The 122177-nt window shown below is 42.4% G+C and overlaps 8 protein-coding genes across 8 annotated transcripts in view; 4 read left to right on the top strand and 4 right to left on the bottom strand.

Annotated features, from left to right (window-relative positions):
• Positions 1-11214: 11214 nt before the first annotated feature.
• Positions 11215-48183, bottom strand: svild (supervillin d). Its single transcript, XM_030775074.1, has 29 exons — positions 48141-48183; positions 36844-37349; positions 33021-33055; positions 30549-30607; positions 29078-29226; positions 26832-26943; positions 25028-25560; positions 24742-24877; positions 19623-19770; positions 19418-19501; positions 19216-19296; positions 18912-19098; positions 18487-18659; positions 18109-18264; positions 17759-17895; positions 17273-17420; positions 16623-16768; positions 16334-16509; positions 15862-16000; positions 15380-15671; positions 14490-14644; positions 14140-14242; positions 13778-13985; positions 13422-13555; positions 12935-13090; positions 12550-12693; positions 12283-12395; positions 11862-12014; positions 11215-11641 (listed from the first exon to the last, which is right to left on the bottom strand). Exons 2-29 carry the CDS (start codon positions 37185-37187, stop codon positions 11555-11557), a joined length of 4488 nt encoding a protein of 1495 aa, XP_030630934.1. The 5' UTR covers positions 37188-37349; positions 48141-48183; the 3' UTR covers positions 11215-11554.
• Positions 48184-50265: 2082 nt separating this feature from the next.
• On the top strand, positions 50266-53606 carry LOC115812885 (uncharacterized protein CFAP97D1-like). Its single transcript, XM_030775438.1, has 6 exons — positions 50266-50337; positions 52420-52490; positions 52616-52734; positions 52908-53031; positions 53347-53409; positions 53538-53606. The coding sequence occupies exons 1-6, from the start codon at positions 50316-50318 to the stop codon at positions 53562-53564; spliced, it is 426 nt and encodes a 141-aa protein (XP_030631298.1). The 5' UTR covers positions 50266-50315; the 3' UTR covers positions 53565-53606.
• nmt1b (N-myristoyltransferase 1b) lies at positions 53325-57834 on the bottom strand. The gene is made up of 12 exons (XM_030775437.1): positions 57753-57834; positions 57542-57647; positions 57101-57245; positions 56634-56752; positions 56170-56261; positions 55864-55980; positions 55598-55768; positions 55289-55397; positions 54959-55129; positions 54528-54695; positions 54069-54206; positions 53325-53814 (listed from the first exon to the last, which is right to left on the bottom strand). The coding sequence occupies exons 1-12, from the start codon at positions 57788-57790 to the stop codon at positions 53794-53796; spliced, it is 1395 nt and encodes a 464-aa protein (XP_030631297.1). The 5' UTR covers positions 57791-57834; the 3' UTR covers positions 53325-53793.
• An 862-nt stretch (positions 57835-58696) lies between these two features.
• Positions 58697-71054, bottom strand: plcd3b (phospholipase C, delta 3b). Its single transcript, XM_030773575.1, has 15 exons — positions 70964-71054; positions 68254-68421; positions 66739-66967; positions 66271-66400; positions 65696-65921; positions 65017-65218; positions 64696-64840; positions 64230-64382; positions 62654-62791; positions 62129-62276; positions 61889-62005; positions 61358-61536; positions 60790-60925; positions 60355-60504; positions 58697-60070 (listed from the first exon to the last, which is right to left on the bottom strand). Exons 1-15 carry the CDS (start codon positions 71052-71054, stop codon positions 59943-59945), a joined length of 2340 nt encoding a protein of 779 aa, XP_030629435.1. The 3' UTR covers positions 58697-59942.
• Positions 71055-72283: 1229 nt separating this feature from the next.
• Positions 72284-77948, top strand: acbd4 (acyl-CoA binding domain containing 4). The gene is given in 12 exon segments (XM_030774103.1): positions 72284-72472; positions 72684-72867; positions 73273-73393; positions 73725-73809; positions 74092-74212; positions 74371-74490; positions 75122-75210; positions 75476-75593; positions 76075-76127; positions 76129-76290; positions 76834-76887; positions 77077-77948. Coding segments are annotated over 11 exon segments (1140 nt in total). The 5' UTR covers positions 72284-72472; positions 72684-72779; the 3' UTR covers positions 77206-77948.
• Positions 77949-79816: 1868 nt separating this feature from the next.
• On the top strand, positions 79817-81765 carry hexim1 (HEXIM P-TEFb complex subunit 1). Its single transcript, XM_030775884.1, has 2 exons — positions 79817-79941; positions 80170-81765. Exon 2 carries the CDS (start codon positions 80186-80188, stop codon positions 81203-81205), a length of 1020 nt encoding a protein of 339 aa, XP_030631744.1. The 5' UTR covers positions 79817-79941; positions 80170-80185; the 3' UTR covers positions 81206-81765.
• Positions 81766-83165: 1400 nt separating this feature from the next.
• arhgap23b (Rho GTPase activating protein 23b) lies at positions 83166-117636 on the bottom strand. The gene is made up of 24 exons (XM_030775313.1): positions 117329-117636; positions 95559-95741; positions 94487-94511; positions 94287-94379; positions 94088-94166; positions 93726-93780; positions 91838-93266; positions 91361-91516; positions 90575-90686; positions 90095-90134; positions 89606-89743; positions 89119-89445; positions 88842-88903; positions 88411-88529; positions 88113-88228; positions 87759-87911; positions 87455-87533; positions 87295-87368; positions 87027-87116; positions 86689-86814; positions 86550-86591; positions 86171-86264; positions 85475-85506; positions 83166-85034 (listed from the first exon to the last, which is right to left on the bottom strand). Exons 1-24 carry the CDS (start codon positions 117335-117337, stop codon positions 83910-83912), a joined length of 4758 nt encoding a protein of 1585 aa, XP_030631173.1. The 5' UTR covers positions 117338-117636; the 3' UTR covers positions 83166-83909.
• A 1961-nt stretch (positions 117637-119597) lies between these two features.
• The window catches only part of LOC115812589 (kelch domain-containing protein 1-like), a 5737-nt gene continuing 3157 nt past the window's right edge, over positions 119598-122177 (top strand). The window contains exons 1-6 of the mRNA XM_030775073.1: positions 119598-119699; positions 119942-120012; positions 120551-120668; positions 121272-121384; positions 121941-122025; positions 122132-122177. The exon at positions 122132-122177 is cut by the window's right edge and continues 53 nt beyond it. Coding sequence (XP_030630933.1) covers positions 119598-119699; positions 119942-120012; positions 120551-120668; positions 121272-121384; positions 121941-122025; positions 122132-122177 — 535 coding nt within the window. The remainder of the gene's footprint in view (positions 119700-119941; positions 120013-120550; positions 120669-121271; positions 121385-121940; positions 122026-122131) is intronic.

Genomic DNA, 122177 nt, shown 5'->3' with positions numbered 1-122177 from the left:
GCACCTGGTATGCAATACATCTTTTCTTTAACTTCTGGCATTTTAAAAATTGTTTACTTGGAATTTCATGGTCAGCACAGCGACCGCTGTTAATGGCATAGAGAATTGGTTTAACGCTTATTTTGAGTCACTGGAAAACAAGTGCTTGAATGAAAAGGCATCCAAACACTGATGTAAGAGTTGTAATGAACACATACATCAAAAGGAATGAACTCGTCCTTCGTTAAAGTAGCCTGGGTTTATTGCCATGAGCTATGAGAGCGTTAAGACAATGAATGAATGAGAACACACAAAGACTCTGCAGTCAGCATTTCAGCCATGGGATTCAAGTCAGCTATTACACACGCGCGCACACGCACGCACACACGCACGCACGCACACACACGCACAAACAAACCCATAAACCCAGGAAGCTGTTGAGCTAAATATACTCATTTGATATGATCATGTAGCACAGTTACCATAGTTTTCTCATTTGAAAAGAGCTGAGCTGTGAATAATGCTCGCTGATATAACTGCAAGAGACAGTCTATTGTTTACAGCATATACAACTGGTCTGTTTTCAGAAAAAAAAATGGTTAGTGCTTAGATTAGGGTTGGAGCATCTTTTTTAGTTATGTCACCTTGGCTAGCGATACTTTTTTGCTATAACTGCAAAATACAGTCTGTTGTATTTTGACACTTAATATCAGTTTATTAGCTGAGCAAAATTAGGTGCTAAGACACAATTCACACACACACACACACATGCACGCCCGCACACGCACGCACGTGCACAGACACATGCAGAGATGCCTCTGTAGGGAACACTCCACTCCACAGCAATAATCACCAATCACAGTATCTCCAGAGAGAAAACATCAACACAATGTGATTTTATTTGAGAGAGTAGAGTGGAGCAAATATACACACAGTAGTTACTCACAAACCTCATACAACACAGAACACAGAAAACTACATTACTCTTTCTCTACTTCATTCACACACACACGCACATACACACGCGCGCGCACACGCGCACACACACACACACACACACACACACACACACACTTACACACACTTACACACACTCAGTTACAAACATATACATTCAAATAACTACTGTGCTTTACATAAGTAAAACAATGCATGCTCCAGATCATATTAAAATGAAAAAATGTTGGTAGCACTGTAAAACAGGAGAGACACATCATTTGTTTTGTTGTCTGATAACTGAGAGAACAGGGCCACTCATCACCTACACAGTTCAGCAGGGGGCAGCTCTCATTACAGAGTAAATTAACTCTATTAAAAGTGACAGGCTCTCCAGCTCTGAATGGGATCGCAACGCTTAGTAATGTTGTCCACCCCCTCAGAGCTGCTCACACTCACTGCATCTCAATGCACGACAGCCCCCCCCCCCCCCCCCCCCCCCAAATGTTTTTACATTTGTGGAACTTGCTGGAAACTTTCTTCTAACGTATATACATTTTTTTTTTCACTTGCTCTCTTCATTTTCAGAGTAAACATTTAGGTGTGTTATATTTTCATGACTATTCTTTTCTCTTCAGTGCTTCGTAGCTGTGAGCAAAGTCTTGCACTGAGTCCTGAACCTTTGTTTGCCATGCCCGACTAACAGTGAGGATACGCTATATTAGTTTTATTGGGTGGCGGCGGTGTGTGTGTGTGCGTGTGTGTGTGTGTTGAATGTTGTACGCCGTTAGAGATTGGGAAAGGCTGGGCTGCAGTGAGTTTGAGTGCTAATAGCAGTGGAGGCTGGAGGACATGCTGGGTTGCCATGGCACTGTAATGATATGACACTGAGGGGTAAAGAACACTGCAGGATTGCCACACTGGCAATGAGATTAACACTTACCCCCCTCCCTCAAGTGACAAGCATTACACCCCTTTCAACAGGCTGCAACACCCCATGACGTGTGTGTGAGTGTGTGTGTGTGTGTGTGTGTGTGTGTGTATTTGGGGAGGGGGGGGGGGGCTTAGCAGAGAGTGATAGCATGCTTTGCATGTATTTATATGTGTGTGTGTGTGTGTGTGTGTGTGTGTGTTGGGGGGGGGGGGGGGGGGGGGGGGGCGGGGTCGAGGGTATGCAGAAACCTGTGGGTGTATACATGTGTACGTTCGCGGGGTCTAAGGGTTAATGCTTTGTTTAGAGTTACTCCCCCTCAAGGGCACCTTGAGTGTCGGTGGCACTCTCCATGCTGACAGAGTCGTTTGTCAAACGGCTGGAAATGAATTTAGTCCGTGCAATCCCATGTGTGTGAGGCACCTGTTTAACCCTTACACTCCCACTGCATCCCGCTACAGTCACACCCATGTCTCATTAGAGAGATAGAGAGAGAGAGAGAGAGAGAGAGAGAGAGAGAGAGAGAGAGAGCTAGCCTACCTCAGTAGTCTGACACAACCGCGCTGTAGAGTTCAATTTCCACGTGCGGCGGTGCCGCTGTCTGTGGAAGACACATCACACTGGAGAGAGTGATGGAAGTAATTGTTCGCTATGACAGAAATTAGATTTGTAAACATTGGTTAATGTGCCCAGTCAGAAAATGATAGCAGGCTGATCCCTGGTCCTTCAGAGCGCAGTGCAAACGCTAATGAATTTTTAACCACGGCATCCGTCGCCGAGCCGTAGAAGATCGATAGGGAACATGAAACATTTGAGCAGGATCGCGGCTCTTACGTTGCTTCCACAGACCAGGCTATTTAAGGTTTTTTGTTTTTTTGTTGGTTTTTTTTCATTTGCATTGGTAACTTGGTTTTCCCCTTTTTTGCGTGAGGACACAAACTGGACTTTTGTTAGATATATACAGGGTAAGGGGGACAGGTGACAAACAATATTTCATGTCTACAGCATAGACTTACACCTCTTTATCACTAAGAACTTAGGAACCATTTTAAAGAGTTGTCCATAATCCTACAAGAAACAGTTCAGAACCTCATAACAATATTCCGGGGAGGAAGCTCTGAAAACAATAGGCAGCCCATTACCTTATTATTATAAATATTATAAATATTCATACATCTCTGCTGTCGGTATTATTCTGTGTATTCCCCATGCATATAAACAGTGCATTCACACCACATGTATAACTGTATATTCAAGCAATCCATGTATCCTGCAGATCTTCTCAATACTTCATGATTTGTGATCGATTTATGATCTAACGTGTAATCTATGAAGCATTCTGGCCACAGTTACATAGTAAAAGTATCTAGTATTTCCCAAGGCTATGTCCCTCACTGGAACAGGTTAATTCATTTTTTGGGCATCACTCATACACAGACGCAAACACACGCGCGCGTGGACTATATGTGTGTGTTTTTCTTTTTCCTTTTATAGATGTTCCTGGATGCCCATTGGACATGGAGGTTGAGTGAGTGAGTGAGTGAGTGTGTAATTGAGTGAGTAAGTGAGTGACTGAGTAAGTGGGTGAGTGGGTGAGTGGGTGAGTGAGTGAGTGAGTGAGTGAATGTGTAATTGAGTGAGTAAGTGAGTGAGTAAGTGAGTGAGTGGGTGAGTGAGTGAGTGAGTTAGGGAGGGAGTAAGTGAACGAATAAATGAGTGAGTAGAGATGAAGGGAAGAGGGGCAATGACAGAGATGGGCGCAGTGAAACCATTTATATAACCACCAGGCAGGAAAATCCACAGAACTTTATTAACCATACGGAATAAATTCCAGAAACCCTTTGTTCATTATTCCTGTGGAGCAAACACAGTCAGGGAATTCAGTCAATGGCTCTCATTTACCACTCTCTTCATCATATCATCCTCAGGTGCAGCTCTGCCCGCAGATCTCCTTCTCTCCCTCTCTCTCTCTCTTCATCGTTTATTTCTCTCTCACTGATGGGTAATATCCATTTGAAACAAACTAACTGAACTATTACATAGCTGCCCTCTCTAAGGCATTATACTTATAACTCACCACTTCAAACTCTTATCACTATCATTTACAGTCAATTGGTGGCAATGTCTCACTGTCTCTGTCTATTCCTCAAGCACTGGTTTCATATCTTAATATCAGAGAACGGGGAAATAGATTGTAACAGACAGCGCATATACACAAGAGCTTGCATTTTATATGGCAGAGAGATTAATGGGTTATTAAAAGGAGGGCACTTTTGAAAGACAATTCTCCTCTTTTTTGTAATGCTGTGTAGGAATTCAGATAAGGATCATGGAAAAAAAAAGGAAAGAGAAGTTGTTCATTTTAATGATGGAAGAATGAACAGTTGGTTACAATTATGTCTTTTTCTCCAGGGGTTGGAAGGAATGTGGAGCGTTGAAAATTTCCTTTGAAAAATATTCTTTTTCATACTTTTCATACTGATGCATCTATGTGTGTGTGTGTGTGTGTGTGTGTGTGTGTGCGCGAGTGCGTGCGTGTGTGTATGTGTGTGTGTGTGTGTATATGCATGCACATGGGATTTCATAATTGAGTGTACTATTTGACTTAATTATCCCCTGTCCCCTGGAGCTTATCAAGGCTGGGCTTGGTTAGCACTTTTTGAAGAGAAACTCAATTATCTATTATGGCAGGGTCATTACTACCACACATTTGAGCCATAGCACAACTCATTACAAATTATATATTCTTACAGGATAGTGACCTACATACAGCATACAGCATTTAGAGTAACATATCAAATATTAAAATGTAAAGCAACCTAGATTCAACTGATAATGAAGCATGTCACCATTGAAAATACACCACACATTCAGCAGTATTAATGTCAAGATACTTTGTAATGACTGAGTCTTTCTTTGGGCTGGGTCAGTTTGCTGTGGTTAGGTGTCTGTCAGCTGGGTCAATCACTTTTCCAGTCTACAGTATCTTTACCTTGCTGACCGCTTTTGTTGTCATACTTGAGCAAATGGCCTCTTTCCTTCTCTTTGAGAAATGAGATTCAGTGCTGCCAATCTGACACTTGAGTGAGCAATTTATCTGAACACAATGCCACCAAATAATAACAAAAAGACTGCAACAGGTTAAGGTGGAGATTGGGTGAGAGAGAGGGAGAAAGAGAGAGAGAGAGAGAGAGAGAGAGAGAGAGAGAGAGAGAAAACGATCCACGTCTTGTGGTTAACACACGTAGACACACCACTGAACTGAGAAGACATTAAGATGTTCATTTACCCAACAAAATTGAGTGCATCGCTTTTGCACCATTGGAAAAAAGCCTTTCATAGGATTTCATTTGACTGAATCACAGACTGAGGGAGATGAGCTGTTTGGCTGATGAAAGAAGATATGTTTTCTGGCTCTTCCAGTATACTACATTTCTCTTTTGTGTGTGTGTGTGTGTGTGTGTGTGTGTGTGTGGGTGTGTGCGTGTGTGCGCGCGCGTGTGTCTATTTGTAGAAAAAAGAGGCCAGACAGCTTACATTGCATTGTAGTGTCTCAGCCATAAAAGTGTGTCTGGCTGTCTGGTTGAGGAAGCGCTTACTGTGTCCAAAAAGAAAAAAAAAGAAAAAGAAAAGAAAAAGGACCAAGTGAACTGTGACTGCTCCAGATAGACAAAATGTCTGTCCACCTAACCAAACGTTTAAAAGATGTGGTTCCACATGTCTACCAAAGCACTCAGAATAAAATGTGCAGTGAGGATATATCTGTGTGTGGTAACATTTTTTGTGTATTTTGTGTGCATGTTACCAGAGCACTATTTTAGTTTGGTATGACCACATCATTTTTAAGTGCACAGTGGAAAGACGACATTTTTTTTTTCCAATTTCTGTGAAAAGAGAGCCATTTGAAGGTAGATTCAAATTAAAACATGGAAATTGAATGACAGATACGTCATACAATGTGCACATGAGATCATGGTATTTCAAGTCTTCATATGAAGTCATATTCTTCTTTTGCAGAAAATTCTTAAACCATAACGGGCCCTTCCACCAATGTTTTGCGCTCCTGTCTAAGATCCAGACATGAAGGATCTGATCTGTGGCAGAGTTTCTCTTGTTAACGGACAGACAGCAAAAATCTTGGCAGCCTTCGGGCAAATCATATTTTTTGAACAGAGTGAAATCGTGAGGAGAGTGATGAAAATGGACACTGGTGCTTGATGACAAAGACACACTTGCGCGTGCACACACACACACACATGCACACACACGCATACACACACATGCGCACACACACACACACACACACACACACGGACACACACGCATACACACACATGCACACACACACACACAAGTGCGCACACACACATGCACACACGCGCACACACACACACACACACACACACTCCCAACCGTTTTATTATGGTATCCATAAAACTCGTGCTGCAAGCGTTTCCCCAAACATAATTAATTTCTGGTAAGTGAGAATCCTAAACAGAGATTCATAAATGAGCATGTAAACGGCGTACAGGACGGACCAGAATACTGATTTCCCTTTTACTGTTTGTCTTTCATAATATACAATATGCATGTATATTCAGATTCAGCTCACAGATGTGGTTGTGTGAGAAAGCCAGTGACAGATGTGGTCTTACAAATTTTTTTATTTTTATTTTTTTAATTTATTCTAAACGGCAATGTTATAGCTATTCTTATACATACCGCAGCTCCACAGAATCTCCCTGAGGCTCCAAAACACACTGTCTTGGTCATTTCACACTGAATGAGAACATCTGCACAGCTACACATACCACAAAACACAATCTATAGCCACACAAACAGCACCTAGCCTAACATAAACGACTGATATTGATTTGAGAACAAAGAGGCCATACAGAGGCCAAAGGTGTAGTCTGAATTTTTCATTAAATGTTTTTGTTTAACACAAGAAAAAAAAAAAATTAAATGACCATGGGTATTGATTAAACCTGAAGCATAAAGTCTAGATCATCCGCTCACTTGATTTATCAGAATGTGTGCAAAGAAAGAAAGAAAGAAAGAAAGAGAAGACTGACGACACACTCAACATTAAAAGATGATTAGTGAACAGAAAACACATGTTAAACACACTTCATAGCCCAGGTAAAAAGCCATGTGGCAGAGTGTGGAATCCAGAAACTGAGGAGATGGGACAATGACGGCTGTAATATATCCCAGATTCCTCCCTCGATGTTACACAGCCTCCGCCGCACATGGCTTAATCAGCAGATAATATCCACAGAATTCTCCACACTGCAGCAGAGCAGGACCGATACCAAATGCAATACAATCCTCTTTTCAATAACCCATCTATACACCCCCGTTCCTGGAGTACTGGTCCCGGAATTAGTAGCCTCGGGTAAGTATTGCACTCTGGGGCAGCGGCTTGTGGAGGAAGCGGAGGAGATGGAGGTAGGGTCACTTTCACGATGCTCTTGACTCGGCTAATTTACCGCGAGTCGCACATAAGGAGTCAGACAATATCATGGTGTCTTGGAGGGGCTACGCTGCTCGGCGTTGCGCTGAGGGTAAAACGAGCGAGACTGCAGTCTCAGCAGGGATTAGCCACAGTTGAGGATGAGCAGCTTTTGGCGCGACGCAGAGCGCCGAAAAACGACAGAGGACAGAGAAAAAACACCTGACCTTAAAAGGCCAACAGATTCATTAACACGTGTAGATGTCAGCCACTTTTTATTTGTAATTGGGGGGGAGGGGGGTGTTGTGGGGATTTAGGAGCAGCTTGTTGTTCTGATTAATAACCAGCAACTGGGACTGGGAGATAATACACGAATAACTCTGAATTCCATGATCTGAGGGGAACTGTTTGCTTTAGATCACAGGAAAGGACGGGATGGAAACATACGAAGGCTAACATATAGGAGAGAAGAGAAAGGTCATGTGTTTGGTACCACACTGCATCAGTTTTATTCTGGGAGCAGATCCCAGCCATCTGCTTCCTCATTCGTTCTCACATTCACACTCGCTCCATAACCCACAGATAACAGGAAATGCAGAAATATGACTGCAAGGCAGGCAGGTGGTATACAGGTAAATAGGAAGAGGATGAACAGGGCAAAAAGACAAGAAAGAGAGCGAGAGAAAAACAGAGTGAGAGGGAGAGAGAGAGAGCATCCGTGTGGTGCTTTTGAATCAATCCATCATCTCTTATTCCTGTCAGGACAAGAGGCTGAATGTCACGGTCGATACAGCTGTGCTTCTGTCACCTCGGCACCGGGCAGGGCAAGACGTAAGATGCGGGTACAGAGTGTGCGGAAACACTACTACATCAAGGGTCAGAAAACGACTCTACAGCATTATCACCATGGCGATGAGCGCGCTTCGATTTACAGGAAGCTCAGTCAACATATACGACCTTCGGGTACTTCAGGACAACATGTCTCTCAGCCTTAAACTTGAGTCCTTTAATAGCGTCTACTATGTCTTTTACCTTCAGAAAGAAAAGAGAAAGTTTCAAGGGAGGGTCTTACTTTGGCATAAAGACTACAGGAAGACAGGGAAATACAAATTAAAGAGACTCATGATAATTTCACAAGCTTTAGAAGTCATGACTTGAAAAAAAAAAATCCATCCCCAGTTCCGTCCTTTTCCAGCCTCTTCAAGCTTTCATGATTCGACACGACCTTGAGAGAATTCAAATGCGGCTATGACAATATGTGCCCTTCCGTTCCTTAAAGACCTCCAACAGAAAAGGGTTTATAATCAATACTGATTACATCTGAAGGTTAGAGGAAAGTACTGATGAGGCATTTGAACATTAAGTCTGTGGAGAGTTGTCTCACCACTTTTTGAAGAGAGAATTTGTCCCAAGGCTATTTAAACCTTGTTTTGATGAAATGCATCGTTTTTAAAGCATCGGATTTTTCTGGTCCGTTAATGACTCCCCGCATTGTTTTCAGAACCGTACTTACCTGCAGCACCTAATCAGATTGCTTGGCACTTTAAGGACAAAAACTAACCTTCACATTGTTTTTCATTTGTTTTGATGTTATGCTTTTCCTATCCAACCGACCTCTTCGGGCAATCTTTTAACACATCCTCCCAAAGAAGAAGAAGGGAAAAAAAACACCATTGCCTAAGTCAGTTTGCTTTCAGATTTCTGTCAAAAAACAGAATTCTTTTCTGTTTTTTTCTTTTTTTTTCAGCCTTGACGTGCACCGAGGATTAATAAACCAATTGTGATTTTTTTCTCAAAAGACAACCTTGGATTTTGTCTATTTTTGTTGATCTATTCAAAGTCATTACGCAGAATCCTGTGTGGGTACAACAATAATAATAATAATCAAGTCTCTGACGGCTGTTAAGGATGCAGTCCTACTGAATGGGCTCCCATCCTTTTGTATTTCAAAATACAGCTGATATGACGCGTGAATACCTTTAGATATTTGTGTGGATATAGCGACAGAGAGCCGACAAGGACTTTTATTCAGTTCCAATCTCAACATAATGACTCTAGCTCGCCTGCCCTTCTCCCTTCACACCTGGTATGTTCCAATTGTGCTGGTCAGCTCCTCTGACATCTGCTATGATATCAAACATTCATCTCTCTACCACACATTTCATTAAGCCATATTATATCAGAACAAGTGACTATCTGCACCACAGTGGAACTGAGGTTTGAAAAAAAAAAGAAGCAACTATTTAACATTGATATAGTACCATGTAGCTCTCAAATACATAAATAAAACTCTGTGTCAGTTTTGCAAGGTGTTGTTCTCTGAGGCTGTGTCTTGATCTACCATCTGCTGTGGTGATGACTTCATAGGCCTGTAGATTATGTAGGTGTGTTTGCTATGATTGAAAAACGACAGGGGTGGACCAGTTGAATTGGAGGCAAGAAATTTCACTCCACTCTCTTAGACTTCTCTCAGTCATTTCCAAAGCACCGTACACAGAAAGGCTTCATTACCATAAGTACCTTTGTGTAGTATTTCCATTTCCCATTCCCTTTCAGTCTATTATTGCACAAAAATATGCATATTAACCCAACGATGAAATGAAAATGATTGATATTAAAGGAACGAGTTGTATTTCTAGTTAGAAACGTATAGAGTTTATGGAACAAGAGAGGGAATCTAGCCGAATCCCTGCAGCGAGACTTGTCACATTCGGAGGTTCCTGCGTCAGACTGACTGATTGATTATTCCGTTCTTTTTCACTTCTCTCTCTCTCTCTCTCTCTCTCTCTGAGCTTGCTGCGAACTCCCCCAGACTAACAGAGTGCCAAACAACATCTCACCTCATTTTGTGAATCCTCCACTTCTTAGCACTGGACACACAACATCTTGCCACGATCCCTTGAGGCTAAACAGCAGAAAACCACTAAAACACATCTAGACCCGGTAATGTCCCGGTGCTGAAGTTAGAATCGTTTTTACTAAATCTATGGGTGGGTATTGAAAGTGAGTAAAACAGAGAAGCTAAAAACAGACAGACAGACAGACAGACAGACAAAAGGACAGGAGGACAGACAGACAGACAGAAGAAAAGAAAGAAAGAAAGAAAGAAAGAAAGAAGGAAAGAAAGAAAGAAAGAAAGAACGAAACTAATACAAGCCAACAGAATAAACAGCAGTTTTAGGTTATCCACTTTCTACAGGCTGTAGAATAGGGGTAACATAACATTGTTTTAACAGGTTTCATTTAAGGTCACCTTAACGTAATGTACATTACTGAAACACTTTCATGGTCAAAAGATAAATAGCTGAACTGAGTTGTGTCGTAAAACATTCAGGCAGATTCATAAATTGTGAGTCATCAGATGATCAAATCAATGACGGATCAAAGAGAAAAAGCCTGACACTCAGTGGTGGAAAGTGGAATTACACAATTGTAGCTTGAAACAAAAATATGCAAGACTCCGTAACAAATGTCGGTATTCCATTCTGTAACTGGATAAAGAACAGACCAAACACATATTCTTTGTATACATTTTTGTAAAATAGCACTGTATTCAGCCAGGGAAAAGAACTGATTTTGCCTCCATTTGTAATCTTGACAAAACCCACCTTAAGAGTGCAGCACAGACCATCAGAAAACCACTGATAGATAATAACACTGATAATAAAAGTAAAGCCATTCATCCCCACAAAAAAAGTTAGGAAACATTTGCTTGTGCATAGAAGTATGGCTGTGAAGGCAATTCATATGGTATTGCTTTATGTCACACACAGTGGGCAGAGAGGACAATTTCCACTTTTCTGGCAATAGTTCCCATTGATAAAAGTCACAGTTCACAAACAATAGGGTTAGAAAAACAAAAATAATATATATCATACATATTTATAATTCAAGCTTGTACATAATTAGGCATACAAATATGATATAAGTCAAGTTACACCATCACATTTTGTGCATATTTGGGATATGTAGGCAGCCGTTCAGAAACCACAGTGTGCTTCTGTGTGTGTGTGTGTATCACAAGCAACAGCCATTATTAAAAGGCTTTAAAAAGAAATCATCTATTTAAAAAAAGCCACCAGATTGTTAATTCATTTTTTTTTTAAAGATCCAACTGTACATATCGACGCTTTACAGTATTAAAAAAAAAAAGAAAGAAAAAGAAAAACCACAAGAAAAAAATGAGGCTTCCTTTTTGTCAAGGTCACATGGATGACCTTGAATTAATGTCCATGTTCAGTATATTCTGATGACTAAAAGAGGCCTTTGCTTTTCTTCAAGTTGAGCTGTTTCCAGTTTGGAAGCGTGTGAAATTCCTCTCGTGTCATTTCCAAAGCTTTCTGTAATATAATGTGCAGTCAGCACAAATCCGCAAGTCTTCCCCATACGCAGTCTTTGATTACTAACATGATACGACCGCTACATTTTTAAATATTGTAGATAATAGATTTTATAGACTCAGTAAATGTCTCATTTATAGTTTAGAATGACCAATTTTCTATTATTAAATCTGGTTAGTGGCTCTAACTTCAAACAGAAGAAGAGCTGTGGGAATTTTACCTGGAAGTCTGCATCAGACAGGTAGTCCTCCAGATGAAGAGGGTCTACCCCCTCGGGTAATGGTTTAGCAGTCAGTTCCTCCAGAGAGTACTGGTTCTTGCTGAGTTGAGCCAGAGCATCTTTCACCAGCGTCACCTTATTCCGTGACCCTTTCTTCTGCAAACGACCGTATACACGCGCATGCACAGACACATTCAGTTTTGTCTTTTACGACTTTAAATACTTTCAGGGAAAAGCCCCTACCAAAAGATAATAGTGTGGTATTATAGTGAAACATTTTCCTATACACTTAAATTTGCAAGTGACAATTATCATGTTAAAAATCTTAACCAAGACAACAAATGACAAGGGTTACCCATGGTTACTTAACAGTCTATCAGATCGCAAATTTTCACCGTCCTGGGTATGAATTGTACCTTACCTGGACTTTGATGGTGGGGTCTTTTTCCCAATAAGGAAAGATGTTAGTGAAGGTGAGAGGCTCTGCTCCAGCCAGAACCAGATAGGCCTGAGGAGGGCGTCTGGAGTTCTTTTCTGAAAGATATTAAAAAACAAAACAAAAAAAAACCACTTTAACCACATGAAAACTATCTTTCATGTAGCTCAACACAGACAAGCTGCTCACAACAGATCCATCCAGTTAATAACAGATGGATGTAAACGCTGAGTGCAGATTGCGAGAGCTGACCCTTGCAGTACTGCAGCACGGTCTCCATGGCACATTTCCTCTCATTGTCCCAGCGGATCTTAGCTGAGCCAGTGGACTCTGTGTCCTCAGGCTGCTGGCCTTGCCACAGATACACTTCCATCCTGTTATCCAACAAAAACAGAGCTGGACACACACACACACACACAAACAGACAGAGAGAGAGAGAGAGGGATACAGAGATACAGAGAGAGATGTTAGGGCCACTGAGTTCTTCAATGCATTCGTAATTTTAAGTGTTTACAGTTTATGTGTTTTTCTGTGTACATGTCTTCAGTCATCCAGGCAACGTAACAGTTATATTTGTCCTCTATCTTTCCCTGTTTGCATTTGTCTGTCAGTGCTAAGTTGCGGTGTTAGCGCATACCCGGCTGAGGGACAGAGTACAGATTCTCCTGCAGGAAAGGCATGGCCATCACGGTGCCCTCCATACGGGCAGGGCTCAGTAACTCCTCTGCCTCAAACACCCCACCGCTGGCACTCATACGGAACAGCCGCGGAGTGAAGTTATACTTTCCTGGATCTGCAGGTCACATAAGAGTGAGAAGGTCAGAGGTCTTAGGCAATCTCCGTTAATGACTCCAAATAGCTAGTGAAATATAACCGATATTTTATTATCTATTTTATGCTGTTTGACATTCTGTATTTGTTACATGGCAGACATACTGTATTTGTGTGAAAGAGAATCTGACAGGAAAAACATTCATGAATGTTGTGTAACATGGAAAACAATATGTGCTGAGCTTCAGAAACATGCCTCCCATGCATTATTAGTCAAGGGTGAGTGAATGAGCCTGTGTTTTAGAGTCACTGGCATATAGAACACGTGATGAAGTGGAAATTTTGCACTGTACCTTCAAGCATGCAGTCATAGGCTTTACGGTCCTGGCGCCCTAGAGCATTCCAGAACTCGGCTGACTCCGCCCCCTCCTCCACCTCCTGCACTTTCACGCTGCTATTACTGTTCAAACCCAACTCTGGAGGACATCTGCAATGCACACATGCGCACACGCGCACACACACACGCACGCAAATGCATACGCAAACACATGCACACACGCACACACACACATATCAAAACGTAAGGAAACTTTCTTATTTCCTTCCCTGTGAATTCAGCTTGACATTAACAGGAACATACAAATGGATGCCTGAAAATAGAATAACAAATTTCCCAGGTCATTTCGAAACGTGTGAATAGCTTTCTCACGTCTGAGTGAGGCGCTTCACGGCCTTCTTGGCCACCTCGCGGGCACTTTGATGAGTCTTGCAGCCGTGCCACAGGTAGAGACGTCCCTCCTGCGCGCCGAGCAGAATAAGGCTGGCACGAGAACGCAGACTGGCACAGCAGCACTCCACCTCCACCAGAGACCCTTCCACTGGTGCCACTCCACGCACACAGAACAGACGCCAACCACCTGACACACACACACACACACACACACACACACCGGCTTAGAATTAAAACTCAAAAATTCAACTGACAAACATTTGCGTTGGAGATACTGGGATATAAAATATGTTTGCATTTGTTTGTGTGTGTGTGTGCGTGTATATAGGTTTGTCAGGCACCTGTATTTTCAGCACTGTCTTCTCTGCAACCATGGTGGATGGTTAGTCCTCCATCAAAGAGCTGCAGAAAACATGGAGGCTCCTTCCCCTGAGTCACCAGCACCTGAATACCAACAGATCAGGATGTGAAGCTGCTTACTTAAGTACTGCTGCAGTCCAGTCTTATCAGTGCACTGGAACACTGATGCTACCACTGACCTTAAAGTGGACCACATGGCCACAATGACATGCCTCTTCGCTACACAGAGACATTTGGGTCTGAATTCATTTTAGCCTACTGTATAACACGGCACATTTCACCTGGCGTATAAAGCTGCTGTAATAGTACAAAGTGCTGTGCTAAAATTTACCTGCGCCCCCTGGTGGTTACCCAGCTCCACAGTCATTAGTGCAGATGTGCCCCGCCCACTGACACTTGAGTGGCGACCCTGCCAGAAGAAACAGGCTGTCCGCTCTCTTCCAGGACCACTGCTGCTGACCTCTCCTGGCTTCTGCCTCTTGCCCACTACATACACATACAAGCATGCACACACACACACACACACACACACACACACACACACACACATACACATACACATACATAGAAACACAGAAAAACACTAAAGTCAGCATCAAACATAAACCAGTATAAACAGATTTCATGAACACCCTTCAGCCTCTCTTTCACTGCACACAAACGCACAAATTCACACTGGCAGAAACTCACTCATTTCATAATATAGGTGGTAATACAAATGCTCCTCTCACTCATAGTTTTGTAGAAAGACACACACACACACACTGTTCTGTTATTAACGCAAAGTCCCTGGCCACCAAAGTTCTCTAGCATCTGTCTTCTCCCCGCAGTGGCAATGCATAAACAGTATGTAGAACCCCACAAACATAAACACATACACACACACACACACATAGGGGAAATTTCATTCAACTCCCACACCATCTGTTTCATCCATCCATGTGAGACATTCTCGCAGTAAACATTACACACGCACGGGCACATACACACGGGCACATGCGAGCACACACAGACTCACATACAAATGTACACAGACACACACACACAGACACACACACACACACACACACACACGCACACACAGGACTCCAGACAGGACTCCACTGTACTCATTAAACACAGTTTTGGTGAAATCCTCACTGTAATCTAAAATGTGCATCTCAGATGACAAACACATCTTATACAGACGAGACAAACCACCACCCTCCGTGCCTGACTCACCAACACTGGTGATGGAGTATTTCCAGCGGATGACGTATGTATCACCCTCATGTAGCTGGCCCATGCTCTCCGCCGGGACCTCGAATTCGTCAAACTCGCGTATGTGCCACGCGTCCACGCTAATCGTGGCCAGCTCCGCCTGCCGTCCATCTTCTGAACGGACCAATCCGTGACCTCGCTGCACGTTCACGCCTTCCAGGACCGTGCGCACGGGGTCCTTGCCCCCTGTCAGCATAGCCTTAACGTCACATGGTTGCAGATCAGAATCATGTGACGTGATGTGTACTGGGCTCTGCCGACAGAGACGGAGAGAGATAGAGTGAGACAGAGAGAGAGTGAAAAAGAGAGAGAGAGAGAGAGAGAGAGAGAGACATGTACTATAAATGACCAGTAAGGTGTATTTCTAGAATCATGCATATGTTCTGTATATTCCATGTCTGTTCTTCATTAACTACATTTACGAGCGTGGCCCAGACTCTTACTTTAACCTCCTCCACCACTAGCTCTTCTTTAGCGATCTTCCTCTCGGTCCAGTCTAGAAACTTCTCCCTGAACAGAGCCGTTTCATTGTGTTCAGACAGACGACCAAACAGAGCCCAGCTTGGCCTGCCTTCACCCTGCCTGTTAAAGCGCGCGCACACACACACACACACACACACACACACGCAAAGCCACACGGGGGCAGTATTTCATCAGATTAATTCGGTGCATCCACAAGTTTAGTAAAGATAGAGCAAATAAAGTACTGATGCAAAGCCTGAATTGAACATGAAACATGATATTTAATGTTTCCAATCATTTTCATATACAAGAAGAAAAATACAATATATAGCTTTAAAACCAAGTAATGCTAATGTACCACCCCACCACACAGTCCACTCATCTCCACTGCAGGACATATTATGCTTTTGATTTCTTCATTGGACAGCACTGACATCTTAAGTAAAGACTCACTGAGGGGTGTCCTTATTGGCTGAAGAAGGGTCCAGGGGGTTGACCCTGCAGGCGCTATAGTCATAAGCTCCGCCCCAAAGCTGTCTGCCAAGCTGCATGGCCACCTTCCTGTCACTCAGGGGTACATCCTTCCCTGTCCAGACGTATACCTCACTGCCAAAGTCAAACACCAACGCCTGGGGGAGAGGACACACACACACACGCGCACGTGCATATACATATAAAATGATAACGTGAACAGTTAACGTGAACATAAAATAAACAGTTACATCAGCAAAGTGTTCTCTACCTCTTTGGAGTTGAGTATAGCCACACTGGGTATAGATGCCCAGGCCTGATCATGGGGCACTAGTTTACCCTCCACCAGCCTGTAGATGCCAGTGGATTCCACCACCGCACTCTCAAACAGCTCGTCCTCATCAGGTTCGCCGGCCCCTGTCCAGAACAATACGACACGCTTCAGCACGACTACACACACTGCTTACACTACACAGTCTCTCATTATCACTTTCCACCCAGGGTTGTTTCATAAAATAAACGGTCACATATAGATACACATATCAGCATGAACGTGTTATGTGTTATCCTGGGTATGGGATCCAGCTGAGGGAGACGAGCTGCTGGAATCGCAGTATTGCGTGTGGTAAGATTTAGTGTTGGCAGAGAATCAGGGTAATTTGTTCAGTGCTGAATTTGTACGACCGAGCGTGATCACAGAGCGTGTAATGTCCTCTATGGAACATCTGTGCTACATCATGCGCTTGTGCAGTATCTGTCTGTCCTTGGAGCATGTGAAAGTCTGTGTGTGTGTGTGAGAGAGAGAGAGAGAGAGAGACTGTGTCTGTGTGTGTGTGTGTGTGTGTGTGTGAGAGAGAGTGAGAGTGTGTGTGTGTCTGTGTCTCTCTGTACATTTGTGTGTGCGTTTGTGTGCGTCTCTACCTCTGTACTCTGTTTTGCCTCCCAGAAGGTTCCAGAACTCTTTGGCAGAGCGGCTCTCGGTGTTGATGCCTTCCTCCAACACAGTGACCTGTGGAGCTTTGCAGCCTAAGTCCCTCTTAGCCTGGACATAGGATGCCATCTCTGAACCCTGTTACACACAAGAAAGAATTAAGTGTGTTACTATACAAGCACATAAACGGCTATAAACTAACAGAGAAAAGCGTCATAAACATCATTACCACACGTTGGCCCACAGGCTGAAGTTAAAAACCTGTATTACATGTAAGCCCTACGTTCCTTCCTCTGGCTTCAGTTATACAATACTCGACCTGTCTTTGGTAATACATTTCTGAAAATGTCTCCTTTTACTGCGGAATCTTCTTGAGAAATCTTCGGTGCCACAGGGAGTAAAAGCATAGATTGATGTAAAATTAGCCATTTAGCATGTAGAGATAACTTTGCTTTATTCTAACTGTGTGCTGGTACCTTAGCTTTCTCGATGACATTGGCAAATTCTCCGCTCCATAAGAAGCAGTGTTTGGGTGTGATGAGGAGGAAACAGTCGCCACTGTTCAGAGAGCGAGACGTCGGCTCCACCAGCCGCACCTGAACGTGCCTTCGACCTGTAAACACAAACGCACGTCCAGATCAACAGACCTAAAGGTTGACACTAAAGGCACTTAAAGGCACCAAAAAAAAAAAAATCACTTTACAGTCCGAACAATAATATCCAAACAAAACTGGACTGATTCATTTGCACGATTACATAGCATATCTGAACGCAAGATGGTTGTCAAAGGTTTGTCTCTTTGTTTACTTTTTCCCTCCGCACTGACCTTTGATATGGATGAGCATGAGCTTGTGGAAGGGTACAGCACTGTTGTTGGTAACCACTTCAGTCGACTTGACGCTACGCAGGTTGACTTTCCGGAAATTTTCCTTACTGGCCAGTCCCGCCAACGCAGCATCTGCGAGGTTTGAGTGCTTGGCCACTGATAGATACATACACCAGGCGGGAAGAAGAATTTATTACTGCATCAAGGCCACTCAAAGACGAAACAATCTAAAAACTTAACAGAGGAAACATATCTAACATATTTTCCAGTTGAGAAAAGAAAAAAAACAACGACCCGACTGTTCCGCATCTCTTATGATCGGACGTTAAAGCCTGCAAAATTACAAATGCTGAGCTGTCGGGTGAAACTGCGACTCACTCCGCTCTACTTGTATCCTCTTGGTTTCCACGGAGGCCACGTTGAGCCTCTGCTCTGTGTAAGCTTGTCTGAGATCGTCCCGAGCCGCTAAGGCCCTCAGGGGGTTGCGCGACGCTTTGGTATTTCGGGACGGGCGAACGGCTCTTTTGTGTTTTTCGACCGCTGATGTCAGCCTGGAGAACGTGAGAAAAAAAAACATGATGTTCTTGAACAAAAGAGAGAGGAAAATATATTTCATCATTATCTAAACACAGAGCGCTACGTTATCTTCATTAAGCACCATGAGATCCAGATAAAACACAGACAGAGAATGAAACATATCTAAGTGCAGAGAGACACGTTATCTAAATGGCCTGATAATGGGATAGACGGAGAGAGAGACTGGGAGAGAGAAGAGACTGGAGAGGAAAGGCTCTCCCGCTCACTTTGGCGTGTCAGACTGGATGGCGCTGAAGTCCTGCTCCTCTCCTAATGGACCGCTGTCGGCCGGAGGAGTAGAGAGAGACACCGATTTGTAGAAACGCCCGAACTCGTCGTCGTCGAGCGTCATGACCTCTTTCTCTTTCTCCTCGGTCACTTCTATGGTGGAGACCTTACTGTGCCCAACGCCAGCTGGAGGGACAAATCGTTGACTCGATCACAGGAACATTAGAATGAAATAAACGCGTGTTGCTGAAGTGTCATAACCCTCATACCACTGACTGCGTCTAAGTGTTTTGCCTGTGTTACCTTTGTTATGAAGTTTGTCTAAAAAGGACTCCAACTTCTCCAATCTCTTGTCTCCTTCAGCATCTGGGCGACTGGAGATCTCTGTCAAACACGTGAGACAAAGCCTCAGATATGTAAATACAACTCTGGGTGCCATATGCATGCGTCTTAATAATGTCAGGTATTCATTAGAGGTGACTTCAGAGCTGAAGCAGAAGGATACCTTCCAGGGGTTTAGCAAGCGCACTGCTGCCTGATTTCTTGCTACGTATGACGGGAGATTCATCCTTAGATGGGGTCACAAGTCCTGATGGGGAAACGTTATGAAAAAAAATGTTTAAAATAGCATTACTGATCCCACAAGCATTTCCGAAGCTTTATACACAAAGAAACATCCGCATGTTCATGTATATCCAACGCGGGCCCACCTCTTCTCGCCATGCGTCCAGCCACTGAGAACTGAGTAGAGTCATTGGCGGCGCCTTTTCCTTTGGCTTTCCACTGTTCTTCCTTTTCTTGCAAGACTTTCATCCTATCAGCAAGAGACATCTTCATGTCCACGTTGACAGAGGATTTCTACGGAGAGAGAAAGGGGAGGCATTCGGATGTATTTAAATTCTTTTACTTATTTTTTCTTTTTTTAAATAGCTTTCTCACTCTCATAATGCAGGTTTTCCATGAGATATGTTAATTCATACGCAATTTCCACATAGATAAACCCTGACCTATCCGCTAGGCTCCAATTTCTCTCTGCATAAATAACTACTTCCTGAGCTTTGCTTACTTTCTTTACTTTCTGAAAGACAGTCACAAACAAACATTTTTTTTTTCCTCATGAGATTTTGAGAGCTGTCCTTCTGCTCTTCTCCGGTAGGTTTTCATCTACTCCAGTGTTTTTGTGAAAATGACAAAAAAGCTCCATTAATTTCTGTCAGGAAATCCCTTTAGTGATGTCTCAATTCTGTCATTAAAGTACATAATTACAGGTACAGAGTGCATAGCATTATTCCCAGAGTGAAGGCGGTCTTTAGGCAGTGATTAACAACGTTCATTTAATGTTTCGCTGTGACTTAATTTACAACCTTGGCTGAATTTGACCACAGCGTCTTTTTTGAGAGACAGAGAAGCAACCATTTCTCTCTGACTTACGTTATTGCTTCCTCTAAGCTGTAAATTTCATAGCGCTAACACACTTTAACAAATGCTTTTCCAGGTTCTAAAACGGTAGCGTTCGGACCATTAAAAAAAGGAAACAACAAAAGGGCTTTTTTTTTTTTTTTTTCCTTTGTCAGTTTACTCACATTGCAGGGAATTCGAAATATGAAAAACAGAAACCATGCAAATTGTTAAACGTTAAAAATAACTAAACATACAAGAGAGGAAGTACAAATGTTCAGCAGGCATTTCAGACTGCCATGATTAGTTCTGCTGGTCTTTTGCATCTGGTCTGTAAAGGCTGGGAATACTTTGCAACTTGGAGATGAAGTGTGCCAATTTTCAAAAAAAAAAAAAAAAAAAAAAAAAAAAAAAATATAGAAAAAGGAAAAAAAACCCCCAAAAAACTCAGGATTACCTGTACTTTAAAGCTACAGCTATGACAAAGCCAAATCAAACAAGCAATTTTATTTTGACCCCAATCAAGTCCCAAATAACCATCTTCAATCATAGAAATGATAGTCAAGCCATATCCATCATTCACCAGACATAATCATATTATGAATCAGTTGATTCATAAATGGAGCCCAGATGTAAAAAACCTACGGGTAATTTATTGTTTCAGCTGACCAGTCACATCTATGAGCAAAAAGACATGCCCAGCGGACTAGTGAGGAAAGAGACTAAACCAAAGAGTTACTTAAGTAAAGCCCCAAAGCCCCAGAAAATGTCATGTGTTCCTCCACATCTGGAACATGAAGTCATTGCAGGTGTCCCCCGACATGCCTGAATAAAAAACCCATGAGCTTGTAAATTCCACTGATTAATGTTCTAAGTCCTTTGTGGGGGGAAATAAATAATATTTGACTCGGTTTTTAGTCTCCAGAATAAGTATTCAAACACTCACACACACAAATACACACACACACACACACACACACACACAAACACACACAAAGGTGTGCCAAAAGCCAAAAGCCCAAAGCCCTAGTTCTATATCCAGTCGTGCAGGGGAAATTCCTGGACCAGACGAGGCCTGGGGGATACAATGAGGACTAAGCACACAGCCTCACAGGAACACACCGTTTTCCCTCCAATTTACTGGCAGCACAGCAAGCCAACAATATCCCATTCAAGTCCCAGAACTTCTGCGATATTCAAAGAGAGACATCTAAAAACTCCTGGACAACAGCCAACAGGCCTCCAACAATAGCATTCAGAACAAACAGGGCTGACTCGTATGTGGCACCAAGATTATTTCAATTATAAAAACCGACTAACCACAAGAATTTACAAAACAAATCCAAAACTAAGACAAGTCTACTTTTGAAAGCATGTGTCATGTGAAACTGAATGCACGCCCCCCCCCCCCCAAGAAAAAAATTCAAAAGAGTTAAAATGTTATTGAATATAGCAAAAGTAAAAATGCAGAGAAGCACTCACCTGGGTGCTTCAGACTACACACTATGGACGGGCAGAGAGGAAGAACAGATAGAGGACAGGAGAAGAAGGACAGCTGCCAGTAGTCGGGGAGCAGGGACAGAGGAAGAAGCCAAAAGTCACGGGCCATTCTGGAAAAACTACTGAAAAGCATCACTGTCACAGCAGAAGAAACAAAGCTCAGGAGAGGAAAGGAGTGAGGAGAAGGAGAGAAGAGAAGAAGAGAAAATTCAACACTAAAACAGTTACACTCGTATGCGGAAGCATCACTAAACTCACATCCAAAACTCATTAAACCAATAAAAAAAAAATTCAAAGCGCTTGCCGACAAAAAAAAAAAAGAACTTGAGAGAGCATGCAGTCAGAAATGTCTGACAGCTGGGTGCGGGTGACGGCCTCCTGATTGGACCAATCAGGAGGTGTTGATCTCTAAAGCCGGCCCATATCTGGGAGATGGCAATGGTGAGGTCATCGTTATAGTTCCTTATGCAACTTCTCCAAAAGATGGAGTTACCTGCGTTTTTATTCTGTGTTCTCAAAATGTTTCTCCAGAGAACTTGCAGAGAGAGAGAGAAAATGAGAGAAAATGAGAGAGAGAGAGAGAGAGAGAGAGAGAGAGAGAGAGAGAGAGAGACTGACTCAACAGGCTAGAATCAGAGTTTGAAGAAGTAATAGGTGAGAGAGATGATGCTGAATGATTCATTCCTCAGGGTTTAAGTAAATGCTCTGTTTCATTTGATTTATGATGATCTGCAAATCATTAGTCTTAATAAGATATGAGATTCCACTCAAAGTCAATGTATCATCTGGACGAGTCATTTCACAGTCCAGGTAAATATTCCTTTATATAGCCATCAAAACCCTTCCACTGAATGTTGCATCTTGTTTTAAGAAAAGAAAAAAAAATCATTAGGCTCAACAAAGCTATCCCTTTCCCTTAATATTTTCCAGAATAGAAAAGCGGTCAGGGTTGATGGAGGCCTCTCTGGCTAGCACATGACTGCTATAAACATACAGGGAGAGGCCTAGCATAGCCACACTAACAGGGAGCAGCTGCTGCAAGTGGGAAAAGGTGGTTGCAATGGGCACAAAGGACACCCCGACCGCAACTTCCCTCACACACACACACACACACACTTAACACACACTCGGCCAAGTGAAAAACAGCATCTGGACTGGCCCCATTCTGTGTGAGGTGGACAGAACAGCTCTTATTTTCCCTGACTTAAACCCAAACCGCCGAAGGCCTCTCTCCTTTTACCACGGAATCAAATGCATGTAGAGAATCAGAGATTTCCCTGTTTTGTTTTTTTTTCTTTTTCTTAACAGTTCTGACTTGTCCACACATTGGGGTTACTCCTTTTCTGAGGTTAAAAGACCTTAAAGAGGCATCCATCCAAAGTATCTGACTTTTTCATAACATGTTCCCGTCTGTAAAATGTCTTCATTCCCGTTTGCTGTTTGAGTTCCGATATCAGTTTTGAAATTGAATATTTAGAAACTCTTAAAAGGCCGGTGCATCCACCGAATTTTTGTTCAATGTATCAATTCAACAAACACACACATTAAAAGTTACTCTGAACTGAATTTAAAGAACAAATAAATATCCAGTAACCTCCTGATTAAAACCCGCTTTTCTCCAGAACACGCTCAGAAAACGGTGATTTGAGCGGCTTGTGGTTCAACGTAGTTAGTTCAACCACTGAGGCAAATACCCTCTGATGTTCCCAGCGCGGGGGCCGGTCTCATACACAAAAGGCTGGCCTAAGGAGGATTAGCCTCAGAAATCCACTGCCATTTCAGATGATGTCTGTCTTTCTAGAGTGCCCGGGGACGGTGGGGTGGGGGGTGGGGGGGGGGGGGGGGTATGGAGGGGTGACTTCAGGTTGCTTAAAGACATGCTTTTTCGGCTTCAACTGGATTTATCTTCAAGTCATTTCATCCAGGATGCCGAACAGATTCAGTAGAAAGCTATGCAGTCTTGTCATGTAATCTAAAAGCGCATGAGGATATTAAATCTACTTTAATGTGTGCTTGTGTACAACATGTTAGAGATTTATCAAAGACTTCAAGTTTAGAGATTCATCAGACTTCGAGTATTAACATCCAAACTCTAGAGTCAAATGGGTGCAGAGAGGAGTTTTAGGAGTGCCTACATTTGGGTGTCTGAGCAAGGGAGAGAGGGAGGGAGGGAGAGAGAGAGAGAGAGAGAGGGAGAGAGGGAGAGAGAGAGAGAGAGAGAGAGAGACAGAGAGAGAGGGAGAGAGAGAGAGTCAGAGTGTCAAAGAGAGAGAGGGAGAGAGAGAGAGAGAGAGTCAGTGTGTCAGAGAGAGAGAGAGAGGGAAAATCAAAAATAAATACACTCTGGTGATATTTATATGAGAGTGTGGGTAGGAGTGTTTTCTGCCTGGTAAGCTGGCTGAACACTGAAAATTGGCTCAGCCAAACTGAAATCTTCTTCGCCTCATAATCCCCTCTTCAGTCCGCTGATTCAGCGCTGGCACAGAACCCTTCCTGCCCCACCCCATTCACTGGGCTCTGTCCCCCACAGAGATCTCCTCTCCTCCAGGCAGTCTCCTACCATAGACACAGGCTCCGCTGAGCCTCCTCCTACCACAACTGGCACTCTACATTAGCTCCATGTTGGCTAATCATCTGCATTTATTTAGAGTGCGCATATTTGACCTCTTTGTTCGGTTCGGTTCAACTTTAATAAAGATGAATGAGAGCCAAAATTCACATAAAATAATATCCTCTACCTATTTGTGTGTGTGTGTGTGTGTGTGTGTGTGTGTGTGTGTGTGTATGCGTGTGTGTTTGGCCATGCCTACATCTCTACATAGAACAGTTCCATAAGCTCTCAAGTCAGTTAATGTTACTATCCACAGCCTTGAACAGTCATAGTCAGCTATCAGTGTGTGTGTGTGTGTGTGTGTGTGTGTGTGTGTGTACCTTTTTCTTCCAAGCACTCTCAGAATCCCGCAGCTGGCTATAGCGGTCAGCCAGGGACGTTTGCACCACATCACTAGTGGGACTTTTCTTCAGCTTGCCCTTCCAGTCCTCTTCGCTGCTTGTCAATTCTGACAACCTGCAGAGACAGACAGACAGACAGAAACACACATTCATCACTCCTTCTGTTAAAATCTAAGTAGTCCCTCTAAGTGGTCAGCTGTGAGATCAACCATGTTCACTAACATCATCATCATCAATGGCAGAAAGACAAGTGATTTGACCATACCTTTCTTTGAGAGAGGAGCTCATGCTGCCATCCAGGCTACTCTCTAACTCCTCGCCCTCCTCAGACAGAGACAGAGAGGAGGTCTTCTCCACGGAGTCTGGGGAGGGGCTGCGGGGTCCATCGCTTGAGCCGCTCCTGTCTCTTTGCAATATCTTCTTCCTCCTCTCATGTTCACTCTCTTCTTCTTCATTCTCTTCTTCCTCCTCCTCTTCCTCTTCCTCCTCCTCATCCTCCTCCTCTTCCTCTTCCTCCCCTTCCTCTTCCTCCTCCCTGGGTCTCTGCGTTCCGCCGTCTCTGGAGCTGGGCGTCCCGTTCCTCTCGCTCACAGCCTCGCTGTCTCCAGGATCGGTGTCCAGGCTGGTGGAACGACTCTTCTTCAGGATGCCTTTGATGCCTCCTTGGCCCGAGTCCTGTCGCTGCAGCGCAGTCCTGGAGCCCTTCGACACCACATCCGCCTCCAATCCTCCAGGTTTAGCGTCATCGCTGTCCCAGCGACAGCGCGTCTCTCTGGGTTTCCGCTCGGTCAGCGTGGCCTGTAGTGGCAGGGGCCAAAAAAAACCCAAAAAAACGTCATTTGTAAACTGAGGGTCTTATGAGGACACGTAGTGAAAACTCGTTGGCTTAATTTAAATTCTTTAAGTCTGACCCCTAGTGATTACTCAACTTTTGTCTAAATCAATCTTGTTACACATCAAAAACACTTCAGACCCTTTGAAACGCATCACTAGTTGGCTGGAATTGTATTTTTCTGTAATTATATGGTCCAGCAAAAGAATGGTCAAACTTTCTAACTGTGACAGCCATGCCTGAGAAAATCAGTACCACACCAATTTCACAACAAAGGCACATTGGAAACAGGCTTTTGGTGGACAACACCAAGCAGGCATGGCTGGGCACTCGTTGACAAGCACGACTGCAGCTCCTGGGAACCCATCGGCTGCAGGATAAAAGCAGAAGTCTGGGGAGCGGGGAAAAAAAAAAAAAAAGAAATCGACGTGGCAAGTTCTGGTTGAAGATCCTTTCCCTGTTTCCCAGACTCTGCTGACTGCCGCCAGGCGAGTGGGCCAGAGGGGAGAACGTGGAAACTGGCTCAGGGGACAGATCTTCTCACGGTTCCCCTCCTGCAGAAATCAACTGGCACCAGCTGAGTGGACCAGAGGAGAGATACTCGCAGACTAAACGAGGGACCCGCGTTTCCGGTCCGAGCGTCCCTAAGTCGGCAACATCGCTTGCTTCTTCCTAAACTGGTGACCAACGTATGGTTCTGCTTCCCCATCAGACCACCCCTGCATGGAGCACATCCATATCAGGATGCCTATTGTTCCAAGCACCCCCTAGCACATGCGTTTGTCGCCTGGTTTGTAAAATAAAACACTCCTTCCAGAGTTGAAATGGCTATCTGACTCAACTCCGTCCTCAGGAGGCAAAGGAAAGAGAGACCAAGGGAGACAGACAGAGAGAGAAAGAGATGGGAGGTTCGCGTGGTGGTGGTCTGTTTTACTGTGCAAGTTTTAAGAGGATGTTTGGAGCCAGGACTAATTGAGGGGGGGGTTGGAGAAATAATAAGATCAAATGACTTGACACAGTGATCACAGCATACCGTTTAAAACTCCCTACCATCAATCACGAACTCAAGACAAGAAAAGACACTTTCTGTGAAACTGCTTAAGAAGACGAAATGTATCTCTTAAATTACAAACGTACATTCTTAAGACAGTAAATTATGCGCTTGGCTCCCAGGGCTTTCATACTCCCTCTCTGTATTAAGACTCTCTGTCTCGTATATTGCTGCATATAGAAGCACCTTTTCTGTCTCGTCTGTGGTAACAGGCTGAGTGCGGCAGTGTTTCTCTGTCTTCTCTCTCTTCCCCAAATTTTTCTCATCAGCCTCTTCCTCATCTGACGACTGGGAGCGACTGCAGAGAAAAAGAGAGAGAGAGAGAGAGAGAGAGGGAGAGAGGGAGAGAAAGAGAGAGTGAGAAGAGTTCTTCAGTCACAAGTCACTGCTGAGCTGTTGCATTTTTGACAGTGTTTGCCTCATTTCGGCCTACTCTCTTCTTTGAAAACAGCACGTCTTTAAGGATTGATTTTTTTTTTCAGCACAGGTTGAAATCCAGATGAGGATTACATTGCATTCTAAACTGATTTTTTTTCCATTTAGGACTAGAAATCCAGAAACTGGTCATAAATCAGCAAATTAAGAGAAGATTTCATTTCAACTACAGCTCATCACCGGATTCAATAATCCGTCCTTGGCTAAACTAATGAGCATGGCTGTTAATAGAAATGAATCAGTGTTCTGCCTGCCACCACACAGACAATGTGAAAAAGCAAAGCAGTGTTAAATTCCTATGAGGGAAAAGTAGGGAGGAGAGGTCTGCTTATCATTATCCACACTACTGTATGTATTATAGCACATACTCCCACACACACTGCTACTTACAGACTCCCCAAAGAATATCCTGCCTCTGATAACATAACACACAGGCTCCAGACCGTCAGTGCCTCACAGTATAAGAAAAACACACATTCATACAAAACATACACACAAAACACTCATCTGCACTCTAGATTTGATCTTCCCTTGTTTCATTAATATACAATTAGATGAACAAGAGACAACACAGTTATAGCACACTGTGTCTTATCCTCATAAGGTGATCACTGACTCTGGCTGGAACTACCAAAGGAATAAAACTGCCACTCAGCCTGTGTTACGTACTGCTGCACTGCAGAATGAAGGACTATCAGTATGCGTTTAAAGTTTCTGCACAATCTGTCCCACACAGAAGCAAAATGCACTGATTACATCAGGGATTCACATTTAGAATCCCAGCCCTGCTGCACTTGCCTGCTGTGCCTGTGAGACTGAGAGAGTGCAACTCCTGTTCCCTTGGGCCGGTGCATTGGCTTGGCTCAGTCCCCCTCTCTCTCCCTCTCTCTCCCTCTCTCTCTCTCTCTCTCTCACACGCGCACTCTCTCTCTCTCTCTCTCTCTCTCTCTCACACGCGCACTCTTTCTCTCTCTCTCTCACCCTGTCTCACAACTCAACAGTGGTCAGTGGTAGTGAGGTGCCCTCATAGCTGTGGATAAAGTTAAGCGAATAGCACTCTTCTCCAGGCATACAGTTCTGCTCGTTAAGTGACAAAATGCAGAGATTGGCTTCACGTGTGTTAGAGGAAGCATGTGCTGTCCTAACTCTCCTCAAATGAGGTGACTGAGGAAAAAGCCTACAAGATTACAGATAATTGGATATTCCAAATTGAGAGAAAAAAAGGTGAGGAAAAAAGCTGTGATTCTAATGCTGTATTAAGCAGCAGGAGGCTGCATTAGAGCTCAGTGGGAGATAGTAAACAGACCCTTTCATCTAAGGTTACCTATTCAGATAAACGTGTACCATCTTGTGTCTTCCAGTATGGGACTGTGTGCTGTCTATAAAAAAAATACATCAGAGCGTCTTCAGTCTAGCACGATATTCCCCAAAACAAAATGAGAAACAGATCCTAAGATGACAGAAATCAGGTTCTATTACTGCTGCTGATCACTCCATTCTAAACACAAACGTATACACACATACAGACACACACAAACACACACAAACACACACACACACAGACACACACAAACCATTACCTAGGGATATTCTCTTACAAATAATGTTCTACTTTAAAAAGTTGCTTGGAAAAATAGATACAAACACGCATACAGACACACAGGGAGACAAACTAGGCTAATGTTTCTTCAGAAAGATTCTTATCTGACATGCACCATTTTGCATGTTGTTTCCTATGAGTCACACTTAATAACTGTTTGCTGCTAGGCTTACCCCCCCCTACGAGCAGGAAGCACATCAAAAGAAAATAAAGGCTAGCATTAAAAGTTGCACTGAATCACTACAATGAAAGGTTGAGAGACACTCTATAGACTCCACATAGGAGATTGACAACTGGCCAGCTCGGGATTTTTCAGAGTCATTCAATTTCCTTCAACCGTGCTTGTGTGTGTGTGTGTGAAACTGGGTCATCAAACCGTGCCCTTGATTCAGCATACCTGCCAGGAGCCTCCTCTTCCTGGCTGGTGACTGGCTGTGTGGAGGTTCTCAGTTCATCGGCGTGGCGACCACACTCCTCCTGCGTGGTGTCCTCAGGGAGGGTCGTGGGGGCAGTGGAGGTTTCATGGGCAGCGGTCTTGTCCAGCCCCTGGTGGTCAGAGTGAAAGAAAGACAGGAAGAACAGGAATATGAAAGGGCCAAACAGGGCACTGTGGGTACTTTCCACATTAACACAATCCTCCAGCAGACATTCAATGTCTCACAGCCAGCAATTCATCCCCTAAAAGCCGCCACCCGCATTCTCTATTTTTCTCTCTCTCTCTCTCTCTCTCTCACACACACACACACACACACACACACACAGCCTGGGAAAAGTGAGTGTCTTAGACTAAATGGGCCCTGAGGGACAGGAGGACTTATGGAAGGGTGGGGAGGTCGGGGTTGGGTGGGGGTGGGGGTGGGGGAGAGGAGGTGGGGCTTTGAGAGACAATCACCATCAAGACGTCCTGGATGTAGTCCAGCTGGGAGCGGGGGGCAGCACAAAAAAAAAAAAGAAAGAAAGAAAAAAAGAAAGAAAGAAAGAAACCCCAGAGAAAAACTGTATGAAAAGAGAAAGAGAGCATGAACAGAGGACTAGAGGAACAGGGAATGAAGGCCCATTCATGAATTTCTAAGGGTCTTTTTTCCCCCTCATTCTTTCTCCCATACAACTCAAGAGGGAGGTTTGAAAAACAAATCATTTAAAATATATTTAGGAAGAAAATACATTTTTTGGGCCTTATTAAAAACACAGGATCAGGGGGCCCCCAATAGGACTAGTCAGGAGATGCTCTAATTAGGATCTCTTATAATCTAAACCTAATACCGACTGAGACTTTGAAAAAAAATTGTGAATTCACTCCTACAGCCTCTAACTGGGTTTGAGAAACTGAACAGGCCTTCACTACTTGAAGCCATCCTAGTGGTCGTTAGTCCTTTATCTAAAACGGCCTTGGAGACACCTGGATATGCTGGTTTCTCTCCAAGCTCTCAGCCTTCATACGCTCACATAATGGCACACAGCTGACAAGCATTAAATAACCGACAACTCGGTGGGGAAAACTCCTCTCCACTGAGGAGGGGAAAAAAAAAAAAAAAAAGACTGAAATTTTTGTGCATTGGTCATGACAAGCATAAATTTGTCTGCTGAACATTTGTGTTAAAAGACTCCTAATATATGTATTACATCAGCGTTGTATTATTTTACAGCTTGATGTGGTATTTAAAAAAAAACCCCAAAAACTAGCTTTTAGAAACAACAGCTACAGAGTCTCTGCTGCGGGGGTTTAATAAGTTGAAATTAGTATTGTCAGCATGACGAATATAATAACAGCATAAGTGAGAAGGGAGACAGAGAGAAAGGCAGTGATGTGCATTTAATGACCCTCTGAGGATTCTGTCACAGCGCTGCCTAAAGCAGATTTGACTTACTTCGGCTAATGACTTCTTGGCAGCGAATGTCTTGACTTTGTCATCTGTTTTCTCATCAGCTGTCAAACAAACAGAGATACAGAATCAAGGCAGAGGCTATGGACAAATAATAATAAAAAGGAAAACGCACACGCGAGCATACAGGGTTATCAGTTCATCGCATTTCATTATCTGTCTCCGTTTTTGCCGGTCATGTTTTACCAGCGTGTCTCGTTAAGATCTCTTTGTCAGGACATTCTTTGTTTCTCTTTCAATTTTACACTGTCTCTTTCACGGAGTCCTTGGGACATATACACACTTATCTGCAAACACACTAATCTTGAAGCAGACACATGGCTCCAGCTCCCAAGAGAAGTTCAATACAAACACCACCTGTTCTATGAGTAGTGTCTGTGCGATAAGAATCCTTCCCACGAAAGAAAGTGTGAAAAAAAAGAGAGTTTGTAGGATAAAAGCTACTATTACGTTCTAAAACTTTTCCAGCTGCCTGTGTGTTTAAGAAAAAGCCAAATACTGGGGTATAATCTAAAATCCCTGTGGAAGGACAAACATTTTCATTACTTGTTTATAATGGTTGGGATTATTAATTTAATCATGACCAAACAATACATCGTAAGGCAAATGTTAAAAATGCCATTTATTGCTACAGATGTCAAGCGTACGATTAGACTATTGACCAATGTGACACACCTGTGCGTGTGTTTCTCTGCAGTCGGTGAGAGTACTTTGACTTTCGGCCAACGCTCTCCCACTTGACATCAGAGAGCTTGAGTGCGATAAGAGGACGAGGATCTGGAAATGCCCCCCTTTCCTTGGCCCTCAGGATGAGCCATTGTTTGCTAAGTGTTGCCATTTGTCTGGACTGTAACTCATTTCCCTCCAGAGCTGAAGAAAAGGCTGGCTTAAATGATGGAATAAACTCAGCATGCAAAGATGGGAATATGATCCTCACTCGACAGGGATCTGCTGTACAGCTCTGTGGTCAAATTTCACACGTATTCCCCAAAACCTCCGCTCAGTTTTTCTCTCCCTCTCTCTCCCTCTCTCTCTCTCCCTCTCTCTTTCTCCCTCTCCCTCTCTCTCTCTCTCTCCCTCTCTCTCTCTCTCCCTCTCTCTCTCCCTCTCTCTCTCTGGGTAAGTCAGAATGTATGTGCCGAGTTAGCATTCCTGCTCTTCTAGACGGTATTTTCCACCAGTAAAAAATAAATAAATAAATAAATAGAGCACTAGCTCTTTCACCAGTGGAACAGATGAGCTGTTTGATGGCCCGTGATGTGCGTCTGACGATGTTTTGGCTTAAGATATTGACCTCTAACACCCCCTTAAGCACTTCTCCCGGGGTAAGGGGAGGTGGTTTCCAGTGGTAACCCCGGCCAACTCTGAGACCACATTCTATTGTGAGTTTACTAAGCTTGCTTCATAAATTTCATACAGTCCGCCTCAGTGAGTTCGTGGAGAAGGCATCAAGTTATTCTCATTCATTACAGTGCTCCAATGACTCCATAACAAAGCCTGACTTAGGTTCTTTAATATATACATTCTTTTGTAGTAGTTAGACTGTGAATCACAGTGAGTGTATCTGTAACGCATTGTTTACTATGAATCAGGATGTGAGAAGGGCTGATTGGTGTTATGACACTGTATCTATGCTTCCTGTCTATCAGTGTGTGACAGTGTGTCTGTGCCTTACATACATTGCATGTGATGGACTGTCAGTATGTATCAGCACATGATGAATGAACAGGGAAGATGATTCAGTAAGACAGAGACAGGGTTAAGTGTTGTAACCCCAGAGCTGTCTTTCCGATTGCAAAACACTTGAATATTAGCCTCTTCAATGTTCACCAAGACAGTTTTTCACCCAAAAAAGTGTTTTGATAACATTGCGGATCGAATGCTTTCTCAACTATCTGATTTTCGTCATTCTTTTATTAGATTATCCTATAACAGTAGACTTACTGACTCGAAGAACAAAGCCGCTACAGTAATGAATCCTACAGTATGACAGTGGACATGCTGAGCTAGCTCATGACTCAAAAATCCTTTGATATTACATGACAAACCCCTGAGGCATCAAAGGTCCTTCATTTTCAGACAGCAGATCTAGGCTAAAAGGGCTCTGCACTGAGTGCATGAGTGTGTGCATGTGTGTGTGTGTGTGTGTCCCTGTCTCTGCACTGAGAGTGTGTGTGTGTGTGTGCGTGTGTGCATGTATGTGTGTGCATGTGTGTGTGTGTGTGTGTGCGTGTGTGTGCGTGTGTGTGTGTGCGTGCACACCCAATTTCTTTCTGCCCTTACGTCTAACAACCAGGGCCCTTTGTTTCAGACCTATCATTGTGCAGTACAGTCCTCTCCCTGGCTTCTTTGAGAAAGGGAGTCTGTCAGCACAATGAAGGACGAAGAGGCAGAAAAGAAAAGGGATTCATACCTCACAAAGGATTCTTTGAAGCCACTGAAAAGGAAGAGACTTACCCTTTGGCTTCTGGGTTTCCTCTGCTTCGAGCAGTCTGTTAAAAAAAAAAAGAGAGAAGAGTAGGACAAACTAATGACCTCATGAATTGCAATGCTGGAAAACATAAAGCCACAAAAGATGACAGGGTTTCACCTGCCACGTACTTCCTCTAGTGCCCATCAACCACAGAATGACTAATGTTATCTCACGTTAGGTCAGTGAACATGACAGAAGAAAAGCATGAAAATACATATCACATGAGCGATAAAAATCTGCCAGACGACAGCCTTTATGCATGAATTGTATTAGGTATTCCATCTAAAACCAACAAAAGGAGGCATGTCAGTCCAGTACCCATGAAGTTCCAGAGAATTCCATTTGCACTGAATAGTCTTCAGGTCTAGACTTGGAATAGCTCTGCTGGTATGATCTTTGGGGACTGCATTGTAGCGCAAAAAGAAAAAAAAAATCCAGATGATTGAGAGCAGCTGCTTCAAGGCCAATTAAAAATTGAGCAGTTGCATTAGTCTGTCGGCTTCAACATGGGAGAATAAATGCACAGAGGAAAAACAACAATGAAAAGAATAAAAGCTGCGGCCTACGGAACAGCTACAGATCTACCACTACCGTCCACCTGGTCAAATGACAGCGCATTCTGAGCAACTCAAACAACACAAAACAAGAAGACATTCTGGGAGGTTGCGAAAGAGGAAGTACAACAGAGGCCTAATGCTTTATCATAATAACACAGACGGCCAAAAATGTATCGACGCACCGCACCAATTACAGCTACTCACAAAACACACAGAACAAACAAACTAGGCTACAGCTATGCCAGACCTCTGCTTGAAAAGAGTCTCTGTACTTGTTATACTAACTGACTACACTATACTATACTAAACTAAACAGAAGTTCCCATACAGGGTATGGAATGTGTGACAGATACCTGAGTCTCATGCCACAAATGCTTATGAAGGTAGATTTACAAATAATAAAAAGCTTGTTGTGTGGTAGTTTGTTGTCTGAAGATTAAGATTAGCGACAGATGAAAGGCGTGACACACAGGTTGGTCAAGTTCTCTTGAGGAAAGTACCGTACAGTGTCTTCTATGACTAAATCTAACACGTCTCATCACCCAATCAAAGCTCCTCTTGTTCTCCGTACCCAGGGCACTCCTGCATTGCGGTGGACCGAGTTTGAGAGAGGGCTCTGGGTCGCCGAGCCCCACCGCGGCTAGCTCTCCGACGGATCTCTAGCCATGACCCTGACCCGCAGCCTAAACCTGACCGTGGGCCAGACTTTAACGTGAGGTCAAGAGACAAGGTCACCCGCATCCTGTTCGGCACGCAACAAAGCGGAAAGAGGATGAAAGGAAACAGGAAAATGGGGATGAAATTACACGTAAGAGAGAGATAGGAAAACGAAAAGTGAGAAGAGAGGAAAGGGGAAAAAAAAAAGGCAGGGACAACGAAAGAGTTTCATGAAAAATAAGACTGATAGTTGGAGAGGAGAGTTCAACTCCTCTTCTCTTGATGAGCACAGCCTCATTCAACCATACCGCAACATATTCCACATCTGAGTCACTTTAGGCATGGTGGATGTGCTTTCAGAAGTCAAGGCTGGGTGAAAAGAAGCTATTTTTCGTACATAAGGTTATGTGATATCAGTCACCTTCAACCTACACGACCACTTTGGGGTCCCCGTTTTACATTCCGTCTTGAAGCCTCTGCCTATCAATACTACAAACAAAAGTTAATTAGAGTTCAAGGTTGCTAAAAAGACTTTCGGCCTTCCTTCAGTCAGTCATTCACAGCTAAAACGGTAGCCTACCTCAGCTCTCTGTCTCTTGTTTATAACTTCTCTTTTGACTCCACCTTTGTGTGTGGAACCCAAATGACCTCCTGAAAATGATAAATATTTAGTTTTACTGATTGTGCACGATGATAGGGCCTCATTACTGGAGCATGGGAGAACCACAGTAAAGGAAGTCAAAAATATGGATGCAATTAGGAGCTGATGAAAACTCTATATGAGTCTCTCGCTTTCAATCCCAGTTGAGTTTATCTCAGTGCTGTCAGCCAACCTTCCTGTCGTTTGCTCCAAAGTCAATCTAAACACAGCGATTGTTTGCTTTAGCCCCTCTTCAGTTGATCTCGGCTTTACTGGTATTGAAGTGGCTCTTATTATGCTAACCTCAATGCTACCTGTCATTAGCAATATTACTAGCAAACCTCAGCTTGAAAACAGCTATCATTTCACACAGGCCCTGCTCATTTCAAAAACAGTGTGTAACCCGATCAACCTCATAGGCTTTGATCATCGTAAGTCTTTTCATAGACATGACCACAACATGGTTAGTTTGTTATATGAACACATAGCCTCTGGCAAATGGATAAATAAAGATTAACACTTTGTCTATTTAGGTATACGACACTGGTTCTCTCACTTCAGACACACTCTTGAGCTACACACAGACACGAAGATTTCCCTGTTACCGCAAATTACTGGTGTTTACTATAAACACAGCATGGGTTTATGTGACAAAGAAACAAAAAACCCCCCCAAAAAAAACTTCACCTCTTGGCACCCTACAGCACTATTCTTTTTCTCTCTCTTTTTGTGTGCGTGTGTGTGTGTCATGTTTGTGTAATGGCTTACTGCAGCATGCATAGCAAAGAAAAAAATTCCTCTAAAACTATTTAAGTCTGTGTTGTGGCAGACACATGCCACAGTGTCACGTCACAAGCCCAGCTTCACTGTAGTGAATACAAACCCTTGGCTAGCACCTGAATATACCTTAGCGCACAGCTAACCTGCTGTTCGACTGCCACGCCTATGTCCACATTTTAAATACACAAATCACCCCAGGAAAGACCTATTCCATTTTGTATGCATGACACCTTCTCAATAGTTGTTACTGTAAGCCCTGTTAACTTTAACATAAGGCGGTGGGGTTGGAGGAGCACCCGCACTCCTCAGACGTTATGCTCCTCCTCAGAGCCTGTTTGTTGCAGTCTGTCTCTCTGCCAGAGCAGGACTGGCTGGTTCAGGGCAAAATAACACAATCTGAACATGATTACGTACTTTAAACCTGTCATTTTCAGGACGCCTAGACATACTGGTTCTTCTCAAAAGTCCCAAGTGAGTCACCTTGTGCAGTCAAGTGTCACTCGCCATAAATCCGCCACCTTTATTTTGAACACAAACGAAACCACAGCATATGTGCGCTCTACATCTTAAAAGTGTAAATAAAAATCATTAGATTGAGAAATACCAGTGCGCTTCATCGACACATGAGTTATGGCATTTCTTGACTCGTCCCCCAGGACAACCTGTCATTGGAATGAGAACTGCCCATATCTGCGCTAAGATGTCAGGCCCTCAGGGTTTTAGTCAGGAGCCAACAAGCCTCTCTGACAGCATGGTTTGCTCCTCTGCAGAGAGAAAGACCCAAACAAGGGAAGAAAAGTTGCTCTCGTTTCTCCTCAGATGGAGGACATTCCAGTCCTCCGGATTTATGCTCTACAGATGTTTTCATTGGGATTCCCCCACACACATTTGCTTATCGTTTTTCTTTGTTTGTAATTTGCCAATGGCGCAAAACATATCCATTAAATGAAATGCACGTACATTTAAACCAAAACAAAAAGTTCAGATGTCAGAACAGTGGAACATGTTGCCGCAAAGCCCATGACTAAGCTCAGTCTCCCTGACGTTGCAATTACAAAATCCAGAAATTCCTGACACACTTTGGAATTCATGGCTGGGAGAGGTGATGTTTGTGTGAAGAGCATAACCATCGGGACTCCTACGTACCACAACTCACTATACAGCCAAACTCACCTACGGCGGGAGTGTAGTCCTGTTACCTTCTCGCTCTCATCACCATGAGAGGTGGACACTTTGGAGGTTGGCGTGGTATCTGTGTAAATTTTCCTCTTTGCAGGTTCCAGGTCTCTCTTAACATTGCTGGACTCTGTAGTCAGACTCTTTCCTTTGGAGATACAACCGCCATCCGGTAGATCTGTGGTCTCCTGATGCCGTTCCTTCCTGGGATATCTGCTCGATAGGTCCTCCAGGTTGCCATAGCGCTCGGCCAGCTCTCTGCGTCTCTCGGCTTTGTAACGGGCAATGCGCTCAGCTTTGGACTCCAGTGCTGAGCCTTGCATAGAGTCCACTGCATCCATGACCTCACTCCTAACCTGCTGAGTCACCGGCAAGAACTCTCCCCAACCAAGACAGACCTAACAGATTGCTTCAGAAGAAACCCGCTCCTCCCAGTGCTGACACGGCAAAAGAGTACTCCGGTTGACTGCGAGATGGATGACGGCTTTGTTCAAATCATCTCACTGTGGAGAGAGAAAGAGGCAAAAAAAAAAAAAAAAAGTTAACATCTGTAAAATTCAGTGCTGTCGCAACTTGAATGAACGAATACGGCAACAAAAGCGTATGCCGTCATAATTTTTCCCATAATAGGCTAAATCTCGCAATCCCAAAAACTGAAATGGTTGACAACTTTAAATCAAAATTTCAAATATATATTATGTAGTATAAACAAGGAAAGGTGCATGGAAATGACAATGAACATACGGACACAAACATATATAGTCCTGAACTTTTACTTATACTTTTTTTTTGCACCGCCCCATCTCACCTGAGAGGCACTGAGGCAGTTCAGAAAGCCAACATAGCACAGAGACACACCAAAGAAAGAGAGAGAGAGGAAAAAGAACAGGTGAAACTGAAGCACAAAAGGACAAAGTTGAGTGGTATACAGATATAGCCATGAGTGATTGAATGAGCTTGTGAAGGCATGCCTTTGTGCGTACATACATACAAGACTGTGGGTGTGTGATTGTGTATGGACTCTATGATGATCTGTTCTCGTTCTGGTGAGAGAGAGAGAGAGAGAGGGAGGGAGAGAGAGAGAGAGAGAGAGAGAGAGAGAGAGAGGGAGGGACAGAGAGAGAGAGAGAGAGAGAGAGAGAGAGAGAGAGAAAGTGTGTTATGGGTATGAAAACATAAGTTTGTATTGGTGAAGTTTTGGAGATGGAGGGAGGTTAATGAGGTCCTTCTGGATTTAGGCAGCAGAGAGTAGGGGTTAATGAGCCACATCTGGGACCTCACATTTAATAGCTCTCGCTCAGTGAGGGGGGAGGCGGGCGGGGTGGGGGGGGGGGGGTTGAAGGAGAAAAGGATATGGGAAAGGGGGAGGGGCATGGGGGGAAAGAAATCATAAAATAGAAAAAAGTGAGTGATGATCACGGGAAGTCAAATGAAGGGAAGACAGGGAAAAGCAAGAAAAAAAGTAGAAAAAAGGAGAGAGAGAGAGAGAGAGCGAGAGAGAGAGCAAGAGAGAAAGTGAGAGAGCGAGAGAGAGAGTGGGAAAAGATAATATAAAGGGAAGGAAAGTTGAGAGGTAAAGTTGAGAAGGGAAAGGCACGAGAGAATGGTGGGGAAGTGAAAGTGGAGTGGCGGAGAAAGGGGAGCACACAGATGACTTCAGCCTTAGGGGAGCAGTTTGGGGAGTCTCCAGTGACAGGTGAGGAGGTCAAAAATCTCCTAGAGCACACTAGTAGCCTGGTGGGCCATACACTACAGGCCTCAGCGAGATGAATTTCTGTCCTTCCAACAAAAACATTTGAAGGAGGCACTACAGGTCAGCAAAAGGGTAACACCACAGGGACCCTGTACAAGTGGGAATGTGTGTTCACCTGGGCCTACATTATAAATATCCACAATATGCTGAAAACACAGAGCCAACAAACTAAAACTAACACTGTCCGGAAACACACACTGAAAATAACTGTCTAACCGCGGGGAGGTTTGTTGATTACAAAACACCACTCAAGAGCTGCTCAACCCCTTTCTGAACTGCCTGACGTATCCCAGATCCTGATCCGTACAGGAGCAGATTATGCGAGGTCACTAACATCCCCCTTCTCTCCTGTCACCCCAGTCAAACCTGTCAATTGTAAAATGGAAACGAGGAAACCTGTCACACTGCAGACCTCCAAATATATAAAAAAAAAAGCAGGGCTTCGGGGCATTTTAAAGTCATGGCATCATTTGACAGAAAAGAACCAAATGCTAAAAACAACAAAAGCAAACAAATCCCCTTGCTGAGAAACGATCCAAGTAAGGACCGATTCTGCTTATTACACGATCATGATTAGACTTGTACGGATGTCAGAAGGCCACCTCGTGGTCCGCACCGCACTCCCGCAATATGCCTTAGAAAGGAATTCTGCAATCGGAGCCGTTAGATCATCCTGACTTGCTTTGATTGGATGCTTGAGTTGTTTTTTCTATTGAACACAAAGAAAAAATTAAGATTATGAGTCATATGTAAAGCCATTAGGCCAATCAGGAGAGCAATGAACTCACCAAGAACAGCTTCTTGAGATATATATATATATATTTCTTACACTGATAGCCAAAGCCAAAGGCACAAAGAAAAGTCTTTCCGCATTGCATCTGCAACATCATAATACACAGTGAGATTTAAAAAGCCCTCAAAACTCTTTCAGAAAAAAAAAAAAGCCACGAATCAATCTTATAGTTCTCTTGGTCTGAGCGCTTCAAGTCCATGGTATAAATAACTTTTCACAACCTTCCCATCAAACTGGAATCACAGAAACAGTCATCAGACTACACTACAATTTATAGTGTGCCTCCAACAAATAAATGAGTCATGGCCAAGAACTCTGACTCATCGAGTCACAGTAGCCAGGTTATATGCCAGAGGAAGGGGCTCTGACACAGAAAGGATAACGGTGTCATATCCCAAGGATACTGTACCACATATCCTCCCATGTCACACAATGAGTGGGGAACTTTAAAAGTTATGCTGTTCCCTGTGCTGATATCAGGTGTTAGGACCTAAAGCATCCATGGTGTCTTCAATGATAAAATGAATGGTGTGAACACGATAGTGTGACCCTCCATTGACCACTATATCTACTCAAGTTATACACAAATGCAGTCAATGCTTATAACCATTCTACTATATTCTACTACATTCATGCAAAGAAGGGGACTGCCAATGTGCAAAGAGAGAAAATAAAATTTATGGTTCAGCAAGGTTCCTGGTATCTTTACAAATGGATGCTGGCTATAAAGCTTTAGAGAAAACTTTCCGTTTAAGAGCAAATCTCCCATTATGTGACATTTACAAAGGCTTTATGAGCAGCCACAAGAGAGACCACCAAAACTGCACCCCATGCCCAGCAGCACTCTAGGAATAGTTCAGACTTTAAAAGGTTGGCAAAGGGGGTTTGGAGAGTTTTCAATACCAGATGTCCCCTGACACTCCAGAGGCATAAGCCACATCCATACTTTCAGTTCAATGACTAAGAATTCTTTCTATTTTGCACAACCAGACCACCAACAAAGAAAGTTAGCATCCTCAGCTTCCCCTGACAAACATAATTCACCGCTTATAAAATGTAAATCAGTCGGTGAAGGCTTAGAGATGAAAGCCTCTAGCTTTATGAGCTTATGGTTGTTAGACAGAGGCATGTTCCTATTATCTGTTCTCCTGATATTACAATCACGGTGTTTATCTGTGCCTAATCTATCTGACCTGGTCCTAAATCCAGTGGATGACCAGGACAGCTGTAGGTCACATTACTAGTGTTGTGTGAGATTATTTGCTCCAAGCTCCATATCCTCAAGCACATCATTGGCTACACCACTGTTACAACTTCTCAGGCCCTTTAGTTTCCACTTTCCAAAGTAGTCTGTGCAAACATCTTTCCTGGAGTTAGGTTGATTATTAACTTGAGATAGTCCTAGTAGGCAAATGACTAACATAGTAAATGATTACAAAGATAGTCATAACAAGCACACAAATGCAGAAATGAAAATAAAATGAGGACACTAGTTTATTTGTTCATGTGGTTTTTCCAAAGGGATAAACACTGCCCTTACAGCTTCATAAAGCCCCTCATGAACCAGTGAACACTCATACTGCAGAAATGTAAAAGTCAACTCCTATGCCAAAAAAATACCAGGGCAACAAAACTGGGTCATCATCTGGAGATAACCAGCACCACCCTGGCTGTTTGGCGCCAACGGCCAGCACAGAGTCTCTCGCTGACTGTCCAATCAACCTGAAGATATTTTACAATAAACAAACAAACAAACAAACAAAAAAACCATACACCCCATTGACATTACATTCAAGTTTTTTTTGGAAGGCAATGTTTTTTTCTCTCTCACCCCTCCCTCTATAGAAGATGCATAAGCAGGAAACAGAATTTGACTTGAAAATAAAGGAGCAGAGGTCACCTTTCATACTATACACACCCATTTATTTGTTTTCACTGTCATGTTCACAATAACATAAGTCCTTAGTAACAATAGAGAGTTGTTGACCTGCGCTCCAGCTTTTACCTAAACTTTGGAAACCATACATCACATCAACATATGAGCACAGAACAGTCCAGAAATACTTCGTGCTGGTTTAAGGCAAAGCATTGGTCCCAACGCAGTGTGAATGCTTTACAGCAGCGTTTTGTAATCCCGCTCCCGAGTGCCTCACAGCACTGATTCAACTCATCAGCTAATTACCAAGGCCCTGATTAGCTGATACAGGTGTGTTAGAACAGGACAGATAGTGTACTATGGTACTCTGGTTTACAGCATATTACATAACTTTGACTAAGGGCAACAGCAATCAATGAAGAGTGTTATATGGTCAAAAAAAGCACTGTTGTTAGGAGAGACACCACAAACTGGACGCCTCTCTGTTCACTAGCAGACATAAGACACACACCTCGGTCTGTGTAGAGCAATTCTCATTTATTCTTGGTGTGGTTACAAACATAACAACCCATTCCAAACCATTCCTTCAAAAACAAACACCAATATCTCTACAGATTACAATACATTTAGAATACATTGTTGTGTTGTCCTAGCCACAGGTGTGTATGGTTACCCTCCCATGATTGTCTTTAATACAGAAGTTGGACAATCACACAAAATTAAGAATAGATAGATAAACCTGGGAAATGAGTGAAACTTTGTCTTTGTCACGAAAACTTAACAACCTGACCAGAGGTTACAGAATATGTGACCAGCAATTCATGGTCAATATATTAATCTATCATAATTTAATCTAATTCATATGTAGCTATATACTTACATTACATATCATTTGCAACCAAATTAGTACAAGGATAGAGCACAAGCCTCTGTGCCCCAGGGCCTCCCTTCACTGTTCCTACAGCTTCCTTTCTGGGTTTTTGTGTGTGTGTGTGTGTGTGTGTGTGTGTGTGTATGTGTGTGTTAGTGGAAACTTCTCTGCAGTGCAGGGAACCAAGGCTGATCCAATCTGAGCCAACACAAGAGTCCTGACAACACACCCCCCTCTAAAGTCTTTTTGACCCAGGGCAGTAAAAGGAGATTTGCTGTGAGGTGCATCAAGCCGTGCGAAAGAGAATACGTGAGAAAGTGAGAGTTACTGAGAGAGGGGGAGAAATTGAGCATTAAACAGCAGACACTGGCCTAACTTGGCAGCACTCACACAAATTTCAGTCCTAACCAACTGCACTGTGCTTCCTTGAAACTGATAGCATAAAGCCCCTGAGAAGTATTACAACAGGCCACACCCAAAATGAACAATCACTAAGTATGTATGTACGTGTGTGTGCGTGTGCGTGTGTGTGTGTGTGTGACAGAGAGAGAGAGAGAGAGAAAGAGTGAGGGGGGTGGGTTGCAAATGTGAGAGATAGAGTGAGATTGTGATCACAGCAAATCATGTGATTGGCCATCGGGATACAGGTCTCAGCATGCCTCATCAGCCTGTAATCCAATAACACTAGCTGACATCTACATGTGCTAAGCAGCACTCGCCATAAAACCCTGCCAAACGTATCAGCCTGCTCGCTCGCTCTCAGTAGGCATTTTACTTCAGCAGTGTGATGAAATACTCTCCAGTCCAACTAAAAGGGGACAGAGCAAATATATTACTCATTACAGACACGTCCTCTAATACAACACTACTCCGGGGCCCCGCGGATCCTACAAAAAGCCCTGGAGAGCTACAAAACACAGAACTTTTTTTCAACCGTTCATATATTCTCTTTTCCAAACTATGCACTCCCTAAAGACAAACTATACCACTCTCCCTCCCTCGCTCTACCTCTCCCTATATCCCTCCTTTCCCTGCGGTGGGGTGTTTTCACAGCCTGCGCTTTTTAATGGCTAGTCTTAGAATGGGCTTTGACAGGAACAGTGTGTTTTAAAAATCCCAGGAACTTTATGGATGTGAATGACTCATCTCTTCCCGTGCACTGAGCTGGGACAGACAGAGCTATTGGAAGGGGGGGGGGGGGGGGGGGGGGGGGGGGCAAGCTGTCCGGATTTCGTGTTATTGTGGGGCATGTGTTTCCATGGTAACTTGTGTGGGAGGGGGAGCGTACACGAGAGGAGACAGAGGGGGGCTTGGGAGCAGACGGCCGAGACGAACACGGTTCCCCCCTCATAGAGACTTCAGAGTCTTCTGACAGCTGTGGCCTACTATCCTTTAACCCCTCTCAGCCCCTTCCCCCTGGGGTTCCCCTTTCTCTCCACCAAAATCCTACAACCCTCCCTCAGAAGCCCAGAGGCGAACACACACTACCTGAACAGCAAACGCAAACACTGCAAGCTATCTTTCAAATCTCTCAACACCACTTTTTATTTATGCTACACAAACTCTCCATATGTTTGAGGTGGTCAATCTTCAGCATTTTTGGTTTTCAAACACACATTTCTTACAATAGAAAAAGCAAAGAGTTTGCTTCTCGCCTCTCAGTGGTGGGTATTGGGAATTGTAGGCGTGGTGATTTGTGTACAGTGCGGTGTAGTCCCTTTGGGGCCCACGTCAACACAAGCTAAATGAAAGCAGAAAGTGTTTCTGGTGTTCTCATTTGGCTCTTTGTCCTCACCTTCCTGCTCTGTGTTTACCCTCCTCACATCACACACACACACCATACAAACAAACAGTTATGACTCTGTATTGTATCCACACATGCACAAACCGTAGCACACAACAGAAACGCGCCAAACTCGCATGAAAAGGGTATAAACCACAAAAAAACAGCTTAAATATTCATTAACTGTCCTAAACAAACCATACACAATCATTCTTGTGCATCCTGGATTTCACACATTTTTATGACTGTAAACAAGAACAGACAAATATAAATACACACATGGCTACACTTGTAGTGCTCTTGTGGCCTGTTTGACATATACAGATCCAGAGCATAGGAAAGGGTGTGGCTGGGGATGCCTTATTAGTCCAACAAATCACAAACACAATGACTAAACAGGAAGACTGCATCCCTTACAACACCACTACAGATGCAAGAGTCACTGAAAAGTGGTCACCATTTTATCAGTACAACACGGAACAGCTACTCCATTACCAGTACCATCACCAAAAGAACATTTAATGTCCCTCTGTCTTCTGAGAATGATAGTGCAAGTGAAAACATATTACTGTAAGAGGGTTTTCCAGAGACCGAGCACGAAGCAATGTACTAATGTGTCCTGACAGGCCGGGAGAAGAGAGATAAGAGCCTGAGATTTGCACTGAGCTGAACTGACTGCAAGCAGGCGGAGACAGTCTGGTGTGTGAATGTAAGAGCAGAACTGTGCTTGTCGTGGAGCTCACCTCTGGCCAGAGCTAAGCTTATCCAGGCATTCCACTTCATTACCTTCCTGACGGGGATCCCAGCTGACCCAGCCCAAAGAGAAGAGGCTCATTTAGTCAGGGCTGAGACTGGACTCACTTCCGAATAGAGGAGGGAGAGAACAAAGAAGACTAGAGAGGACAACGTGTAGGGGAAAGGAAAGAGAGTTGCATTGGTGGGGTGGCCAAAGACTCACTACCATCTGGAGGAGTGGAATTTAACAGGGAGGGAAGAGACAAGGGGGGGGGGGGCCCAGAAAGAAAGCGGGTGTGTAGAGGGGAAGGGTCAGACCATGGAATGTTAAAGACTAACAGGTCTTTTTCTGCCTAACCCATGAGAAAAGGATGAAGATAGAGAGAGAGAGAGCGCAAAATATAGAGCAAAAAAAATGCATTTAGCGTTAATTTGTAACGGTGTAGATGAACGGGTCCATGAGCATGCATGACTGTGGTTTACCTATTGATGTTAAAAGAGGAACAGATCTCCTACATGTTTGCTGTGTGAGGACTTTTTTTCAACTGCTAATGTAGCCCAATAAAAATCTTACTGAAACATTTAAATATGGGAAGTACTACACTACACTATGTGCACACACACACACACTCTACTGCATATCCTGAGTTTCACAATGATTTTTTGTGTCAGTGACCTAACTGTCAGAAACGTCCATCAGAGTCAGAATAATAATGAATCATCCTGAAAAGTAATTCTACTACTATACTGCAAGACAGTTCTGTGCTGAAAGAAAACTCTACAAATACCAAAGAATGATCAATACAACTTTCAAATAATAACCAGGCAAGTAACCGCTAGCAACTAAGCCACTGTATTTGTCAACAACCAGTCTTACATAATGGCGATGGCAGGGCATCCTTTTCAAAGAGAGTCACTCACTACTCCTAACACCCTCAGGACTCCCAATTCCATGCGCTTCAGTAGTAGTTCTTGACAGTAGTGAGTAGCATCCTCTAACCCCTGCTCTCCACAATGGAAGCAACTCAATCCTAAGACTGTCATAACCTCCTTCATTTGGAGTAAATATTTACAGTCAGGCTTCCCAGCCAAACAGCGATTACTGACACTAGGCAGGAAATAGGAGGGGCAAACAGGAGGAGAGGGGCAACAGCTGGCTTTGTTATCAGGTCACACTGGCACACAGTTTCTCAAAGATAACGTTTGCCAACTGCACACAGAATTAAATGTCAAGTTCTCATTTCTACACATGGACGTGTAAAGCCTGCATGACACATTGAAGTACCTTTGAGCCTCAGAAAGTGCCTAAGTTGTCTTGAAGATATTACCCATATGCTCCCAGAAAGCGTGTGGTAGAAAAGTTAAGCCTGAACTGGAGCAGGGTTAAGACGAAAAAGGTTCTATCCACATCTGTAGTTATGAAGTCATGGACTGAAACAATAATCTTGAGGGATTCACATCAGAGCCACTTTTCAGTAAAACAACAGAGCACTGACCAAAAACTTCTACCACATCTGATCCTCCATTGTACTTTCAGTCCATGAGTAACAGACACCTGCAAGAGTAACACAATACCTCTCTTTCCCTAACCTCACAGAGACACACATGGTACAGAAACACTTCACCCAGCTCACAACATTCACTTAACAGTCTCACAACAAAGGCACTTCTGTCCCCCCTTCCCTGCATACAGGATCCAAACAAAACACACACAGAAAGAAGAATTAGGAAAGGTGAATGTTTCTGCTCTGACTTGTTTGAGCGGTACTGTTTTCCTCAGGCTGTTAAGAAAGCGGCACAGTTCAGAGACAACAGGTCATTATAGAGGTATTTTAGTGTGTGTGTGTGTGTGTGTTTTCTTTTTCATTAGACCCTGCCTACCCTTATATCTTGAACTCTATCTGATCCTCCATTGATAAGCCTCCATTTTATTGCTCAACTCTAGATACGGTTCACGCAAGTCTCATCAGAAATCTCAAACGCATTAATGTACAGTCAGGTCAGCAGAACAGAATGAACAGTCATAGAGCTACTCTGAAAAACAGCAGAATGACACAATCAGTGGGCTGGAGGGAGCCTGTGTATGGGGCACTTTGGCTTCTACGACTCCCTTGGAAGGTCCTGAAACTTGTTAAATAAAGGTTTTTATCAGGAGAGGGGCCCTGCAAGCCAGAGAGCTCAATTATATGAAATGTAACAAGTCCAGTTGCACTTGAATGGAAACAGAAGTATAAATATAAGCAGTGAGTGTGACTCAAAAGAGAAACAGAGAAAGACTGAGGGAGAGAGCAAGATATATATATATATATATATATATATATAGAGAGAGAGAGAGAGAGAGAGAGAGAGAGAGAGAGAGAGAGAGAGAGAGAGAGAGAGAGAGAGAGAGAGAACCTCAGGTTAAGAAGAACCTCTGATGAGATGAGAAATGGGACAATTCGGTTCCAGGCCCCTTATATTGCTCTGCTTTGCTAATGTGACCATAAGCTTATGTTTTGGTTTCTCTGCACTTTCTAGGCTTTTGTTTTTCCAGGTGCTTACAGAGCACTTTCCCAGCAGCTCATTGGTCGGCCACTGCTTGGGGTAACTTACATGTTCTCGACTCTGGACAGAAAAGACTGCCAAGTGCACAACAATGTCACCACAAACTCAACTCAAAGACCACTGTGAGTCTTTCTAAATTTAAATATTAGATCTTAAAGATCAAATGAGGGGGGCTGATACGCACTGTGTCTGAAAAGCGTGGAGATGCACTCAGATAAGAGCTGATTCCCCACATTCCTGCATGCAACTCCAGTACAAAAAGAGGTTAGGAACTGTTACATTACAAAAATTAACATGATTGTGCTGAAACAAGTGATACCTAATAATAGCTTCATTAACCATCCCATGGCCTGGAATTGACAAATATATGATCGTAAGTGTAGTAATTATTTACCAATTTGACAAGAATGTTTTACACTTCTCCTGCAGAAAAGTGAATGCTGACGGTGAAGAAATGGTTCATAAGTATTAATGGATTAGTGCAGAAGTCCTCTTATGCTAAAATAGAAATGACTTTTATGATGATGATGATGATGATGATGATGACGATGACTGGAAGGGTAGGGACTTAATGAACATTTCAGTGCTAACACAGAATGGCAATCGAGATATGACTCGTGCTGTAACGACAGATTTGAATTCTTTGGTATTTGAGCAGAAACCATTCTAGCCCACTCACACATTCTCTGTAATCCCAAAACCAAGCAGTGTAAACGACAAATACCTGTACGGGGGATCTACTGTATCGTAAATCCAATCAATTAACTAATCCCTTTTAAATCACATACAGTTAACCAATACTTTCCACAGGTCGAAGTATAAGCGCTATGACGAATTTCTTGCTTAACTTGCAAGTAGCGCGTGAAACAAGATCACTGTGATGCATGGAAAGTCTCAGGCAGAAAACTGAATTCTGAATGAATTTGGCAAATTACATACCTTATCAAGCTTCAAATCGAGCGACACAGGTCAATTACATTCCCTTCGTTCATCTGGATGAACCGATTACGAACAAACCACTTCACTAAAACACTAGCACTTTGGCTTGGAATGATAGTTTAAAAAAATGCGAGAAATATATATTCTTTCAAAAGAGAAGTTTTTAAAGTCCGTTTATACGAGTTAAAATGCAAAGCACGTGCAAATGGCAAAGTCTTTGTTTTGAGAGGTCAGTGATGTAGCGATCCAGCGGGAGACAGAGCTTTGGTAGGGTAGAAAAATAAACGATTGCCCGCTCGAGGTGGCAAACTAAAATAGCGCTCTGGAAGTAAATACTTGACAACTCCGATGTAGACACATATCACACACTCATACACAATACTGAGCCACTCTGCCCTACAAACCGATATGAAGTGTCTTTTGCAGACGAGTTGAAAAAGTTGAAATCCCGCCCCTATCCAATTCGCACTGTCTGTTCCGTGTTGACGCGGATCAGCGCTTAGGGCAAGACCAGGGCAAGACTGCTCGTCTGAACGCAACGTATCTCACGCACATCCTGAGCCCTCTTCTAAGTAGGGCAACGTATATCTTAGACACTTGTTTATCCCTTTGGATTTCACAGCACCTAAGTGGTTTGTTCTTCATCAGTCAATTTACAAATGGAAATCAGAAGTATTTTGCCTAGTAATTAGTTATTCTCGCTAAAAAGAAAAAAGTAAGAAATGCTCATACCACAGCAGGAGAACATAAAAAAGACACAACCGTTTTTGTCTATCTTGCATTTCCCGTTGGAGAGATTGATATTAATATTGAATGTTGACAATGAAGGAACAAGAGGAACAAGTTCTTTTTGGAGACCCTTTTACACTGTCCACTGTGTGTCCATATTGCCACCATCTGTTCTTTTTGAGACATTACACATATAAATGACTACACTCAGTAGCAGCTCTAGCGAGCTCTAAAGCAGTGGTTCTCAATCCTGCCCCTAGGGGGACCCCTGCTCTGCATATCTTCTATCTTGCCTTGCTCAGAACACACCTGATTAGTGTGATTAACATGCTCTTTATTAGATCAGGTGTGCTTAGCCAATCAAAAGTGCCACTGATGAGTTCAGTCAGGTAGTCAGAGCAGGGAAAGATGGAAAACGTGCAGAGCAGGGGTCCTCCAGGAGCAGGATTGAGAACCACTGCTCTAAAGAACATTAAACTGGTATCAGACCTGCCTCCAGCCAAGTCCCTGTTCGGCCACGCACACGCTCTGATTCACCTGAGTTTTAACGACACCTGCAGCAAATTCACCCAGTTACCACTGGGGGATTTGAGGACTACAGTTTCAGCGACCTCTTCGTGAGGTATTGAGCTTGCGCTACTGAACGTTTCATCTGTGTTTCTACCTGTTACTCTGCTCCTGTTTTTTGACCTGTTGGCCTGTCTTTTTGACCCTGCTCTTTGTCTTACGATCTGGATTGTTTGTACGGACTTCTGTTTTGCTCCCCGTGTGGTTTTGACCCTGGCCTGTGTTTCTTGACTATTCCTGAGGATTCTGATTTGGATTTGTTGGACTGCTTTATTAAAGTACCAGAACTCTGCACTTGGGTCTACTGACTCTTTCATTACAACTGGTTGACCAGACAATGATATAAATGAAAAAAAATGAACAGTGATAGATATATTGTACACTAAGCTGTGTATTTGGTAATGTGTATGTGGCAATTCGTTCCATTAAGTGTCATCCTGTCCATGTCTTCTAGAACAAACATTGACATATTATGACAAGCAGTTTGCCTGGACTTTCATACTGTGATCAAGGGTAAAACACAAGGCCTGACGGGAAAAAAAAAAACGCACTTGCGTAATTTGGGTGGAAATAAATTGCATTTCTGAATCAGTCAAACAAATGAAACAACATATCTGTCTTCAGTTTAGGAAGTGTGCGACATGTGAAAGATATGAATATTATTTAACAATGGGGACTGCTTGCTGCAGGTCAGCATGCCTGAGTGACCAACTGAACTTTCTCTGTACTCCATTACCTTTGGCATATTAGGGAAACACTGGCTCCAAGACTATAAATATGCGACTGTCAATATCTGTTACAGCACTGACTTACATATTACAGACAAGAGGGAGCCTCTAATTGTAGTTATGTTAAAACTGTGTCATACACATTCCATCAATGGCCACACAAGGACATGTCTGTAAGTATAACCACTCTTCATATCTTGTGTGGTCTTTGTCCAGTTTTCCAGAACAATGTAGAGAAAACATCTGTTTTTGTACATCAAGCTTTCATTTTGAATGCACTTAAATAATAGTGTCATAAAATGTGAAGACAATAGAGCAATCATCTAACTTAACTGGGCTTTGAACCAAAAGATAAATGTTTGTGTGTAAACGACTGGTTCATAAAAGTTCAAGGTTATGAAAGCAGAATAACCTAGCACATTGTACTCCCTGAATATACACTAAAATGTGTGTCACTAGAATGTTGTAGTTACATACTACTTGCTTTTTCATTGATCCATATTCAATCAACAGCATTAGCTGAAATCTAAATCTAACTCTAACTTTCATTACACCCCTTTGTACACACTGATAAGGTGTATCTTTTATTTGTCTAACACTCGTTGTTAAGAAGTTTCCTGCAAAAGTATTTTAATAGATAAAGAGTAGAAGGCCAAAGACTTGTTGTGTCTGGTAGTACTTAACGTCAGTTTCACTTTTTAAGAGTAAATCTCACCTTTGATTGACAAATAATAAAGGAATGAAAAAAATTCTGTCAGAATACAGTTGTGTGTACATTTCATGAGTGCAATGAAAGTCTGCACTATAACGTTTCTCTAAGGTATCGTGCTGAGTAAACCACTTCTCCAAGATAGACTTTGACTAAAAAAAGATTTGGAAAGATAACCGAACCATGATAAACAAATGCAAAAACAGCGGTAGCAAACTATTCTCAGTGTTTGAAAAGAATAGATTGTCCTCCCGGCCAAGCAAGAGTTTCAGTCCATGTTCAGCTTTATCTAAATTTTATATTGTTTCCTCTTATGATAAAACAAGCAAATAAAAAACAAACAAAAAAACAGTTTCTCTTTTAGCGCCATGGCATAGGTTAATTCTCAGCCACTGCTTGTTTCTTTAAACGCTAGAGTCGTGTGGATACGATCTCAGACCATAACCGAACTGCACTGCCTAATGGACAGCAGAACTCCACGGTAACTGTTACCCCTGACAATGAGTGTAAGGTCACTGTTGGACAAATGCTGATTGTTATGCACCTTGCAGGGCCATCTGGTCCAACACCGAATGCCGGTAGGAGCTGCCGTGTCCTCAGCTCAGTCGACTATCCTAGTATTTATAGAGATAAACATATAATGAAGGATTAACACTTTTCTCTATTCAGTCAAAAACCAGTGTGCCTTTCACACAACTCCAGCTGTTTACGCCGAAAATGAGATGCATTCTTCAGCGTCAAACCTGATCGTTTCGGCTAACTAAAAACCTTCACAGAGAGATAATCAGGCTGATGCGACGCATGCTACGTTTTTACTAGCGGTTAATTTCGGGTTTATGTCTTGTAAATTACGCTCCATTGATATTCGAGTGTTAAGAAAATGTAATGATATTATTTCCTTTGATTGAGTTTTAAAAACATCTGTCTGAAAGGTGGAACTTCATGACTGTATTAAATAATACGAAAAATGGTGCGGTTCTGCCGTGGATACTCATTGGCAAATGTATATTGGTTTGCGCAACACTCCACAAATTATAGAGTAGCTGTAACCACGAACAAACAAGCCTTCCAGTCTTGTAATAAACATGTTTTTGATTGTTTTCATCGCCATAACCACAAAACTATCAGTATCTATGATGGAACTACGTTACTACGCAATAAGGTGTAATGACGTGCCAGTTAAGTTGTCATTTGGAACAGACCTGTGTGAGTTTTAGCAGAATCGTGTAAGCACTAAAACAGGCACAGTATAACAACAGAATGAACAAAGCAGATTACTTGGCATTTCCAGCTATCGTTGGCACCACAGGCCAGTACAATAATATGAGGAAAATGTGGGACGGGCACCACTACAAATATCACATGGACAGAATGGAGAACGGTATGTGAAGTGTTCGCGGGAAAACAGAAGCACCGTATCTTTTGGGTACTTACAAGCAGGTCCCAAGAAACATAACAGTCAATCGCTGAGATATTTCAGTACTATAATTTTACATTCCCAGGCAAACGTTTTTCCATGCTTTTGTTCTTTTTTGTTCACTTGTAGTCAAACCGATGGTTGACAACAAAGCTCCTAGGACATATCTGCATTCCCATCTAAACCTGAAAAAGATTCAAGTCAGTATGCTCACTGGTCTTCATTAAATCCTGTGTCACTCACTTTTTCACACCTATCATTCAACCTTGATTCTCACAAAGAAATACTCTTGCTTAGACTTCCTTGGAGTACCTCTGTGTTACAGATGGAGCAGGAGCGTTTGATGGAGATAGAGCGAGACAACCGCCTTCTGGTGTCCAGAGTTGCTCGTACGATGGCCAGAGGAGGCCTGGACAACTGGAACGATTACCACCCCAAACCCAGGTGAGCGAGGGCTTTTTCCAGTGTTTCGGCTATTCATATTTTTTTAATCTGGTTTGTTTGAGATTCTAACACTAAAAACTTTCCCTTAACTTTGCCATTAAAAAAAAAGAAAGAAAGAAAGAAACATTTCCCTGCTGTCAAACATATGTTTATCGTGTGGTGTCTTGTATCAGCGTGAATGCAGATCTCAGGAACAGAGAGCTGGTGAAGATTTCTCTGGAGAACCAGGCACTTCTTAAGAAGATCAATATGACCAAGTCAGTGTATGATCACAAGACGTGGCTGAGTGACTTCAAAGTAAGCGTTTTGACGACAGATCATCGTGAGAGATAGATATGCTTTACAGGCACGGTATGTGAAGTCACAAAAGAGTTAAAAAGTAGGTTTCGACCATATTATTGGTCTCGAATTTAAAAAAAAAAAAAAAAGCGAGAGATAAGGGGTAAGATAAAAGTCTTTAATCAGTTAGACAAGCTAACACATCAACACATCAGTCTTTTTAGGCGATATTTAAAAAAGATATTGCAGGTGTCCGAAAAAGAAGTCGTTACAATGTCATTAGACTTGCAATAAAATGTATTTCATTCATTCACATTATTTTTTTTTTTTTAGGTGACGAGAGGATATGTGACTCGGCTCTTAAAATACCCAGAAAATCTAAATGCAACAAAAAAGGTATGTGATGAATCATATTTCACAGCCATTACATAGTTCTGGTTAAGACATGGCATGAACAGTAACAGACACTTGAGAATATAAATGCACATATATTCAGGTTGCATTTTTATCTGTTTTTCATTCAGGTCCGTCCCTTAAACCTGATTAACTGACTACTCTGATGGTGCTGTTATTTTGACAGCTCAGTATAAAAGAATAAATTTTGATCACTGCAGTTGTATTTTTTTGTCCTGCTTGTGTTTCTTTGTTTTAATTTCATTTCACCTCATCAGAACTGTGAATGTTCATGTAAAATATTGATAACCATAATAATTAGCTTCCAGTCCTAAAAAAATCTTCATGTTTGCTTCTTGTCAGTCCAGGTATCAAAGTGTGGCTTTCTCACTTGAGTACCATACCCACCTATAAAGCAGACAGATTGGTTTACTTTACAGTTTGATGATTGTTAGAAAAGTTTCATTCTTTCTTTCATAGTATAATATCAACAGTACGTAGATGCCTGCTATCAATATTACAATGCTTCATACAGAGCACCATGACCGATGAGGATCAGTTCTCATGAACTCTGGATGTTTAGTTCATTTGGTATGGATTCAAATAGCTCAGTCACTAAAGCTAATGTCAGTATCAAAATCACCACATCACTAAATAGTCACCTTGTCTGAAGCAATGTTTTGGCATCTCCAGTTGTAAAGGTAATAGTTCAGGGTCACATCCCCCACACTGAACTTCAGAGGTTCTAGGAAGGTCTTATTTTCCATCACATCCAGAGCTAAGAACACATCAAACCCTTTCTAAACAAGAGAAAGTGACCAAAAGAGGAGAGGAGAGGAGAGAAGAGGAGAGGAAAGGAGAGGACAAAACAAAACAAAACAAAAGAAGAAGGACAGAGGAAACTTCATTAGGGAATTATTTAAGCTTAGCATCTGCTACTGCGATGATATAGAAGTAAAAAATCTCGATTAATATGTATTGCTGTTCACAAGCTGACATCAATGATGTGCATTCACATCAAGTTTTATAAATGTGTATTTAGGTATTTGGGGTCCTCTACACAGTGATATAGATTTTACATAGACAGTACTAAATGAATGTCACAGTAAAAATTGGCTCACTGTTTTGGCAATGATGAGGATGTCTTCCATCAGCTGCTGCAGGGAAGTGGTTGTGCTAACAGTGTAAAGAGAGTAGGCTGTCTTCATAATGCGGTGCACAGGGTGGTTCAGAACCACAGATGATAGTGTGTAGAAGCTCACCAAATCAGTGATTGCCCCCTCTTGGCTCTAGCATAGAAAAATAGTAATCAGTGATGGTTGTCATTGGTAAGTGAGCTTTTAATGCACCTTAAATACCTATATGGTCATGCTTTTCATAATTTTCATTTGCTAGGACAAGTTGATGTTACATTATCTCTAACTTAAAATAATTTGGCTTAAGCACTTCTAAATTCAGCTTTCGTTTGTTCAATAAGCACAAATTGCAAGGGGAAAAGTGGCAATTTGTATTTCATAAAGATTTTCCCTTAACCTCAATGGTTCACACTAACCTCCACCACATAGGTGTTAATGACATCATCTCGGGGCATCAGCCAGTGCTCCACCTCCTCACGGCTAAGGATGGGGTTTAGACTGAAGGTGCTTAGGTAGTCCTGCAGTAGAGTCTGCACCCTTGGCACATCCTCAGCAGTCATGGCACGCAGGCCCGGTGTCTTAGGACTCTGGAGTAGGTGGGAAAAACAAAGAGTTGAGACTTGAAATTAAACAAGGTCTAGAGACAGATATGAACAGCACTGGTTGAGACATTATTTGTTTAGTGTTATGGGTAAGATTTAGGGTTAGAGTATACATTTTGGCAAGTGAGCGCTCTAAACACTGACCTTTGGCAAGCGATTCAGCTTCTGTGCACGTTGTAGGGTCATATTCCGTCCCAGTGACAAGAAATTCAGCTCAATCAACTTGCGTGGGTTCAATGATCTGTGCCAGTATCTTAGAACACATAAAGACATGTTCCATTTAATTTGAATGGGACATTAACTTAATTCATATTTTATAACAGAACCAAGATGGCATATTAGATCATCTAAAGAGGAAAGCAAAACACACCCTGTGTAGAAGAGTGTGTGTGTGAGAGAGAGAGAGAGAGAGAGAGAGAGTTACAACTCTGTAGTTCACCGGCTGTCACTCACCTGCAACTTGCCACAGGCTTAGGAAGCACAGCCGTGGTACTGTAGACTGCTTGGAATATTCCCTGTTGGTTAACCCGTCTGGTCATCTCTCGGATGAGGACAGGGGCCATCCGTTTGGATCGTAGCTTCTTATGAACACACAGGAAGTTCACCTCAGCCATCTTCATTTCACTGTCCAGTGGGATATGACACATCACATACTGCACGTATTCACTCACTTGTACTTTTCTGAGTTTTAAATGAACTGAAATGAAAGTTGTACTCACGTGTCATATATCTTAACAGTGGCAGGAACGGCACTGATAAAACCCACCAGTTTCTGATTGGACGTGACCCGTACTCCACAGTGCCACTCAGACTGCCAGCCAGGGGGGCACAGGGCCCTGAAACAGAGGAAAAAGAAACAGACCCAGGAAATGAAGTACTAAAGTAAGACATGCTGAAAGACAACACTGATCATTATACTGAAATTGTTCATATATATCGAATTCATTCCTATGGGAAATACACATTAGTCAACACCATTATGACTGCAAAGCAGATATTTAGAACTCTCTTTTAACGAAACCCACCAGAGCAGAAACTGAGGGGTGTAGTGAAAGCGCAGTGTGTTATCATCCTCTTCTGTGTAATTCTCATTCAGCAGTGTGCTCAGCTCTCTTATCTAGAGACACACACAAACATACACAGGGGAAATTGGTAGAAGAAAAATACAATGACAACTATGGGAGTCAATTATTAATAAATACATCTCTGAAGAAGAGGAGTCAAATAAAGATGCGCTTGAAACCAAAATACATGTTTGTCTGTTGCAATGTCTTTGTGGTTTCAAAAAATAATACATTTTAAGTAACGAAGAAAAGAAAGACCTCATTACAGCAAAATCATTCTAGTCATAACTAAGTCAACCAATTTGCAAGCATAATTTCATCATCCAAACTGGATGCGTGACTTTGCTTGTGTTTTTAAAGAATACGTTTACAAACATCGTACAAATATTTATACCCTCAGTACCAGATGGAAGAAAAGCGCTGACCTGCACTGGGTTGTGCAGATCCAGTGTGTCCCAGCTGAAACCCCGCGGAAGGGAGTAGGGCTCCTCTCGCATGCTGGGCTTCACTGTGTCAATGGGCCCACAAGATGTCACTACCTCGTCTAAGACAGAACAACACAAGTTTTACCAGGGGATGTGAGCTGCATATCACACCAGTTCAACATGTTGCTACAAATCATTTGTTGGACTCTAAAATATCTGGAAATGTTTTAGAGGTTGAAATATACATCCTAAAATGGGCTTTATTGAGTATGAATTTCATATGTGTCATACTCGGATTCCCATATCACTTTAACATATCTCACTTCACACATGAGTATGACATTCATATGTCCCCTACTTCTATTCGTATATCACTTTAAGATCAAAACAGACAGACAGACTCGTCAACACTTGTAGTTTTAACTCAGGACACTACGTGATCTCTGAAAACGTTTTAAGTTCCATACCTATCTTGGGGACAGGCTGGGTGCTCCAGAAGCGGTAGTCATGCTTGCGAGCCTCCTGAAGGCTTTTTGGGGGGCCCTGACCCAGGGAGAACAGGTGCAGCGCCTTCCGAATCTCTTGCTGCTTTTCCTCAGGCAGAGTGTCCAGCTAAGTCAGGACAGTGTTGAGAAAAGAAGCAGGGAAACCAAGCTAAAACCATGGCTACAGAGTATGAGTAAAAAAAAAAGACACTTTATCCCATGTTGCTCTGTGTCATCACTCTCATTCTTTGATTGGTTATTGTACAATGACAGATCAGGTTCATAGGGGTAGTTATAAATGCTACTGTAGTGCTAAGGTACCTCTCCATGACAGCACTTAGATGAGTTTGCTTTATCAGTATCGGCTTGACTCAATAATACATGCACACACACACACACACACACACACACACACACACACACCATCTCAAAAGGGTCCCGTGGTTCCTCCTTGGCCCATGTTTCATCTTTGTTTTTCTTCGATTTCTTTTTCCTCTTCTCCGTATCCCCGTCCCCTTGGTTCTTCTCTCTGAAGTGAGGAATCAAATGCATAATCATATATTCCTCAGGAAAAAATAACCACAACTAAATCTGATTATAGATACACGAAAAAATGAAAGGACAGGATAATTACGGGTTGTCAGGGGCAGCCATATGAATATTTTCAGGCATCGGAGCAGTGGGAAGCGTGCGGTTCTTCTCTCTGAGATAGTGTGCGTGTGTGTGTGTGTGTGTATGTGTGTGTGTGTGTGTATGTGTGTGTGTCTGCTGCAGGCTCTTATCTTACACTGCATGGAAGGGAGGGTCCAGGCCACCCAACCTCCATCTGACCCCTGTCTTTCTCCTTCCCCTGCCCCGCCCTACACATCTTCCGTCTTATCACAGGCACCTCCTCATTAGAGTTATTGACCTTATTTACAGGACAGGGTCTTTACCACAGATCACTGTCAAATGATATTCTTTAGTTAGAAGAGTTAACATTATTTCACATTATCTTCAACCCTTCCAGGAAAAGTCCGAGAACACGTTGATGTATGTGCGCATGTGCGTGCATGGGGGAGATATTTGAGGGAACTGAATGTATGCTGATAGTGATACTGACGATTTATGATTATGATCGTAGGTCAAGTTTAGTTTGACTTGCTCGGTAATGAAAATGTAATTACCAGTTGATTCAACCTTAAATATTGATATTAGCCACTGAAGCACAGGCGATGTGACACCACGAGAAATCCACAAATCATTCAGTATGACATATAGATATTACTAAACATAAACAAATAATTAAATAAGTAAGTAAGTAAATAAATAAATAAATGTAAATATGTCATCTAATACTTTCCTTTCTAATAAAACTTGAGAGGTAGAAACTGAGATCTTTTTTTTATTTGGAATTCTCACCAGATGGTGTCACTGTTGCCATCAGCAACAGCAGTAAATGCTGCTGCAGCAATAAATAAATAATTAAATAAATACTGCCTGAACGTGCTGTTCTGCAAAACCTTAGATTAACAGTTCAAAGAAGATTAGAAACATTTTCCATCATATGACAAAAAAAAGAAGCAAAGTCTGATGTAACCAACTCAGCTGTTTATTCATTTTGTACATGCCTAAATGTAACAAGACTGATGCTATCTAATGTCTTAGTTCTCACCGGCTAGCATATGATTGCGTATGCATAATTGCGTACAAATAAAGTACTTTTTTTTTCTTCAGAAACACATCTTGCATTGAAACTGGTACAGTCTTAATTTCTCTTTTCATACATGCTGATGGATGGGTTAAAGGTCAAGTAACACTGATCCTTTTTTTAAACATGGAACACACAATGTAGTAATGCGTCAGCCCCGCATACTTTCTTAGGGACATCTTTGGTCCATTTGCCCCAAACAGCAAGACACAGAAGTGTCTAGAGCTACACAAGTGCAATGTATTTGGCTGTGATTTAACAAGGCATACAGCATAAATATCAAAACAAACATAGAAAGACATAAAGTATAAGTATCACTCTACTTCTGAGTACTTGCTGAACATCTTAGTAAATAAATAAAAATCAACCTATTTCCAAAGATAAAATTACTGACAGATACTAAAAGATATGAAAGTATGTGTTTCTATGGGCTATGCGAATTAAAGATATACAATATTCAAAACAGGAATGGATAATAATTACAAGTATAAGTCTTTAATCCTAGTAAGCTGTAATCTCTAAACCAGGAAGATACGTCTCTGAGCAATTTTTAAAAATACAGAGGTAAAGATATCTGCACGTTTTTGAAAAACAGAGAGGTAAAAAGAGAGAGAGAGAAAATGATAAATGAAAGTAAAAAGACAGAACACTTTGTTAAAAGCATTAGCCTTTGCTTAATAAAATCCACCGCCCCTCTTCATCTTGCTTCGATCACGTCTGAGGTGTATACGTTTATCAGTTAAAGAGTAGTTCCCTGCTTAACACACAGGGCTCACTCACAGATTGTCTCTACATCATTCCCTTCAAGTAAAATTCATCTGTTTTTTTTTTTTGTCTTCCAGCAGCACAGTAACAAAATGTCACTGTGTTTGGCATTGGTAAGAAATACATTACAAACATGCTACATAAATGCTTAAGAAAAACTGCATACTACTGCATAATCTATCATATTGCTCTAACATTTCTAAAACACGGCATGTATCCATATTATAAATAACAGTTTCAGTTTCTTTAGCTGAAACATGTCCTTAAATAAAGTCATTCCTGCTCCATGTTATACGCTTCCCTGACTTGTTGGTCGACAGTCCTGGACTGGTAGGTGTGTACGTGTGAGGTGATACGCAGCGACGGTTGCTAGGCTTTTGGAGGAGAGGGGTGTCTGGCAGGAGAGCTGGGGGAAGGAGTGATCTTGACGTGGATGAAGAGTGAACTGGGAGACAGGCTGGAGCCATCTGCATTCAGCAGCCGCACATGCCGATAACCTGAGGACCAACGCCAGACAGGAGTGGTAAACTCAGAGATAATCCACAGAGTCTGTAAGTCGATTATATTTAATGATATATCCTAGGCATGGCAGTGTTTCTGCATTGTTCTTCTGTGCGTTACATCAAAAGAGAATGAAGGGTAAACCAAAAACTAAAACATTCATACTCAAAGGTAGTGTGAAGCTCGAGATGTTCTTCATCTTTTATTATATTTCAGGGCACACTGCAAAATGATCAAAAGAGCCTGTTGGCTATTTGGAAATCACTGTTGCGTAGCGTACCTGTCCGGAGGCTGGTGAAGGGCAGAGTGAACTGGCCCAGGAAGTCGTTCCTGGAGGTGTAATCATGGTCCTCCACCATAAATCGTACCAGTACCAACTCTGGGACGTGAAGCTGGAACTTAAAGGTGCAGCCCCATCTGGGATTAAAACCTGAGAGAGTGAAAGTGGAAAAGAGGGAACAAATCATACCATTAGGCGCGAATACAAGACCTCAAATGCTCCAGAGCTGAACGCAAAATTACTGACCAAAAACACAAGGAGGATAAGTGGAAAGATTCAGTGAATCATATAACAACTACAAAGCTCAGACTCTATCAAAATCTTCATATTATTAACCAAATATGTAAAATATGGTGAAAAGAGAGGAAATTTATGGAGGGCAGCAGAAGAGGTCTGCCCGGATTGTTGACTGTCTCGTATAAGGAGGCCAAATACCATTGTTGTCAATACGGTGTGTTTTCTTCTTATTGTTGTCGATGGGGGCCCCATAAGTCTCCACCCACACCTGAGGGTCCACAATGGAATTGGGCTTGTCCACAGGTGACTTTGGCAGCTGCTGGGCAGAGATGACCTGACAAACAGGGACACATAATGAAAGAATGAGAGAGAAGGAAAGAGAGAGAGAGAGAGAGAGAGAGAGAGGGAGAGAGGCAGGAAAATGAAGTATTGATAAAACAGGTGTCTCTTGGAAACAAAACATTAAGTGCACTGGGAAAATCGCCAAGAACTGCTGCTGGAGTATGTCTAATGATTTTGCTACTACCAGCTTATCTGATGAGCCAGATAACTACAATAGGCTTGACAACAGATCTCCAAATAGATCCCTATCCAGCACATCTCCGCTCCAGGTTTTCCTAATCCAAACAACCCAAACAACTTCTTCACATCTCTAAAACTATAACCATAATTATATTCACATTCACATTCTTTATAAACTCGGGCAAAACCGTAGGAATAGCGGTCCGTTAAGTCACGCGCGCTCAGAGTGGAGCCCTCCTCTTACCTGGACGGTGAGAAGCGTGGGGTTGTGTCCCGGCCCTCCCCCTGTGTTCTCGGGGTTGAATTCTGAGTCGGGTTGACACATGAAGCTGGGCTTGAGCACATAGCCACAACAGCCGTTGGTTAAGAAGCGCCCCTGATTCAGGTCCATCTGCTCCCCTGGAGTCTGGAAATTAAGGGCGACTGCAAGGAAAGAAAAAAACATGTTTAAATGAGGATGACTGATACTCTGGATTTACCAAAGAACTAACTGGAGAGTCTGTGTGCGTGGCCATGAATATATATATATTATATATATATATATATTTTTTTTTTGGATAGGGCAGATGAGGTTAATGGATTATGGTGTGTGATTATTTCCCCTCTTGGTGTTATTTATTTCTGTCGTCTTTTTTTTTTTTTTTAAAAAATGTGAAATGTGAAATGATTTGAAAATGTGAAATCATTTTAAATGGAAATCATATTATTTAATATTATAAAACCAAAACTGATATGGAATCCTCTCATCCTGGTAGAGGATTTGAATCAGATTTACCGATCTGGCAGCCAGCGTTCCACATGTCCTGAGGATTGTAATTAGACGATTGCAGGCGCTGGCCAGAGGGGTAGATCCGGCTCAGCTGCCGGCTATTATGGCGAACAAATAACTTCCCTGCGAATGATGAGAGAGAACGCGGGTCAAACTTGAGGACGTAGGCTGGGTGGGCAATTATACACTGTTCTGTTGACGTGAAGCTTATTACACTAGCACTTGATAGTAACGAGGGCTTAGTACCTGAGTCTTTGATGAGTTTGAGGGCGTCGCTCTCTGAGAAAGAGGACATGTCGCTCACGGGTCTGCGGGCTGACACGTCGAAACTCTTAAAGGGCACGCTGCGTGTATACACGACCAGATCAGACAGCTCTGGACTCATTTTAGGCACCTTTTGAGGGGAAGCACACGTACACTAGAGAATTCATGTACACATACACACACACACACACACATACATGTACACACACACACACACACACACACACAACATGCAAACATAAACAAACACCAAGACATATTAAACAGACATTAAAACACAAAACACAGGAGAACACAATAACGTAACACACATAAACATAAAACACACTTACAAAAGACAACAAGACCACAACAGCATCCATTCAGAGGCATCTTTCTTTACACATGCATATATGCGTGAACGTTTTGTGTAAACATTCACTAAATGCCAAAAAGGAGACGTGCAATAACACGGGGTGGGGTATGTGTTTCTTAATGTTCACCACAAGGATTCTCCAGACTGCTTACCTTCTTACACTCTTTCTTGGGTTTGGGTTTGTTTTCAGTTTTGGACTCATCTTCTGAGGAACTGGAGTCTGAGGAGCAAGAGCTTTCTGCCTCTATGCTCTCCTTCTTGGCTTTCACCAGAATCTTCCCTTTTAGTTCCTAATACAACCACAACACAACACATTAACACCTGCTTACGCTACACATACAGAACTGTTCGTTAAGAGAATGAAAAGCATAGGGTGTCCCTCAATATTTCTAGTTTTGATGTTTGTTAATGCTAATGTAAACTGACAAAACTTCAGTGCTGACCTTCCCAGACCTATTCACCTACACTGTAATAACTGCTTTCGGTTAACCTTAAAAATGAGTCGACGTGCAGTTGGGATAATTCCTCTCAAATGATATCATCGCACTCCTTTAATCTGATCTCAGCAAAAGAAGAGGTCAGATGACCCAACATACTGTTTTCCATTAATTACAGTAGTAAAAGCATCTCAAACCTAACCCTGCTCTGCTCCACTTTTTACTGTGTAATATGGTGAAGTTCATCATTTGCATGGTCAGGAGAGAACACCAGATGGAAGTAAATATCTAGGACAGGAATGTGATGGCAAAATCAGAGCAGTTATGTTAATTAGACCATAAAACATTGTGTTCATTACACTGGCTGATGTTATCACATGAGCACACACATATACACTTACTATTGTATCCATACATAAACACACACACACACACACACACAGGCATGCACGCACGCACACACACACATACAACGCACAGACAGACAAACACACAGGCACACACACACACACACGCAGACACATACATAGGTGCACAAAAATAAATGCACCTTCATACAAAATCATAAAAACACATTAAATACTTAAAGCAAGGACTACATGAGCCAATGTCCCTGAAAGATCGGGAACAACAAATTCGTCAGCCAGAGAAAATACCAGTAATGTAATGTTTGGATACAGTCCCTGCGCAAACGCATAAGGAATTTAAATGGTTACGAAGACTGCACGGACACAATGATTCATCAGTTATTTTCAGAAAGTTTCACAGCCGACTTCTATTCAAACTGCTGACTGTGTAACAGACATTATGGTCAGAGCCAGGTCAGAAACAGACAAGCATGTTCCTCCCAGCATACACTGAGCCAAGAGACAGAAACAAAGTATGACTACACAAAGTGCCACCAAATGGAAATACCTTTCCTCACTTTAACTAGGACTAATTGTCTGCACAGTGAAATTACATTGGAACCTTTTAAACAATGTACGCTCACTGAAGTTGTTCTTCAAAAAAACTGTCAAGCCTTACAATGTCCTAAACATTCACTGCTGCATCAAAAATGAAAACATCAAATAGAACATAGATCCATTCAAGTATAGCTGACATTGAACTGCTCTCATTTACTATGTTACTAGATACAAAGAAAAACCAATGAAGGCCAAGACAGCAAGAAGAAAGAGAGAAAGAAAGAAAGAAAGAAAGAAAGAAAGAAAGAAAGAAAGAAAGAAAGAAAGAAAGAAAGAAAGAAAGAAAGAAAGAAAGAATTGTGTTATTGTGTATGTCTTTACAATACCTCTGGTGAGGGTAGACTCTGAAGTGACTGGTTGTTCAGAGCTTTGCTGAGAAGTTTGTCTCCCAGGATGGAGCGTAGCTGTTGGGCCACAATTGCCTGCTGCTCTATAGAACAGTGGTTCTCAAGAGACAGGATCAGTGGGTAAGGAGATGCCTGAAGGACACAAACAGGACTAATCTTTAGGGGTAGACTGCAAAGTATAGTACACAACTACATCACTCGAAACCACATCTGTATGTGATCTCTTATGTTTTACTATCAGTATAAATTGTTTTTGCTGATTTAGTTGACATTCTTGTCACAATTATGACATTCCTGTTCAGAGAAACTCACAGTCACAGATTTTTGGAGCAACTTTGGGGTGACGTGTTTCGCTCAAATCAGGCTTAGGGCCATACTGTGCCATTACAGTGTAATGCTGTGTGTCTTAATTAGGCGGGAGCAAGGAAAGCCCAGGGGTCCTGACCTTGAAGGCGTACTCAGCAATGACCTCAACGACCTCTCGGAAAGGGACCTTAGAGGTGAGGGTGTGACCATGGCAAATGACCGGCTCACCTTTGTCTCCATCCCAGCAATCCAGCTCCACACAGCGACAACCATGATTCAGAGCTCTGCACGCAACACACACACACACACACACACACACACACACAAACATAAGCTGTACGAACGTGTACCTGTGCTGAACGATAAACAATGTCATATCAGGTTTGGTGCATGTGTGTGTCTGTGTGTGTGTGTGTGTGTGTGTATGTATGTATTGTGGGCGTGTGTGTGTTTGTTTTACCTGATATAAGGCTCGGTGCTGCTGTCGCTGAGGACCTGGTCTCTTGTAAGGTAGGTGTTGTGTGAGGATGAGATGAAATAGTGGCTGAGGGGCCGGGTCATGTCCTGGTAGATTTTGCCGTGCTCTGGGTCAAACACATCATTCTCACGAGACAGCATGTACATGGTGAATCCATTTGGTGTCATGAACTGGTTCTTCTGAGCTGCACTGACAAAAACACAGACATACACTGAAATGGAATACTAGGTCTCTAACTGAACCCCCCTAGGTCTCTAACTGAACCCCCCCCAGATTTAACATTAAGCCCACTTAATGTTAAATCTGTTCATAAGGTCAAATCTGTATATGTAATGTATCATCCATTATAAAGGCATTTCACGTATTTAAAACTCTAGTCTAACCAAAATCCCTTTCTACTGTAGTCATTGTTTACAAGTGGTTTTCATTGACTACAGTGAAGAACGTGAATTGATAAGCTCGTTTACCAAAGGTTCAAAAAACTTGTTTACCATAGGTTCTCGCAGTCAGAGGGTTCAGAGCGACAGAGAGAAACGAGGAAAGAATTAACAAAAGAGAAAAAGAAAGGACGAGAAAGAGAACATGTAGCGTGCTGGGAAAAAGCGTTTCATGAGCGCGCCCTATCCGTAGGTCTTGGTTATGCTCGAGGATTGCTGCGTACCCCACTCGTTGAACTCATAGGTTAGGATGAGGCTCTGCGCGTGCACTAGCGAAGCGTCTTCACCCTGGTCCCTCAGGAAATCCCTCAGGTCCACGGTGGAGAGGACGTGACCGTTGGCCGAGTAACGCTGGAACACTGCGTCCAGCTCGGGGCGACGCAGCAACTCACGACAGAACTCCTCAATCTCACTGTGTTCCAAACGACCATCTGCTGATTTATCACATTTCTGCCATACGCACAATCACAAACAGACACATACAGAGAGTTGGTATCACCTGAGAGTTGGTATCACCTGAGAGTTGGTATCACATGGAGAGTACAGTTCACATGGTATTAGCATTGGTATTGGCAATACTTCTAGTGCTAGTTAGATGAAGTAATTATAAAAAAGTTTTTTTGTTTGAAACACAACATGCCCATAATGCATGATTTACTAAAGCTTTCAGTGTGACTAAAACGATGATAATGGAAATGAGAAAAAAGGTAAAAAAAAAAAAACCTATTCAAATATCATTGCACTTAATAGGTTTTCCTGTTTTCTCTCTTGGGTTTGGTTCAACAGACAGACTGCTGACCTTATAGAGGCTGCGAGCGTACTGCTCACTCAGGTCAATGTTGATCATCTGCAGAAGAGTCTGGACCTCATCATAGCTCATTTTCCCATCGTGGTTCAGATCTGCCTGTCTCAGGTAACTATGGATCCAGGTGCGTAGAGTCAAGGATAAGTACATGAATCACACAATAAAGAAACACTGAGTAAATATAAAAAGGAAGGAAACACTTAATACGCATTAAGAAAAGGGCTCCCTTCCTGAGCAGAACATGAGAGTGGAGTTGAATGAATAGAAAGAGGGAATTTCAGTGCAGGAGTGGATATACTAATTTAAACATGCATTTAGGTCAGACTAAGCATTTCAGAATAGAAAACCAGTCCTTTAGTGCACTAAAGCAGGAACGAGGCTGCTCTCTTCTGATCTGGAAATGACTGGCTGCGCCTTGGATTGTGAAATACAGTGTTGTTGAATCGAGCTGTTCAAGGATATTGGTTGAGTTTCTCTTTGTGGGTCATATTCTCCACTCGGCCCTGAAGAGTGTGGATGCCGCGGGCCCATCTCTGTGCGTCCTCTTTGCTCGGACAGCGCAGGTCAAGACTCTTCCGTCCACCTTTAAAAATGATGGTAAGACACTGCTCTGCAGGCACGGAGCCATCCAGCTTACGGAAAGTCTCTGATTGGTGACCCTCTCTTACACACTCCACCTCTGTTACTGAGACTAAGAGAAGGGTGGGGGATTGCATAGAATACAAAGAGTAAATTAGTTATGAAAAGATTCTGTTCATTCAACTTAATATATGCAAATACACAAACGCAAAATCTGTTTAAATTTGCTAACAGAACGATCCACAGTTTATACAGCCGGAAATATCCAAAGGCAAAACTGTTGGTACACAGCAGTGGTTTACATGGATCTCAGTTATAGTGGAGTCACCAGACTGGACCGGAGTTATTTTCGCATATGGGTAAAGAGGAGACGTCCATCTGGATACTGTAAGGTATCCATATCCACACACACAACCCACGCTGGTGTATTTACTCTATAAACACTTCTGCCTGGACATTATTTTCATCATGTTTGTGTAACTAGAACATTCTAATCAAAAAAAAAAAAAAAAAGTGGCCCACAGAGCAAATCCATATTTTCTCGTCTTCATTTATAAATCCTTATGAAACCATCCCCTTGTGCCCATGCAGTAATACTGAAACCAGCAGCATATTAAAGCGGTGCCTGCTCAGTAGTAAGAGGACCTGCTGCAGTGGCCTATCTCACACAAAGAGCTACAACCAGAACCTCTTGTGTGGTACTTGATGATAAAATTCTACTAATGGGTCTCCTTATATGGAGGTGAATGTAAGGCTATGCACATACACACCCTGTGATTGGTGGTCTATGAGGAGGGACACCCACTTCATTCTCACCCAAACTCACACATGTCGAACTCTCAGCCACATTCCAACATTAAACGGGTAAAAAGAAAAAGACACCACTATTTTCACTAAAAGAAATTGAAGGCTACGTTTCTAAGTTAGGACCTCTGCACAGTTGTCAGGGTAATGATTACAATTCATGTAAACTACACAGAGCAAACCAAAGTGGACTGCCACACTCCTCCCAGTCTCCCATAGTCTGTAATTAGAGTGCAAAGTAGAACTCAGAGTCAGGGATCCCCCCCTGTCTGTTCTGCAAATAGACCAGGCCTGTAATGACAGTCAGCTCTGTGGCCAGTAGACGTGTGTGCGTAGCTGTTTATACATCCTAAATTAAAAGGTGCATTTTAACATTCTCCTCCTCAATGAACACAGTCTTTCCTGACATGTAAATGGGTAACAGAAATCAAGCATCGTATAACAAGTTCATTTTCATACTAATATCACGTTTTTAAATGTTGTTCTCAGAGATATGTTTTGTCCTCCACAGGAATCCTTCCCTTCCCCAGTAAAAAAAAAAAAAAAAACTATTTAAAAGCTTAGTACCACATTCGTCCTCATGGTCTTACTCACAGCACTGCTGGGATTTGGCCCTGCTGGAGCTCTTGTTGGACTCACACCACACAGTCATTCCATCGTCCATGAGTTTAAACATGCGCTTTCTCTGCCAATGTGGAGAACGGACCTTCATCATGACCGTGCCACGCAACATCAACTTTACATCCTCATCATCCTGAACACCTAGAGAGAGAGAGAGAGAGAGAGAGAGAGAGAGAGAGAGAGATGAAGAAAAACAAGAGAGAGACTAAATTGTGTGAATGTAACCGTTCAGTGTTCAGTCCTCTCAAAAACCCCTTAGGTTATTACTGTTATTTACTCAGGATGACCAGGACAGAAGAAATAAAGAGGGATGTCATGAGTTTCACTGTTTCCATGGAGAACAATAATATTTGTCTTCTGCCTGGACTCCACAAAGACAGACAAAAATATATCTACAGAACTCTTCTTTTTTACATAAACTGGGGTACAGGCATAATAGAGCTGACCATTTGAGGCCTAGTTTCATTTTCAATGGCTAAACAAAAGTCTGTCAACTGATATTCTTGAGTCTGTTCAACCAATGGAGCATCTGCTAAATTTCATTCAACACACCCACTGCAATGGGCCTTATCTCCTACTCCCCCTTAAGTGTTCAGTTTGAAGTTACCCAACTGGTGCCTCTCAAAATAGAATGAAAAGCAGGAAAAGCAAAACTTTCGCAACTAGATGCCTGTAATCATCTCAGAGTGAAATACTTAAGTTATTTTTGCGTACAGATTTTACTTTACATTGTCTAAATCTATTAATGATAAGCCCTAAATCATTGAAGTTCAGTAGATGAATTATAATCTCTATAAAGTATCAATACATGCAAGTGTAGGGGTTTCTGCATGCTATAGTCTCATGATATGACTTGTGACTATTAGAAGAAACCACCAGTCTTATGAAGTCTGATCCTCCTCCACACCATGCTTTAGTTGTAGAGGAGAATGTGTTGGACCTTGTCCTGCTCTCCACTGATGTTTACCAAACATTCTGTCTCAGTGTTCTCCATAAAAACAGCACTGAAAATATAACAATACTTAGTGACATTTATTCAGTGGTGTTTTCTAACTATCAGATAAGTTCTATCTCATGCATAATAGCCTAGTAGTAACACAATGGTGCACGCGTAATACAGAACATTAGGCTATACAATGCACTGCGTGCTACATATTTTAATTTAAATCATCTTAACTAATCACTGGTCTTTGAGAGGTGATAAAGACAGAAGAGTAACCAGTACAAAACTACCATAAATGTGACATTCTATCAAAGCAGAAATGAGCAAAACTGCTAAGAATAAATCAGAATCGTTGACTAGGTTTAAGCCAGTGAAGGTTAATAACATTATGATACTACAGGCTCTCTTGTCCATACCAATTTAAGAACCTTAAAATCCAATTAGGAGTGCTTTAAAATAACACACTCAGCAACACAATTTCACTCACAGTATACGGCACATAGACACCCGACGTCATAGTTCAGCAACTAGCAGGATTGTTAGGGCCTGTAATGTACCGCAACTCATGTTGTCCCAATACACTATATTAGCAATATCCCACATTCAAAATCTGTTCAGTCAAGGAAGTCTCAATGACAGTGTGACCTACTGTGTAAGTACTTGCTATGCCATCTAAATTTACTGATTCTTCAACATCATTTGTAGCTAAAAGTGCTACATCTGACTGGATTGTACTGATGATCTAGTAATTCCAGCTTCATCGGAAAGCCAGGCTAGCTAAACTGAATTTTACAGTGTCTTCTGCGGCAGTGGTGAGATGGTTAAACGTCAGTCTGAACAGTTTACAAAACTGAGTCTACACACGCACACAAAACAGGGAGAGAGTAAGAATCTAAAACGTTGCTACTTTGCTTCTGTCCTTGACTCCTGGGGAAGCACAAACTCACTTGGAAGTGGAGAAGCATGAAAATGCAATTACTTAAAGACCTAGTTTGCATTTTCCATTTGCTTGAGTACGCACATGCGGTACGTCTATGACACCTGCGGCAAACTCTGAAAGCTCTAAATCTTTATCAGTCGTAATCAGTGTAGGGTGGGGAGAGTGTACTGCGAGAAAGAGGGAACCTGTAACCAGATTTTCCATCTGAGTGTTTCTCATAGACACATGGCTTACTGATCAACCCATTCCTAACTAACCAGGTAACCACTCACTGGCAGACATGATCCATCCCAAATGAATAGGGTCACATACCTTGAGTTACGGCAAACCGCCTTTTTTATAACAACCCCTAATGAAACATTACGAAAGTATTTATGTTACGATTTACACTGGCTTCATGTGACAGATCTCCGTACATATTCAGTCATTTAGAAGCATGGGGGAGAGTTTACCCCCAGTTTTTATGGCTACATATTCTTGTCGGTAGCTAAAGACATTTAAATTGTAAATAGAAATAGCGAGTGTCTGTTTCAGTGCTGTAACAACGAATCTTTAACAGGCTTACATTATATTAACTGTATTTATATTAATAATTGACATTGTCTGCATAACTAGTAATAATAATAGTTTCCGAGATTTGTATTGAGAAATACCATAATTGTCAACCCGCATTAGAATTTCTAAAATAGGTTATTTGAAGTAGTTGTTGTCAGACGTTTTAAGAAAATAATCAGACAGAGTAATCAAATTTACAAAATCAGTGGCAAACATACACACCCTTCCGTACGCAGCAATCTTACCTAAATTTATAAGAGGGTCGTCCGACTTTGACTCGGACGTCCGGGCTCCATTCTTCTGTACAGGGTTTGTCTTTTTACCAGTGCCTAGCATAATGCAGAAATGTGCAGTATCCTAGCCACTATTTCCCTGAAGCCTGGACTGGTGGATTTGCTTAGTCGTGTGTACCGACAAATTGGTCTGGCCTGAAAACGCCGATGTGTCGTTGGCAACTGAATTTCATAGTTTATACTGAATGTTGAGACAGCCTGCCCACTGCGGTGATGTCATGAACGCAATGGATACAGAGGAATCAAAGACTCCGTTATATAGCATGGAGCGTAATCCGATTAGCCCTGCCTGAGGTAAACCCTACGAGGCAAAACCTTAAAATACAATTCTTCTGAATCAAGACAAAAAATCATACGCACACATACAAAGCATCTGTGCAACCACAGCTGTTTCAATGTCTTCTCTGGTGATTAAAGCGCTAGTTTCTCTGTAATAGCCTACATGCAGGGTATAATAAATATTGTAGTTCACGTCCCGTCACCTCAAACATAGACTGTTAAACCTAAATCCATGATAAACATTATCCAGGGCATGGAATAGTAAAATCCGGGCATCGTTCAACAGAACAGTTTCATTTTTAAAATGAACCGAGCAAAAATAATGGAAGTAATTAACATTACGGAGAGCAAGACAAAACAATACATGCACTGTAAAATTAGAGGGCTATCTTCAAAGAAGCGTTTGCTTCTGGGCACAACTACGATGTCCAATGCTGATGAAATGTTACCCCCTAGTGTCCAAGACTAGAATTTCAGTGTTTCGCGATATGCACATATTTGGCAATATTGAAAACAATGTATTTTTAATATCTTCGGTATCGTTAGTAGTAGTGTAAGGGCTCGGAACGTGGTTACAGTTGTGATATTACCTAAACAGAAATTCTTTTCCATTCATCGTAAGGGGCGGGAGTGTAGCCTTTGCGTTTGTTGTTTCTTCAACAAATGCTTCGTAGCCCTATAATTGATACTAAGCTATAACAGAAAAAGCAAGGGTGGCATGCATCTGTTGATTGCTCAGTATGTATAAATATTTAATGGGACCTAGCAATTAATAGTCAGCTGACACTCACAAATTTACACAGATTAACAAAATCTATTCAGTTTGTTTTTCGTTCAAGGTAGGATTTGGTTCACAGTTGAATGTGACGAAGCTTGACAGCGGCCACAATTTATTATAGGATGCTGCTAAATAGGGGCGTGCTTACATAGGTCAGTCAGGAGACGTATAGATCACGTGACGAAATACGGAACTGGACTCTGGAAATGCAAATCTGACGAGGTAGAAGGGAAAATTGGGAGTGAGGACTTTTAAACATAAAATCAAGTCTATCTTTTTAGCGTCGTTTACGTTATATGTTTCATTCGGTCACTGCTTCTACACAAATCTGCTCTTTAAATACAGTGGATTTTTAAATAAACGTTCTCTGTCATGTCAGAGAGAAGGACAAGACTGCAGGAGAGGTGAGTTGACACCTAGCTTACAAAGTGTTTTTTTGCTAACCACCGGTCAGCTATTCACAGCAAGTATTTGCTGTCGATTTTGTTCCTTTTTTATAAATACACAGAGCTGCGTATAGAGCTTTGTTCACTGCTGTTTTGTAAATCTTGCTGCAGAACTTGTAATATGTACCCATACAAGTAATCCTGACTTCACTGTAGGTTATTGTTTCAGATTGTATCGCCCCGGGTAACTGGCCCTTTGGTGCTGACGAGGTTTTGTAAGAAGTTATTGCCCTCCTCGTTGAGTCTCTAACATAGAGAGCCGACAATGCCTGGCCTTACCGTGACAGAATCTGAGGAGTGTCAAAAACGCTTTCAGGCGGCCGTCGACGTCATACATAATCTACCCAAGAACGGTACTGAACAGAGATTTTATATATGTGTGCGAAATTTAGGCAAGCAACAGTTTATACAGAGCGCCGACTCTGTTTTATTTTCATTTTTTATCATTCTGCAAAATGAATGTAACGCCTCTTTCACTGCAGTCATATCTTCCGTAAATATCATGCAAAGCACATGCGGGTGTTCTCAACAATGTGCGCCCGAAGAGATAACGAGACCGTTATTCTCTGTAGGGTCAAGCTGTGCTTAAGACACAAACACACAATATCGTAAAGGAATAAGCCTTCTCTAATACAAATACAGATAAAGGGGTTATACTGACTTTAATAATTTGTAACCCTACCTTTATTTTCTTAATGTCGAGTGTTTGGCTCTGTTAATTAACTCGAACTTTGGCGTAACGTGGCCGATCATTTCAGGCTATTACCGACCGTCATATGAGGTGATGCTACGGTTCTATGGCCTGTACAAACAGGCTGTATGTGGCCCCTGCACAACATCCCGTCCAGGATTCTGGGACCCTGTTGGTCGTTATAAATGGTGAGAACAGAATGAAAAACTAGGCTTTAGTTCATAGTCCAATATATAGGACCAAATTTATATTTCACCCATGTATGTGAACTTTCACTCGAGGTTTCTCGAGGTTCATTTATACCACAGATCCTAGTATGTAGATTTGGGAATATCTTAATTTACTATGCATGTAGTACTTCAAATCATATGTACAGTAAACTCCAACACCAGCCAGGGGCCCCTGCAGAGTCAATTCAGTGATTGACTGTTAGTAATATGATATCTTTCAGTGAGAGATTGAGACTAACGCTGAGGAGGACACAAGAGTATTTGTGACATGTTTTATTTGAATGTTCAGGGATGCCTGGAATCAACTGGGAGACATGAGCAAAGAAAGTGCTATGGCTGAATATGTGGAAGAGATGAAAAAAGTGGCACAGGAAGTATGACAGTACTTTCATCATTAGTAACTTAAAGCAACAAAGCATGAAATTTGTTAAATTTCCTCTGTAGCACAACTATAGCAGACTCTTCCATAGATAGTTTTTACCAGACAGTATTTGTCTCATTCCTATCAATTTGTAACCATTGTGGATTTTTGTTTCTTTAAGTATTGAACCAGTGACACCTAAGTGCTACTAAACTCATTATTCTTTCTGTGCATTTACAAAAGCTGAGTGTCCAGGAAACAGCTATGGATGATACCGACAGTTTCTCATTCACAGGTCATAGACACCATGCCCATGAATGAGAAGACTGCCTCTTTTTTCCATTATTTTGAGCCACTGTACCTTGTCATTCATGACATGCCCAGGCCTCCAGAGGAACTTCTGAGCCGGAGGGCAGGTGTGTGTGTGTGTGTGGGTGTATCTTTGCATTGGCCATTGGGAGATGTATGCTGTGGATACACTTTGCATGCAAAAATGTGCCCTAGAAATGTAGAATAAGAGTAGTTTAAAGCTTGTCACTGCCAGTCACTGATGATGAGTGTCCGTGTGTCTCAGACGTAAATGACAATGAGCAAATGGTAAGTCCAGCTGAGAGTGAAGTGGAGCAAAGGAATCAAGAGGAGACTGTCCATGAACAGGAGGGCACAGAGAGAATACCTCACAGTGAGAGTGCAGGTAAAGAGAAAGAGGTTATCTGTAATAGTATTAAGATACTCATACTGGTCTGAGATACTGTACATCTTCTGTGTGTGCCGCTCATGTTGTAACGATGCCATAGTAAAGGCAAAATTGACAGAGTTCATCACAAAGCTTTTTCAGCATGACACCCTCTTTAGAAATTCAGGTTTAACAACAAACATTCACGCAGGTTCAGGTTTACAAACCCGTATAGTAGTTTCATTTGTCATTGGTAAACAGTGCAGTCAGAAGAACCAAGAACAGTTAGGAAACCCCTAGATGAGAAATCAAATCTAGAAATAAAACCCCCCCAACCAAACCAACAATTAAAATGAGGACCCAAAAAGTGAAAGGCAGACAAAAATCATTGATTATTGTCAAGCGGTATGTTGAACTCACTAAATGCAGAATTAAAGAACGGATCAAGTTCTATTCCAGTATGAACAGCACTGACCATTTGAGCTATGTTTGAGTTACGTTTATGCCTTCAGACCTCTTACAGTAGGTAGACATCAGAACTTAACAAAATGACAATTTGTTTGGTATGAAATCTGATTAGTAACAGATACAAAAATAAAGAAAAACAAACTGTGTGTTCAAAGTAGCTTATGTGACACTCTCTATACAGATTTGTCTCCATCTGAGGGACTGGTGCTGACGAGTGATTCTGAAAGTGAAATCTACTGTGATACAGTCGAGCAACTGGATAACATCAAGGTATGCATCAACAAACAACGACTAACAACTCTTCAGGGTTTGACACGTAGCGGCATGTGATAAACGTATTATAAGTGAGACATTTCCAACACATGACACAAATGTGGCAGAAATTTCTCACTCATCATAACATAACAAATGCACTTTTATTTCAGCCAAGTACGTAGTCGGCCTATTTCAGCATAGTTCTGTCCTTAATAAATGGGCCAGTGCACACTGACCTCAGTGATTACCAAAGGGGACAATGTATATGCCTCTATCCCAGGTAATACAAGTGGGTGCAGGAAAAGGTGGAGAGGGGGCTGAGAATGGGCGGGGCCACCCCTCCAGGAGGAGGGAGACAGGAAGGGAGGGGATGCGTCAAGGATGGAGGGAACCTCAAGGTTAGTCTATTCAAACTAAATTTGGATTGAAAAACAAATATCTCTGAGGAGCTTGGATATGTCTTATGCTTATATAACCATATAAGTCTTTGCGTTCATTTTATATCAAAATGTGCATTTATTTGGAAGGTATAAGCACATAATGATGTCTTTAACTCTGATTTTGATTAAGATCATGTGCAAATGTATCAGACTGTTCGAACTGTTAACCGTTGCCCAGAACAAAAGCCATTCCACTCCTCATTGTCCATAGCTCTGCGTCTGCATGAAGCTGCTTTATGTAGCTGTTTACTACATAACTATTACATACCACATAATGAGAAAAAATAAAATACCACATGTAAATGACATATCATAAGTGACTAGACGTGAATAGATAGTTGTCCAGTCAAAGCTGAATATTGTTAATTAACACTAGGTATAAATGGGACCCATGTATGTTTGTCCTCAGTTGAACCTCTGTGTTTCGTTTCATACCCAGGAGGTATGCCACATCGTAGTGCTAGGCGGGCAGAGAGGTCAGCTCTTGGTGGAGGAGGGGGGGGGAGGAGGAGACGACTCCGAGAGAGGAGGCGAGAGACTCCAGGACGCTGAGGTGGTGCAGCAGCAGATAGTGCTGGCTCTCCGGAGGCTCAGAGAAGACATGCACAGCGTCATGGAGCGTCTGGAGGTTGTTGAGGGACTTGCTGCTGCTAATGTAAGTGTCAGTAGATACTGCTGCCTAAACAATGAAGGTTCTATGTGAGCAGTAATATGTACATAACAGTAAAGTAGGGTGTATTCTACAAAGTGCCTTAATGCTAGTTTTACACATTTTTTTTTTTTTTTCAGATATTTGTCACATTTTTTGACAGGATTATTGCTGCCATACTTTCTTGGTTCAGTCCTCCTCCTTAACAATCATGACTTTGTTCTATTAGAAATTTTCAGGCCAAAACTCTAAGTAGCATTGTGCACTCACAGAAAAGGTACTCCTGCCTGATATGGGTATTTAAAGAAACACTTAAAAGAAGGGAGGAATAATTCTCATCTTTTTAATAAATAATTTGGGAACCAAGTAAAATTTCTCTGAGCTTATTTTGGAAAACATATATGTTAGCACCATCTGTCATTAATTACACTTTTGGAGTCAAATGAGAGCTGTTGCTAAATATATCATCTTCATAAGTAGTTTTCAGTATTGATACATGCTTCATGTTTTCAGTTCTTATTCTTTTCTCTCTTTCATTATGTTGCCTAGGCTCAAAATTCAGAGTGGAGGTCCCGTCTACAGCTAGTTCCTCCGGAGGCTGAGGTGAGATTCTTATAGTGTTCTCATCATATCTCATAATACAAGATTAATTACACGTACTTCAGATATATCAGTGTATTCAAAAACAGGTATGTTTTTCTGTTTGCACTAAATTTGATTTAAACTAAGTCCACTTGGCTTATACCACAACAACAACACAAATGATAATGACAGTCTGAGTTGTACCCTCAGGAGGAAAGTTGGTGGCCATTTGATGTCTCTGGTCGTATGATGCTGCTCCTGCTGGTCTGGCCTTTCATTGCTCAAGGACTGGTGTTCCTGCTGCAGTGGAGGAAGAAAAAATCCCACGTGTCCTCATGAATCTGATGTGCTCCGTCTTATATCGAAGGAAAAGTGCGTTGAGGGAAGATCAATAAGTTGGGTAGTGGGTTACTGGAGTTCAAGCATCTGATCATTATCCTCAGGGAAAACTGAAATTTCTCCACACTGGGTTTCAGTATTTTCCTCATATGTGTAGGATACCAAAAAAAAAAAACCCTGATCTTTCAGTCTTAAAACAAAATGGTGTTAAGGGGAATTTCCAAAGAAACAGAGTTAATGGTCATTTCCTAATTTCATGTTTTACGGTTGAGAACTTTGTTCTCTATTTATTGGAGAATACATAAAGAGGTGAGTTGTAACTATTACCAACACAATATTCACATGCTTGATCTTTGTAAAATACCCTTTAATGAAAACAGCAAGACTGAGACATTTGTTGGGGACATCAGGAGTTACAGGCGGTCTGGAAGAAGGTTTAATCACATATATATCTTGAAGTACTTAGGAACATTACCTGTCCCTGTTTTTTTCTGTATGGAAAAAAATAATAATAATGCCATGGTAGGTTCTGACAGCAAAATTGTTGTCAATGAAGAAAGCCTTAAATGGCTGGTCTGATATTCACAATTGAATTCACTGTGGGTTCATATAAAGCACTTTAATTTAAACACTTATCAGTTATAAGGATAACAGAAAATGATGTAACTGTGCTTACAATTGAGAGAAACATATACTAAAAATGATTGTTTGAGGAAGTATTGTGGACTCAGACAAAAAGCCATGCCTATAATAAAATTGTTAAAAAAAAATCTCTTGGTTGAAGAGGAAAACATTCTAGCCCTGACAGCTCAATGTAGAAGCATACACTATAAAAAAATGAAAAGAGGAAAAAAATGATGCAGGGTCGCAAGGTCTGATGAATCAGTAACCTCTTGTTGTGCGCCATCACTGTAATGCTTTAGTTTTGATGTGCTGGTGGGGACAGCTTGACATTACAGTTGGCATGATGTCACATGAAACAAATTCTTACAGCTGTCTACAGAGAGTGTTGTGTACTTTGCACAAAGACATGTCCCGTCGTAGCTTTCTCCACACAAAGGCACAAACCAAAACACAAAACCTTAATGACGTGCATTAAGTTGTAAGCGAAAAACAGTAACTGCATATACTTGTATTTCTAAAGCTATGTATTAATTTTCTCATATATTCATGAGGTTTATCTTGGTTTGAATGTGACATACGGGGGGTGAATCCCAAATAACTGATTAATGTTTAGGCAGGTGATAGTATGCAATAGCTTGGATTTGAAACTGCGAAGTGGTCAGTAAATGCTGGATCCTATCAAAAACGTGAGAACAGTGCTGTTTTACGAACGAAAACGAAATTTTACTCCACGGCAATCAATAATAGAGAAAGGCCTTTTATTTTTCATACCTTGAACAGTATTGCTTCGAACGTCTGATCCTTGCACCAAAAACTCCACTTCCCCGTTAATGTCTGTCTTTACTTGAGACTTAAAAATAATGCATATATTTTGCTGCCGCTTCTGATATTATGGGTGCTACAGTTTAGTCTTTACCAATCGACCATTAGTTGCAAGGTGGTTTGCTAACAGGCCGCCAATAACCACTTCAGCTTTTACTCCACACTCATAAGATTTTTATTAAAGGCTTTAAAAACCAAGCATGTGATCAAATTTAGATATAAGCTCAAGATGACGTTTTTGGTGTAATATTGCAAATAATAGAATACTACGGACAGAAGGGGCTAACCAAATGCTCCACGTTGCTAGTTAGCATTAGCTTATTCTTGTTCCATAATTCTATACTGCTCGCACGTTAGCTGGCTAGCTAATGCTAGCTACCAGCCATTTCACTTGAGGCAGCAAAGGAATTAGATTAGTAATTGCACATAGCTCAACGAAGAAACTTCACAAACAGTCTGGGATTTGACCGTTTCGAATTAGGTACAATATTTAATCACATCCACAAAAATGTTCGACATGAAACATTGAAATTCGGACGAATCTAAAACACTCGAGTAGAGTAAACTTCATATTCTCGGACTAAGTACTCCTAGAGTATCACAGTGGACTAGTTTGTGGATTATGGTCACTGAATCTTAACCATGGCTTTAGGTGTGTAAGTATTTTGAAGAATGTATTGATAACTTATTTTTCTACAACTACAACAGTTGGGATGTTTCAGCGAAATTTGTTTTTAAAAATGTATGTTCCTAGTTGCAAAATGGCTTAAAAACAGTAGAGTTCTGTTTGATCTTTACTTCACGAGACGACAGTTTGCACCTACTTCGGTTTGAGTGGTAGTGTCCATTAGATTGACCGGGACAGCTTTCCTTACAACTGACACTGAATTTAACCAATCAGAGTGCCTACGCTATGCGAAGCGCATACAAAAAACATTTTGACCAATGGCAATATCGTGTAGGCGTGCCGCACCGGGACTTAAAACCTTTTATTGGATTACGGGGAATGTAGTTTTGTTCTGGAATTTTAGCATGGGCTGTGATACATTGATGACTACAATCCCCAAAAAACAGAGAAAGAATTGCGTCTGCGCTTGCGCTCTTCCATTAGGAGGTAATAAATTCACAAGCCCCTCTCTTTTCCGTACCAGAAGCGTATGGAAGATCGAACTGTAGAGAAATGTACTCAGTGGCACTAGGAAAGCAAAACAGTTACAAGCAGAGCGGAAAGAGTTAACAGTAGTATTCTGAAGTGGCAGGGCAACTTGGACGCTGGAATTGAGGAGAACGGTGAGCTGTTTCCTGATAACTTTTTAAAAATTAGTTGTTAAGGTGTCAAATGCTCTTAAATCAAATTATATTTTAACGTAAACTTTTTAAAAATCACGTCACATTCACTTGTTCAGAACACTCGGCTTCGAGCTTATTTTTGGTTTACCTCATGCCTTTAAAGTTTGTTCACTTTTTTACTTTGAAAGAAGAATCCCTCATCAATGATTACAAACTTGTATCTTTCAGGTGGGAGTGTACAGTTATGGAGCTTATTACGGCTAAACACGATGCTCAACCGGAGGCTGACAGTAGAGGGCAACATAGAGACGGACAGCAAAGTGTCATCGTTGAGAAACAAGTGCAGAGAAATCAACTGGAGATCTGTCCTGGAGTCGTTCCTGGAGATACACATCCGATGTGTCGTGGCCGAAATCGCAGCGACCCTGAACCTAAGACTGGTGATGCAGCAGGTGAAGATATGATAGGCACAGAAAACACTACTGGTCCGGTCCGGGTTGAGAAGGACGATCGAAATAAGAGAAAATCTGGCTGCAATGGAGAAGGTACTGAGGGAGTTTGTGACGGTCGCCAGGGTAAGAAAAAACATCGGAGGCGACCGTCAAAAAAGAAGCGACGCTGGAAACCGTACTTTAAACTGACTTGGGAAGAGAAGAAAGAACTTGACGAACGAGAGACTGCACGGGCATCAAGAGTGCGAGCTGAGATGTTTGCTAAGGGTCTCCCTGTTGCCCCGTACAACACTACTCAGTTTTTGATGGAAGAGCACGACCGTGAAGAGCCTGATCTTAACACAGAACTCGGCGGCCGTAGGATCGTTGGGGCCAGTCGCTCCGAAGATACAGCCAGTGAGGAAGACTACTTCGAACCTGAAGACGAGGAGGAGGAGGATGGAAGTGATGGCATGGGCAGACCGGGGCACGCAGGAGGTGAATTTCTGCAGAAGGACTTCTCAGAAACTTACGAGAGGTACCACGTCGAGACTCTCCAGAACATGTCCAAACAAGAGCTGGTGAGAGAGTATCTGGAGCTAGAGAAATGCATGTCCCGGTTAGAGGAAGAAAACAACTCGCTTCGCCACATCCGAAGAAACTCCGACACTTCTGCCGAAAGCATGTCAGCAGACAGCGCGCAGCGTGTCCGAGAGCTGGAGAGTGAAGTGGAAAGACTGAGAGCTCAGAATAATGAGCTTTTACAACACCAGACAAGAGAACAAGGACTAATCGGGTCCAAAGCGGTGTCAAACAGTGAACTCGGGAACTGATAAACTGTGCACTGTCTACCAAATGAGACCCACTGGTGAACTAATTTGAACATGTCCGTTTTCTCTTTTAAATGTCCGTAGACTCAGTTCATTTACAGACTGTAAAGCTACAGCTCTTTCAACAAGTTATACTCTCTCACAGATTGTGTTGTCGATAATGGTTTTTGAATTTCTGTATTTCTTGCTGGAATTCACTCATTGAAAATGTTCTGTGACGCCCCATAAATTTGATCAATTTATGATAATTACATTTTGGTCCTTCTCACAATAGTATGTAAACTCGACTGCCAATCGCTTTATGAAAGAGCATACAATTGTGAAGACCGCACAACCAGTGTATTGTCACAAAGGATCAACAACTCAGATGACTAAAATACATCTTATATTTGAATGTCAGAGCGCCTTTTTATATTGATCAAATTTTTAATGGGAAAAATACATCAAATGCCTCTGGTTATCTTTCGTGGTGCACATAAGACTCTGCTGAAACTGTGTTAATGCATGACAATGACAGTCTGTAGTAAACCGTGAAAGTGGAATCGTTTCTCGCGTTTTCTCGTGGTATCTCAAATGTTATCGATTAAATTATTTTAAAGTTAAGGTCTGTTTTGACTGAAATTGCTCACTATCTTTGACTGTTATATAACGTGTTGCAACGTACGTCTCATTAATTTGTTACTTTGAAGTGTGGCAGAGACGGCCAACCATCATGTGCCATGGATCGACAGCCTTTCATAGTTCTTACATACCCCTCTGACGACTCTTATCACAGCGGAGTACTAAGGGGAAAAGACAAAGAAAGCAAACATTTCTTGTCTCAGTACAGCGCATTTCTGTTTTAACTCTACTTGAAAACTAGCGTTGTGTAACGAAAAGAGCTGCTGAATACAATCCAGCCCCAGTTCTGATATCCTAACGACTGCCTTTTTTCCACTTACCTGAATTCTACTGCCTATGTTATTGCTAACCGTCGTCTTTTCTCATGTTACAGGGTATAAAACTCTGTCCCAAGGTAAGTTGAAGTAAGCGTAGTAATTTTCATGTTAACGTGCTGCAAAGAATGAAAAGCAATTTTGGCAGTTTTTCAGTGACGTAAATTATAAGCTTGTTGAGGGTTCTGGTTCTTTTAGATGGGTGCTTCTCTAATCCCTATCACTGGAGGATGTTTTCAACCATTTGTAGGGTTAGATTAATTTTCAGTTAAGTATATGATATCACAGTCAGTGAGTATGTTTATTTTCCGATTTCAGTATTGTCTCACAAGAATATTATATAAGTCCCGAACTGCTATCAAGCCGTTAACTGCAGGATTCCAAACCTTCCGTTGTCATTAACAGGAATCAGTCGTCATCGAAATTAGTTTGTTACAACAAAACGAACTGGGAATTTTGACCCTCTCTTGCCAGGCACATTGTAAATTATACGTACGCGTCAAATATTATGCGTGCATGTCATTCATTTGCAGAGAAATGAATGAAAATCCGATAGCAAAGAAAAGGCGTTTAATTATGTCGCTATTAAGCTATGGTGATGGTAGCCACGGTGATTTTTGGAGGTTTAATAAAAAGGCTTGACCAAAGAAAGAATCCTATATACAGTCTGGAAGAGTTGCTATATCATAAAATGTAGTCCTGTGCTCAACTTTGAGAATAATATGCTGATGTCTGGTTTAGGGAACATGAAGATAGAACTGCAGTAGCGATACTTACCAGAAGGGGATTATATCCCCTCTGACCCTCACCCGTATAAGGGGTTTCGTTTACTTTTGTAAACGTAACACAGAAAAAAACACTTGATTTTAGTTACATACATACTGCAGGGAATAAAACTTTAAAAATGAAGAAAACATCTCCAAACAAACAATATAATATATTATGTTATATGTATAATTTTGTACACAGAGGTTAACTTAGCAAGGCTTTGTACAATTGTTACAAAAAATTGGTCCACACACAATCACCCCACATACAGTATGTACATGCACTGGGACTAGAACCATTGGGATGACACAGACAGATATTACATCTAAACAGTCATTGGGCAGACATGTTAAGTCACAAAGGGACTTTTTCACATCTTGGTCATTCTATCTGCACTGGTATGTCAAAGCCATAACGGAGACAAACATTACACATCCAAATACAGTGGAGCCAGTGCAGGACCAAGAGTGTGTGTGTGTTTGTGTTCTGGAACCTCTTATGGTAAACATCCCTTTGTTTATTGCAGTAGTTCCACTAATAATACTATGTCTGTAACATTGTCAAATATAGTTCTTTATGGGTTGGTCTATGTGTCCACAAAAGAGAGATGTAATGTGTATGAGGCAGTATACAATAAGCATGTCATGAAATCCATTTGTTCTTTGGGGAAGAATGCTATTGTGTATTCTGAGTGCCACTTACACCACCAAAATACCTTTAAGCAGGTCATGCGCACACTGAGTGTTTTGTGCAGTCTTGATAATATTGATAGGGTGCTGTGCTATTCTTTATTGATAAGGAGTTAAAATTCTGTTTTAGCAGTTTTGGCATAATAAACTTTAGCTGCCATAAAAAAAAACCCTTTCCTCAGATGGGAGGGGCAAAAAGAGAGACTGGCATTAGATTGGTGTTAATCCAGGATTGGATTCTGGTTGGCACAGGCAACTTGGTCTGGTTGTTTGTATATGTATGTGAGTGTGTGTTAGTGAAATCCAAATGCCTCCTCATCCATCTCCAGGTAGGTTGACCACCACTGTGTGACGTCTCCTGTCTCGTCTCCTACGCCGTATTTCGGGCGATCCCGCCCGTCGAAGGCCCCCCACTCTCTCAAGGTCATCAGAAACCTGTATCTGGCCCACCCAGCCCTGATAGAGAGAGGGGTCCCTGTTAGCTTGGCTGAAGCCTGCAGTTTGGTGCAACCTCTCTTGTCCTCTGGTAAAAGAGCCCCTCATCTTAGACATTCCCTCTGGGATACTTTGAGAAGCAGACCTTGATCTAATTGGCAGATCTGCCACCTGCTCCTGCCCTGCCCTGTTCAGCTCTATATACAGGGAGTGAGGCCGGATTCTCTCTCCCCTCAGTTTCTTCCGATTGAGAGGGTCACCCTGGGCAAGTCTGTGAGAGCTTTGGGAGGTGCCTCCAGGGCTGGGAAGGGTGGAAGTAAAACAGGAGGAGGTTGAGGAGGAAGAGGGTGGGGTGTTTGATAACGTGATGGAAAGAAGCACTTCACTCTCATTCTTACCATGCTTTGTTATCGGTTTGGACCCTAAAGGGGCTCTGACTGCTGCCATTTGGGCTTTATGGTGTGAGTAGAGGAAACTGCGGGGCCGCCGAGGCTGGGTGTTCTCCGGTGGGCCACTTTCGCTGCCCTTCCCCCCAGCCTCTGGTCTTTCTCCTGCTTGAGTTTGCATGGACATGGAAGGGTGGTCGGACACAACAGAGGGTACGCTACCTGAGCTCCGCCATCCCAACATCCCTCCGTTAACATCCATATCTGCTCTACACTTCTCCCGCTGTGGAACCGCACTCCCTCTCTCTCCCTCTGTTCCTGTTCCCTCGCATGGCCCAACCTCTTCACTCCGTCTATTTCTGTCGCCCTCGGTCTCTCTCTCTAATCTCAGAGGCATACATCCTCCCTCATCCCTCCCATCCTCCCCTTCTTCTACCCTAGCTCCACCCATTTCTCCATAGTTGCTGGCTTTGACTGGCTCGTGCTCAGAGTCCTCATCGGTGCTGCTGTCCTGGGGACAGGCTCCTTGGTGCTTCTTTCGTTTCCGGGTCACTGCGGATATGAAGGACAAGGGGAGGAAATCCTTGGCATTCAGGTCTTTCTTTGAATTCACCGATCCCTGAAACACAGGTGATAAATTAGTTCCAGTTTATGAATACTGGCTGGAGAAAGGCAGTGTACATGCCAACTGATAACAGCTAAAAACTCATAAAACATATCTGATGTCAATAAAACACTTGCCAAATACATTTAGGGTGTGCAAGGCAATTAAATACACTTATTTTATCTATTTGTCAAAAAAAAAATCTGGTTTAAATTTAATGTGGTTCTTTAAGAAAAACACATGCTAATTCATTTATTTTGGCAACAGAGTGTATACTTGCAAAGTGGAAGTGCAAGTGCAAAGCGTAGGTTTACCAATTAATTCTGAATATGTCAGTTAGAAGGAATTTCCACAGAATGCAAGGAAAGTCCCTGCAGGTCGTGTCTGAGCTTAACTTATGGTTCTGCTTCGCTGATACTTTATGACAAAACAGTGATTAGAGGAAGTGATGTTACCTTGGACCTAGTTGAGTCACTGTTGGTGGAATCTGGAATAGGTGAGAGGCAGATGTAAAAAAAAAGAGAGAGAAGGTCAGGGCTGTGGAAAAACCTGTGGGAGTCAGGCAAACAAAACAGCAGTTCTGTGGAAATCTAGCACAGTAAGAGGTCTGTATGAGTTGGACATAGAAACACTGGTTGTCTCTCATTTACTGGGTCACTGAACACCCAGTTGAAACTTTAAGAGTTTTGGCATCTGTCTATACATAGATTTAATATATCTGTTAAGTGTTTGAAATTCACCCATATAAAACCCACACATATATAAACACAGAGAATATCAGGAAGGAGTCCTGCTCCTACCGCAGTGTTTGCTCCACTGGCTCGGCTAGCAGGGAGAAGGAAACAGAAAGAGGGAGAATTTGGAAAAATAGCATAAAAAGAGAAAAAGAAGATAGAGAAAGTACAAAAATAGACTGGCAGAAACATGCAAAAAGAAGGAAGAAACTACTGCAAGTACTGAATGAAAATTGAGATTGAGTTGCATTTGATGAGAAAAAAATATCCCAGAGTTAAAACAATCAATTGTACAGATACCTCTGTTAGTGCAGGTTTAAGTAAGTCTTCACTGTCTGTCTTTGAGGGTACAAAGATACAACAGAAAGCTAGAGTGGGCAGATTGCTACAAGCTCTGGAGTTCAGTGTTAATCTCACCTGAAGTGTCTTCCAAAGGGACTGTCCTGCCAATGTTGGAGAGGAGGTGATCAATGTTTGGGACGGGCTGAAGGTCTTGCTGGTCATCAGGTGTCTGTAGAGGAAGGGACAGATTTAATACTGGGCATGAGTATGTACCTGTGTGTATGTGTGACATCTCATGATTAAATACAGTTTGGTTGATTAGGAGGGCCTTTGTTAGCTAAAAACTAAAGTAATAGCAATTGAATTTTAGCCCCTCTTCATACTCTGAGGAGACCTACAACTTCATTTTAGTTGGCTTACGCCAAGACATTTGAAAATGGGCTAAACTGAGTCTGCAGACTCTGTCACAAAAAGGGATCTTCTGAAATGAGAGTACATTTTTAATCAACAATACCTTCTCATCTTTATCCAGTTCATCACTGAAGAACCAAGAATGCTGCAATAGAGAGAACATATTAGGTGTCAGGAAATGTGTCCAAAAATCTCAAGTAGGAGAACAAGCTACTTAAACAGCAGGATAGGATAGTACTTACATGCAAGATGAGTGTCTCTACTATCTTGTAGCGGTCGGGCATGTGGGTGACCATGTCCGTCATGTTGTCCTGAGAGGTCCGTACTAGTGTAGGACCGAATACCAGCGCCAGATTTCTGGGCTCCATCTGGAGTGAGTTGGAAAGAAAAAGAAAATAATGTACATAGTATATATATAATATAATAAATATAAGAAATAATATAAACAAGAGACTGTAAAAAAAATAATAAAGGCGGTAGAGGACTGACAAAAATCCCAACAAAGTTTACATATTTGCTTTAATTGATGATAGAAAGTTCCGGCAGGTTGTCACTGAAAATGCATTGACTTGGTGCTTACCTTATTCTTCTCTGAGTGATCTGCCACTGTCTTCAGGTGACCAACCACAAACTTCAGTGTATGGTAGTAGTGATCTGGTAGATCACGAATCTGAAAGAAAAATTGTGTTAAGGGAAAAGGGCAAGACAAAGCATGATAGTGGCGGTAGGGGTAAGGCATAAACAGAGGGACAGAGACAGAGAAAACACACTGGGAAAAGAAAAAACTGAAAGACAATCCTCAGTTTCCTGAACTGTTCCTGCTTGTCTCCATCACTGCTTTCACATACCAATTTTTTCATAGTCTTCAGACGATCGCCTGCATCTTCTAACCGGTTGGCATCAATGAAGTCATTATACTTATCTGCAAGCAGAGGTCAGTAGTGAGTGATGTGCTATGCAAGCATACGCAGTGTAAAATTATCAGCATAACTAAGGGGCTGAGCTCACCATCTGTGAATAGAGGTTCTGGAAGCTTCCTGAAGAAGGACTTGAGAAGACTGCTGATTACATTTAGGTCCTGCCATTTCTGTAGAGGAAAAGCAGCGTCTTCTGTTTCTCACACTATTTTGATATGAATACCATCTGAATTCTCTCTAACTCTCTGGCCCAATAACCATAAATTGTCTTGTCTATCATCAGTGAGAGACAAACTATAATAGGCTAGGCAAAATGATAAGGTATCAGTGGTTAAAACTAATTTTTTTCAGCCCTAACCAGCTCGAACAGATATCAATTCCTTTCTCTCCCTCACCTCTTCAGCAGTGTTAATGTCCATGCCTTTGTTGAGTTGGTCTTGCAGTGTGGACACCATAGCATTGTTTCCTGGTACTCTATAAACACCCGTATACTCCAAACCCAGCTGCTCCACCATACCGCAGCAGATCTCCACTATCAAGGGGACAAACTACATACACAAACGTTTCATGATAAGACAGCTGGCAAACACACAAGAGCTCTTGTGAAAAAACTGAGTAATGCCATATGGGAATTTTTATCATTTTCATGCCCTCAACATGACAAATCAACTGTTAAATTTGACTATGGAGTTACTGTTCAGGATCTATGATCGGACAGTCACAGATTAGTATAAAGCTCACGGACTGACCTTATTGGAGGCACCAGGTGGACAGTCCTCCAGTCTCACACCAAATGCTTTGGGCCCCGCCTTCTTTCCCTTCTTCATGATGTTAATCCCCCATGGAGCCTTAGGGCTACTTTCATCTGAACAGGTAAATGAAAGACAAGAGAGCAAAGTCACAAAGTCATGCCTCCTATGTGGTGTGAGTTTGTGGTGATGATGATGATGATGATGATGGTGATGAGAGTGAGATGTTTGTGGAATGTAAGTGGAGGGTGGAATGGAGTTAGATTGTGTTGTTTTTGGGTGAATCTGAGGAACTCACCCTTGCCATCTATTTTTGGGGCACGGTTGACTCCTGAGGTGTTGTCGGTCTTGGACAGGAGAAAAGGTGGCATCATTCGATGAACCCTCGGAGAAGTGTCTGGCTTACCGCCTGCAGGACTACAGAGGAGGAATAAGACAGAGGTGATGGACAGGGTATGAAAAATAGGAGGACACGTGCACTTAGTTTAATATCCAGTGGATTGAACAATAATTACATCTCAGTCAAAAAAACAAGAATACCACCATTTAGAGGTAATTCTCAGTACTAATCACTAACTCAACTGGTCGTCTACATTTCAAAGCTTTACTTAGCAAACTATGGAGGGTTAGTGAATGATTGGAAAATTTCTTGAAAAACTGTAATTAAACATAAGTTTCTTTTGATAGCTACAGAGCGATAAAACAGCAGTTAAAGTTATGACAAATCACCTCTGTTTCCTGTAGTCATTCAGTTTCTTATTGATGAGAGCCTGTCTGGAGAAACCCAACTCCTAAAATGAAAGGGCAGACAGAAAAATATGTAAACATCATTCTCTATATATAAAGTAAAAGTGTAATCTGTAATAATCAAATTTTTTAATCAAAGTCCCTAATGTATGAGCTTCAGGTCTATGTAGGACAAGGAGCAGATGTTTAATACATCGAAACACTTCAGTGCGTCCAGACAGACGGGAGACAGCGTTGAATGTACTGACTCATAACCAACCTCACTCTCAGTCTTGCTGTTTTCTCTGATGACCCTAATCCAGTTCAGCATGTCCTCTCGGTCCTCCGCCTGCAACAGGTATTCACAGAAGTCCTGAGTCGTCAGCCGTAGTGTGTGCTTTCGCTTCGTCTCGCTGTAGGCTATGTCAATCAGGCAGCCGCGGATATTGATTGGTTGCTCGTCCTCCCCCTGGCCGTTGCCGTGACCGTGACCCCCCGCCCCGGCGCCGTGAAGCACCGCCTCCCGCTTGTCTTTGTAGAGGAACAGTGACTGTGAGCGCAGAACCGAGAAAACACGCTTCCATGGACGCATACCACTGCCTACTTTCTGCAGTGGAAGAGAGAGAGAGAGGGAGATATCAAAGATGTGTTTATCCCCGCCACAAGAAGAGCTGGACCTTTAATCAAGGGCCACAGGTGCTTTCCAAAGTAACAGTACGGGTGAGGTGTTAGGTTTAGGTGTAGGTGGCGTAAATTTGGTGTCTGACCTTTCCTTTCTCAGTGAGGATCTGTTTGTAGTGCAGCCATCCATCCTTTCTGATGTCACTGAGTGTGATGGTACCCAACTCAGAGGTGGAGTGGCGTTTGGAACGAGCATCCTCCGTCACTCGCAAACTTTCCAGCGACTGAAACAAAGCACATCCAGCAGCCGTCCCATTTAATGCCACTTTTAGTAAAATCACTTACAGGAGCTGGGATATCGGCAACGATCCATGAATACATGATAGGAACAAGGTGTAAGTGTTAAATAAACACCTCAAACTGTAAATAACAAAAAACAAATTGCAAAAGAGAACTGGGAAATAGCTGTATCGTAGAAGTCGGAGCAGTGTTTATGAAACAAGCCAGGAAACACAGTTCAGTCATTAAACTGAAAAATAGGCTAAACATTTTACCACATTAGTGGCAAGAGAATGACCAGTTTGCACTATTGTTTTTTTTTTATTGTCACTCTGGTATAAAATATGAGTACTCACCCCATCAGTAAAGAAGCTTTTGACCCTTTTTGGTAGTCTCCTGTGGAAGGAAAAGAGAATTCCCAGAGTATTATGAATGACCGTCATTAGAGTGAAACTCTGTCATAAGTTCTAAAAACACACAAAACACACTCTCGGAGGTAGCTGATTCAGAATCTGATATGACAGCTTTCATGTAATGTGATATCTAACTCGATATTGATTATTTCACGTGATTGAACAACAAAGGTGATTGCGGTACTTTGTTTTCATGCTGTGGTACAAACAAAAACAGTGAATATGCTGACTAAGGGGCAAATGATTTTAAAACTAAAAAGCTGTGTTCTACACAATAATTCTCACAACAAAAAAAGGAAGAAAAAAATCACATGAGTTTATTTCACAATAGTTTATTTTCACTGTAGAATCTGGAGGACAATCTGAGGTATCTCTGACTGCGGTTATACCCCCTCCCCCACCCACGCTGATATCACTACTCACGAGAAAACACGACCCTCTTCTCTGAAGGTGTTCAGTCCCTCGTCACATGACTTTGAGCGCTCTGTAGTGATGGCCAATAAGTATGAGGAGCGGCGGTTGTTTTTGATATTACCTATCAAAAAAAAGGGAAAAAGTTATGTCACAACATATGAGGGATCAAAGTTGACAGGTGTCGATAAGAGAGCTAAGGAAGGATAAGTAGGGGAGAAAGTTGGAAAGTCACAATCTGTCACTACTAAAAGAGATACAGGGACAGACAAAAGACAGAGGGAGGGACATTAGCTGTAAGTCTAAGGAGACGGGGGAAATTCACAGAATAAGAGGGAGAAGGACAGATCAATCAAAGACTTGATGTCGGAAGGTGTGGTGATGCACTCTTAAACAAAACATGTTAACAGACCCTATTAAACTTAGACTTACCAGCCATTAGTAATATTTGCCAACATTTGGCTGGAAATCTGATGTTTAGTTTGGGTCCTGTGTTGGTGAAAAATATAAAATAGAGGAAATAGGTAATGGAAGTAAGACAGGTTATGTGGAACTGAGATGTGATGATAGGGAAAGAGAGAGAGAGAGAGAGAGAGAGAGACAAGTGACATATACATAGTACTGTTAGAGAGACAGCTCTTGAAACTTAATGGACAACGTTAATGGATTAAAAAGTGACATATGACAGACTTGTGACAAAGATAAGACAGATGATTTGAAAAGGACAGGTGATGAAAATAGGTAGGATCCCCAGTAAAGAGCAGGAAGGGACGGTAGATTCTGGGTAGAGTCACTCACTGCAGTCTGTGTAGAGGAGCTGTGAGAGAGGGGAGGTGAGTGTGGGAGAGACGGAACGGTTGATGAGGGCAGGTGCTTGGCACAAGCCGCTGGACACGACTGAGGATGCGGGGACATGCTGGGCACGCAGGTCAACACTAGGGCTGGTAGGCTCATCTGTGAGGTAAGGGGTCAAAGGTGAGGTGTTAGGGGTTGTGGGTAGGACAGGAGGAGCGGTGAGAAGAACAAGCTGTACTAGTGCACAGGCTAAACACATACCACGTACACACGGTGCACAATCAAACAAACATACACACCACAGTCACACACGACAACACGTTATTGTCAGATGTTAACATTACAAGAAAGTACAGGGGATTTCAGTAGTTGGGGGTGCCCTTAACCAAATGTGTAACTCAACATAAAATTTTAGCGTCAGGTATTAAAAAGGGTTGATTAATGGCTGATTGGCTGGTATGTGTGGGTTCCCACACTGACCTATGAAGGGAATGGAAGCCAGGGAGTCCTGCTCCGCGGGCAGGGGCGGCATACTGCCGTTGGGCCGATGGGCAGCTTGTCCTGTGGCCTCTGTGGCTGGAGGAGGCTCCGCTGCATCTACGGGCAGAGCGTAGTGCGGCTGCCGCATGGCATGAGGGGTCCGCCTGCCTGTAGGGGGTTTCTGTCTGAAGACCACCTCTTGAGTCTGAACCTGAACGGGTTCCTCCGCCGAACCCGGCTTGGCTGCGTCCTGAGAGTCTGGCGTCAGAGGGGAAGACTCTCGACCTGAAGAAGGAATACTGTCCGGGGGGCTGGTTTTGGGAATAGGGGACCAGCTGAGGTGAGGTCCGGTGTAGGAGGGGTCCCTGAAGGAGTGCGACTGCTGCATGATGTGACCAGCCTTCCGACAGAACGAAGGGCTGTAACTACGGTAACCCACTGTTTGGTCGTCCATCGTCTGTGCAGGCATACGTCTAGCATAGGTACCCTGTTGGGGCTGTGGACCTGTCTGTTGTTTCTGCATTTGGCTTGTCCCACGGCCAGTGGGTGATGCAGTTGTTGGGACTCCCAAACGGTGATTGGCCAAGCCGTGACGTTCCTCAGCTTTGGCTGGTTGATTGGGCCAGGCTGGTCTCTCGTAACGGGGGGAGACCAGGGCAGCTGCCTGGTCCAGTGTCTCAAGGGAGCGACCATAACTGTGTTCATAGGCAGCGTAGGCAGCTAGTAGATTCTCCGAGCAGGAGCGACTGGAGGTCTGACCCCCAGGCACACCCCACCTGCTTAACCAGGATGAGTCTGTGTGTGGGGAGGGTCTTCCAGCACCCATTCCTGCCCCATAGTGCAGTAACAAGGTTTCCTGGGAGGCACTGTGTGGCCAGGCCCCCTGGTGGCCCCCCAATGCCAAGCCCAATTCAACCAGTCGATCTTGGGAGATGCTTCGGTGGCGGGGGGACATTGGCAGGTTCGGACGCTCGGCTGCCGCCTGGCTGTAGTACCAGTCGGACAGGGCCTGGTGGCACAGTTCACTGCGAGACTGGGGCAGGCTGCCTTTCCTGGGATGGGGCAGTGACGCAGAAGCAATGGCTGCATTGTGATTGGCAAAGTGGAAGTCCAGAGGACTAACAGTTATCCCTGCAGAGGACGAAGAACGAGCCCGGTGGTGGCCCAGAACGTGCCGACCAGTGGCAGCGTGCTGCACCCCTCCCTCATCTGAGCGGTGTCCCGCCGTCCCGCCCACGTCCCCTCCGGAACGGTTGTCCAGTTGATGAGCCTGCCCAGACGGGCTCGAATGGCAGTTCAGGTTGTCCAGCTGGCTGTGGTTCTGAGCGGGTTTGCTTCGTGGGTAACAGGCAGGAGGTGGTTCTGGAAGGTTCTGGGCTTTCCCTGTGTACGGCTCATTTCCTCTCAGGTAAGCGTCCTGAGAGTATGCCTGTAGATACGGAGTACAGAGAGAGAGAGAGTTAGAGGAATGGATGGGAAATTAGACAGAAGGGTGGAGAGGAAAGGAAAGCAAGAAAGGAGGAAGTTAAAAGTACGAGCCATTTGCTTGTGAGTGTGAAAACATGTTTATGTCAAAAGCAGTATCGCAGGCTTGCAGATAAAATCTAATCCGTTTGTCTGCACAGTATCCGTATCCTGTACAGTACAGATGAAGAGCGGGTAGGTAATTTAGAGTCGAGCTTATCACAAACACTAAGTTGTCAAAGAGAAAATGATACCAATCTTGGTCAAAGGTCAAAAGAGTGCTCCTCCTCAAAGACAACCATTGCAGTGTTTATGTGGCACAGATACAGAAAGTTAAGCCAGTATGTTAAGTGTGTACTTGTTGGGTGTTAGGAGAGGCAGTGGAAAGGAGGAAGAAAAGAAGAAAAGTCATACTCACACTTACCAACTGCAGTACATCCTCATCTTTGGGCATTATCGACAGCTCCAACACATTATCACTGAGGAGACAGAGAAGAGACAAACACAGACAAGTTTATTCTCATACATGAGTATTGTAGTGTGGAATCAGAGAAAAGGGTTTTTTTATCATTTGTTATGCTAGATGAATGCACAGAATCATAATTGAACCTCCCTGAATCTTCACTTTATGAAAAGTTCTATACTTTATGAGAAGTTTATACTTGACGAGAAGTTCTATACTTTATGAGAAGTTTATACTTTACGAGAAGTTCTATACTTTGTGAGAAGTTTTATACTTTAATAGAAGTTCTATAAAGGATCTATAAAGAGGACTTCAGTTCTCACCTGTTTTGGATCAGCGCTATCACCTGAGAGTATGTTTTCCCCAAAACGCTTTCCCCATTCACCTTCACAAGTCTGTCCCCTGAAAAATAAGAACGAAAGAGAGAATGAGTGAGCGTGGGACAGAGGGGTGCTCATCATACAAACAAATCAAATAATAAGTGTGCGCTCTTGATCTTCTAAAAGCACTGTTTTCTCTTACCTGTGCACAGGCCTGCCAGGTGAGCGGGGCCATTCTCTCTCACATTCTTCACAAAGATAGTGTCCATCGGCTCCAAACGACTTTTCTGGCCTCCTGAGCAACAGATTTCACACAGACATAAACATATCCACAACTATAACACACCCTGATTAGACAGCATTTACAACATTGATTTCAATTCATTTATAACCATTACTCACCTTTCCCGTTCCCATTCTCCTCATCCTACAAAAAAAAAAAAAAAAGAGACCATCAAGTGTGGATCTGAAGAGTAATGTGGTAACTTTGCCACTAGGGGGAGCACTCATTCTTAATCGCTAAGATTAGTTGATATTTAGATGTTTTCACTGAAATTCATTTTGTTACGTTACAAGGATATGTCATTATGCAAACACTAATACAAACACAACGTATTCAAACACATATGTCAAACATGCTTGTACATCTACACATGACTTCAAGAACAAACGCGCACACACACACACACACACACACACACAAACAGAGCTGAGTGGGCAGTTTGGATAGGCTTGGCTGTGTTGAGGCTTTGAGCTTCGCTGACACGGCTCATTCCAGACACACACAAACAAAAGCAGAGGGCTTTATGGCCCAGTCTGCCCTGACCCTCTGGACACAGGACTAATTCAGGGGGTATGGGGTGGAAAGCTCATGGGGTTATTGGGGTTCAGACAACTGTGTGGATGTCTTAAAACAGCCTTACTACGTCCAGTTAATGTCCCAATGTTACGCTTACTGATCACATGACTCTCTAAGAGCTGTCACCCTGCTGTATGTGAGAGGTCATAGGTCAGCAGATTACTCGTATGGTCACACAAAGAAAGAAATTAAGAGTCTCTTGTCTGACTCTCCCCTAAAAGTCAAGTGTGAATAAATAAGCAGACAGATAGTTAGACAAATAGATAGATAGATAGATAGATAGATAGATAGATAGATAGATAGATAGATAGATAGACAGATAGATAGATAGACAGATAGATAGATAGATAGATAGATAGATAGATAGATAGATAGATAGATAGATAGATAGATAGATATAAACTAGTCCTTGAAAACAACAATCTGCCTACTTGCCTATGAGATCTACGTAATGTAATTAATTAAGAAAATGATATCAAGGTGTGAATGTCAAGAGTGGTCCTTTTGTCAAACTTACGTCAGGTATGTACCGTGCAGATTTGATACTTAAGGCTGCGTCACTGCAGTATAAAATAGGGATTTTATTTAGGGTTAGTCTGAGGGGGAAAGTCCTACCTTCAGACTAGTGTGAAGGGCAGACTCCGGTGGATAGACGATAAAGTGGCGTAGCGTGAAGCCAAAGCCCTGAGAGTTCTTCTGCAGGACCACCGTACGAGGACCCTGCCATGCCACGCCCTCTCCCGACGCTGGGCGAGCATTCTCATTAGACAGCGACGTTCCATCTCTCTGCCCTTTTGCCTGCAACAGAGCGAGTTAAATAAGAAAGCGTAAATGGTACGAAAAGACAAAAAACCACAGCTGGCAAATCAAAAAACACCAAAATGAATGCCTCGTCCCTCTGACAGACATACAATTATAAGCTGAAGGACAAAGGAAATCTTATTGAAATACATGAAATGCACCTCACTGACATTAGCCTGATGTAAAGTGATGAACTTTTCTCTAATTCCATCAAAGCCGCAGCCCATAAAGTATACCCTCTCTTGCCATTAAAAATACACTAACTGAGTGAAGGGTGGGGTACATTCAATAACAGAGTCGGGTAGTTTCGGGAAACACTACCCAACCCTCAGGCAAGACTCCCTAATAGAGGAGTGTGGAATGTCTCAGGAATGTCTATTTTAAACATAGATGCTATAATCAAACATCACATGGGACTAAACAACAATAGCATGGGGCAAAAATAAGCACAGTAGTTCCTGATGTGGAATAACAAGGGCATAAGAGCACCACACACTTGCACGCATATACACACACACACACACAAACACACATTCTTACAAAGTGTGTGTGTGTGTGTGTGTGTGGTTAAAGGTTATCTCAGACTCTAGGTCAAGAGGTACATTTAAAGAGAGTACAGGAGATTAAAACACCGAGAGCACTTTCTCTAACCACATCTCCTCTGTGCTCAGAGCACAGCCAAAGCCTAAATGATCTGACTATTCAAAGGCCGACGGTGAGGAAACACGTGTGATTAGATTTAATGATAAAGCGCACTTTTACTGGATATTCACCGAGTCAGAAAGTAGTTCGGTTCAAAGGCAACTCATTTTTATTTCTTGCTTTTCAACAATTTAATGAAGGTATTCAAGGAATATGAATAGGGATATTTAGATTTCATGTTTTAAAATTGCAGTTTGAAAGGCCGAGCTGCTGGCAGGAGTATGGAATGACTGATCTGATAGCATTCCTCTAAAACTCCCCTGTCTGGCTCCCACTCTGCCCCTGGCCCTTCTCCACAACACCTCACCCCTCCATTCCATCACCTAGCTCATCGCACCGGAAAACAACAACAGGAAGTGGAAACATTCCAGCAGGAAGTGCAGCACCTCCCCTAAAACAGGCCATTAAGGGAATCCTTCACTTTCCAAAAAATGGAAATTACCAGTCAAGGCTGAAAACTCTGTGAGACATATACAAATTCCATCGCATAACGTAAAGTGTCCGAATAATCTTTATTCGACTCCTCTGCAGTACCCGTTTCGTTGTTACGACAACACTTCCTGCTCCATTTACACCAAAGTGTGTCAAGTCTCCATTGTGTGTCTGTTTGCCCCCTGCCTTCTCTTCCCCTTAGCGATATCCTTACTCACATATGGCCAGGGCCTTGACCTTCACCATAGCCAAATGGACCAATAAGACAGCCAAAAGAACAGAGTTGGGGTGGGGGGGGGGGGGGGGGGGTGCGAGAGGGACAGAAAGAATACAAGGAAATAAGAAGTGTCAGGATATGAGAGTAGTGAACAGGAATTTGGCCTGTGTCAGTGAGCACTGGGTATATTGAGACACAACTTTAAAGAACAATGAGTGACACATAAAGAGAGAGTGTGGGGGTGATGTGGGGGAAAGAAAGAAAGAAAGAAAGAAAGAAAGAAAGAAAGAAAGAAAGAAAGAAAGAAAGAAAGGGAAAAAAAATGCAATAGCTGACACAAGTGTTTCAAAAATGACAGGATTGCTCCCCACAGCCTGGCTTCAGGCCTGTCACACTTCAGTGTGTGTAAACGTACACACATGAGCGTAACATTCCAAGATGGCCCACACACACACACCCACACACACGCATTCACTGATGAGAAAAGCTAAAACATAACATGAAGGCTTACATATTTTGCAAACCCTCTCCTTCTCTTACACACCATTCCTTTTTTTAAATCACAGCAGAACTTAAGAACAGTGCGTTATGATCTATAGCTCTACCGATCACCAGGTGAGTTGGTGCTGACTACAGAAGTAAGTTCAGACAATGAAATACCCCATCAGTGAATAATCAAAAGCATGGAATCCCTTGCATTAAATCAGAGCTTATACCTCTACTGTGCTCTGTTTTCCTGACTGGATGCCCACTGGGGAATATGTAATAAAGATAGTGGGTGTCACAATCTCTATCCAAAATGGTTGCTTTGTCACATTCTGATCACAGATTGTAACTCATTCGAAACCTCTTTCTCCCTCCCTTCCACAGCTTGTCCACCTCTCGGAGCGACAGTACAGAGTTAACGCAAGCAACACTACTGAACACAGTCTTAACGCAATCCTGGCATTGGTATAGGCTAGATGCGGTGGAAGACTGAATGGGTAGTGTGACGGAGAACCGACTCTACATGACCTATACACATAAGCATGTAAATACCACACGCTGCATGCATACATCAACAGATAAGCGAATGTGCAGACATGGGTGCCTCTCTGATTCACTTCCCCTCCGCTAGCCATCGGTCCCTGCAGCTCTCCTTACATAAGGCACAGTAGGTGCAGACACAACCACAACACATCAAAACACAATGACAAACCAGCAAAGCCTCAGCAGTACATGATGTCAAAGCAGAACAAAGAAACAACCTCAAAACATCAATCAGTACGCCTGGCCGCAGAACCACAGTCAAAGGACGAAGACAGATTAACGCTACTACAGTTTTTTTTTTTTTGTGGAGTTCATTATTATCAGAGGCACAGACAGGAATACTAAAATTACAGAAACACCAAGCCAGATCACACCTCTTCTTTTTTTTTAGGAAAGAAATGAAGAAAAGCCTCAAAACAATGTAAATATAACTATAGACAGACTTGATCCTCAGCAATTCAGGAACAACAAACAGCTCAATTGACATGCTCAGCTCCTGTGGTTTTGTCAGGAACTGAACCTGGTGGAAGTCTTACCCCAGTCAAGTGCCAATGTCGTATGTCCCTCCTGGGTACCCGTCCATGGCTGGGCCGGGCACTCCCACTCCTCAGAACTGCCAACCATATGCAACGGGGTTCTGGGTCACTGCAGTCCACCCCAACAGGGAATTCAAAACACCACTCCAGACCTGTTGGTGCTGGGGGCCCTGATACTTTAGACTGCCTTAGCGCCCACATAACCCCTAACCCTACACAGGAAAAAAAACCCCACTGGGACCACCACGTGGCTGGATCGAAACAGCAGGTCAGCCCACACAAAACACGCCGATATACGCAAGCTTTCAGCTTCCCTCAGCCATGAACTCCTGGCACAATACAGATCAATCTACATGCATAGCTGAATCGCTGTACCGATGAGTTATATGTTAAACTAATTTACTGAAAAAGTAACACGTTGGTGTAGGTTTTGCAACGAGTCCGGTCCTGCGTCCCATTTCTGGACTTCCACTCCCTTATTTCCAATGGTACTCCAAAGTTCTCTTAATTCCAGGAGCTCCAAAGTATCCTCAGCGTTGGCTTCTCTCTCACGGATCATAGCTGCACGGCCGCGCTCCTTCTTAGCCAATTATCCACGGATATCTCTAATGGAGCCATCTTTGATTGGGCATCGAACATCCCAAAGCCTCCTTTCTTCCTCCCACTCTCCTTCTGGTCTCCAGCCTTAGGAGCAATGTTCTCCTCTCCCAGTTCTATCCATATTTCAACACGAGCTGCTCCTCAGTTAAATGTAGCTAAGAGTTCATGTTCACTCCCTCTTCTTTCTAAGAATTTGTTGTTTTAAAACTCCAAAAATATTTCCACCTGTTTTTTTTATTTCCTGTCACAAAGTAAAGTTGATTGGACTATTGTACCACTGTGAGCTCTTAGTTTTTTTATCATTAACGTACAGCAGTCGCTTACACTAACCTCATTTCCAAACTGTGTAGAATGACGACTTTTGTCAAAAGTGCCGTAATTCTGTCCGATGCCGCATTTTGATAATCTCCATTCTTTCAGTTTTGCTCAGTGTACTGAAAGGCGTCTGGTTATTCCCCCTACCTTCTGTAAAGTCCACGGCTACTGAGGGGCTCTCCAGCCATAAGTTCCCAGCAGTCATGCACTGTGATCCCATATGATTCACAGAATTTCACTGTGAGCTTGTGTGGTCCTCTATGCAGAGGGACAGATCTCTTAAATCCTGCCTTTTTAGGCTGTGAGCCCTGTTCCAGAGCCGAGATTTGAAATTCTTCCATGCAGAGATTGTTGTCCTATCTGTCAGTCCTGTGTGAACACTGCTATTCAGGAGACTGGGGGGCTCCATCAGTACATACGACCCTCCCTTTCACTCTGTGCCTCTCTCCCTCTCTCTCTCTCCGCCTCTCTTTCATGTTTCTCTTTTTCCGCACATCTTTCTCTTTCCAGCCAAGTCCAGCCTGCTGGTGGTGTGATGCGCTGCTCTTTTCATACAGATACACGTCTCTCACTCTCACTCTCTCTCTCTCCCCCCCCCCCCCTCTCTGTTTTTCTCTCTCTCTCTCTCTCTCTCTCGCTCTCTCTCTCTAGCTCACTCACACTACATCTCTGTCGACTCTTTTTAGATTCAGTGACCTGGCCATCGCTGCTGGCTCCCCGATACAACAGCAAGTGCACACTGAATTTAGAACTTACAGAACAAGTGTGTGTGTGTGTGTGTTCTAAAGCAGTGGTACTTGCAGTTTTGAAAGCCATCACAGAGGCACTGCTCTTTGCCTTGACACCTGTGTGTGGTGTGTAGAGGGAGAGTGAGACATACACACAGAGTGAACTGTGGACGTTTGAGAGGGTCAGCACAAAGACAGTGAGACTAATTTCTTTCCAACTAAAAACTGCCCTAGGAAACTAAACAGAGAAAAATCACATGAAAAATAGTCACAGTAACAACTAAGAGTTCTCTGGAGAGCAGGATAAGTCCCTTCCTGGGTCCTGTCTCTCTCTTAGTTGTGACTCCTCTGTTGTAAAGAAGTGCTTGGTGGAAAGACTAAAAGGAACGAGAGAGAGAGAGAGAGAGAGAGAGAGAGAGAGACTCTCCACAAAGACATACAGACAATCAGAGCCACTTAAGTGAAGAGAGAACTGGGGAAAAAGACAGTGAGATAATGTTTTGAAATGACTCTCTATGAAACATCTGCTCCCAACAGATTGTCAAAGAAATAACAGGCACATAGCTTCAGTCAGCAGCCTTCTGCTTATCCGTTTATTTGCTTTAAATACATAAGTGGAGAGCTGTGAGTTGATGAGAGAGGCGGTGATGATGTAGGAAAAGAGAGATGGATGGAGGAAGTGATGGATAGAGAGAGGGAGGTGGGGTGGTGTGAGGTGGGGTGGGGTGGCGAGAGAGAACACAGAGGCACTACACAAACACAGCCCGCCTGACAATGCAGCCGCTGACACTGGGGAACAATGTGACACGTGGGACCGATCAGAGCCAGTGGCTCTATACACACACACACACACACAGACACACACCACTCATAAACACTCCCACATCAGTCAATGTGCAGATGCAGAACACAGACCAAAAAAAAGAGTGTCAGCATACACACTCAACACCACACTGCATATGCACAAACATATCTTGGGGTTATGAGCTGACACAGTATGACGAAATGCGCTCTTGTTCACTTTTTCCTGACTTTCACTAAGTTATATGGGTAGATATGTGTGTAGCTGCAACCTATGGCCACTAGTAGGCATCAATATACGACACTCAGTCAGCCCTACGTAGAGCTGAAATGGTTGTTACTCACAAAGTTAAACAGACATACAAACAAACAAAAAATTCCCTGTCCATTATTTAATCATCTAGTCGATTCTAAAAACAACGTAGGTACTACAACATTACATTTACAAAACTGTAAGAAGTATGAAAATCAGAGAAAAGTATATGGTACAAAACAGGCTGCAGATGAATAAAGCAGATGCGTCAACCATCTTCACTGAATCCAAAGAGTAACATTTGTATAAAAGTGATGAGAATATAATCCCCACTCTGAAGAGTATACATACATGTACAAGTACGGACACACACACACACACACACACCCCATACATACACAAAGCCCTGAATGGCAGGAAAGGCCTCTTAATTGACCTATATTTAGTCAACCATAAAATTCCTTCCTTGCTAAAAAAAGAAAAAAAAACTGTTTTATAATTTCATATTTCCGAGCAGAAACTCCCACTACCCCCACACTCGTTTTCCATTGCATGGCAGATGCTCCTATTACTGAAGGCCAACCTCCAACCAGGCCTGTAAATATTAGAGCCATAGTGAAGCTCCTCCAGCATGGGGCCCCATTGGCCCTTAATGGCCCTTATCTGTGAAATCACTACGAGTCACGTTTTCCTATAATCAATGAGCAATCATTACAGCCCTACATTTACGTACCAAACACAACTACTGTAACTACAATGTAGGTAACCCTGTAATATGTGAAGTACTGCTACATGATGTTCATAGAGAGAGAGAGAGAGAGAGAGAGAGAGGAAATAAATATTCTTTGTGAACTTCAAAGCACTACACCTACTCCTGAAGGTCAAACACACCTGTGGTTCTCACCATCTTTTCCTAAATTCTTTTAAAAAAAGCCGTTTGTCTCTTTCTCTCTCCCTTTCGTCCTGTACAGGCTGAAAGAGGGCCAGGCTCGTGTCTCGTGTCTGGCCCACACTGCATTTTTACAATGACGGCATAACTCAGCTATTTCTCTCAGAGAAGAATGAATCCGTTTTTTCCTCCGTTCCTCTGTCAGAGCCTCCTCCCATTCCACTCACATTCCACATTTACATTTCAACACGACTCCGGAGTGAAGCTCACGAGCTTCTATTCCTCATGTCAGTTACTGAACTGAAAAAAAAAAAGTGTTACAGTGTAACAGTAATTCTGTTACAGTAATTCTGAAACTCAAAAATATCTTTTTTTTTTGTATAAAAGTCAGAACATGTATGGCATAAGCAAATGAGAGGTATCAAAAACAAGAACAAATACAGGAAAATATTTGGAAAGGCAATGTTTGAATGTACATACTGCATACAGGTGGCAAACAGAAATGGGCAATAATAATCATTCTTACAACTGAACCCCTGAACATTGGTTAAAAAAGTGAATTTTGTACGACAGTGAATAAACCTAATGTACATGTATGAACAATAAATAATCGCATATCTGAAAAAATTAAATGCATGAATGAAGTGATCTCAACAAACATTATGTCAAGCACTGGAGTAAACTACATTAAATAACACTGGTCGTCTTTCACGGACTCCATCCATTTCTTCGGTATACCGAGAGTTACTGTATTATCCTTTTTTATCCTGAATAAAAAAAGATGCAACAAAATGGATTTTTAGTTCATGTAAATGTAGTTAACTTAAAAGAACTCGCATGGCACAGCACTGACTACTCTTTAGCTACAAACAGGCTAAATAAAAGTCCTAAATATTCACTCAGATTGCTGTGAAATTCATTCATACTTTATAAAGCTACAGTTTTAAAACCTCATACGAGAGGTTGTGTTCCTGGAGAGCAGAAACAAAAAAAAATCATGTTTTCACTATAGACCTTGAGGGTTTTTTTTTTTTTACAGTAACCTCTCAACACACGTTTCCTCTGATGTACGCGTGCAGGTTAAAAGAAGGCTAAATGAAACTTTAGGTGGCCCTTGGCATACACCAGCAGGGGCTGAGGTGAAGCAGTGCAGGTGGAACTTCATACAAGGGGAGCTGAGGGTAAAAGGGGGGCTTGCCACATCACGGCGTCCCAATTCACAGAGCGACAGCTGGGTATACAGATGAGCTCCACGGTGAGAGAGGAGGGGGGGAAAACTGTCAACTGCTCTCTCACACGGGGAGCACAGCCCTGTGTGAACTACACCTGATGCCTTATGTTCACTCCCATACCCCCACTCTCTGCACACATTTTCTCTCTCTTTTTCTCATCCCATCCTTTCTTTCATCTCCTCCCAAACGCTATACTTCACTGCCTTACACATCTAAATCATCTGCTCCATTTCTCTCTCTCTTTTTTTTTTCTTTTTGTACGTCTAATTGTATGTCTGCTATACTTTCATCCCTTCTATACAGCACATTCCTGAACTACTCTCCAGCTGGGTAGAGAATGCACCCCCTCTTATCTTTGCCACAGAGGAGCAACATTCACACATTCGCACCTCCCTTTGACTCCTATCCCCTGTCAGTCTTCACGCCAGGGCTCTCCAAAGTAACTTTACTGCCTTCTTTTTACCTCGAAAAAAGAGGGGTGTAACAGTTCTGGCCGACCTTTAAACTCTGACCTACACAAGCCCTCAAGTTCCCCAAACACAGAAGAAGGTCTTTCTCTTCAGTGAGCCAGGACAAAAACAGAGGCTCATTGTCACAAGTGAATTTCAAAAGCAAGACCAAGCTTGCCCTGTACCTCCCACTTTCAGACATGAGCAAAGCGCTCTCAATGCCCACTCTCTTTCTCTCATTCTTTCTTTTTCTGTGGTCACGCTTTCTACTAAGAACAGACACCACGTCCTTCAAGTGTATCCATCAAGGTCACTCAATTTGCTCCCTGTCAGTCTGTAAACTTAAGAATAACTCACTGTGAGTCCTTTTCATCTAACAGTTTCTTTTAATTGCAGAGGTCAAAGGCCACACTTATGCAATGGTTTTGCATTCCAGCGTTGCGCTAAAAAGCCAGCTTGACAAAGTGTTCTGTGGAGAAGAGTATGTGGGAATAAGACATGGAGACAGATATAGGAATTAGAGAGACAACAATCTTTGGCCTCAAATCCCAGCTCGGATTTGACTGTCACTCTGAGAAGGTCACTGTTGATCTCTGTTATGAAGTCAGTGGACAGCCTAATAAAGGATTTCTGGAAAAGAATAGAACAAGTCTGCTGTTTGCACAAACGTCCTGAGAAACACAAAAGCATCGCTGCAGAAGGGCATCCCTCAGAGCGTCCCTCGAAGATCAGTGGATTATCTTAATTGCAGTCAGAGCCTCCTTTGGCAAGCTTAGAGGACTCTCTGCTGCCTCTGAAGTACACAGTGAACACACACACACACACACACAAACAGGCTTGCACACACCCTGAACCAGCGCTAAGGCCTGGTTAATTATTGAGGACGGCCCATAATGAACATAGCGATAAGTGACAGCTCAAGGCCTTAACCCCAGGGGAAAAACTGTCAAGAGTTTGTGGCTTCATTCCCACTGTGAAGCCTGCCAGATTCAGGCCTCATGACTAGTGTATCGCTGATAAGACTACAGAGAGAAAAACAAAGTACACAGCGAAGCGCTGAAAGAGTTTGGCACCAAAGAGCAACAGAGGAGAGTGGTCCATTATTTACTTCACTTAGCGCTTTAGTCTGTGGGAATATGTGTGAACAGGTTTCTGCTCCTGGACACCTTTCTGATTAGTCCTTTCAGAGTGACAATCTGTGGACTAATAAGCTATGATCTGCTCCTACGAGTCTGCCATTGTCTAAAAACACATTGGTGAAGTAATGTAAGGTAAATGATTTTTAAAAAAAAATACATATAGAGTTATGTGGTTGTATTTCGTAATGGTGTTATTAGAAGTTTCCCTACGCGGATAGCACAACCTGTTTTTCGTATTCCTACTCTTTTCTTTGTCTATTGCTTTGATTACTTGGACTGCAAGCGCTCTGTCTTTGACTGTAAAGATACAAACGTCATATGGAAAGTGATATGTCAAGTATGCAGGGTATGTGGCCTATCACTCACTTTGAGTCAGCCCTTCCTTCCAAACATTTTTACAGGAGTGGTGTATGTGACTATGAAGTAACGTGCAGCAGTGACGTGTGTGCCCGTACGCTGTGTTATCCTTCAGTTGATTTCTATGTCCAGAGAATAATATTTTGACAAAAGAAAAGAGAAAAAAAAAAAACAAAGACAGCAAAATTGCCCTTTTCCTCAAGCAAAGCAGCAGCTTCAAGGCAACAGATGTGTTTAAGTTGCAAAAATGTGCAACAGTGAGCATAAATGTTCACATTGAGAGTGGTGAACAGGAAAAGACATTTGATCCTCTTGGTTATTTGTTTTCAGGCCTTGTGATGAGGTCACGCAGTGCTTTGATAGTGGATCATGTGAAAATACACAATAACCTACATCCAAACTCAGCAACAGGATCAAGCAAATCAGGCAAACACAAGGTTCTCAAAAGTGCAAACACGTTACTGCCGTCCAACTTGTTCCTGGCTAGAACCCGACTCTGACGTGCTCAGTCAAAACCACATCCACACCACTAAACAGAAACGAATTTACAGACAAGGTTTAAGTTATGAACATCAAGCAGCTGATTAGTATCATCTGTCGCTTGAGAAGGATGAGACAGGCAGGGTTGTATTGGGAAGATGGTGTGAATAACAAGGTAGTGTATGTGTTACTTTTGCACAGGACACATGTTCTGCCAAACTGCCTCCATCACTTCTCTGTATTAACCTTTCCTAATCCAACCCTATCAAGCCATTCTTCAAAGGCTCCTCAGCAACCCTACTGTCCTACCTTGCGCCCGGCATCAGAGTATATACATCTTGCTGAGATCCCAAACTAGAAGGCACCTTTGACCAAAGTTTGTTACAATAAATGGAAGACGCTATGTAATAGACAATCGGATTTGCATAAGATGGATACAGATGAGCATAGCCATCACACGTTCCAACGGGGATCTGCTGTACAGTGTGGAACAATAAGCATTGACACACATCCCCCTTTCTCTAAACAGGCTTGAGTAACGGTTACAATGTCCCCTCTGTCTATGTCTGTAGGCTGACCTATTGAAATGAAAGCACCAAGGCGCACGTTTTTAACTCTTCGTTCTTTTAATATTTGCACAGCTAAATTTACAACTGTGTAGAAATCCCAGAAACTAGCGTCAACTTCGTCGTGAGTAGTTTCACAGGCTCCTCCTGATATTAAAGAAATTAAGAAAAACGTTCTCTGGAATAAAATACGTTCTGATGCTTCGAGCGCATCCCGTTGTCCGGAGAGCGCGAGTTCGCAATAGAATCTGTTAGGCTTTACATTCCCAAGCAGACCTTGAGACTAAACTTAGTTCAACATTTTGAACAGCTTGTTAGTCACACACCCTCTCGCATTTGTATACAAGGCACGAGTTTTTCCATCAAGTAGCCACGCTGTTGACTCCCAGAACGTACTTTAAAGCCTCTTAAGGCTACTGTTATTCACGCCACTCATTTCATCCGGTGCAGCAACAATAACTAGCAGGTTCACGTACAGTCATAACTCACAATTTTGCTGTACATAAACTGCAGTCAGACAAAGGATAAGTATAATGGACAGCAGCGGACACTTACTTCAGCTTGAGAGTCTGGGGGTATTCCAACAAGGCAAAAAGCAACTCCATTCATTGGTTAAATTGGACCGTTGAGGGAAACCTGACGGGTAAGATACTTTAAAAATCACAATTGTTTACAGTTGTTACTTCCACATTGCTACGATGCGCTGGCAATAAGGGATACATGCATACAGAAACTCCTTTCTCCTCGTTGAACCCTCTTTTCCCGTTGTTTGGATGTTTGGGACAGCCCCCTCCCTGTGTACTGACAGGCTCAGTGTAAATCCCTTTCCCTCGACTGGCCCGTTATTCTAAACTGAATTCAGTGTCCGGATAGACTATAACAAACATCCCGCCCTCTGCTCCGTGGTAGAGCGCAACAACTCCAGTAAGCGAATGAACACACGGCAAATTGTACTCTTACGCATTGAGGCGGAGCCATCTTGGTCTCCTTGTCGGACATAAACAAACAAGAGTTTGGCAACACAAATAAATTATGGATGTTATTTAGACAGTTACACAAGCTTAAATGCAGCCCATCCTGTTTGTCTCTCATTAACAGCTGTGCCGTGAAGAAAGTGAAATATGTGAACGAATAGGAATGAGAACCGTTGGTGGAAATTGTGTCTGTTAGGTAGTGTGTACCACTGCCCAATCCTAGTCCCACATCAAGTCCCTACCAGTAACAAGGAGGAGCAGCAGGTGGCCACTGGGCGTTAATCACTGTTGTAGTAACAAGTTTTTGCGCGCGAGCCACCCCCCCCCCCCCGCATTCAGTGAAACCCCACAATTGCTACCTTACAATTGTCCTGCACCCAAACTCTCACTCTTTCTCTCTCTCTCTCTCTCTCTCTCTCTCTCTCAGTATAGTAATACTAGTCTTGTAAATGCTGCCATTCCATTACTGTAGTAATTATATAGATATTACTTTTGCATGAACAGAAACTATACTCACCAAGAAATAATCTGTTGTGTGCTGAGTGCGCATGCGTGCACACACACACACACACACACAAACACACACAAACACACACACACACACACACATACAGAAAGAGAGAGAGAGAGATCCAAAATCAAGCGGCACCACTGCTAGGCAAAAACACATCTGATGTTTTTATACCCAGTTTTTATACCCATGTTTTTATGTTTTAATACCTAGCACTCAATTCAACATTCATTTTAAGTGAGTGTGATTATACTGAGGAAATGTAGGGCAAGGTTTAAAAAATAACCAACATAGAACCAGTGAAAGACAGCTGCACATAAGAGACAGTGAATACATGTGAATATATGTGACTGTGAATACGCACACTGCATAGCACATGCAGATGGACTGTACACAACATATAACGCTTTACGCATTCAGTGAAATGTTCAGGTGGGCAGATGGAGTAACATGGCAATTCTTTTGTTTCCTCTACTGCTTATACCAGTGCCTTATGCCACCATTAGTCTGAAGGGTCAGAAAAGATTTTTGATGCGTGTTCAGTGAAACAGCCTGAATCTCTGGCTATATGTCTGTGCTAAATGTCTGTGTGTCCGTATATGGTCTGTAACAACGTAATCATGGCCTAAGGGCCTGAGTGCAGTTCGGGGCCAATGAGGCGAGAGTTCATTTTGATGCTGATATTAGGCGACAGCCCCCTAAGGACAGAAGAGGCAACACAAACACAAATACACAAGACTACACACACACACACACACACACACAGACACACACATACACACACACACACACACACACACACGCACACACATTACATAACAAATGCTTCATGAGAGTGCCAAGGAAAAGTGAGAACTACACTCTTTGCTTTACCCAGTCAGCCATGCCCCCCCCCCCCTCCCACTGATGTGTTTCTGGACCACTTCACAGGCTCACATACACAAAAATGCATGTATACTCATGCACCTGCATCATTGCCAGTATAGCAGATTCTGTTCCCTACTAAACCATAGCAACGAGCGAAAGGATGTCTCATCTGCATCACTGCTACCCTACAAATGTTCTTTTCCATGCCCCATCTCATTAACACATGGGAGAAGGTTGTGTTCAGACATGCTGAATTCTGAAAAAGTTCATGTCAGAGCCAGTTCTGAGTTCACCGATGCAATGACTGTCCAAACTGCCTGTGTTGTAACAGAACGTCAGGTGGAAGGGAGTCTGTAGATGTGAGGGGTTGTGTTGTTCTATTCTTAGACTCTCTCATCGTCTCTCTCTGTGCCTCCCTAAGCTAACAGTAACCTACGCCCACCCCACGCTTAGCCACAGAACAATGTATATTTAATTCCTTACTCAACTCCACATGCAGATGGATAATATGGGAGACATGGCAGCTTGTGTGGAAGACACAATAGACAAGAAATAAGCAAAGTAAACCTGCTTTGTCTGAGGGTCTAGCTACTGAATCTGACAATGACTGGAAGTGCGGTAATCGTGGTAATAATATTAGTGGTAGCTTACTAAGTGAGATCATACTTCAACAGTAGAGGTCAGCACTGTGCACAATCCCCCTCTACAGAGGGACAAAAGCTGTGGTATTTATTCAGACAGACTATTGGTTAATAACCTGTCATCTCAGTACCTTATACGAAAACACGTTCAGTAATTTCTTTACCCTTTTATGAACCTATCATCCCAAGTTCTAAATTTACCCTTAACTGTAAACTATACACAAAGCTTTCCTTAATAACTCTGAGAAATAGTTGAATGGGGACAATACCTCCACACTTCTACTGTGTGGATGTTCTTAAACATGATTTTATCCTTTTGATGACTGTTAAAAAGATCTGTGTCATTTGTAAACTGTCTTTTGTTTTGATGTGTGTCAAAACACATAACATAAACACACACACACACACACACACACACACACACACACATACATATAGATGTATATATATGCATGTATGTATGTACACACATACATATACATATAGATGTGTGTGTGTGTGTGTGTGTGTATATGTTTATGAAATATAAAATATATACAGATATGAAAGGAAGACATGTTCATACAGGGCATGATGGGGCAGGGCACACCCCATAAACAAAGGTTGGCTAAAACCTCAGTATTTACACACATAGACACATATAATGAAAAGCCCTGATATTTATCTCAGTGACCTCCCCAGAGCTCCATGCATTAATCTAATACCCCCGTGCCCCACTAAAACAGAGCAGCATGTAGAGTTCGTCTAGACACAGGGTTAGAAAGTGATGAGTGGGGGCAGAGACATGGAGAGATAGAAGAGCGAAGGGATGGGGTGAGGGGTGGGAGGTGAGGATGTTGCATGTGTGTGTGTGTGTGTGTGTGTGTGCGTGTGTGTGTGTGAGAAAAGGGAGGGTTCTCCTCGGCCACTACGTGCCACACACACTAATCTGCTGTCTTGACAGGAATCACATTCCACGGTAATCACGTCACAGTTCTCCCATTACAGTCGCTCAGTCTAAGTTGACCCTTGACCCTACTACAGGCAAACGTCACACCCTCTGTGCCCTTTTATGCTCTGTGCCCTGAGGCAGGTCGTATGCTCACTAATATCTGACCTGTAGTTAACTGAAGGAAATGGACACAATAAAGACAATGAGGTAACAAACAACTGCTTTTGAAATGTGTTCACCATATTTCATTTTTTAAAATTTTGAATTACGGATATAAAATAAAGCGTATTGCTCTAAATTAAATGTACAAAGAAAAGTATTTAGTGTTCAGGTGTATCTTTAGTGTAAATTAGGATACAGAGAGACCTGAAAAGTACAAGAGAGATGAATAATTCCGCGTAGCAGATGACATGTAAATATATTGCAGCAGGAGAAGACAAACATCTGCCCAGTTCTGGCGGGGAGAGGACAGTGAGGGGGCGTCCATCTGTCTATTTACAGTGTGCTCTGGAGATATCTCTAAATATATAATCCACTAATCCTGTCAGCATGCCAGTGGACAGCCCATGCAGTAACATCCTTTAACCACAGGGAGGCGCACCAACTCACCCCTAGTCACATGTTTACTCAAACACACAATACAAAATTATTATTATTATGATGATGAATGCTACTACTACTAAAACTACTACTACTACTACTACTACTATTGATACTAATAATAATATATAATAATAGTAGCTGTTGTTGTATATGTTCACAAAATACATAGTTGTAGTAGAAATAGAAGAAGAAGAAGAAGATTATAGTAAGACCTTAGTGTTATATAATGACAGTTCATATCCAGGACTATAGATTTCTGTTCCAGGTGTGCTGCGAGTTTTGGTTTTTCACTCTAGTCCTGAATGTCACCGACTGCCTGAAGAGTGCACACGACCGTTTCCCGAGAAGAAATCTGTTCTTAATTCAGAATGTAAAAAACAGGACATTTGGACATTTGAAATCCACAGATGAACAGATTTCACTTAGCATAGCAACAGTGGTTTTACTTTGACCATAGATTACATGGAACAGCAATTGAAATGAAGCGTTTCTTCAGTCAGCACATGAACTTGATGCAGGTAAAGACAAATGGTCAGAGATGACCTCCTCAGAGTAACAGAGTATTATCAAACCCTCTTCAGTTACATAGGAATGTACAGGCGTCTCTAAGTAAACATCAGTCTCGTAATTATAGTGTATCTCATGTGCTCTTCTATGTTCAGTAAAGTCATTACATAGTTACAACATACTCAACAGTAAAATGTTATCATTATTGGGTAGCTGAATTTAAATATCCTGATCTTAACCTGTTCAGTTCATAGCCCCCTGACCATTTTGTATGGTGAATATCCACTCAATTATAAATAGTTCAAGTTATAATTATGCTCCTGCAAAAATGATTTTATAAATAGCATGTACGGCCAAATTCTTCTTTAAGGTCACTGGGCTCCACAGTGTTCATTGTGTAAGTGCAAAAAAACTTTGTGTGCTGAGAGTGTATTGATGCCACCAATTCTAAATTATTTAGGCTTTCTTTTCACATCCCAGAATGTCAGAGTTGACATGAGGTGTCTGGATCTTCATTTGTGTATGATAGCGGTCAGACATACACTTTATGTTTTGGACACAATTATGAATATCAGCCCAGCTCAGGGAGAATGGCACCATTTGGTAACAATTATTTAGCAAAATGCAAGTCGGAATGTGTGTGTGTGTGTTTCTGTGTCTGTGTGTGTGCATTCTAGTTGTGCAGTGAGTCATACATGTACAGCTAATGCGTGATGTATGCAGGTGGACAGTCCCTAGCCCAGATAATGCTTCAGTCAACTCCCATTTCCCCTCTGGAGAGCAAGGAAAAGCGCAGTAACATGGAGTTATTTCTGATGTGATTAGTCAACCACAAAGAGCAATCTCAGACAGTCAGTTTCTCTCTCTTGATAAATCCTTTTTACGACGGATCTTTTATATCACCTACACACCTAAAATTAGTCACTTATCTTTTTTCTTTTTTTTTCTTTTTCTTCTTTATCCAACAGTGACATTGATAATAACCACAGTTAATGTGTCTGGGTCCTTGATAAACGATGGAAAGCTTTTACTGGAGACATTAGTAGACACTGATTACTGGAGGAATTTAATGAAGTTTTGTCACTACGTCACGGTACAGTGAAAAAACAAGTGAACTTCTGAAACTGTTCATCTGTGACACCTTGTACCACGCCCTACAGATAAAGTCCTTGCACTGTTTATGTTATTTTCTAATCCACTGTCACAACTGATGGAACTCTGACAAAAAGGTACCATCCATTCTCAGAACACTTTATTATTCAGAATACACTGTAAAACCACCATTCTGAAACAAAGTTACGTACAAAAGATACTCGGAAAACTCACTGGCAAAACAGGGCTGAGATGCATATAGTTGTGTGTGCGCAACTGAATATACACAAAGCCATTGTTCAGTACAGTCTCGTCAAGTCAGAAACATCACTTTAAACCTTGTGACTTGTAATAATATAAAAGCAGAGGAGAGGAAGGGCATTAGAGTGAATGAATAATAGAGAGTTTCAAAGCAGGCAGAAGAGCAGTAACATGCTCGTCTGTGAGATTGCGCTCGGTCTACTGTTCATCCCCACAGACCACGGTTTGTTACACAACAGCCTTAATCCTGTATCCTTAAGCCTCCCACTTCACCCACTACCCACGTTTTCCAGCTCCTACAAACCTCCCCACCCACCACACATCTTTGACCTACCACTAATACCTATGGCCTTAACACGCACACACACACATACACACACATGCATCCCCCTCCCCTCACACACACACACGCACACACACACATGCATCCCCCTCCCCTAACACACACACACTCACAAACACACACGCACACACACACATGCGCGTGTGGACGTGCGCGCTCACACACACACACACACACACACACACACACACACACACACACACACACACACTCTTGAGCCTGCCATCCTACTCTACTCTGTCTGGAAAAGAGTAAAAATAAGCACACAATATGGTGAGCTGAGCTGGCGATGTTTACTTCCTGGAAACGCCTGTTTTGTTTTCTTTGGGGGCTCAAATCACTTGGAAGAGTAGAAGAGTCCAAACAGAACTCAACCGATCATCTGAAATTAAACTAAAATCCCTCTCAAGCCCTCTTTTACATGTTTATACCGCACTGTTTCTCAGTTAAAACAATGCCAGAGATTAGAAAGTAGCACGTCTTGGCAGCCACCTATTTGAAACCGCTCTGTTCTTATACTGGTGTACACACAGTAACACACATATATAGAATCTGGATCGAGGTTGGGGGGCGGGGGGTGACCTCAGGGGGAAATACAGACGCTGAAGTACAACTCTTTCTCCTCACTATCTGACAGCCAGTGCCATACGTCTCAAACAGCTCAAATCAGGCTTATGCTGAGTTATTTATAGCACTGATAAACCTTAATGAACAGCCAAACCGCACTATACTCCACATGGGCCTTGGGATTGGTCGTTATTCCACTCTAATGGACCAATTTCCACTCCGTATACACACATAATGGAGCAATATACGATTCACAAAACCCCACAAAGCTAATTTTATGGAGGTTGTGGTATAACAGAGATGAGGAATTACACAAGCCGACACACTATCCTTGAGCCTCAGGGTGATACAGCACAGATGGAGATCTAGCTCTTAAAAATCAGCTGTCCAGAGTGCGGCTTGGATGTTATACCGATTTTCTCTTTTAAAACTGGGATTGTTGAACTGAAACTTTTCTGCACTTCAAATACACCTACCAAGGATCACATCCTCGCCATATTTAAGGGCTGGGAGGGTTTAGAATCTGCGAGGGCCCTGTATCAAAAGCCTTGGTAACAGCAAGAGCATGTGTGCAGAATATAGAATTTCTCCCTCAGTAATATAAATATGCATCTGTCTCCAGCATTCAAGCCCTAAATAACAATGATATAAGAATAGTGCTACTGCTTTTTCAGTCAGAGTGCGTGTGTGTGTTTGTTTAAGTGCATGTGTGTGTGTGTGTGTGTGTGTGTGTGTGTGTGTCAGCGAGAGACAGAGAATGAAAGAGAGAGCGAGACCAAGATACACAAAGGGAGAGTTGTATAACAGCTGTTCATTAAAAAGATACAGAAGAGTTCTAGAATCTGCCAGTCCTCACTGGCTCTCTGTTGATCTGTCAATCAAACAGAGAGTCGGGTCAGATGACAGCGGCATCAGAGCATTATGCATTTGCAGTGCGGCTGTCGCTGTATACAAACTTAGCTCAGATCTCCACTCTAATTATATTTTAAATGCAACTGGATGGATCTGGAGCAGAAAAAAAGAGACCTGAAAATTGTCCTCTTCCCGGTTAGAAAAGGGTTTGTCCGTAAATGCCAGCATAATTAAACGTAAACAAATCATTACTGTAAAAAAGCAGATAGTCCAGGGCTTTTTTTCCCCCAAGTGTTTAAACTATTGGAAAACTTCAGACATATGACAGCAGCTGGCCTTGTTTAATACACAGAAAACAATGTTTTGCAGTGTTATGTGCAAATGATTTTTGTTACTGTTACTGGATGGAAGAGTAATATTATCTATGCTACTGAGGTATATGGGTTGTAACACAGATAATGTTTTTCAAATTACACAGAGAGCACATCCTGGTACAGAGCAGCATTTTTTGAAAGTGAACAAAATAATTCAGTGTCTTTGACTGTAGACTCCCTAAAGGTCGTGCAAAGATCCAGACCAGAGAAATAGCAAGAGGCTGAATACACCATAGTGGCCGACGTCCCGAATCATTACTGAGTTTTACACACACGCGCGCGCGCGCACACACACACACACAGACACAGACACACACAGCACTTAGCACACTTAACTAGATATGAGAGTGGCATGAGCAGTACATCAAAAGAGACAGCGCCTCTGAAACTCTGATAAAGGATCTGTGATAGAATGAGAGGAAGAGTGAGAGATAGAGAGAGAGAGAGAGAGAGAGAGAGAGAGTGAGTTGTGATGAGATGTAGTGGTGCTGTTAAAGAATGATGAAGAAGGGTACATGAGACAGAGAGTGGAAGAGAAGGGCCCTAGTTGCCACAACAGAGGATCTGAGAAGAGAGGGAGAATGAGCCAAGCTAAAGCCGTAGGGCAGATAGGACTGAACCGCAGACACACACACACACACACACACACACAGAGAGTTCAAATAATAATCATCATGTCTCTATACCCAAGTGTATTCCTTTTGATATCTCCTAAACTCTTTCACTTTGTTCTCCATATCTCCACTCTTCAGTGTTATACTCTCGCCCTTTTTAAGTGTCTGCTCTTTTATGTTGTCCTCATTCACCCCAAACATGACCATGTCCACTTCCACATTTTTGTCTCTGCTTATCACTAATGTTTTATGTCAGACATTCATAAACAAGTTTTTTCTTGTTTAATTGTGGGCTAAAACATAACTCATAACCGCATATCGTGATTATTAATGTCATATATCCTTGTCGAATGAAATATTTTGTGTCTTTTCCCCTCTGTCATGGGCATGGCCAGTTGGTTTTCAGGAGAGTTTTGTTCTGTCTGTTACGTTTGTAAACATTAGGCTTTGCTTCTGATATCTAACGTCCCGAGCGACCTGACCTCTGACGAATTCTGTCATGTGAACCACTCTGTGCCACCACAAGGGTTCCCGCCCTGTCTTCAGATCACACTTCCTGTGAAAAAGCTTTCAGGTTTGGAATACCTCAATACTGAGATAGCTGGCGGGATGTGTGTTTGTGTGTGTTTGTGTGTGTGGGGGGGGGGGGGGGGGGGGGGGGGGGGGTGGGGGGTTAGGGAGTTGGGGTTCACAAAGCATGGTTTCTCAGTTTACCAGATCATTGAGGAAATATGTGTTGGTCGTTCGGTAGTGATGTTCTTAAGTTGTTTCTCTTTTGGAAAGTCTTGATTTTTGGATCAGGCTAACTTTACTAACTAAGAAGTTCTGATTTATGGTATTCCTCCCGGACCAATTAACGACCCACAACAAAAAGAGAAAGAAAACAACGATAGATTTATTGTATGAGATCGTCGGACCTTAAAAGCCAAGTTAAGTTTAACAAAACATCTCCAACCTTACACGATATATAAACCTTACCCAATAAACCACTGCAGTTTCTGTTGTAATAATAATAATAATAATAATAATAATAATAATAATAATAAGAATAATAACAATAATAATATTTATTTAGAGCCCAATATCACTATTTATAGTCTCAAAGGGCTTTACATGTCTATAACAAAGTTGAATCAAAATTATATCATGCATTAGTTCTTGTATTTCATCTTACACTCCTAAAACACCTCTTGGCACAGGCAGTATAGTAAAGTGAACTGCTAAGTGGTTCATTTGACCATTCAGTAATTGTTCTGTGGTATGACCAGCATCTATTAACAGGAAGCGGTGATTTCTGGAAAAGCCACCTCTGCTTTTTCACTTAACAGCCACACACGTACGCACACACAGACACATACACACTCACTCACACACACACACACACACACACAAACACACACACAAACAATGAAGAAATGAAGTCTGATAATAGCCCATTACTGCTGAGAGGATAACATGAAGCCCTCAATTCAGAAATGACATATAATGCCATGATGTCTTCTGGCGCTGACCACTTGACCTTTGGGACAAACTAGTTGTCCTCTGCAGAGGATGAACACTCACGTTGTTGATTCAGATCGTAAATGACCTGCTGTGATATCGCCTTAAATCCATGTTTCCGGTGGTGTGAGATGTTAGATGTAATATTCAGTGTTGTTATATGAATATGTGTGTGTGCGTGTATGTGACATAGAAAACCCTCCTGCTGCGTTGTGAACTCACCTGAGCCATGTCTTCAGTGAGGCAGCTGATGGCTTCTAGATCCTGACATGGCAATTCATCACTGTCCTTCTCTTCAGGGAGCTTTCACACACACTCCTGGACGCGACACACACTCAAACACGTTATCGCGCCTTTCTGAAAACACCATGATCCTCTGTCACCTGTCCCCTCTGTCCCTGGTTTCCTTAGGAGTCGCCCGACGTCCGGTGTCAGAGGACGAAGCACAGCTCTCCTCTAAGTGTTCTCCCCCCTTACTCTCTCCTTCTCTCGTTTCTTCTCTCTGTCACTTGTTCGGTCTGTCACTAGGAGGAGTGCGTGGTCCTGTGTTCAACTCTGAGGTCAGTAAGAGAATCAGAGGTGAATGTCTATCCTCTCTTTCACGCGCTCCACCTCTTACTTGTTCGCTCGCTCGCCGTAAGCTGGGCTCATCTCTGTGGCTCAGCTCAGCACTCTCTTTTCTCTTTCCCTCTCCCTCCCTCTCTCGCTCTCCTCCCCTCCTCCCTGCTTTTCACCCCTCCCCCTGCCACCCTCCCTTCCTCTGACTGTATGCACGCACACACACACACACACACACACACACAGGGCGCATTAGATGCTTCGACAGGGTGGGGGGATCAGAGGGATGGGAGGAAAGATAGATCACATGACCACTGATAGTAATGAGTACGTTGGATTCCCCGGCAGCTGTCACGCCCATTCCTCCACGGAGAGATCCGTCACCATTGACAACCACTACTGTGATCCCGGCTTAACCAGCCATATGTCTCTCAGTGCACTGTCATTGATGACAGTCTCCCATTCCTTGCATCTAGTTCAAAGGAGCATGGGAAATGTAGTAATTTGTGAATGGCTCAACTGATCAAATACATGTTTTATTATCCAGGAACAAGCCTTTCTTGTATCATTTGGACAAATAAGTTAGATTAATTCAACATTTTCCACAGAACTACCGAACATGCATTATTTTCTCCCAAAGCGTTAAAATAAACACACACACACACACACACACACACACACACAAAGCAACTGAGGAGGACATCCTCCAGCGTTTCCCCCGAGTTGTATCGCGGGAAACTCCCACCCCTCAACAACAGGAAGCGCGCTCCCGGTGTGGCCCCAGTATTTCCCGCATCCCTGATCCACTTGGCCTTAAACTATTCACTCTCATGAACTTTTGATCATTTGGTCCTGCTTTAAGAGAACTATACATGAACTATACACAGGAAACATGACATGAGAAATATACAGTATTGTACACATAGTATAAAACACTATATACTTTGTATGTAGTGCTGTATTTTTGAAAAAGTACGTATTCTGGGGATTCACTTAGATCACATCAAACATCAAAATGCGTGTTTTCATTTTACTTGTCTGTTCCGCTTCATAGAAATGAAGTTTGTATTCATTGTTAAGTTTTCGCACAAGAACGTACCAAATCAGATTTTACGCAGATAGTCCCTCAAGTCTCACACCGAAAGTGTGGTTTACAGCGAAACTCTTGACGACACTGACAAGTATCACGTGCTGGACTAAATTGGTTGGATGACGCCATCTACTGGATACTGTGGATCTGATAGAACGTTCCTCTTTCCCACTTTCATTCGAGATAAAGATGAAGTTGGAGACAAAACCTGAGGTGACGTCGTGTAAAGATAACATTTGCTTTTATTACTGCTGGGATAGTCTTGCATTCTCTCATTTGCACAAAATTTAAATTGATAGCCCAATAGACCTTGGAGATAAACTCTACCCTTACCTGGCCGAAACGACTGTGTTTACTTTCACTTGACGAGTATGACTTGAAAGAAGGATGGAAAAGCTGTTTGACCCTGATTTTACATTTATAATTTCATCTTAAGTGATGAGAATTCTCTTTTGTAATCATTTAAGCCTAATCCTAAAGTCTCAGAGATGGATTCCAGTTGAGACCCACACTCTATACTATAAAAATTCTCTTAACTAGCATTCTTTAGCAGCTTTTAAGTGAAATTACATAAAGCCACGTGCATTAGGCTATTTACATTCCTCAACGCTGGCCCCCGGGATAATGACGAAAAACACTTTTTCACACATTTCTCATTCTCTGCTCGTCTTCAGGCAACTCCGAGCCCACCCCCAAAAAACTTCTGTGGTGTACTCGCTCTTCAGTGCTGCGCTTCCTGTTTGCATTCCACCCCTTCGAACTGTAAATATTACATCTAATGTCGTATTTCTGTAGTCTTGTAGCCTTGTAGGACATCAGCTGCAATAGTTATTCGGGGTAACCATGACCGGAGTGATTGAATCCGACCGTTTGGCTGCTGTACAGCGGAGTGATCACATCGCGTTCATGGAAGGAAGCGTACTCTATGTCTGGGGAGGATGCCAGGTGAGTTGCGCCCTGTCTGCCCTGTCTCCGATCCCCGTATACAGCATCGCACTTTTTAATAATACATTTATGGTAACAGTCGGGTTAAGAATTCAAAATTTTGTACATATTTTAAAATATTTTACATTTTGAACTTCATGTGGATGCAACTGAGGACATTATCCTTGTTGTCAATGTGCTGATGAGTTGATCCCAACGAAACTGCGGCTTAGAGTGAAACTTATGGGACTTCTCCTTTGCAGAGTGTCAATGGAGAGGAAATATTTTTACCCAGTGAGGAGATCTGGCTGTATGATCTGGATAGTGGGAGTTGGTGAGAAAAACACGAATATTTTGTACCAGAAAATTACAGTTCAAATGTTCCCCAATCCATTCAAAGTTCCAGAAAACTCTGAGTGGATGTAAAGTTTACCCTCAAAGTCTAGAGGTGCTCACAAAATGATGTTGTTGTGCTATATTATGTTGTTAACAATTTGCTTCACCATTTAATATTTAACAGTTAAGGAAAGAATTTGTATCAAGTGTGTGTTTCACTGTTGACCTTGGATCTTTGCTCCTTACAATTGTTATGTACTGTAAGCATCGGCAGGGAGATGTTCAGATAAGGAAATGAACAGTTCTCTGTTTTTATGTCACTTGTAACCATTGTAAACCAAAACAGCCCCATCTGCTCCGTCTCCTCATATGTGTGTGTATGTGTGTGTGGGTTTCGGTGTGTATGTGGGTGTGTGTGTCTGTGGGTGTGTGTGTCTGTGTCTGTTTGTATGTATGTTTGTGTGTGTGTGCGTGTGCGCGTGCACATGTATGTGTGTGTGTGTGTGTGTGCGTGTGTGCGTGTGGGTGTCTGGCAGGGCATGTAAGGTGATGGGAGGTGAGATTCCACCCCTGCTCTCTCAGGCATGTGGCTCATATCTCCAGGGGATGCTGTATATCTTTGGGGGCTGTGACAACAACGGACACACCAACCAGGTGAGCTATTCCAGGAAACCGATGGCAACTTAGCAACCTTCTCTGTAAACCTAGCACGGGGAGAATGCAGGAAGAAGCTGTTCAACGTGTTTGTCAGGGATGCAGCCGGGTGATAAAAACATCCATGATATGCCTCTATTGTTTGCAACCTGATAGTTCACTTGCACGGGCATAACCTCCACAAACCTTGCCCTCAGGCAGAAGAAGGCTTAGAACTATGAGAACAATGTTGGCAGTTTTATTTGAATCATATTACCAAATGCTTGTATCTTTGATTTATACAATACGTCAGTAGATCAGTAGAACATTATTGATAAGAGCATTGTACTCTACAACATCAGTCAGTGGAAGACTAAACAGTCTATGCCGTGTAAAGATCATTAGTGCTGTGCACACATAATGCCCAAGAGAGGCTCTGCACAGATGGGAGAAATACCAGTTGCTTTGTGTGTTACTAAAGTGCGAAATACGGTGGAAATCTAGAAAGCCTGTGTAATTTTACAGTGCTAGGTGTGTCAGGTTTAATGTATGTATGTATGTATGTATGTATGTATATATATCACTTTTCTCTTTGTCCTGTTTTTTTTTTTTTTAACTTGTTAGATGTATTGTGTTGACATCATGGATGGGGAGTATACATGGAGGAGAGTGACAAATGCACTGGGGACAACTCCTTCCCCTAGAGACAAACACTCCTGCTGGATACACAGAAACAGGTTGGAGGGGTCTCCTGAATGTTTCAGCAGTTCCCTGTGTCTGTAAAGCTACACTTTTCACAGACAGAACAGGGTAGAACTGATCACCAGCTCAAGTAGAAAAAATGGTATATCATGGTATATCTTCAATGGTATATCTTCAATCATATTTAAGTGTGAGAAGAGCTGGAAGAGAGACCTGCTGAACTCTTTAACTGTTCTTGACATATTACCGTGAATATACTTAAAACCCGACGTCGGGACGCTACAAAAAAAAGGTTTCTTGGCAAGTGAGCAGTTCACACTTTTGACTTCTTCATTTTACACCAAGTTGGAGAGTCAGTTATCGTGGGTTCTGTGCAATATGTTGTATTTGACAGCATCCCGGTGTGAAAAAATGCTGGCGTCAATTATGTGGTCTTCAAAGTGGCAAAGACCAGCATTACTAAACTTATTTGTGGTTGCAGTTTGTTTGTGAATGTATCAGTGGCTTTGACAGTACTAGTCGGACATGATCCGAGACCATAAGACAGAACTGCCTGCTGAGAGAGCATTACCACTGTTGTCCTCTGCTTAGACTCATTTACTTCGGTGGATATGGATGCAAAACAATGAGAGATGTCAACAACTCTAAGGGTTTCATTGTGGATGAGACATATTGGGTGAGTAGCGAGATACACGTAACATACAAGACGCACAATTTCACGTGAATTTTTTTCTTAACGCAGGACAAACTGAACTGATGAGCAAACTTTGATGTGTTCACAGACAACAACTGGGACAGCACTTTATCAGCTCTGGGGCTGGAACAATG

This window comes from Chanos chanos, chromosome 5, assembly GCF_902362185.1.
Source record: "Chanos chanos chromosome 5, fChaCha1.1, whole genome shotgun sequence".
NCBI lineage: Eukaryota > Metazoa > Chordata > Actinopteri > Gonorynchiformes > Chanidae > Chanos > Chanos chanos.
This window is presented reverse-complemented; position numbering and strand designations above follow the sequence as displayed.

What these genes read in the sequence shown, in the direction of transcription:
- svild (XM_030775074.1), bottom strand. Translation starts at nt 37,187, where the DNA reads ATGGATGCAGTGGACTCTATGCAAGGCTCAGCACTGGAGTCCAAAGCT. An exon ending in ATGTCATCGAGAAAGCTAAG is followed by an intron (nt 17,421 to 17,758) that starts GTACCAGCACAC and finishes TGTGTGTAACAG; the next exon opens with GGTTCAGAGATGGCATCCTA. An exon ending in AGACAGTGCTGAAAATACAG is followed by an intron (nt 13,986 to 14,139) that starts GTGCCTGACAAA and finishes TGTGTGTGTCAG; the next exon opens with GTGGTTGGCGTCTGTTCTGT.
- hexim1 (XM_030775884.1), top strand. Translation starts at nt 80,186, where the DNA reads ATGGAGCTTATTACGGCTAAACACGATGCTCAACCGGAGGCTGACAGT.
- plcd3b (XM_030773575.1), bottom strand. Translation starts at nt 71,054, where the DNA reads ATGCTAGGCACTGGTAAAAAGACAAACCCTGTACAGAAGAATGGAGCC. An exon ending in CTATGAGTTCAACGAGTGGG is followed by an intron (nt 65,219 to 65,695) that starts GTACGCAGCAAT and finishes TTGTCAGTGCAG; the next exon opens with CTCAGAAGAACCAGTTCATG. An exon ending in CCACGCTTCTCACCGTCCAG is followed by an intron (nt 60,926 to 61,357) that starts GTAAGAGGAGGG and finishes CCTGTTTGTCAG; the next exon opens with GTCATCTCTGCCCAGCAGCT.
- LOC115812885 (XM_030775438.1), top strand. Translation starts at nt 50,316, where the DNA reads ATGGCCACACAAGGACATGTCT. An exon ending in GGCCACACAAGGACATGTCT is followed by an intron (nt 50,338 to 52,419) that starts GTAAGTATAACC and finishes GTTCACTTGTAG; the next exon opens with TCAAACCGATGGTTGACAAC. An exon ending in CGTGGCTGAGTGACTTCAAA is followed by an intron (nt 53,032 to 53,346) that starts GTAAGCGTTTTG and finishes TTTTTTTTTTAG; the next exon opens with GTGACGAGAGGATATGTGAC.
- nmt1b (XM_030775437.1), bottom strand. Translation starts at nt 57,790, where the DNA reads ATGCCTGAAAATATTCATATGGCTGCCCCTGACAACCC. An exon ending in ATGGCTGCCCCTGACAACCC is followed by an intron (nt 57,648 to 57,752) that starts GTAATTATCCTG and finishes TCCTCACTTCAG; the next exon opens with AGAGAAGAACCAAGGGGACG. An exon ending in ATCTGCACAACCCAGTGCAG is followed by an intron (nt 56,262 to 56,633) that starts GTCAGCGCTTTT and finishes GTGTGTCTCTAG; the next exon opens with ATAAGAGAGCTGAGCACACT.
- arhgap23b (XM_030775313.1), bottom strand. An exon ending in ACAGCAAGACTGAGAGTGAG is followed by an intron (nt 88,904 to 89,118) that starts GTTGGTTATGAG and finishes CTTTCATTTTAG; the next exon opens with GAGTTGGGTTTCTCCAGACA. An exon ending in AACTGGATAAAGATGAGAAG is followed by an intron (nt 86,265 to 86,549) that starts GTATTGTTGATT and finishes CTTCCTCTACAG; the next exon opens with ACACCTGATGACCAGCAAGA.